The sequence below is a fragment of the Balaenoptera musculus genome, chromosome 1 (genome assembly GCF_009873245.2).
Source record: "Balaenoptera musculus isolate JJ_BM4_2016_0621 chromosome 1, mBalMus1.pri.v3, whole genome shotgun sequence".
Taxonomy (NCBI): Eukaryota; Metazoa; Chordata; class Mammalia; order Artiodactyla; family Balaenopteridae; genus Balaenoptera; species Balaenoptera musculus.
In genome coordinates, this window is record NC_045785.1 from 47,504,663 (window position 1) to 47,631,641 (window position 126,979).

At 44.2% G+C, this 126,979-nt stretch overlaps 1 long non-coding RNA gene across 2 annotated transcripts; it reads right to left on the minus strand.

Annotated features, from left to right (window-relative positions):
- Positions 1–5,855: 5,855 nt before the first annotated feature.
- Positions 5,856–115,691, minus strand: LOC118883809. Of its 2 annotated transcripts, none has more exons than XR_005017096.1 (4): positions 115,485–115,691; positions 108,724–108,846; positions 83,751–83,812; positions 5,856–6,984 (listed from the first exon to the last, which is right to left on the minus strand). It is a non-coding gene; the product is annotated as an uncharacterized LOC118883809 (long non-coding RNA). The 2 variants fall into 2 exon arrangements; XR_005017095.1 differs by lacking the exon at positions 5,856–6,984 and adding an exon at positions 70,098–70,217.
- Between the last annotated feature and the right edge of the window lie 11,288 nt (positions 115,692–126,979).

Genomic DNA, 126,979 nt, shown 5'->3' on the forward strand with positions numbered 1-126,979 from the left:
TATTTTTCACTGGTTTATTTTTGAAGTCAATTATTTCTCTCCATGCATTTTACCTGGAGCCCTGTTAAATTACCAGGCTAAATCTTCAGAACAATTGTCTTTGGTCCTAACTGTCATGAGGAGGTCTAGTTCAGGTGGAATCTGTGAGGGTCCTTCCTAGGATCTGCTCCAGGTCTGGTCCACTCCAAGACCCATCAAGATGCACCTTTTCCTGGATTCTCAGAGCCAGAACAGACCTTGAGGTTCTTCTTTTACAAATTGCTGGGGCTTTCCTAATTAGCAGGTGGTAGAGGGGGAAAGAGAGTTTTACAGTTGGTGCAGGGAGCTGGGCCAAGGACCCCTCTGGTTATGATGCTCTGGGATTCTGTGAACTGAAGGTTCTCTTCTGGTTTAGAGTCCATATCCACACTTCTGCTCTCCCAGCCTGGCTTCCAGGTCCATGGATTATATTGTCAGTTTTAGTGCTTTCAGGTTAATGATATGGAATCAAGGTTTGGAAAGGACCTTCTGGCTGTCAAGTCCAATCTTCCATTCAGTACTTGAATCTCACCTCCAACACCCTGCTTACTCTTCTCCAGCAATGATGAGCTCATTACTTCACTCTTTCTTTGGAAAATGTGGCCATTTGAAAGCTCTTCCTTCCCTTTATGTTGTTTCAGGCAGAGGGAACAAGATGAGCCAAAGCACGGAAGAGAGGAACAACCTTGTGCCTTCAAAGAGTATTTGGAATCATAAGACTAGAGTTCAAGTCAAGCCTCCTACTCCTTAGCTGATGACCTTGGACAGATCACTTAACCTTTGGGACTTGAATCTTTCTTTCCTTGGCTATAAAATAGGGGAGTAATACCTGCCCTATCTACCCCAAGTAGTTGCTATGAGGGTCAAATGAATCATGAATAGTTATTTCACAGAGAAAAATACTGTGTGCTTTAAAATACAATACTTATTATCATTGATATTTTCTTAGCCAACCTTTTCTACTTTGAACAAGAAAGGAACCAAAGCAGTTGTTTTTGTTTTGCTGTTGTTGTGTTACTATTTGTAAGAGAGAGATTTAAAACCTATTATAAAACCCAGAGGTAGCCCTTGCTCAAGTTTTTTCATTTAGTGCACCCAAAATATTCCCAGACAATATCATGAAATTGCTTTTCCCTCATCCCCAAATCTCCTTCCTGATCCAGGCGTAATCTCTGTGCTTCTCCAGGGAGAAGGATAACACTTGTGCTGATTTGCACCCAAGCTGCCTAGGGCTTGCATTGACAGAGACAGATGTCAACAGGGTGAAACTAACAAATTAATTTTACCTGATGACCTGAGCCAGATGTGACAGAAGGATGAAAGAGGGGAAAAAAGATATGTCCTCTCCTTGCTAAGCCACAATCCATGCTGTATTTCAAGATTATTTATCAGCCTCAAAACTGTTTTATATCCTATGAAACTTTTCTGAAATAGTGTTCCCAGGTTATCCAGACTTGAATCCCTCTGGATAACTGTGGTTATCACCCTTTGGGAAAACCCTACTTGATAAATTCAAATGCAACAAAGAGTCCTTGATCTAGATGACATCTCACTTAATTCTCAGAATAATCCTATGTGGTAAGTTTTATTATCATTCTCATTATTTAGATGCAGAAAGTTAAGCCAAGAGAAGAAAAAGTGAATATCCAAGTTCACAAGGTTAACAAAACTTGAACTAAACTAGAACTAAAGTCTTTGATTTTAAGATAAAAGGAAGTATTAAAGGCAACCTCTCTTAAATGCACATTTCAAACAGGGTGTCAACCATTGATTAAATCCCTTCTTTGTTCAAGGTTCTGCACTAAGCATTGGAGGAGAGGGTTTAGAGGAATATCTCATTCTATTGAAGAAGAGTTTCTTTTCATACACTATGAATTGTGTGATTCTCAGGTCTGCCCATTCAACAAATATTTAGCGATACCCACTAGATACCAACCAATGCTCTGGGTGTGGAAAAAAAAGAGAGAGAGAGAGAGAGAGAGGTGAACAATCCATGCCCTCAAGATGAAAGATTAGAAGGAATTCGCTCCATATGATCAAATATCGATTTGATCAAGGTCTATGTAGGCTATATGGGAACTCAGACAAACCTTATATAGCACAGCCATGGGGTGAAGGAGTACAAGGAAAGTCAGAAAGTCTTCTAGGAAGAGTTCTCAGGTAACTTAAGTCTTGAAAGTCAACTATGGCTTAGCCTAGTTAATACATGAAGAAAGGATATTCCAGGGAGTAGGAACAGTGGAAGCTAGGCATAGGTTGACAAGAGTTCCAGGCATGGAAGACCACAAGTTTAAAGCCTGGTGAGAGAAGTGGTGAGGGATGAGACTGGACAGAATGTCAAGGGTTGGATCTTGAAGGATCTAAGAAGCCAGATCATTAGTGTGTAGAAATGCAACTGGTTTCTGTAAGTTGATTTTGTATCCTGCAACTTTACTGAAATCGTTGATTAGTTCCAACAGTTTTTTGGTTGAGTCTTTGGGATTTTCTATAAACAAAATCATACCATCTTCAAATAGCAACATTTTTATGTCTTTCTTTTCAATTTGGATGCCTTTTTATTTCTTTGTCTTGCCTGATTGCTGTGGCTAGATTTCCAGTACCACATGGAATGAGAATGGTGAAAGTGGGCATCCTCATCTTAGAGGAAAAGCTTTCAATTTTTCTCCATTGAGTATAATGTTAGCTGTGGGTTTGTCGTATATGGCCTTTATTATGTTGAAGTATATTCCTCCTATACCCATTCTGTCAAGGGTTTTTATCCTCAAAGGATGTTGTATTTTGTCAAATGCCTTTTCTGCATCTACTGAGGTGATCCTGTGATCTTTATCTTAATTTTATTAATAAGCACACAATGTTTTGATCTGAGATAGTTTTCTTCTCCAGTCATAATGTGTTTCTGAAAACAATTGTTTTTGCAGGTAGTTAAATTACTTGTGGATTCGTCTGACTCCTTGGAGACCTGTTTTTAAGTTTTTCTAAGGCAGTTCCAGAATAGGCTTTACTAGAGGAATTGTTCAGCTCATGATAAGGAATGATGCCTCCGGAGTTTTCACTGAATGCCCCCCAGGTGATCACCAAGGCTTTTGAATTTGACTTTCTGGAGCTTGAATGTTTCCCTGACTTTTATGAGTTCTGGGAATTGTTCTGATTACAACTCCTGGTCATTCTTTGCCTGGTCTTTCTTCACTCCAAACGTGTGTGACCTTTTACTCAGCAAAGATTCCAGGGGACCCTATGCAGATTTTTGGAGATATTTTTCTGCATGGCTCCCTTCTCTCTGTAACTCTGCCCTAAAAGTTCCTAATACCACAACTTCCTTGTCTTTGCTCTTGTCTTCAAGTTAGTGAGGTCTCCAAGCTCATTCAGGTTCTTCCTTCCTAAGCCTACAGTTCAGAGATTTAGACTCATCTTATTTGTTTACCTTTTTTCATGGATCACAGCTTTGCACTACCTGTTGTGCAATATTGGAGAACAGGTCTTTCAGATATTTTGTCTTCTTGTTTATTGTTTATGAGGAGGTGAAGTTCATTCATGGTTACTTCATCCTGGTTGAAAGTAGAAATCTCCTACCCTGGTCTTTTCCTTGCTGGCCCTCTTGCTCACATATTCTCATCCTCTCTTTCCTGATTCAAATCAGGACCCTGATTCTGCAACCCACTTATAACTCTCCTACTTACCCAAAGTGCCAGTTATCGCCAAACTAAGGCAACTTTTGCCTAAGGCTGTTTTTCTCCTTTAAGGAATATTCTATACTCTGTGTTTTTACTTTCTCACTTCCCATTCATGCTTTGATCTAATGCAATTTGAATTTCACTAGCACCATTCCACTGCCATAGCTGATACTGTGGATAGATACCAATAATCTCCTTATTCTCAAATTCAATGGAAGCACTTCTGCTCCATTTTCCTTGATTTTTCTGCAGCATCTGATACTGCTGACTCTTTCCTCCTTGTCAAATCTGCATTCCCTTGGAGGAGAGAAAACAAAACATTGTAGTTAAGAGGACAGACTTTTAGTCAAAGAGACCTTGTTCTAATCCAAGTTCTGCCACTTATATAGATACAAGAACTTGGACTAATTACTTGATTTCCTTGAGTCTCATTTTCTTCATCTGTTAAAAGAACATGGTAATATCAACCTCACAGTACTGTTGAAAGAGTAAATGAAATAAATTCATAAGGTGCTTAACCAAGTATCTGGCACTTAAAGGCACTTCATAAATAAAAGCCTTGATTATTACCTTTCTTCTAATTTCTATGACGTTATTTTCACCTGGCTGTCTCTGGCCATTAGGTGAGTCTCCCTTAAAGGTTCCTTTTTTTCTAACTATCATTTGAGATGTATTGTGCCCCATGACTCAAGCCTCCTTTATTTTGTTTTTCGTTTTTACATTTTAGATTACTACTTTAAAAAACAAAGTATTAAAAAGTATTGAGTAGAAACAAAAAATATTTGTGAAATAGAGGTAAGTTAAAAAGGAAATAAGGACAACTTACACCCCTGTCCCTACCACCTTTCTGAAGAAATAGAATATTACAATCATCTTTGAAACCCCCTGTGTGCACTTTTGGGGTTCTATCCCCTACCCTTTCCCCCCAGAGAAAACCATTTCCTGATTTTTGTGTTTATCATTTCCTCACTTATTTTTAAAGTTTCTCCATGATCGTTTAGTTTTGCAAGCATCTGTACTTTATATAAAAAGAAACACACTGGATGTTCTCTTCTGTAACTTTCTTTTTTCTACTTAACATTATGTTCTTGAGGTTCATCCATGTTTCTGAGGTTCTGTTTCATTATTTTTTATTGCTTCATCATTCCATTGTATGAATACTCCAGGATTTATTCAGCCTTTCTCCTGTTGATGGATATTTGGGCTGTTTCCTATTTTTTTTGCTAGTACAACAATGCTGCTATGAACTATTTTTCTATATCATCTCTGAAGTTGTCTAGGCTATAGAATCAGGACTGGTATTGCTGGATGAGAAGGCTTGCACATTTTTCCTAGGTAAAAATGGTTTTTTAGAATGGTTGTATCAGCTTACACTTCCATCATCATTGCATAAATATTCCGGTTGTTCGACATCCTCACCGACACCTGATATTGTCGTACTTTCTGAAGCTATTTTTTACTCTATCGATTCTCCCTTAGTTTCATCACCACTTCTGAGCTGATGACCACCAGACATTGATCTCCAGCTGATATGTTTCTCCTAAGCTCCAGATCCACATACTCAACTCCCTATTTACCATCTCCTGGTTGTCTTCAGCCAGAGCAAATGCAACATGTCCCAAACTACCATATCTTTTTCAGTAAATTGCACCATCTTTACACAGTTATCTAAACCAGAAATGAAAGTATTACCCTAAACTTCTTCCTTTCCCTTTTATCCTTTATCTGAATCCTGTTAATTCTACTCCCCAATTACCTCTTGAATCTACTTGCTCTGTTCCCTTATGATTCACTGGTATTTCTGGCACTCCTCTTTCAGGGCTCACCTCCCCATTTCATGACGTAGGTAAGGCCTTATGACTTACTTGGCCAACAAAATGCGTGCAGATGTAACATATGTCACCACCAGGCAGAAGTTGTAAGACTCAGTGCATGATTCACCATGACCTACAGCCCTGCCACAAGGACTGACAACAGTACATCTGGTAGAGGGTCCATCGGCCTTGATTCTGGAATGAGAACAACAGAAACCTGCTTCCACATAATTAACATGTAGCAATAGCATTAATTTAAAAAACCTGCTTTTTTGCTGTTTTAAGTCACTGAAATGTTGAGGTTATTTGTAACTACAGCATAAACAAGACTATCCTGACAAATGCACCCTTCTTCCCATCTTCCTGACTGTTGAACATGTATAAGCAGCAGAGTTAGAGAATTTTCCAGTTCCCTTGGAGTTCACTGTTATGAGATTTGAAATTTTTTTGCAACTTCCTGAATAAACTCTTATGTTGGCATGGAAATAATAGCCTTTGAATGCCCAACTTCAGAGCTTGCTGAATTCTTTCCAAGTGGCGTTAGTTGAGGTTTTGGCACTTTCTTCCAAAGCACAGCCATCCTCTATCTGCATAAAAGTCAGCTGTTATCTTCTTTCCAAAGCCATCAAATCTCAAAATAGTATAAGTTGGGAGTAGGCTAATATCTTCCTGGCAAAGTCCAGTGTCAGGTTTCAAGGGCACCATATGACATCTAGCTGACGAGGGACATAATTAGAGTGTCTATAATGCTCAAAGACCTACAGAATTTTGCTTTTAAGGAACTAACCAAATCTAAGCCATGTTATGACACTAACCAAGTGAGAGGAAATTAACATTGGTTGAGCCAGGCATTTTATGTATACTGTCTTGTTTGGTCTTCAGAACCACTTTGTGTGTTGGATATTATTACTCTAGCTGACAAATCATTCCCAGAAAACAGATTCAAACTGAGTAAGTGACTGGTCAAGGTCATCATAAAGACTCTAGGTCCAGAATCCAGAGCTTAGGGCTTCTTGTAAGGTGTTCTTTCGACTCCACCCTAGACTCGTAATTGTGTCACTTTACTTTGCTTAAGATTAAAAAATAACCCAAATGGAGACAGATGAGTTTTCTGAGTCTTGACCCACTCATCTAACAAACATTGCCTCCAACTTAGTGCAAATACCATTGCTAGAGAAAGAAAAATGAACTAAGAGAATATAGAATAGATGAGAGGAAGAAATCCCTGCCTTCAAGGGGCTCATGACATACAGTATAGGCAGATTAACTACAATGGGATGTGATGAATGCATCCATTCATTCATTTATCAAACACTTACTAAAGGTTGAAGATTTGGAGGCAGAACCACAGTCCCTGTCTTCACGGAACTCACAGTCCAGTGTCACAGGTAGAACAACAGAAATATGCTGAGTGGGAGCATCAGGAGGGTACGGCCAGTTCTCTCAGGTGAGTCCTAGGAGTCTTCAGACCTGGGGTGATTCTGGAGATCGATTTTTTTTAAATTAAGATGTAATTGTCATATAACAGTGTGTAAGTTTAAGGCGTACAATGTGTTGATTTGATACATTTACACAGTGCAATATGATTACCACCGTAGCATTAGCTAACACCTCTGTCGTGTCACATAATTATCAGGGAGATAGATTTTGAAAGATAAATTAATAACCAGAAGAAGAGCATGCCAGGCCACTACAGCAGCATCTGCAAAGGCCCACAGGGCAGGGCTGTGAATACTCCCCTGGAGAGAGAGGGAAATCTTCCCAGAGGAAGCAACCAGTCAACTGAGACTTGAAGTATGACTAGGACAGACCTCACGGACAAAGGTGCAGAAAGGCACCACCAGAGCAGATGCCAAAGCATGGAGCCTTCTTTGGAAGCAACTGCAAGCATTTGAGCATGCCTGTGGTTCAAGGTTCAGATGGGGGAGTAGTAGAAAATGAAACTAGAAAACCAAGGTCAGGGGCAGATCGTGGAGAGCCTTGAATGGTTTGCCAGGGAAACTGAGATTTCTCTTATAAGCAATAGAGAGCTGTGGATGTAATGTCAGCACAAATTGAGAGAAAAAAAAAAATGACTCAGAACAGAGCTTCACACACAATAAGTCCTTAGCAAATGTTAGCTATCATTATTTTTAATTATTGTCTTAGTCCAGGCTGTTACAATAAATACCATAGACTGGGTGAAATAAACAACAGAAATTTACATGTCACAATCTGAGAGGCTGGAGGTCTCAGATCAGGGTGCCAGCACGGTCAGGCTCTGGTGAGAGCTGTCTCCCTGGCTTACAGATGACCACCTCCTTGCCGTATGCTCACATGACAGAGAGAGACAGAGACAGAGACAGTGAGACAGCTCTCTAGTCTCTTCTTATAAAGGCACTAATCCCATCATGGGGGATCCACCCTCAAGACCTCATCTAAACTTAATTACCTCCCAAAGGTCCCGTCTCCAAATACCATCACACTGGGGATTAGGACTTCAAGATGTGAATTTGGGAGGGCCAAAAAGATTCAGTCCGTGGAAATTATCACTATAAAAAGGTGTTATTAGAAGGAAATAATATGGTCACATTAGCAGTTTAGAAAGCTCACCCTGGCAGGCATGTGGGAATCATAAGTCAAGGGTTCCCTCCACCACTGGTAGTACCTACTCATGTTGGCAGGTGTATCTGGGCTCCTCCTCTCTGCTTCCACATCTCCTCTGCTTCCCTCTCTCACAACACTTAGTACACGTCTCCTTATATGCTGGTCCTTCATGTTAGGTCATCAATTTCATGAGGACCGAGATCATATTGATATCTGTGTCCTTAGCACTGTCAACTAAAAAATACTTAAATGCACGTGACTCCACACTCCCTCATGGCACTGGGCTGGTGTGTCCTCCACTTGGTTTCCCTTCCTCCCTCCATATTCCACATTAAAACGCCTGATCATTGCAGCCTGCTCTGGTTTTAGGCTTAGGGTGTCATGTTTCAAAAGTTCCTACTCAGATCATGGGTGGTAAGTATGGTGTCTGCCCCCCCACAACACTTTCCAGAACCATCCACATCCATGTTCCCAGTTTCTTTGCACTGGCCTTGAAATTGATGACAAATGAATTTTGCAAGCCCATCTAGGAAATTACCTCAGCACCCAAGTCATTTCCTGGGGCCGTTTACATTCTTAAATGTAGGGAGAAGGTTGAGGTGCTTTTTCTTTCTAAATTCCCTGAACCACTGGTAAACCCCTTTCACCTTTATAAATGGATGGGAGATGATGTCACAGCACAGTAAAAGCTCTCATTGCTTTAGCCCTCCCTTCGTGGTTCAGGACTGACTCAGATTTCTCTGACCTCGGCTCCCTCTGAGGCTGACATGTCAGATCACTAGGACTTGTCTCAGACCTTCCACCACTTGAGGCAATGGATGGTCAGAGAGCTCTTGGAAGAAGACACTGATTTTTTTCAACATCATACTGTTAGCCTGCACCTCCCACTGACACATCCCGCATGGATCACTTTGCCATTCATTAATTCAAGCAACATTGATAGAGCTCTTACAATGGTCAAGGTTGTGCTGGATTCTGAGGTCACAGAAGTGAATAAGGTATATACCCTTCCCTGGAGAAGACAGAGCATTATGCCAAGATGAAACGACCATGACTAAGACTCGCTCACTCATATCAATGAGTTCGCAGAGTTCGTAGATGAGGAATATGTATAACCACATGGCCATGATATAATTAATACAATGTTGAGGGTAGCAAGGACTTTAAGGAATATATATGTATATACATCATATATTTTAAATAAATATATATATATCTACTATATATGCATATACTATATATACATTTGTATACCTATATGGGTACACATGTATACCTATCCTATATATACCCTACATACTTCCTATATGTATGAGTATATATTTTATATGTATATATTTACTATAATATTTACTATGAGCCAGGTCCTTTTAAAAATGGTCTCATAAATTAACTCATTTAATTCTCACACTATCTCCATGAAACCTGTACTATTATCATCATCCACATTTTACAGATTAGGAAACTGACTCTTAGACATTTTAAGTAACATGCTCATGATCTACTAAGATCTACTAAGAGCAAGGGCTTGAATCAGGCAGGATACTTCCAGAGGCTGTCTTATTAAACCATATGCTATAAACTGTGAAGGAGGTAAATAATGGAATTGTTCCCAGCTGACAAGGCTGTATTTGCATGCAGACTTTAAGGCAGGAAAGGAATATTTGAACAAATCCTTTGAGGTGGAACTTTGTAGACCACCCTCAAAGAATGGCAAATGATTTAATTTGGTTGGACCATAAGAAGATGATGCCTGTCTTTGGCTCTGTGAAAAGGTCATGTGGAAGAGTGGCGTCATTCTGGAGGGCAGAATGAAAGCCAGTGGGTAGAGGGTGCAGGGACTCAGATGGTGCCTGGCTTTCTACCAGCAAGGATGTACAGGAGTGGAGCATCACCTCTTTTGGGTCCAGCTTGGCCTGTCTGAATAGTCTAGCCTGCTGGTCCATCTTGGGGGCAAAGGATTTGAGCTCTGGATTCCACAATGTTGACTTTTTAGTACAATGGCCCTAGAACCTGAGTAACATCCTCTCTTGCCTGAAGAGACCACCAGTGTCCACAGCAGACAATAAAGGCACTAAGGATCTGTCCACTTGTCTGCTGCTGTGAAATAAACCACCCCAAACTTGAGAGTGTAAAGCAGCAATCATTTTATTGTGATCCCAGATTCTGTGAGTCAGGAATTGGGAAAGGGCATGGTAGGTACATCTGCTCTCTGTACTACAATGTCTAGGGACCCAGCTGGAAGATTCTAGGCTGGAGTGACTTGACAGGTGGGAGTGGGGATCATCTGAAGACTCCTTTACTCACACGTCTGGGGTTGATGCTGACTGTTGGTGAGAACTGCCTCTGAGGCTGTCAATTAGAACACCTGTAGGAAGCCTCTCCACGTGGCTGCCTGTGCTTCCTCACAGCATGGCAGCTGGGTCCAAGAGTTACCACCCTAACAGAACCAAATGGAAGCTATGTACCTTTTATGACCTGGTCTCTGAGGTCAAATAGAGTCACTACTAGTATAGTCACAAGCCCATCCTGATTCAAGGGGAAGAAACTAGACTCCCACAATTAAAATCATGAATATCAAGGTTATATTGTAAGAAGAGCACGTGGGATGGGAGATATTGCTGTGGCCATCTTTGGAAAATGCAATCCGCCCCAAAACTTCATATTCAGAATCCAGAGAACTCCCAGCAGTTGAACCCAATCATCTCACTATGGAGTTGGCTAAAAAAAAAAAATGCCAGTTCAGCAAAAATGCATCATCATTAGCACCACCCAATTTCCAAAGCCATTTGACCACCGAACTCTTTTCCTATGAGATTCTTCAGAGACAGGTAACCCTCCAGCCTACTTTTAAATATAGTAATCCAGAGATTATTCATATAAGATGTGACCTCAAAATGAAATCTTTCCCAAGTCCCTCTTCAGGACTTTTGTACCAGCTCTTTTCTCTGCTTTCAACACTGTTCCCTCAGATCTTTACAAGGATGACTTTCTCTCCATTTGGGGCTCAGTTCAATCAACACATTTTGGGAGAAAATTTCCCAGATTACCCAAGCTAAAGTGCCCACTCTTTCCACACATTATCTGGTATTTCCTAATATCTGAAATTATTTTGTTGACGTGTTTATTTTCTGTCTTCTCCCTGCCTCATGGCTTCTGCATGGTAAGTGTCATTAGAGCTTAGACTTTGCTCTTTCTGTTCTCTGAAACCTAGCCCAGTGCCTGGCACACAGTACACATCCATCAAACAGTCATCGAATGAAGAAGTGGAAAATGGTGCCATACCCAGAAATCTTTTTGTTTCTTGTTTGTGGGATTTGGGGTAAGGAGAATAAAGAATGTTTACATATATCTCAATGAAATGTAAGCTTCCTTCTTTTCATCTCTCCACTTCCTGAACCCACTCCCAAATTTTCTCCTTTTTTAAAAAAACAATATTGAATATGATGCACAAAAGAGGGCTGTGCACAATTGTGCAAAAATCTAGAAAAGCAAAATATAATAACTACTTCTTGAATTACCTCCCCATAGAATTTCAGGTGGTTCCATATATTCCATTATAAATTCCCTCATATAGAATTCTTTTCTTTTTAAGTGTAGCTAAGAATATATAATAAAATATAATATATAATTTATTTATATACAAAATATTTATATTTATATTTATGTAAATATATTGAATATATTTATCATATTTATATTTTATAAAACATTTTATAACATTTATATAGTATAAAATTTCTACTATATAAATATTATAATATTTATGTAAAATGTAAAATACAAATATATGTTATAAAATATAATGAGTAGCTTAAAAAACCACTTTGAGCTTTCTTTTAAGTATCTGATCTTTCTTAAAGATTTCATTTCTAAACAGTGGAAAAAACTAATTTATATCACTGTGACACAGAAGTGTATATCCAAGAAAATGCTATAAATATCAAAAGCATTAGAAATAGCTCACTTGAATTAAACAAAGCCATGACTTGAAAAACCTCAAACATAAATGAAATGGAAAGTCAAAGAGATACAGTAGAATTTTATCTTCATGTACAGTCACATATTCTTTATTCTCCGATGACAGGATTAACAAATATGGCAAGCCTCCCTAAGGTAGATTTCAACATACAAGGACTTCTTCATCCAAGATTCTTGGAAACCATGACCTCCAAGAAAAGAGATCTCTTTGCTCTTCTATGGAATATCCTTCAGAGTCCTAGCTTCCACCCCGCCTCCTCTCCCCGCCCCCCGCCCCCACACCCCCCACACACCCCCCACCCCCACCAGCACTGCCCACTATGACTCAGCAGCGCTCATTAACCACATGCAGGTGCACAGGCTTAGGCACATCAGATGTGGCCCAGAATTTTTCACAGGAGTCAAATTATACTCACCCACACACTGAAAAGGAGGTCTGCTAGAAATCTTTTAAAAACCGGGTGCTTAATTTATATGAGACGGTGTCTAGACATTTATTTTCTGGAAATATTTAACTTGGATAAGACATGTGGCCCCCAAGATGAATGCAGGATTGAAATATTTCACTTGAAAATTTGTGCAAGGAAACGTCTGGTTGAGTGCAATGAGGTTAAACGTGGACATGTTTTCCTAGGATGGAAAGGTCATCCTGTTTGCCATGTGCTAGCAGGAACTTGCCTCTGAATACTCCTGGTATTTTGTTAGAAATATAGAGTTTAGGCGATAATTGCTTTTGCTGTGCCTACTTTTCTATAGTTATATATGCATTTACATGAATCTATATGTGAATACTACAACTTAGATAGTCAGTGGGGGAGAAATACTAGAGAGAGAAATTCTGGAGATTATATACAATGGAAGCTTTATTTGAATTAGAAGTTTTTGCTTCAACATCTTAGACCATTGGGGCCAGCAGATTTTTCTATGAAGGGCCAAATAGTAAATATTTTAGGCTTTGCAGGCCATTCAGTGTGTCACAACTTCTCAACTTTGCCACTGTAGTGTGACAGCAGCCAAAGACAATGCATATGCTAGTGGCTAGGCTGTGTTCCAATAAACTTTGTTCCCCAAAACAGGCATTTGCTGACCCCCTGTCCCAAACCAGTAGCTTTTGAATTGTTTTAACTGTGACTCATAATAAGAAATGAAATTTACACCATCACCCAGAACAAACATATGTGTGTGTGTGTGTGTGTGTACATTCACAAAATAATACCTATCTTCATAATGAGCATACATCAATATTTTCTATTCTATCCAATTTGATTCTAAAAATCACTTTCTTTTTTATTGAAATATAGTTGATCTACAGTGTTTCAGGTGTACAGCAAAGTGATTCAGATATATATATATATATATATATATATATATATATATATGTTCTTTTTCAGATTCTTTTCCATTATAGGTTATTACAAGATATTGAATATAGTTCCCTGGACTATACAGTAGGTCCTTGTTGTTTATCTTAAAAATCACTTTCTACATGCTGACGGCCACCATCTAAGTTGATTTCAAGGCCCACTAAAGGTCATGACCCTCAGTTTGCAGAACACTGTACCAGACTAACTCTGTGCTTGTGTTTAAAGTGAATAGCGTGCGAATAGTCAGAAGCGGACAAAGAATCACTGTCCCTCTGTTAATGAATGAGATTTCTTGCATTTAGTCCGAAGCCACTGCTGCCTGCTTGGGTTTTCCCATCTCTGGAATCTGATAAAGTTGTGACCCAATAACCAGGGAGAACATGCATTGCTGAGAACAAATACAAAAGTCTGGGTAAGAGCCACAGGACAGGAAGCTGAATGTCTTATCTTTTCAAAGTGGAACGGAAAAACGGAATCTTTTTACTTCGGAATGAGTCTAATAGAGCTGGCAGAAATCTTTCTCTAAATGGAGTCCCAGTGGGCAAGAAAACAAGGAGGAATAACTTTTTTGATACAATAGACCAAGCCCCAGAGTAAGAAGCTGACACCTCAGTCCTAACCCTGACACGACCACTATTTAGCTGATGATCTGGGGAGGTCACTCCTCTCTTGGAGCCTCAGTTCCCTTCGCTGCTAGCTGGGTGACTTTAAGCAAGTTTCTGTGCCTCTCTGAGCCTCAGATACCTCAACTGTAAAAGAAAATGTTAGCTATCTTAGAGGATTGTGATGAGGATTAAATAAATTAATGATGTATGTAAAGCACTTAACACAAGCCCAGCACAAAGTAGTACCTGATTTATAATACTTGCTACTAGCGTGTGGTAGTTGATATGTAATACTCTTGCTAGTAGATATAGATATATAATACCAATACTTGATATGTAATACCTGCTACCATTTCACCCAACTTTTAATTTTGAAATGTTTCAGAGAAATTTCAACAGAAAAGTTAATAGTCCAATTAATTCTTTTTTTTTTCTATGCAAGTTTACCAACTGTTAATATTTTGCCACATTTGCTCTTTCCTTCTCTGTCTGTCTGTCCCTCTCTCTCTCTCTCTCACACACACACACACACACACACACACAGTCTCTCTCTTTGTCTCTCCCTATCAGTCAATCTCTCTCTCTATATATATATATATATATATTTAGATAGATAGATATAGATATAGATATAGATATTTACATATATAAATACATATATAGTTTGTGAACCATCTGAACATAACTTGCCAACATCAAAACACTACATCTCTAAATAATTCAACATGTATCTCCTATCCTCTTACAATTGTATTCTCTCATATGATATCATTATCATGCCTCCCAAATTTAATATTTATAAAATATTATCAAACATACATTCCATATTCAAAATTTCCCAATAAGGTGCTTGAAAGCTGTTCTTTCTTTTTTCCAATCTGGAATCCAAACATGTATCACACACTGCACTTGGATGTCATGTCTCTTTAGTTTATCTAATATACAATATTCCTTCTATCCTTTTTCTTTCTTTCTTTCTTTCATGGCATTGACATTTTTGAAGAGCCCATGGTAGTTGACTTGTTATGTGTTTTGGGGTTAGAACAAATGAGTAAATATTTTTTGTGGAAACCAGGATTCTCACTGTAAAAGATGGGAGATACAAATATGAATGAGTTAGCTGAGCAAGAACCCAATGGTATTGGATTTGAACTAGGAATATCAGACTTTGTATTAGGTTTCTCCAGAGAAACAGAACCAATAGTGTGTGTAGTTGGCGGGGGGAGTGTTATTGATTTAAGGAATTGGCTCACACAGTTATGGAGGCTGGCAAATCCAAAACCTGCAGGGTGGGCCAGCATGCTGGAGATGCAAAGGAGAGCGAATATGGGTTTCAAATCAAAGGGCTGTCTGATGCAGAATTCCCTCTTGCTCGAAGGAAATCATTCTTTTTCCTAGTCAGGCCTTCCACTGATTCAATGAGGCCCACCCACATTACCAAGTGCAATCTGCTTTATTCAAAGTCCACTTATTTAAATGTTATTCTCATTCAAAAACATCCCCATAGGAACACCTAGAATAATGTGTGTCCAGCCAAGCTGACGTTTAAATTAACCATCACAGACTTCAACAGGGGTAGAGATAGAAACAGATACACGCACATATCCATTTATTTATTTTACCTCTGTACTGAAAGGGCCCCAAAGCAATAATACCCCAGTAATACAGAGCACATATAATGTCCAAATCTTGGCTTCCAAATACCATTCTCCACTAAAAAGAACCAGTACCCCTTGGAGAAATAGCTGATTCTGGCCCTGGAGCAAGGAAAGTACAAGGTAAGTCTGGAACATCTTATGCCCGAGAATGAGGAAGTACTCAAAGATCACTGGAGACATATCAAAAGGACGGACACTGGTTTAAAGGAATTTCCACTGGACAAATCAACTGAGAAATCAAAACAAATAATGCTGGGAATGATTTATAGCACACTCAACAACAATTAAAAAGAAAAACCTGTAAGACCATGATAATAACAAAATAAAAAGTTGTATGGGGGCAGGGAGGGAGCTGTTTTTAGGAATAGTTGCTACTAGGAGGAAGAGAATATTTGACAGACTTCACTGCTGACAGACCAATCCTTGGACACAGACAAACTGGATATTTGCCCTCAAGGAAACTGCCCTGATATTGGTTGGGGGGAGGGGGGAAGGTGTGGGGAGAGAGTAATAGTTATTGAAGTTATTAAAGAATGGTTGAAACAAATTGGAATGATGATGCAGATGGTGATACTGTTTATGGAGTGAATACTAAGAGTTAGACACAGTACTAGCCCACTAGCCCTTTTATACACATTATGAGTTCCTCCCAAGGTCAGTCTAAGAAAGGTAATAGTGACTTAAGCTCAGAGAGTCAGGTGGCGTGCCCAAGGCCTCACTGCTACTAAAGAGCAGAGCTGGGATTTGACCTAGACCTGTGGACGCCAGTGTCCCAGCTCCTGCCCCCAGCACACACTTGCCTGTGGTCTGAATGTGGGGATAGGTAACCGGGGCAGATTCCAGCTCTGCCTCTAAATGACCTTGGATAAATTATTTCCCATCCCTAAACCTCAGTTTCTCCAGGCTTTTCTCAAAACCTCAGCACCCCTTACTCTCCTTGTCCTCTCCCTGTTTTTTCTGACCCCCATCCCTGCCGCCCCCAGGGCTGCAGGCCCTTCCTAAAGAAAATCAGTTAGTCTCTTCTCCACCTGCCCAGCAGTTTACTTTACCCCCATCCACGCAAAAAAAAAAAAAAAAAAAAAGGCAGGTGCTAGGAGAGGGAGGACTGAACTCTGCAGAATGGGTATCTTCTCTTCCATCACTGTCTCCAGAGCTTAATGTGGGGCACATTGGATGAGGTTAGGGAAGAAGGTGTGGAAGCTTGTGGAAGCAAGTCGTTTGCTTGCTTTATAAAATATCCCGTACACACAGAACAGTTCAAAAACTGGCAGAACAAACAGCTGAACCCACCACCTGATCGAACAATGTTAACATTTTGCCATATTTGCTTCAGATGTTTTTTTTTTTTAATTAAAACATTTAGTTGAAGGTTCAGTAGAAGTCCTCTTTACAAGCTTCCCTGACCTCGGTCCCTATCTTCCTCCCCGGAAGTTAATTACTATTGTGAGTGGCGTGTATTCTTCCCGACCAGCTCTTTATGGTACATAAAGAGAGTTCATTTTAAACATACAGGGTTGCTTTACATGTTTTTTAAATGTGCATAGAGGATATCATCTTGTCTGCCTTTCTGCAACTTGCTCTTTTTTATTTAGCAATATGTATCTGCGATTTATCCTTGTCACTAAGTGGAGCTCTAATTTATTCCTTCAGCTGCTGTTTCATATTTCATCCACAAATGACCAGTTTATCCATTCCCCTGTCAATGTACTTTTAGATTGTTGCCAATATTTCACTATTATATAAAATGCTGAAACGGAACATTTTTGTGTGTCTCCTTCTGCACTTAGGCAAGGGTTTCTCTAGGGTATTTTTTTGCTTCCTAGAGGCAGCCCTGGTTCCAAGGGCATGTTCATAGTCACCTCTATTAAGCATTTCCAGTTGCTTCCCAAACTGATTTTACCAATTTCTAGCACAGCTAGCATGTTATGATAGTTCCCATGCATCCTTATCCTCATCAATCCTTGGTATTCTCTGTTCTTTTTGCCAATCCAATGGATGGGAAATGGTATATCATTGTTCTCATTTGAATTTCCCCATGACCAATAATGCCAAACATCTTTTCACATGATTATTGGCCATTTGAAAGGCCTGTTCACAATCGGTCAATTTTTCCATTGAGTTGTTTGTCTTTTTCTTATTGACTTGTTTGAATTATTTATATATCCTAAAACTTGAATGTGTTGTAAATATTGGAACAAGCTTTGTAAACTTCAAAGCAGCATGAAAAAACATTGGTTTTTATTCGTGTTCGTTTTACTCTTACATATGTCTTATCACCTAAACCAGAGCCCCCAGAGGACAGAGAATGTGGCTTCCTTATGTTTATTTATCCAGAGCGAGTGTTAATAGGAAGCAGCCTGGAATTATGGGGGGAAATTATGGCTTTAAAAATAGAAATGGAGTTAATAGCGCCTCTGCCACTCAGTAGCTGTGTAAGCTTGGTCAAGCCGCTTAATCTCTCTGAGTCTCTGTTTCTTTTGTTCTAAATGGAAGGGATCCCACGGTTGTTGTCACGAATCACATAAGATAATGCATGTAAAAGTGCTTAGTGTGGGGCGTGGCATGTGCTAGATCTCAGTAGATGTTAGCTGAATAGAAATACTGATAAATATTTCTTGGTAGTTAACTTAATTCTTCAATGACTGAATAATAATAGCTTTGATTTATTGAACATTTCTTATGTATTAGACACTACATAAACAGCTACCCTCTATTGTATTTTTTTCCCTTTTACAGATGAAGTATCCCAGACTAAGATTATGTAATTTGTACAGTTTTACAGCTTATTAATGGTGGCATTAAGCTGCAAACACTGATATATCTTATTCTTGCCCTGAAATGTACTCGTTCTTCCAACAATATTTATTGAATGTCTACTATGTGCCAAGTACTCCACTGGGCACTGAGCTACATTGGTCAAGAGGTCTTTCTTCCAAGGAGTGATATGTTTTACTAAGGGACCAAAACAGAAAGCAAACAGGCAAATAAATTCGGATATGTTATGAAACAAATACACAGCTAAGATAGAATATGGCAAAGAGCTTGGAGGTTCTCTTTCAGGGAGGCAATCAAAGAAGGCTTCTCCAAGGAGATGACATGGAAGCCAAAATAAAATAGATGAAAAATAGCAAGCTGGCCATTTGAAGAGTAATCGCATTTCGAGCAGAGGCAATGACAGTCCAATCCAGTTTCAATTTATATTGTCTACTAAATTGAAACTTTTTTATTCCATATCCCTCATTTGTGGCTCCTTCTCGCTCCATTTAGCCTAACCCCTGGCAAAGAAGAAAAGAGTGTGAGCCCCAAGCAGCTGGGAAAGCCATTGCTCTGTCCTGGGCCCAGATGAGCCCCAGCCAGGCAGCAGTCATCTGGACATCTTCCAGATGTAGGCCTCCCTCCTCCTACCAACTTCCCTTCCACGTCACTGTTCCACCTCCCAGGCCCCAAGCCTGTGAACTCAGCCAGTTAGGTTTGGCTTTGTTTCCCAGGTAAAAACTTTTCACCCCACACCATCAACAGAGTGGACATTTGTAGATTGGCCTGTACGTACATGAGCTGACAACCCCGGAGGACTGATTCAAGCCTGGAAGGGTGCCAGGTTTTCATTAAACCCCTTGTAAACCCACACTTTGGTTCTACAGAGCTACATCTGCCGAGGAAGCCATCTGTGATTTGTATCATCGTGCTCCAAAAAAACACCAGCAGTGTGAAAGACTCTCCCCTCTGCTCCACAGTGAAATGGAAAAGTAACATTAGTAATCACTTCTGCAGGCTCCATAATGACATAATGGGCATCGGCTTAAGTCTTAAACCATGGCTGATGGTCCCTGCCAACAATCTGGGTGGATCTGAGTTGTCCTAAAAATTACAGGTCATTACTCATGCTCACCTCTCTACCTAAGAGAATATAGATGAAGAATTTGCCCTTGTGATACAGGGAGGAAAAAGGAACTAACATTTAATGAGTGTCTGCTAAATACCAAGCACTTTACCCCCTGACAACCTTCTAAAGCAGGCATTATTATACTCATTTTACAGATGAAGAAACTGAGGTCAGAGGCGCTAGATGGCTTACCCAAAGCCATGCAGATGAGTGACATGGCTGCAAGTAGAACCCACATCTCATGAACTCCAAAATCTGTGAGCTTTCCACTGCCCTAGAAAGAACCCTGAGGATGGTGTGCAAACCACGTGTTTGGTAGCTTGTTTTGATTTTTTTCCAGATTTTTTTTCATTAAAAATTAAATAAGGAGGGACAGGTAGGACATCTTCCACCTACAGTGGCTTGGATCTAAGTAAAACCACTCAATAATGGGATCTGCAAGTATGTGATTTAAATCTGTGATACTCGCTTTGAACTGGATGAACTACAGGGAGCTCCCCTTCCCTGCTTCTTTCTTCCTCCTCTCTGAAGCCCAACCCACCCTGCCAAAAAAAAAAGATACAGCCAGTTCCTGATGCCTGAGTTCACAGCCAAAAATAGAGACATCCAACTGGTGTCCATTTCACAAAGAGCATCTTCCAAAAGTTGGGATCATCTGTGTTGGCTGGTGCTGACTTTTGGTGGTCTCCTGCAGTCTCAGAGCTAAAGTACTTTTTCTTCTGAAACTGCAGGTATGCAGTTTTCTCCAGATCTGCCTGGGGCAGTCCAGAGCAAAGGGACAGGCTCCTAAAAGAAGGAGTTCAGAGGAAGCAGCAGTTTCCATCAGTAGACTTGCAGACTCAGAAGCAGGGAGTAGCAGAAAAAAGAGCCTGTGCTTTAGGTTAAGTTCTGAATCTTGGCTTTAGCGCCTCATGCTTGTGTGATCTCAGACAAATGTTTACCTTTCTGAGCATCCTTAGGTGGCAAATGATCTAACGACACATGGTAAATTTTAATACAAGTGAACTGGCTTTCCTGACCTTCCACATTTACCTCATATTCAGCTGAAGCTTCAAAGAAAGACTACTCAGAATGTCAAAAGGGTTGATAGTTTTCTTTTGGAAGGGTAGTTTCTGATATTTCAGATGTTGTTGGATTGTCCAGAAGTTTAAGTCTCAGCAGCTTTTCCTCTTCCCTCATATAAACACCTAGAAATAATTTCCTGATCTCCATCCCATGGAAACCAAAAAGCACCTAGACAAAGAGAATCTAATCACGTCGAAATCACTGAGCAGAGCTCACCCTTCTTCCACAGACAGCCAGGTTAGCCAAAGGTTTTGCTTTTTTTACCAAAGGGAAATGGAGGGAGGAAAAGGGCTGACGATAAAGGAAGACTGCCGCTGTGGGAGAGTTTTAGGCTTGACTAAGATTCACGAAATATAATCATCCTGTACGTTTCCATAATGTAATCTTTACAAAGAGAACCTAGTTGAATTTCCAGCACTCCCCCTTGAGCAAATTGTTCCTTACCTCCTAACTTCAGTTTCCTCTGCTCTGAAGTGGAGACTGGAGATAATCACCACCTTGCAGGATGGTTAAGGGGATTACAGATTAAATCCATCCAGCTACTAGGCTCAGTGCCTAGCAGAGAGCAGGTGCTTCAAAAATGGCTGTTTTATTGCTAACAAAACACTGGATAGCCACAGCCACCCCGGACGGTAAGAATCACTGATCCCATTTTTCAAGATGAGAAAATGGAGACTCAGAAAAAAAAAATAAAGCATGCTCAAGATCCCACAACCCCGGCTTTGCACTGAGGGGATCGGCGCGCAGGTTTATTTGGCTGTAAAGCCTGTTTTCCCTCCAACACACACACGCGCGCGCGCACACACACACACACACACACACACACACGCTGCTGCCACGTCTGTTCCCGTGGAGGCAGAGAGGGGAGGGAAATTTTAAGTGCGTTTCTTCGTCTACATCTGAGTTGCTTCCTCCCCTCTGGCTCATTCGTTCCATCCCCGAAGTCCCGGCTGAGGCCTCCACTGTGCTGCCAACGTCCCCTCCCCACCTCTGCCGCCAGCTGAGGCTCCCACGCAGCCACAGAGGCATTGGAGAAACCACATCACCCCTCTCCTCCCCACCGCATGCCTTTGAAGTGAGCCTGTCATCTGACCGGTACCTACTCAGGCTACAAATCCCAGACTCCTTTCCTACCTGGAGCCCCTGGTTCCCCCGTGGTTCAGGGCAGACACTAGATACGTCTGCCTTATTTTTCACGGGGTTTAATTTCGATCCAGCCTGAACTGACTAAGCACCTACTCTGTGCCAGACGCTAGGCTTGGCTCTGGAAAGAGAGAAATGAGTAAAACACAGGCCCTGCCTTCAAAGAACCCACGGAATAGGACAGAATCCAACTTGGTTCCATTTAATAAATAATCGCTGAGTGCCTACATATGCCAGACCCTGTGCTGGGCCCTAGGGAATACAAAGATATGTAAGGTGTCAGTCCCTGGAGGAGCTCCGGTCACTGCAGCCTCCTAATTAGCACAAGTACCTGCCAGCTATGCATTCCCTGCTACGACCCCCAGATTGTGCTTTATGCACATCCTCTCCAGGCCTCAAAATAAAAATAATGTTTTGAGATAGATGTTCAAAAGGGCAGAAAAGTCCCTCTGTCCAAGACCAATCATGATGATGAGGATTCTAGAATCCAGGTCTACTTTCTGTATCAAAAGTTACTGGTTTTCAAATATAAAACAGATAGCTAGTGGGAAGCAGCCACATAGCACAGGGAGATCAGCTCGGTGCTTTGTGTCCACCTAGAGGGGTGGGATAGGGAGGGTGGGAGGGAGGCGCAAGAGGGAAGAGATATGGGGATATATGTATATGTATAACTGATTCACTTTGTTATGCAGCAGAAACTAACACACCATTGTAAAGCAATTATACTCCAATAAAGATGTTAAAAAAAGAAAAAAGTTGCTGGTTTTTTTGGCAGGGTTACAGCAGATCTGTTGTTCCTATAATTACCTCACATTTGAAGGGTGTGCTTGAATTTTCCAAAGCATATTCCCTCTATTATCTCATCTGAGCTCAGCATCCCTGTCTCAAGTAGTTACAGGGTTTTTTTTTGTGAGGCCCAGAGATGGTGACAAGTCAGGGGAAAGAGGGCCGGCCAGTGCCAACCCCTGCAAGGCCATTTACTCCTCAGAGGGCCCTGGAAAGGAGCTGACCTCGTTCCTTCTCTTGTTTTCTATTTGAGGAAACTGAGGCTTAGAGCATCTCTCCCAAGAACACAGGACTAGGCAAGAGAAGTCCTGGGCTTGTACCCAAGTGCAGCAGGAGCCAGTGCCTCTGACAGCCAAACCTGCCGTCCTCAAAACAAAACAGTGTCTCATCCTGGAGCTGGGACAGCCCGGCCTGCCTGGTGGAGAGGTGGGATGGCTTTGTGGGGTCTCGGCACAAGCTTGTTCTCTCAGCCTGAGGACTTTGGGAGACTCACCAAACCTCTGGGCCTCCATTTGTCACAAGGCGATGCTAAGCCCTGCTGGCTGCATCCCAGGGTTCTGCGAGGGTCTGCTGAGATGTGAAATGGGTGGGGGAGAAGGCTTTGAAGAAGACATAAGTGCGCAGGATTGCCCTTCACAGAGGGTCCGCTGACACGTTACTGGGGAATCAGGAGGCCTGGAGACAAAAAGCAGACAGGTCACAATCCCCTCCAGGAGCCCTGCTCTGGAACCAGGACTGGCCCCTCCAAGGGGTCCAGGCGAGGGTCATCGTCCACAGAGCCAGGTCCCCACCCTGGTGATTTATCCGTCTTTGCCTCTCCAGCCGGGCTCAACCTGCAGGCGCAGGGGTGGGGGAGGGGCTATCACAGAAACAGACAGGTCTGGTCACAGGGTGACAGCGTCCATGCCAAGAGCCCACTTTGTTTTAACGAATGACACCAAACACTTAGGCCATAATCTCTTCAGATTGCTGTGTCTGGCAGTAATTACATGCCTCCCATTAATAAATCCTATTTCTGAATGGTTTACTGCACTGCACCCCTTTCTGCAAACACTGCAGGCTGAAACCTGTCAGATGAGGCCAGAGGCAGGCTTGTGAAGAGAAGGCAGATAAAACGGCAACTTTCTGGGCATGAAAAGGCAACAGCCACAGGCAGGGAAAGAGCCACAGGCTCTGATGTGCCTCCAAGTTCCAGGTATGGAGGGAGGTTTGTAATTCTCACCCCTACATTCAGTCACTCACTGACGCCCCAAAACTCTGACCTCCAAATTTATCTTGAAGGCATCTCCACTGCCTTGGTGCATAATTCATCAGTCTCACCTGGAATATAGTGACAGTGTGTCGTCGTGTCACCCTCCAGCTCATCTGCCACGTGCTGCTGGAGTCATTTTCCCCACAGAAAAGTCTGATCGCATCACTCTCTTGCCTAAAAACTCTGCAGAGGTCTGCAACACTCCAGGATAAATTCCACTCCTCCCCATCAAGGCCCTTTGGGATTTGAATCCTGCTACTTGTCCAAGCTCACTTCCCAGAAATTACCCTTCCCACTATACTCCACCCTAGTGGTTCTCAGAGTGTGATCCTTGAACCAGCCGCACCAGCATCACCCAGGATCTTTTGAGAAATGAAAATTCTCAGGCCCCACCCAGAGCTACTAATTCAGAAACTCTAAGGTGAGACCCAGTGATCCGGTTTTTCAATAAACCTTCCAGATGATTTTGATGCATGCGATGGCTTGAAAAAATACCTCTTTACCTACTTTTTCTTAAACTTCAATGTGGGCAGGAACCACCTGGGAATCTTGGTAAAATGTAGATTCTGATTTAGTTGGTCCAGGGTGGAGCTCCAAATTCTGCTATTCTAACAAGTTCCCAGGTGATGTCAGCACTGCCGGTCCACACACCAAACTGGGCAGCAGTGAACTTCTCATGATTTCAAAGCACACCTACTACCTCTTGCTTGCCTTCTTGAGTGCCGTTCCCTCTCCCTTCCCTAGTTTTCTTTTCCTCCCTTTCTCATGTCCCTGTCCCATCAAACAATTCTACTCATCTATCAAAAGTCCACATAAAGAGCCTCTGTACTCGGAAGACTTCCTTAACACCTCCCATCCCCACCCCAGGTGGATGAAAGCCCTTTTTTCCCCTGCTCCCACATGACTCTGCAAACACACACTACATCAGAGCACTGATCACACTATACTGTCTGTCTGTCTGTCTGTCTGCCTGTGCTACCCCCTCCAAAAAAAAAAATACTATAGGAACAGGACCTCTTGCATAGCTGTGAACACAGCACCAAAACAGTGCCTGACACATAGCAGAACAACAGATAGTGAGTGAATGAACCCTTAACAACCAGTCCTATTGGACTAGGTCAGGTAGTAAACAAAATATTTGGGAGGATTGGCCTCTTATTATTCTACCTACCATGAGAACCGTATTAACCGCCAGGTTCCTTTTAAAGCAGGCAAGAGCAAACTCTGTGTTCTAAACCAAACCAGCTGCCTAATCCTAGAAGACAAAAAACAGAGAGATGTTCTCCGTGCACCAGGAACCCCAGAGAAAATTTCTGAGAGGGAACATCCAAACAGGAGGTAGGTACATAGGGACTTCTCAGAGAGGAAGACTCCACACAGGGAAATTTCACCAAGGAAGTTCCTTTATTTATTAATGTATGCATCCCCTCCACAAGCATTTATTGTACCCTTTCTATGTGACAAATATTTTTAAGAAGTGGAAATGTAAGCTGAATTAGATCTCTTCCTTGCTCCCAAGAGGTCCGTCTAGTGGGGAAAATAGATACACAGATGTGTGAGGACAATACAGAGTGACAAAAGCTGTGATTCAGATGTGCACAAACCATGGAGCAGATGCTTTCCATTTTGCCAGGAGGGATGGGGATAGGCATCAAAGAGGAGATGATATTTGAGCTGAGTCTTGAAGGCTGAGTTCATTTATCAGGAGGAAAATAGGGGAGAAGGGTATTTCAGGCAGAAGGCACAGGGCAGGCACAGGAACAGAGGATAGAAGAATACTGCCCTTAGGGGATGGTACTCTGATACAGTAGGAGAAGTGGGTTGGGGGCGAGGATCTCGCGAGGAAGATTAGCGGAACCGGATGGGTCATTTGGCCAACATTGATGGACGCACCAGCTCGGCACTGAGGCAGGCCCTGGAGATGCAGAAAACCATAAACAACACGGAAATGGTTTCTGCTCCCCTGGAGTTTACAGTTCACAGTTTAGTAGGAGTGGTGGGGAAAACACAAACAAACAAATGAAAAAAATATCTGCACACGGTAACGGGCAATTAGCTGAGCCAGAAAAAGAGTGAGGGCTTAAACTTCAGGTAAAATGAATAGGGAAAGGCTCCCCAAGGAGGTGAACTTAATCCGAGAAGGAAGAAAAGAAGGGGAGAGAGGAGAGGAGCCCCAAGCTGAGAGGGAAGACTAGGCAAAACCCCCGAGGAGGGAGGTAACGTGGCAAATTCAAGAAACCCAAGGTGGATGGAATTAATGAGTGAAAGGACAGTGACATAATTTGACAAGAAGAGATTGGAAGTCTAGACAGGCCACACTGCCTGGGTCCTACAGGCCACAGTGGGTGTTTGTCTTGATGCTAAGTGCAGGGAAGCCTTTTGGAGGCTCCTGAGCAGGAGGATGGCGTGACCTAGTTTGGTTGGAGTATTTTCTTTTCCCTTTTATTTTTTTCCAAATAGATGACTCCACTTCCTTAATTAAAAAATGGATTGGAAGGAGATTGGAGACAGATCCTCCCTGGAGGCTCAGAAGTTGTTCTGTTGAGAAAAAAAGCCAGGCCAGAACTAATGTGATGGCAATAAGGATGGAGGGAGCAGCCTCAAGAGAAGGTCCCTTAGGAAAACACCACACTAGGAGCCCCCGAAGAAAAGCTTCCTCTACTTAAGTTGAATATACAGCAAGTTCTCTTTCAGGACCTATTTATTGAAAAGAGTACCTTTCCAAACCCTCCTACACTGTTGGTGGGAATGCAAATTGGTGCAGCCACTATGGAAAACAGTATGGAGATCCCTTAAAAAAACAGAAATAGAGCTACCATATGATCCTGCAATCTTACTCCTGGGCACATATCCAGAGAAAACCATAATTTGAAAATATACATGTACCCTAATGTTCATAGCAACACTATTTACAATAGCCAGGACATGGAAGCAACCTAAATGTCCATTGACAGAGGAATGGATAAAGGAGATGTGAGATATATATATATATATATATATAGAGAGAGAGAGAGAGAGAGAGAGAGAGAGAGAGACATACATACATATATATATGTATATATATATATATACACACACACACAGTAGAATATTACTCAGCCATAAAAAAGAACAAAATAATGCCATTTGCAGCAACATGGATGGACCTAGAGATTACCATACTAAGTGAAGTCAGACAGACAAAGACAAATATTATATGATATGGCTTATATGTGGAATCTAAAAAAATAAAAAATGATACAACACAGAAATAGACCCACAGACATAGAAAACAAACTTATGGTTACCAAAGGGGAGGTGGGGAGGGATAAAATAGGAGTTTGGCATTAACATATACACACTACTCTATATAAAATACTGGTTGGCCAATAGGTCCGTTCAGTTTTTTCTGTAAGACAGCTCTAGTAGCACTTAGTTGTCTTTAACTTCACTCAAGACAATTTAGTTAGATTGTATGTGACAGCTGTCATATCAGTGTGCATTTAAAAAAAGTTATCAAAATTGGTGAATTTTTGTGTAGCCATTTGAATACTGAAGATGGAAGAAAAAAGCAGCATTTTCAGCATATTATGTTTTACTATTTCAAGAAACGTAAAAATGCAACTGAAACGCAAAAAAAGATTTGTGCAGTGTATGGAGAAGGTGCTGTGACTGAACAAATGTGTCAAAAATGGTTTGCGAAGTTTCATGCTGGAGATTTCTCACTGGACGATGCTCCATGGTCGGGTAGACCACTTGAAGTTGATAGTGATAAAATCGAGACATTAACTGAGTACAATCAACGTTATACCATGCGGGAGATAGCTGACATACTCAAAATAGCCAAATCAAGCATTGAAAATCATTTGCACCAGCTTGGTTATGTGAATCGCTTTGATGTTTGGGTTCCACATAAGTTAAGCGAAAAAAACCTTCTTGACTGTATTTCCGCATGGGATTCTCTACTTAAATGTAATGAAAACTTTCCTTTTTTAAAACAAATTGTGATGGGCGATGAAAAGTGGATACTGTGCAATAATGTGGAATGGAAGAGATGGTGGGTCAAGAGAAATGAACCAACACCAACCACACCAAAGGTCAGTCTTCATCCAAAGAACGTGATGTTGTGTATATGGTGGGATTGGAAGGGAGCCCTCTATTATGAGCTCCTTCTGGAAAACCAAACGATTAATTCCAACAGGTACTGCTCCCAATTAGACCAACTGAAAGCAGCACTCAACGAAAAGTGTCCAGAATTAGTCAACAGAAAACGCATAATCTCCCATCAGGATAACGCAAGACTGCATATTTATTTGATGACCGGGCAAAAACTGTTACAGCTTGGCTGGGAAGTTCTGATTCACCCTCAGTATTCACCAGACATTGCACCTTCGGATTTCCATTTATTTCGGTCTTTACAAAATTCTCTTAATGGAAAAAATTTCAGTTCCCTGGAAGACTGTAAAAGGCACCTGGAACAGTTCTTTGCTCAAAAAGATAAAAAGTTTTGGGAAGATGGAATTATGAAGTTGCCTGAAAAAATGGCAGAAGGTAGTGGAACAAAAGGGTGAATACGTTGTTCAATAAAGTTCTTGAAAAAAAATAAATAAATAAAGTTCTTGGTGAAAATGAAAAATGTGTCTTTTATTTTTACCTAAAAACTGAAGGCACTTTTAGTCCAACCCAATAGGTAACCAACAAGGATCTATTATATAGCACAGGGAAGTATACCCGATATTTTGTAATAACCTATAAGGGAAAAGAATCTGGAAAAGAATAGATATGTGTATGTATAACTGAATCACTTTGCTGTATATGTGAAAATAACACGACATTGTAAATCAATTATACTTCAATTTTAAAAAAGAAAAGAGTGACTTTCTGCTTGGCAACATGTCTTCCATCTGCCTGAATTCTGGGTTGGGGAGCCATTTGGCTCAAGACATGAGGAAACTCTATGGTAGCCATATCCCTGGTCAACACATGCACTGATGCTGGCAGGCACTAAAAAAAGACAGAGGTAACTCACATATTTTCCACCTTGCCACTGTTGGGCTACCCAGCCAAGTCTCCCACTGGGCTGAACTCCTAAGAAATTGGGATCTGAGGAATACTGGGGAAGGGGGTGGCTCCACGAAGACAAAGGCCAATTGCACACAGGAGGCATGCAGCTGCTTCCTTTTCTTAAACCCTCTAGAATGCCTGTCCTATGAAAGACAGATCGTGGCATCTAACAGCATTTTAGGAAGGGAATTTTTTTTACTGGGGATTTTCAGACGTTTCAACAAATCCTAGTCTTCAAATCTAAAAGATCTCCAAGGGAACCTTTGCACACTGTTTGTGGGAATGTAAATTGGTGCAGCCACTGCAGAAAACAGTATGGAAGTTTCTCAGAAAAACTAAAAATAGAACCACCATATGACCCAGCAATCCCACTCCTGGGTATTTATCCAAAAGAAACAAAAACACTCATTTGAAAAGATACATGCACCCCAATGTTCATAACAGCGTTATTTACAATTGCCAAGATATGGAAGCAAATTAAGTGTCCATCAACAGATGAATGGATAAAGAAGATGTGGTACATATATACAGTGGAATATTACTCAGCCATAAAAAAGAAGGAAATTTTACCATTTACAACAACATGGATGTGCTTGGAGGGCATTATGCTAAGTGAAATAAGTCAGACAGAGAAAGACAAATACTGTATGAGATCACTTATATGTGGAATCTAAAAACTACAGCAAATTAGTGAATATAACAAAAAAGGAAACAGACTCACAGGTATAGAGAACAAATTAGTGGTTACCAGTGGGGAGAGGGAAGGGGAAGGGGCAATATAGGGGTAGGGGAGTAAGAGGTACAAACTATTAGGTGTAAAATAAGCTACAAGGATATATTGTACAACACAAGGAATATAGCCAATATTCTATAATAACTATAAATGGAGTATAGCCTTTAAAAATTGTGAATCACTATATTGCACACTTATAATTTATATAATATTGCATATCAACTGTACTTCAATTTAAAATCAATCAATCAATCAATAAAAGATCTCCAAGGATAACTTCATCCAACCCCCTTTTTGACAGATGGGCAAGCTAAGATGCAGAGAAGAGTGACTTATCGGAAGTCATGAAGCTATTATTTGAGCACAGCTGTAACTGCAAGGTTGGTCCGCATTCTCAATCCTGGGCCCTTTCTCTAAGACTCCACACACCTTTCTGTGAATAACTTATTGAGCATTTACTACATGCTGGGCTCTAATTCACCACACCACTAGAGAAGTGAATTTTTAAAATATAATACATACAGTGTTATAGAATGGAATACTAGGCTTGTTGAGAATCTTGAATGCAGTCATGGCCTCCATGATACTCTGAACTCCTGAGAGCAAGGGAACTGAGTCTTATTCATCTACATATCCAGTCAAGGAACCAGGCAGATAGTACTGTTGATCAGTGAATGCGGGAATGCATCCTATGGTTGTTGGGGATTGTTCACAACAATAAAATGGGGCCAAGTGGTATCTGGTGCAGACAGTTCCAAGCAGCTCTGCTTTCACAGTGGGTCTCTGAATGCAGACGCTGCGGTAGTGGGTGGGTGGCAATGATTTTTTTTCCCTTGCTGGTCAATTGCCTTTTCAGGTGGTCTTTATGAAGCCATCAATCTCTTAACCCTGACAGTCACTGTGACCCACTGCAGCTCAGGAAAGGAATCTTTCTTAATTACCAGACCTTTCTTGCTCCCTTGAGATCCTTGAGTACTACACCAGGTGTAGCTGATGGATGTGTCATCTGGTTCTACCAGCAAAAGTGAAGGGTCTTATTTGCTCAAACCTGAGGGCCCAGCTTGCCATCCCAGCATAGTTAGAGGGGAAGCCACCCATGATTCATGTCTCCAGGAAAAGACTTTTTTGCTCCAGCCTTTGGAATATTGCTAAGGGGTTAATAACACAAACTTCAGAGTCAGACCCATGAGCTTGGATTTCCATCTCTGCCTCTCACCGTGAAGCAGGTTGCTTGACTTGACTCCTCAAGCTTTGATTTCCTCGTGTGCAATGGGTTCTGCTCACCTGTGCCACTTTGAGATGATGGACGGCTCAGTCCTCTGGCAGCTTCTCTTGTTCAGCTATACTCATTTCTGTGATGATTTACCCCTGCCTTTAAATACTGTGTATATGCCAAAGTCTCTTAAATGTTTTTCTATCCCAGACCTCTCATCAAAACCCCAGGCCCAGATAATGATCTACATACCTAACATCTCAGCTGGACCATGTCATGGGCATCTCAAACTTAATATGCCCCAGACCAGCCTCTTGATTCCTGCTGCACCCTGTCTTCCCTATTTTTAGTAAGTGGCAACTCCATTCTGGCAGGTTCTTGGGTGTAAGATGTTCGAGTCATATTGGACTTTCACACCCCACTTCTGGTCCATCAGCAAAGCCTGCCTGGTCTGCATTCTGCAATCCCACTCCTTCTCACTACCCACCCTGTCACCACTGAGATCCAAGTGGTAATTAGCCCTTGCTTGGATTATTACAGTAGAAGGTGACCTCCTTGGAAGATTTCCCAGCTTCCACTCTTGCCCCTTATAGACTTTCTCCCTCAGCAGCCATAGTGATACTTTATAAAATCAGATCATGTGTCACCTCTTTACTTAAATCAACAACCTCCCATTTCACTCAGAAGTTAACATCCTTACAATGTCCTACAAGTCTCTATATTTCCTCCTCGAAAAGGGAACCCTCCTACACTGTTGGTGGGAATGTAAGTTGGTGCAGCCACTGTGGAAAGCAGTATGGAGGTTCCTCAGAAAACTAAAAATAGAACTATCATATGGTCCAACAATCCCACTCCTGGGCATATATTCAGACAAAACTATAATTCAAAAATATACATGGACCCCTACGTTCATAGCAGCGCTATTCACAATAGCCAAGACATGGAAACAAACTAAATGTCCACCAACAGATGAATGGTTAAAGAAGATGTGGTACATATATTCAATGGAATATTACTCCGCCATAGAAAAGAATGAAATAATGCCATTTGCAGCACCATGGATGGAACTAGAGATTATCATACTAAGTGAAGTAAGTCAGAAAGAGAGAGACAAATACCATATGATATCACTTATATGTGGAATCTAAAATATGACACAAATGAACCTATCCATGAAACAGAAACAATCACGGACATAGAGAAAACCCTGTTGGTTGCCAAGGGGGAGGGGGCTGGGGGAGGGATGGAGTGGGAGGTTGGGGTTAGCAGATGTGAGCTTTTAGATAGAGAATGGATAAACAACAAGGTCCTAGTGTATAGCACAGGGAACTATATTCAATATCCTATGATAAACCATAATGGAAAAGAATATTAAAAAAGAATGTATATATATATATATGTATGTATATATAATATATACATGTATAATTGAATTACTTTGCTGTACAACAGTAATTAACACATTATAAATCAACTATACTTCAATTAAAATATATATATATATTTCCTTCTCTTCCACAGCCCATACTTCTCTCACGTCCTCCCACCACACTCCCTGTCATTCAAGCCACCCTAATCCATCCCACGCCGCCCCCCTTGCTGTCCTCCAGCAAGCACGTTCCTGCCTCAGGGGACGTGAGGGCTCTTGCAGATGCTGTTCCCTCTGCCTGGAACGTGCTTTCCCTGGTTATCCACGTGACTTGCTCTCTCCCTTTTTTCTGCTCCATGTCACACTATCAGAGAGGCCTTCCCTTATCCTCCTGTATGACAGCAACTTCATCCTTTCCTGAGCCACCATCCTCCATATTCTGCTTTATTCTCCCTCATCATATTACTGCCACCTAAAATATTCATTCAATTGTTTGTTTCCTGAGAGCAAGGACTTTACTCTGTTCACCACTGTGTCCCCAGCATCTAGAATAGTGCTTGGCCCATAGAAGGTGTTTATAAATATTTGTTGAATGAATAAATGAATACAATGGAGGTTTATTACTAGGATGATGGAGGGATTGAATGGGATGGTGTGTGTAAATCATCCTGCATATTGTCTGTAGGTGACCCTTCTCCCAGTGGAGCTTCCAACATGACTGCAGGTCATGGTAAGTGATGGAGCAAAATCACCATTCCAGGGCTTCCCTGGTGGTGCAGTGGTTGAGAGTCTGCCTGCCAATGCAGGGGACACGGGTTCGAGCCCTGGTCTGGGAAGATCCCACATGCCGTGGAGCAACTAGGCCCGTGAGCCACAATTACTGAGCCTGCGCGTCTGGAGCCTGTGCTCCGCAACAAGAGAGGCTGCAATAGTGAGAGGCCCGCACACCACGATGAAGAGTGGCCCCCGCTTGCCACAACTAGAGAAAGCCCTCGCACAGAAACGAAGACCCAACACAGCCATAAATAAATTAAAATAAATAAATTAAAAAAAAAAAAAAAACACCATTCCAGCCCCTTTATACAATAAGGGCGACCTTTCACTTCTTCCCGTTTGTGTACTAAGCTTTTACCTTTTTTATATCATTTAAGCAAACCTACAAAGTAGATATTTTTATTATTTCTAGTTTCACAGCTGCAGTAGCTGAGGTCTGGAGAGGTTAGAAAATTTAGATTACCGGTGTATAAAAGAGCTTGTCATATATTAGGTATGTAACACAAGTGTGATGACTCCACCATCCAAAGTTCTGCCTTTGACTGGGAATTTAGGACCTGCTGGCCTCTGAGCCTCCTTAGAACCCAGCTACCCCTATAGACCAGATTTCAAAAGGCTAAGAAGACAAGAAAGAACTGTAAGCACAGGGTGGTGTCCTCTTCCATAAACTGGGCCTATGAAGAAGTCCACCCTTAAAACTTTAATTCTTTCATCATAGAGGTAAATTAGGTCAGCCAGACATGAACCTTTTCAACACTTCTTTGGAGAAAATCTACCAGAGCTGCACCAAAGTGCTTATGTACATGAGCACACACGTAAGATTTATCCCATGTTTCTACTTCCAAATCTTGTCCTCTGTCAGTTGAAGGAACATGGCAACAAATAGAATCAGGTCACACATGCACAAAAAAAAAGACAGAAATAACCACAGCCAACTGTGTCATTAGGTTCAGACTCACAGATACGAGGTTCCCCAAGGACCTTGAAGATGTGACCCCAGGTCTCAGGCCTCTTAAGCAATTCTGAACCAGGAAGAACAAACAACTGTAAAATCAAAGGCATTGAAATGATGAGAGCAAAAGAAGAAGAGATGGTAGGAAGAGCTAGAAGTACATTGTTGGGAGGGAAAAAGCTCAAGATAGATACTATTATACAGAGATGGGAGAGTGTGTGTAGTATACACATCATATAATGTTTTGTATATAAAAAGAGGGAGATTCTGTAAGCATATATAATAAAACGTCAAAGGACTTATCTCTGAGGAGTGGGAATATATGTGTGATTTTTATCTCTTTTGTCCTTTATTTTTTTCTGCAATGGACAGATTCCACTTGGGTAATAAGAGGGAAAAAGAAGATATTAGCCAGAAGATAGACAGCAAGCCTCACCTCTTCCCAGACAGCACGGACCCCGGTTCCAAGCAGCCCACCAGTGAGTCCGGCCTCTCCTGTGTTGGCGGAGGTCAAGACATGGACTTTCTCCCAGTTTACTAGGCTCAAAAGCTCCTGGGTCCTCAACTTTACCCTCCTCCTTACCCTAGTGTATGCTTCACTCATTCTAACACGCAAGTTTTTGCTTTGAAAAATTGGCCTTCACAAAAATAATAATAATTAAAGAGAAACTGCAAATATCAGTCCCATGGGAGAGGATATGGTCAACCCAAATACTAGGTAAAGAGATGCAAATTAAAATTAAAGTGATTAACCATATTTCTCCTAATAACTTTACCAGTAATAATAATAATGCCAATGCTGGCAAGGGTGCTGTGAAATTGATAGCCTCCTACATTGTTGAGGACGTTGTGAATATGTTCAACCCTGTGAGAAAAGCAAATTGGCAACATGAAGCAAGAGCTATGAAATTGGTTGCTCCATTTCATCCAGTAATTCAACATCAGGAAATGTATCTTTAAAACATAATAAGAGGTACTGTCAAAGATTTATGTCCCAAAATGCTCATATTAGCAGAAAAAATAGCTCTGGTATATCCACTCAATAAAATATGAAACTGCCACTAAAGATGACCATCATGAAGACAGGGGCAATATGCTCGTGATATCTATAAAGGCACACCACTATTACAGTTTCAAGTAAGTTGTGGAGAAAATAGGCTAAAACATTCTCAAAGGAAACATACCAACATACTCACATTGGATGCAAAAGAGGGGTAGAAAATGAAAATCTTTTGAATTTTCTAGAATGTGGGCATGCTTCTTTAAGAATTTTTTTTTTTAACCCATTCTAAATGAATTGGGTTGGAAGTGCCTTCTTTGCACATTAACTTCTCAGTTTCCTTACCTCTAAATAGTGTTAAGAAGAGTTTCATCTCAAGTATATTGTGACTTTTGGACAAGTGAATACATTTGACACATTAAGCTAAGTCTTTAACGTGCTTAGAACAATACCTGGTACACAGCAAGTACTCAATGCATGCTATTTTTGTTGTTGTTCTTTGATAATTTGTCCCTACCTTGACTCTCCATTCTTCTCTTACCACATTATTCTAGGGAATTTCTCTTCTCACTTAGATGCTTTAAACAACTCCCTACTCGATCTGCCTCCAGACTCCTCTGTTCCTATCCTTAGCACAATTTTTAAAAAGCAAACAAACAGAAAAAAGCAAACAAAAAGATGATTTGTCTACATCATTTCTCACAAACCTCCAACGTCTCCCGGCTCAAGGACACTATTCAGACTCTTCAGTCTGTTATTCTATGCTTCATGATCAGCCCTAAGCTTCCTTCTAGACCTTGCACCACCAACCAGAAAACAGCCCTTTCCTCTGTTGAAAGACAGTACTAATTGATCCTGCACACCTAAAACAAACTGGCCCTGGGCCATGTGCTGTTGACATGCCTGATTACACTTAATACTTACAATCACCTTGCTGTAGTCAGCGTTACGATCATTTCACAGAAGAGGAAACCAGCTGAGATAAGGGACTTGCCCAAACTCACAGAGCTAGTAAGTTATAGAATGGAGATCTGAACTCCATCCCCCCCACACACACACACACACACACACCAACCCCAGGGCCTGTCTCCTTCTGCTTTCCTCCTCACGTGCCTGCCTCACGAATACACCTTCCAGGGCAGGGCTTCAAAATTACCTTTCTGCAAACATACCATGTTTCATACAGGACCCACTTAGGTTACTGGGTCCAGAATGGCCTATACAACCACACGCACCCATTCCCCACACACGTGAGCACGTGCACACACACACACACACACACACATATGCCCTATCTAATGCTTCACCTCTCTCCTGAATACTAATCCTTCTTCTAAGACAATTTAAATACTTCCTCTCACGATAAAAAAATGCCTTCTTCATTGACTTCCATCTACAGTGTATTTTAATAGACGGTTTACCAGCAGTCAACTGAGTACTGAGATACAGGCTATGGGGCAGCCAAGAGGCAGTCGGGGTAGTTCCACCTACAGGGTGCTAACTATCTAGCAGCTGAATCTCTGAGGTGCCAACTACAAAGAGGGTCAAAGTCCTAGCAGAGATCAAGGAGGGCCAAAGGAGGAGAGAGGGGTCAGAGCTGCTTGGCATGAGAAAGTATTTTATGTCAGTGAGAGTGGGACAAGGTCCTGACTGAATCTGTTATCCTAGATAAGTTACTTCTTTCTGGGCCTCAATTTCTTTCTATATAAAATGGTATTAATGAGTTGAATGTCCTCTAAGTACCCACATTCTTACCCCAAACTCAGCATAGTGTCTGGCACATAGTAGGTATTCAATAAATATTTGTCGAATGAATAAACTCTGCTACTCTAAGAGGCACTTTAAGATAAAGTCCAGATATGTGGAAGGGAGAAGAAGATTCTCACCAGCTTTAGGCTCTCAAGAAATGATTCCTGAAAGGGGTGAAGGATCCCCCCTCTCTCACAAGATCCAGGCCAGGTTTTCTCTGAGACTCTGACCCGTCTTAGGCAGGGAGGGTTTAATTATTTCTGAGTCTGTACCCCAGCTGGATAGAGTTAATAAACCAGCCAGGTCTTTATCTTAACAAGGAGTCTTAGGATCAAATTCTCCCCTCATTAAAGGCCCAGAAATCTCCCTGACAGCAGTGGGAGTTCTGCAGTCAGCCTGAACGTGGAATTTAGTTTCTTAGTTAATTCCTCCATGGGCAGGAGCCTTTAGAGGTGGGACAATCTGGAAGAGAAGGAGAGATGGAGGAGAAAAGGAAAGGAGGGAGGGAGGAAGGAAGGAGGGAGAGAATGAGGAAGGGAGGGAGGGAGGGAGGGAGGAGAAGGGGAAAAACAAGCCTCTGTTAGAACTCAGGGCACAGAGACAGGCAGGAAGGAGCTTCCCTAGATGGGTGTGCTGTGGAGGCGGGAATAGTGTAGAGCCAGAGCTGGACCCTCACACACACCACCTCTCTGGACCCTCTGGACAATCCTGGGGAGTAGGTATTCTCATCTGAAAGCGGACTGACCAACCTGAGCTCCCCAGCTGGTAAATGTTGAAGCCCATTCTCCTTACTCCCCAGCCTGAGCTCTTTCCATTAACTACACAGGTTTCCCCAAATAAATTTCAGAACGTGGCAGTCTCCAAGGACAATGTTATATTCCTATTTCTAAGTCTCACAACAACCACATAAGACAGATGAGGAGCCAAACAGTTCTTTCCTCTTTAAGATAATGCCAGGGCTTCCCTGGTGGCGCAGTGGTTGAGAATCTGCCTGCCAATGCAGGGAATACGGGTTCGAGCCCTGGTCTGGGAAGATCCCACATGCCGCGGAGCAGCTGGGCCCGTGAGCCACAATTACTGAGCCTGCACGTCTGGAGCCTGTGCTCTGCAACAAGAGAGTCTGCGATAGTGAGAGGCCCGCGCACCGCGATGAAGAGTGGCCCCCCGCTTGCCACAACTGGAGAAAGCCCTCGCACAGAAATGAAGACCCAACACAGCCATAAATAAATAAATAAAAATTTAAAAAAAAAAGATAATGCCACATATAGTTATATATTTATAAATACATGAATATATATAGGGAGACATTGAAATGTGTACATAAAAGCATACTTATCGATTCCTCTACACTATTTTCCAGTACATTCTTATGTATATGTGCCTGGGGGGTCCAATGTGACCACAGAGACCTGAGTTTGAATCCTGCCTGGATCACATGCTATCTGGACATTGAACAAATTTCTTAATGTCCTGGAGACTTTACTTCCTCATCCATCTGGTAGAAATAATAATAAAGCATTTCCCACAGGCTGGTTTTAAGAGTTAAATAAGAGAATACATAAGTTGGTCAAAAATACAAATACTGTATGATTCCACTTATGTGAGGTACCCAGAGTAGTCAAACTCATAGAGACAGAAAGTAGAAAGGTGGTTTCCAGAAGTTGGAAGGAGGGGAAAATGGGGAGATGTTTAATGGGTTATCGAGTTTCAGTTTTGCAAGGTGAGAAAGTTCTGGAGATGGGTTACACCACAAGGTGAATATATTTAACACAACTGAACTGTGCACTTAGAAATGGTTAAGATGGTAAACTTTATGTTTTCTATTGGGTTGGCCAAAAAGTTCATTCGGGTTTTTCCGTAAACCCAAAAGAACTTTTTGGCCAACCAAATATTTTTACCACAATTTAAAAAATAAGTGCAAATAGGAGAGTACTCATGAAAGGCCCTACATAGCATCACACACAGGCTGCACTTATTTTTGTCACACACACACACACACACACACACACACACGGATGCACTCAGTGCTCTTTTGTAGTGGCACTTACAAGGCAGCACACTGGATCCCTATTTTAGGAAGCTTGTTTACAAATAAATTAACGATACTGTCATTAATTCGCCTCATTTGAGAAGCACAACTGGTCATGTGCTAGCAGGTAAGGAGAAGGGAGAAGATGGAACAGGGAAAAAGAAGTGGGAGAAACATTAGGTAATTTCTCAAGACTTGAGGCTAATGCTTTACTTTTTTTCTTTTCAAAATATGCCATTGTCTCTGTGGGCATGCCTGCACTCGTACATAGCTGCCATTCATTCAGCAGCTCCTGAAGTCTGTTTCTTCTCTGTTATAACAAACCCCCCTCCTTTCCTTATAATGCTAACCCAACACAGTCCTGGATACCCTATAAGTGCTAGAAAGTAAGTGTGGCTATTGGGTGAATACATTCCCTTGGAGCTAGAAGAAGATACTATACCCTGGAGCATGAATGGAATGGGTCATGGGGCAGACCAGGCAGCCTTTGGGTAATTCCGTATGTTATTTCTAGCTTGTGGCGTCCCCAGGGGCCCCGTGGGACTGCCCACTGGAGGAGAATACCAAGGTTGTTGGGTTCCCAGGCACAAATCAACCCCTAGGGGATTAGAATTCAGAGTTGAGAGGGAGCCCCAATGGTGGTGGAATAAATAAAGCTGATTATCAGGGTCAAACAGCAAGGTGAGCCCAGTAATTAAAGCAGAAGCAATGGACTTGAAAGCATCATGGACCAAATGTAGTATGAAAAAGAGCACAGAACGGGCCCTAACACCACGTCTCAGAAGCTTTCCACGAGGAGGAAGCAAACAGTGAGTTTCCCCTTCAAGCAGCACCTGGGACATGACTGGACTTAGTGACACTGCAGGGGAAACAGCATGTTTCTGAAACGTGCCTTTAATTATTGAGTGTGCCACGTGCACTAGCCTATGAACCAAAGCTCAAAGATAACTGCCTGACTCCACTGGTACTTTTCATCTGAGACAGTTCAGTCCATAGTCGGCCTTACAAGGGAAATAAGGTTTAGGTCTTCCCCTCTACCTTCCCTGGAACCTATTGTCAGAAAAAGAGCGCTGTGGGTTTTTGAAACATTGAACAGAGCCAAGTGAGCTTCACATTGGCCAGAGGACACGCTGTGTCACAAAATGCTGAAAGAATGATGGCGAGCCATCTGAAGACAGTAGGGAGAGGAGGGCACTCGGACAAGGGTCTTGGGTCTCGGGTTGGCTGCTCTCAGCCCCTTCCTCTGACTCTTTGAATTTTAAGATAATAGTGCTGGAGATGGCAGGGAATTCCCGTCTGTGCTCATCACTCAAACACCGCAGACTAATTATAAGATGGCCACAAGAAGGGCGCTCCTGCCAAACCAGAAGCTTCTGGTCTTGTTATTTGCTCTCTTGCCTATCGGGTGACAGGAAAATACTGCAGCCCACAGCTGTCTTGTATTTGGGTATCACACTAGTCCTTGGAGAGATAAGATCAAGAGAATATGACGTAAACTTGGAATAGTGTGTCTCAGTTTGCAAAGTTCTTTCGCCTGACTAGTATCTTAGTGGGAGAGAGGTTACTGCACTTAGCACATGAGAGCATTGAAGCCTTACAACATTGGCCTCTCCTGCCTCTTTGGATACTCTCCATGCCTCACGAGGTAGGTGCATGCTTGGTTCCAGCTACACTAACCTTCTTTCTCTTCCTTGAACTCTCCAAAATCACTCCCACCTCAAGGCCCTGGCACCTCCTGGACACCCACTTTCCCCTCCTTCTGGAATGTGCTTCCCCATCGATTTACATGCCAGCTCCTTCTCCTCACTCAGGTCTCAGCTCAAATGCCACCTTCTCCAAGAGCCCTGCCTGTCCACCCTCAATCAAGTAGCCCCACTTCCCTGAGACAAGAGCGTCAGAATCAAAGCTAGATCATCCTTCTTCTGAGGGGCAATGAGGAAACTACTTTTCAGTCCTTTGTGGTCAAAATACGAGTGAATTTCCCAGTCACTTGTCACAAATCTGGAAACCACTCATCTCTGATGACCATTAACATGGGGTATTACTTTGATGGGTAAAAGTGAATCCTGCTTCTGAACGGAACAGCGGCAGGAGCTGAGTTTTCTGGATGTTCCTACCCAACAGTGAAGGTCACTAATACAGAGGTGTCCAGGCTGGGAGAGGCTAGTGGAGGAAGTTTGTGAGAAATTTTCTGGTTAATCCTCACTAGAACTCTTGGTCTAAAACCAAGAACTTGGTAATGGTTTGGTGGGAGGTCTTTTAGGCTGTTCCCTGAAGAACATGTTATCAATATTCTAATGGTGGTGGCGCTGCTGGTGACCCAGAATTCCCTCCCACACACCCAGCCCGGGCGAGTATTTCTCCCACCTACCTGCCCTCAGTCACAAGACATCCATGCTCCCTGGTGAAATCCCCCCACCTGCCCGCCGCCCCCCCCCCAACCTCGGGGTCTTCTGTGTCCTGCCTTTTACACGTGTGCAGGAGAGGCAGGGCTCCTCACATCCCTGGAAAGAGCTAATAGCTGAGAAGCATAAACACTGGCCTGAGACTCAGAAGACATGGGTTTGGATTCTAAATCCACCCCTTCCCAGCTGAGTGAATCTAGGGAAACCACGTGATCCCTCTGAGCTTCTGTTTCCTCACCTGTCAAACAGAGACTTGATAAGCCAGACAGAGAAAGACAAATATGTGGTATCACTTATATATGGAATCTTAAAAAATGATACAAATGAACTTCTTTACAAAACAGATATAGACTCACAGATGTAGAAAACAAACTATGTGGTTACCAAAGGGGGATTAACATATACACATTACTATATATAAAATAGATAAACAACAAGGTTCTACTGCATAGCACAGGGAACTATACTCAATATCTTATAATAACCTACAATGGAAAAGAATCTGAAAATGAATAGATATATCTATATCTATAACTGAAATACTTTGCTGGACACCTGAAACTAACACAACATTGTAGATCAATTATACTTCAATTAAAAATGTTTATAAATAAATAAATAAAACAGAGACTTGAATCTAACCTTAATCTACAATTCTGGATTGCTATAAGAACACTAAATAAATATGAGACTCAACAAACAATTTGGTTTAATAAAAAAGAGAGAGGACCAAGAGGTCCTGGACCAAAGAGGTGCTGAAGTTACACAGAGAAATTGTTTCTTTCCTCTAACTGTTCCCGGCGAGGCAGTAGCTGTGTACTGTAATCAGCAGCAGTAGTTTTACAAAGACTCCCACTAGGATACCTGTATGCAAGAAACCTCCTTGAGGATTTGAGAATGATTTGATTCACATACGTTTGGGTTACAAACAAATATTCAGGAGCCTACTTATTCCAGATGCATAGAGAGAGAATGCCTTTATTATTATAAGTTTATTCTTTACTTGTCCTCTGATGTGACAGATGACCTTCTGCCTCTCTCCACGTCCTCCTCCCCAAACCTCCTAGGAGCTCTATGTAGAGTCATGACCCTTCGACCAGTAAGTATCATTTATTTACTTTCAGCAAGGTACTGGGCATAGTATTAGCAGTTCTCACCCATTTTTCCTTATTCTTTTTTTTTTTTTAAGACATACATACATATATTTATTTCTATATCTTTCTATATGTGTGTATATTAAAAACCATGAACTCACATTCTGACATCTGTAATTCTAATCCTACACCATGGGGTCTTACATTTTTTAATCTGTCACTTCTTTCAATATTTGTGTACAGTTCCTGTTCTTTTTTTTTTTTTTTAAACATCTTTATTGAAGTATAATTGCTTCACAATGGTGTGTTAGTTTCTGCTTTATAACAAAGTGAATCAGCTACACATATACACACGTTCCCATATCTCCTCCCTCCTGCATCTCCCTCCCTCCCACCCTCCCCATCCCACCCCCCCAGGCGGTCACAAAGCACTGAGCTGATCTCCCTGTGCTATGCGTCTGCTTCCCACTAGCTATCTATTTTACATTTGGTAGTGTATATATGTCCATGACACTCTCTCACCCTGTCACATCTCACCCCTCCCCCTCCCCATATCCTCAAGTCCATTCTTTAGTAGGTCTGTGTCTTTATTCCCATCTTGCCACTAGGTTCTTCATGACCTTTTTTTTTTTTTTCCTTAGATTCCATATATATGTGTTAGCATACTGTATTTGTTTTTCTCTTTCTGACTTACTTCACTCTGTATGACAGACTCTAACTCCATCCACCTCATTACACATTTTTCCTTATTCTTGCAACAATCCTAGGTGATGACTGCTATGCTTATCCCCATCTCACACACAAGGACACCGATGATCAAAGAGGTTAAGTGACTTGCCCAGGGTCCCACGGTGCTGAAGTGACAGAGTAGGCTATTTGGGCTCCTAAGGCCTCACTCTACCCACTGCAAGGGAGAGACAGCAGCACTTCCTACCTGGCCGCTGTCCTCTGCTCGTTCTACCATAGAAGTGGCCTTGCAGGGTGACCCACCCCTCCCTGCCTGCCCCCAGCTCCTCCTTGTCAGCGGTTCCAGGCCCAAACAGCCGTCCCTGCAGCCTCCACACGGCCAGCTCTGACTTCCCGAGTCAGCCACCCAGGGGAAGTCCACTCGTGGCAGACAGCAGGACTTTCCACTCCACAGAGGACCTCAGCCTTGCCAAGTTCTCCAGCAGCCAGGCTCTGGGACGTGGGCCTCATGTGTTCCCATTGCATAAGTGTTATTCCAGCCAGTTTCCAGAATCGGAAATATGGCAGACCATTCACCTGGTGGGGAGCCCTTGCCCGGGAGGGGACACTTGTTTGGTTAGCTGTGTCTTCATGGCCCTTTCCAGGAGAGCAGCTTGTGAAAAGGGTTGTCTAGCAAGGTCCATTTCTTAAGTCAAAGTGGCTTTATTTTCCCTATTCTTCAGTCCCCCAACACATTTCCAACCAGTGATCTCTCAAACCCACCTCAGCAGCCTCTGCCCTGGGTCAGGCCCCTCATGTCCAGGTACAATCGCTCCATGGCCTCTTTGGGTGTCTTCCAGGCCTCCTGCCTCCAGCCTGGCCCAGCTCTAGGCCAGCCTCCACATGATAGCCTGGAGCATCTTTCCAAATGCCAGTGTCACTGAATTAGGACCTTGCATAAAATCCTTCAGTGGCTCTCCAGCATCTAAAAAATATATACTTCTCTACCGTTCAAATTGTAGAATATACAATACGATAAGAATATATTATTATAATAATTTGAAAGAAAATATTTTAAGATATGCTTCCCTCCCTAGACTGCAAGTTTCTTGAAGTAGGAAGAATGTCTTTTTTGTCTCTGTCTCCCCAGGACACAGTTCAGCGCCCTATCCACCGTAGGTAAGAAGTCAAGACATGTTTATTGAAGTTCAGTGGTACTCATCAGAGCTTGAGAAGAGTAATGGGATACCCAGTGTAATTAGACTGGGGTGATAAAATTCCAGCCAAAACAATTTGGCCAGTATGCACAGCATTATCTAAGATAAAATTACAATTTCCATTATAATTTTTGATACCAAAAATGGTTCTTAGACCCTCTTTATCAATGCGTATTAGATTCAAACTCCTGATTGGGATCCATTTGTCCAAATCTGTGTACTGATGAAGATGGTGCTCTTCAAGATGGGCCTTGATTTTGATGAGCTCTCAGGACAGAACCAGGGAAGTGAGGAGAAATTAGCAGGAAGACAATTTCAGCCCCATGCTCTCTCCTCCTCTCTATTTGGAACTCCAGTGATAGCCTTTCCTACAGCTTGTGTCTCAGGGGTCAAATCTGTGTTCTGTCATGTACCAGCCCTGTGACATGTAGCAAACCACTTCACTTCTGGAGACTGCATGTTTGTATCTGTTCATGGATTATTTGTGAAAAATAAATAAAATCATCTATACATATATATATTTGTATATTGGCTGATGAATTTGAGGAACACAGAAAACCACTGAAATTATTAACGTTACTTATCCACAAAGCTCTCTCTCCTGCAAGATTAGGCACTTGAATTGGAGGGGTTGTGTCTCACTCCTCCTGCCTTCCTTCAAGTTCCTAGGAGATGCTCTTGAATTGATTGGATGTTCAGCCGATGATTTGGGGCAGGAATTGACGTAAGGCCTGGATGTGTCAGCCCCACAGGCCTCTAGTAAGAACAAGGCCAAGGTTACAGGCACAGCATGAGCCCCTGACTCAGGCTGGAGAACAGGTACTGTCAGGGAAGGTGGCAGATGGTTCAGTCTTCCAAGAGGCCTTCGACGGAAACGTTTTATTCACATCTTGACTGAATTTGCCCAAGTTTTGAATTTATCCTGCAGTTCCACAGGCTCTGAGACCTGGTTTTGTGGGCCCCCAAGAGCCGATCCTTCTCTCCTGCACACCAAGAGCTAGTCTCCTGGAAGCCAGGTTGCTCACGTGTTACTGTAGAGAGAGAACAAGGAGGTACCATCTCATGGAGGTGGAATCCACACCTCAGCACAACCAGTGCCTTCTCTCCCCATGGGCCACGCTGCTTGGGATGTCACGTCATACTCCGCAGGTTGCTGGATGGGCTGGGTATCAGCACAAGAGAAACTAGATGAATAAACTACCCAATAGCACCCAATTAAGATAGCCTCATGTGATTCCTAGCGCACAGCCTAGACAGAGTGCCAAAACTTCCCTCTGTGACTCTGCTTTCCTTCCTTCTTCAGATATATTTGAGATCTGTGGTCTGATTAAGATCAGCTGACTCTCACAGCCCTGGAAGCCATCCTGTCTCCTCTCTAATCCTCTGTGCCTCTCTTAAGCTTTAACTCTCAGAGGATAATCTTGTTTCTATATTTCTAAGTTCTCCCAGGAAGTTCATTATAATCCTGTGTGCTGGCAACAATGGTTTTCCTTGAGAACAGCCTGGTAGAGTGGAAGGAGCATCAGATCTACAGTCAAGAAAGTGGGATTAAGAAAAAGCTCAGACATTTGGATGAAATAAACCCTACCTCCTCATCTGTTACGTGGAAATGAAATGCTAATAACTCTTCCTCTAGGGTAGTGACAAGGGTCAAGTGAAGTCAAGGATGCTATCAACCCCATGCGACTTGCTAGTCATTATTTCTCTTTTTTTCTATAAAGTCTGGGAATAAGAAAGATACAATTTGACTCTCATTTGGCCAGTTTGTAACCAACACAAATGGAAAGACCATTTGTCAAATATGATGCGGGATTTAACACTGAGACACTGAGTAGCCGTCTTCTCTCCCAGACCATTCACATCTCTTCTGCATCTGAAATACTGGTCCCAGACAGCCCTAAAGGATAAATCTGAGGAAGCATCCAATTGGATTTATTTCCTGGAGAGCTGTCTGGGGAGAGGTTGGAAGTTTTTGCCCCATCTTGCATATAGCTGGAAGTTCCAGTGCTATGAAAGCCAAGAATTGGGTGGAGAGTCATCCAGAAAATAGCCAGACGTTCTGGATACCAGAAGGAGTTCACTTAGGGTTAGATTGATTCAGCTGTCAAGTAGTAGCAGACATTAGGATTCTTTTTTAATGAGAGCTCACCAGCCCACCCCTTGTAGAGTATGAACAGTATGAGCAGCATTTGGCAGATGCATCCACCTACTGTAGGGTCATCCATCCGGGATCAGCTCAAATGTGACCCAAGGAACTGGGAGGTTCTTGCAAAACATCTGTTCCGTTAATTACAGAACAGTGCGCTATTGAAACCAAAGCAGATTCTGACTCCCAGCTTTTTCATTTTAACCGTCATTGACCTTCATGCCTCAGTACTTCCTAATACCCATCTTTTGCTTCAGCATGATATAGCTCCTGACTGTAATCCCCTCGGGCCATGACTATTTCCCACCTCCATGTCCATCTTTGCTCCTACTGTTATCTGTCAACAATCGGCAGGGGAGGGAGGAGACACAAGGACCTTATCTAAAAATCCCAAGCATCTAGCATGGTATCTAGAAGTAGCTCATTGAGTGCTAGGTGGATGAATGAATGAATGAATGAGTCAATGAATGAATAAGTAAATTAATAAATTAATAAACAGAAGCCTGTGTTTTCCTTCCACAAATATAAACTAGTTGATTTCCTTGTTTTATTCTAGGATGGCCCAGACTGCATGATTTTCACAACACAGCAGAGAAACAGGTCAATTAAACCAGGGGAATCAATATGAGTTTCAGGTTTATTGGGTTTAATTCCCAACTGCCCAGCGATAGCCTAGGAGAACCTGGACCCAGTGCTAAGATCTGGGTGCGCAGGTGGGGTGTGACCTCTGAACGGCAACCTGTTGGTTAAGGCGATGGGTTGTTTTTTAAAAGCTCACATTGTGTCTCCACAGTGAATGACCTGAGTCACTGCTACTTCTCTTCTTATGTCAGAACAAAGTCCACAGAGACAAGAACTGATGGTTTTCAAGTGCTCAGAGGTGTGTGTTTTTCTTTCAGTTGCTGTATGATGTAAACATCATGATCCTCCATTTTACCACGAGAAAGCTGCATCTCCAAGAGGTGAGTTGACCTGCCCAGAATCACATCACTAGTTCATGGATCTAGGGTTCAAATCCAGGCCAGTCTGAATCTAAAAGTCCATGCTTTTCCCACCCATTACTACAGATGACTAAGTCAGTGGTTCTCAAACTTGAGAGTGGCTGGAGGCATTGTTAAAACCTAGGTTGCTGGGCTTCACCTCCAGATTTCAGTCAGAATGGGATGGGGCCTGAGAATCTGTATTTCTAACAAGTCTCCCAGTGAAGATACTGATGCTGGTCCGGGGATTACACTTTGAGAAACATTTGGCTGGAGTATCAGAAAGGACTCTTAATTGTAGTTAGTAGAAACCAACTGGAGGTAACCTGAGCCAGAAAGGAGCATATCATCGCACAGGTATAGGGACATGTCCTTTCATCCGAGAGAAGGAACATAACTGGGTCTCAAATAGGTCTAGAACCAGAGACAGGCCTCTATCTCCAGCTTTCATCTTGGCTTCTCTTCGAAATTGGCTTTATCCTTCTCCTATTTATACTAGCTTCTGAATCTGCCCTCCTGTCCAGCGATAGACCACAAAGGCTAGCAGCATCTTCCAAGGTTATGCCATGAAGAGCCAGAAGCCCCAAGAAAGACTGACTCTCTCACTGTGCCAGACCTAAATTCCAAAGACTTGTTTGAGTGAGATACACATTCCTGGTCTAGTCATCTGTGACCAGGACAATGATGTGGAGGGCATTGTACAAAGTGGTTACCAGGGACCCATCACTGCAACCATGTCCTGTAGATTGACAGTACATGGTTACAGTGAGAAGGGTAGTTTGCACAGAAAGGAACTGGGCAGTAAATAACCACTATGTCTGGGGTGCGAGAAATGTGCATGCATTTCTTACCTTACAGGTAGGTTAAGAAGTGAGATAGCCATGGTAAGCCAGCATAGTGACCAGAATGCAAACTATGGTTGGGGAAACTTTCGAAACATGTTGCTGGTGGCCTTCAGAAATAATATTTTCCCCTTGAGCTAGAGGAGACACAGTAAACAGTAAACCCATCTGGTTTGCAAATTCTCTTAAACAAGTCTACATAGACAATTCCTAGGGCTAAATAGAGCCAGTTCTGTTTTCCTAGAAGGAGAACAATGGAATGTGGAATTTCAGACCAGTGCAGCTGGCGAAACTGGGTCAGGGAAAAGGCACAGATTACATTCATTAATGTTTTGCAAACTCACCCCATCCCCACCCTGCTACACCCCTTGCCTATCTTCACCCTACAAGGGAAAAGCCTAAAATTGGAAAAGAAAGGTTGACACAGAATTTGAAGCAGATGGAGTCAGATGCTCAGCGAGGCCTTCCCGGCAGGCACCGATAGGAGCCTGGCACCGTGGGTCCAAGAAAGAAGCATTTCCAGCAGGCTGTGTGCTGCTGGGCTAGGATCCCTGTCCTGGCAGGCCCTCTAACTCCCAGGTTTGTTTGCTGGGGATTCCAGTGATGGAGATCTGAAGAGAAAAAGGTGCTTGTGAGAGGTACAGTGGAAAGAGCGTTGGGTTTATGATCAAGCCTCAATGGATTCAACTCATGACACTAACAAACTGAGAGACGAGCCCAAATCAGCCAGTGACACTCTCCGCCCTTCCTTCTCCTCATCTGATACTGGCGACCATAATCATCAGTGTCCTTCTGATTCTCTAGGTTGCTATAAATTGCAAATGTGATTGGCTGAGATATCATACGTTAGGTCAGGACCAGGCCACCGGTTACATGTATAGTGTTTTTATGTAAATTAGAAAAAGGCATCCCTTCTTCTATGTCAGAGCACGTGGCTTAGCAAGCTGAGCGCGGGCTGCATTTCTCTCCCTCAGCCAGGCATCCTTGCGCAGGGAACACCTTCACTACCTTCACGGTGGCCCTGGGTCACAATGGACCCTTTAAGAACAAGGTAAATCTGTGCCAAGTATAGAGGCCTCAGGGTGGTGTCAATCAGCCTTGGTGATAGCAAGAGGCAAGAAGGGTCACCCCAACTCTCATCCCCATCCAGGTTAAAACAGTTACCCAGAATGATCTCTTGCCGTCCAGAAACCCATGGAGGTAGGCAGAGGAGAGAGTCACAAATATGCTCATACTGACATACTTAAATGGAAACTTCTGCACCCTCCAGAAAAACCACAGTTTTTAGAAGCTTCAGGCTGGCTGGTTTGAAGTTACATATTTTCACCAAATCCCCACCAGCTCTCCTTTCCTGTATTAGGCCTGTAGTTGCAGTTCCTTCCATGACTGTGTCTATATCATCTGAGCAGAGGTTTGGTGTTTAAAATTATGTAAGAGCCATGTATTCTCAGCTGCTAGAGCTCACTACCACAAGTGGGTGTAAACCCTGCTTGTGCCTTTTTTTCCTGCTTTTTTGCTAGACACCTATTTTTCTTTGATTACTTATGCTGCTTTTGTCTTTGTCTAAAACACTATTAGACTTAGATTCCTTTTCAAATTGCTATTTGGCTTCATCGGTCAGTTGAGTCGGAATCGTTAGTACCTAGAACCACTGAAAGGGGGCGCCCAGCACGATCTTGTTCTTGGTGCCTTGAGTCCTGGACTATTTCTCCTCAGCTCTTCCTCCCACCTCACTGCGCCTTGCTCCTGATGGTGCTCTGACATTCCGACTTCATGGCCCATTTTTCATTTACATCTTCACCTTGCCTAGTGAACTTGACCCTCCCCACTCCCCCCCCCCCCGCCACCCCCAGCTACAGATATTGAGATCACCTCCCAGCTAACACCATTCTGGTTGTCTTCTCCCAGCCTGAACCATTTGGGGTTCTCTATGGGTTTGGCTGTGCCCTGAGGGCCTCACACAGGCATTGACCTCACCCCCTTGAGTTACAGGCAGGTGACGCCACCCAAACTCAGGAACAGGAAAAGAGTAAGGAGAGCTGAGGAGAAATCTCAGGGAAATGTGGAAGCAACAGCAAGGTGCCCCTCCTTCACGAGGGGAAAAACCTCCCCCACTCCGATCCCACTTGGGGAGAAAGCACTATGAACCTCGCAGGAATAGAATCTGAACCCCATACTAGTAGACTAACAGGGAGACCCCAGTGATGCCAAAAGGGAGTTTCAGGAGGTTCAAAAGAGCTGAAAATACATTTCATAAGATGTCCAGTGAAAAATCAATATGGGTTCTTGTTAAAGTCGATTGTCAGTTAAGGCTTCCGGGATTATGTTGCCTGTATCTGCATACTTTCTGAAGTTCCTGAACGTTTCTGAAATCTGGGGGTCTCCCTGTTTCCAGACTTGTGCCACTCGATTTCACCCTTGAAAGCAGCCAGAGACATTGCCACCTGCCTGCTGGGAACCCGTCAGCAGTTTCCTATCACCATCACTGAAGTACAGCGTGACCTGGGTCAAGACACACGGCCCTGCAGGACCAGGCCTGATTAGATATCTGTTTGCATCACAAGACTCTCTTGAGGCAGGGCCTATGTCTTCTTCGTTGCTGTATCCCCATCACCAAGAGTCACACCCGACACGTGGTAGCTTGTATCCACTTATTGATTGATTAATATCATGGACAAAGTGCTCCTAATTGGGATCTAATCCTGTTTATGTAACTTCTCATCTTTCTGTAAGGGGAAAAATTAAGTGACTTCACTGTGTTTTCAGGTGCAGAACCTCAGTGGCCCTGGACCTTGCCAAAGCATCCTGAGGGACTGTGCGGCTCGCCTCCCTCCACAGTCACTGTCTACAAGGCTGAGGTTCTTGAATACCAAGCCTGCCCTGGTTGGAGAAGTGGAAAACAGCTAGTAGCCACTGGGAGCTTGCAGCCAAGGAGATGTTTTTCTAGTCTGAACCCACACACCCAGATAGCCCCGAGAGATCCCGAGGGCAGGTGAATGTCCACTTCCACAGGAACTTGAACCGCCATGGAGGCCACCCCAGCACCAAGCCCACCCTGTCTACTCCCCAAAGCCCAGCAGTCTGACGCCCACTTCCTCTTCCACGTTCCAAAACAATGAGGTCTCCTGGAGCCCAGTCTAGCTCTTATTCCCACTTGACTTCATTCCAGAATGCCTCATGGAAAAGTTATCTACTTTCAAGTTTTCTCCCCAGAGGGGACCCTCTGCTGTCCAGCAAAGCCAGGATCCTTCTATGCACTCAGCAGACTTCAAGTCAAGACTTCTCTCAATGGATCTCAGCAGTTTAAAGCACTGGTAGCACAGCTTCCCACCGTAGACCCTCCTTACATTTCCAAGGCTCAAAATAGCCCAGAAATGGAGGCATGAAGCAAAGGTCAGAACCACCCCCAAGGACAAGCAGGCACTTGTTTTGTCAACCCGATGACATTTCTGCTAACTTGGGACCCTTTGTAAAAGGAAACTTCTCTGGCAGGCAGCTGAAATGAGGGTGGTGGGGAGAGGCATGTGTACAATGGAAAGAGCAAGGACTATGAAACCAGAAGGACCAGGTTTAGGTCTTTGCAACTGGCTGTGAGATTTTTGACAAGTCGTTGAAATGTTCTGAGCCTCCTTTGCCAAGAGTCTATGAAATCAGGCAGATGTGAATCTGCCACATGTGTGGCAACTAGAGAACCAGAGAAGTGATGATTTTCTGAGTGCTGGGTTCTTCATCCATAAAAACCAGAGCAAAACTACTCCCCCTTGAATCTTCTCAGCAACCCCCTAAAGCTCAGAGAGGTTCAACAGCTTGCCAACGTCACACAGCTAATGTCCAGAGCACAGATGGAACCCAGTTCTGTCTAATTTGCAAATCACATCTCCCAAGTCTCATGCTTCCAAAGTAAAATAAGACACATATGTGGTCTTTGCTTTAAGCAAACTCAAGTCTTTGAGAGAAGTTATGTTGACATCTAAAAGAAGGTGTCTTCTACCCATAGATAGTCAATAGAGATTTCTTGGAGGAGGTGAGACACAGGGGCTTGGCTTTGAAAAATGGGTTTGATATTCCCCCTTTTTCCTTGACTACTAGAAAACCTGATCCAAGCGTGTGGCTCCCCTGTCACATATATAAAGGACTTGGCAACATCTGTGGAGTGTGCATTTACCTCACCTGCCCACAGCTTCTTCCTTCTTTTCTACCTGGATCTTTTCTTTGCCGCACCATTTGACTTGAAATGTTCTTTATCTTGGTATTTTGAGTGTATGCTTGTAAGTAAGCTGCCTTCATGTGTTCTATGGCAAGGTAGAGGATGAGTAAATGAATAATTCACAGCACGTGCCAGTTCCCTACCTCACCCCTACTTAAGTGCAGACAGGCCAAGTTTAGACACTGCTTGGCTAGTGACTACTTTCAATCCTCATGTTTTGTGACGCCCCTGCATTTCAAGCCCTCTCATTCCTGCATTGGACCAACTGTCCCCTCCCACTCTACCTATAGGCTCAGGAAGGTAGGTGAATTGGCTGCATTGAGGAAGCCTGCTGTGGGCAGTCAGAGTTTGGGGGAACAAGCAGGCCAGCCTGCTGAGCCCACTGGGAGGGTGGCCCCAATTTCGGTGAAGGTGCTCCTGGCAGGTCACAGGTCAGTAGGTGCCCCATCTGTCCCTGGGCCTGCCCTCTGCTGAGATTTCCTGCCCGGTCCCCAAGTTCCTCCAGTACTAGGCTTCTGCTCTTGTCAGACCACATCCTAGAGCCCAGAGTCCCATATCGACTCCAAGGCCTCCAGCTGGGGCAGGAGAGGAGCACAGAGTGGCCCCATCAGTGGGTGAGAACAGAGATATGCAAAGTCACCTGAAGGACCTGGAAGGGCTCCCAGGCAGGAGAGGCTGAAAAGCCCCATGACTTCCAAAGGAAGCTGAGTCACACTGCAGGAGAGCCAGCCAACCATATTAATTGAAATAAAGAGAAGGTCACAAAGTCAAACCAAGGGTCCCTGCCTATGGAGAAGACTGAGCCAAACCACTTGCAGTCTTCACAGACTACAAGTTGGCAAGGACCATCCCTACTATGTGATAAATGATTGAGAAGTCTTATCAAGACGTCATTAAACATTTCATGTATGTATTTCTCCTCGTTCCTATTTCATGCTTATCACACAACCTTGCATAAAGGGTTTTGTTTTCCCAGTTGGTCTGCTCTCAGGGAAAGCATGAGCTTGTTATTGCCAATGGGAGCATTCCATCCCTGTAACCTTGGTTTAGCAAGTTACATAAGAAACAACTTGGCTTCTGAGACCTCCTTCAATCTCATGAGCAGAGTCTACCCCTGAGTCACAAACAGGCTGCCAGAGACCTCAAAATGTAGATGTCTACATCTAAAAGCCCACAGGATTATGGAGAGTTCATCAAAGGAGTGGATGACAGATTGTGAGACCCTTTGGCGGCCAAGCCATTTGGGCTCATTGGGTAGGATGTACAGCTGCCGAGAAGAGCACTCTTTCCTATATTTGAAATTCCACTTCTTCCTGTTCCTCCTGAAACTGCCACCTGCAGGAGTGCTTGTCTGTACTCCCTTCTGTCTGCCCCCATTGGGATGCCTGCCCACCCCTCTCCCCATAGACCTCACCCACCTGGGTGGACTTCTTGGCACCTGCTCTCAGTCTGGACTGTCCACCACAGTCCCCGGGGAGCAAGCACACCTTGGCAGGGCTCATCCTTCCCCCATGCAGTTGGCCCAGACTCTAACCACCAGCCAACACCCTATGGGTGACAATACTTACCAGCACCCAATTCCTCCTCAACCAAACTCAGACCCATACCGCCCCTCCCGCTTGGTTCCCTGGTTACTGCCACCCCACCCAGCTCAGACAGGAAACGCAGATTGCCTTCTTGGGTAACTAACAGATTACAGTACAGAGCATTCCTCGAACTGGATCAAGAAGCAAGAAGGTAGAATTAAAAGAATATGGTATTTTGTGTTTGGTAAAGATCTTTTTATACTCGATTCTAGAGGGAGCAGGGAAACAGGAATATTCACCCACTGCTGGTGGGAATTCAAATTTTTACAGCTTTCCCGGGGGATAATTTGGCAATAGAGTACATTGAAATATCTTTAAAACCCAAATGTACTTTAAATCATCAATTCCGTTCCTAGGAATTTATCCTAAGGAAGTAAAGATATACACAAATATTAAGCTACAAAGATGCTTATTGCAACTTTTTTTAATACTAGTGAAAAACTAGATGTAAGCTAAATATTTAACAACAGAAGATTGGTTAAATAAATGGTACATTCATACAGTGAAATACTACATGGCCTTTTTAAGTGATATAGAAACAGTTATAGACAGGAAGACATTCACAGTATATTGTTCAACGGGAAAGCAGGTTACAAATATATGCATGGGGGGAAGTCTAAAATGACATATAAATGTGATAATAACTCTTATATTTGAATGGTAGGATTTATGGGTGATTTTTATTTTTCACTTATCCATATTTTCTCACTTTCAGACAATAAACGTGCATTACTTAAGTAATAGAAAATATAACAAAATTTGTTTTTTTAAAGGGTATGGACATGGTATCCATACAGACTTGGGTTCAACTTCCAGCTAGCCCACTGATGAGCATTGTGACCATGGAGACATCACTCCCTCCCTGAGCCTCAGTTTCCTCATATCCAAAATGGCAAGACTAACACCTTCCTCACGAGGCAGTTGTGAGAAATAAATTAGGAAGCACAAATAAAGCTCCTGGCATAGGGTACACACTGAACGACATTTTTCCCTTCCTTCCTGGATATCCAAAAATACCTCAGAATAACAATTCACAAAGACAAGATGGTCAAACACGCACCTAATCATGTAAAACATAGGTATGAAAAATTAGGAGAGACTCATATTTAATGTTCCAGGCTTAATTCTTTGAGCTCTGATCTCCCCACGCAGCGGCAGACACAGAGATTCCCCACTGTTAGCAAGTCTGTCCTGCAATCCAGGTGGAATGAGGCAGGCTGTGTTACTCAGCCCCATCAGCAGGTGGGGCCGGTCTCCACCCTGTGTCTCTATACGGATGGCTACATCCACTGGCCAGCACCTGACAGCAGCTGGTGGAAGGCTATCCCACCATCATGGACTGCAAATACTTAGGACCCTCATCTCTCGTCCCTAACCTGCTCCCACCTCAATCCAGGTCCTGTTCATGTCTCACTCTTACCACTTGGGACTTGAGCCTCCTGGTTCATGAATTTGGTTGTCTATCCGGAATCCAGAGGGGATCTACCCTGCCTTCTCCTAGCTTCACATTCATTCACTTTCCAAGCTTTATGACTACCTAGTGGATACTAAGCTTTGTGCTAGGACATAGGGATAATCAGAGGTATATGCCACTCTGGGGGCCTCACCGCCTAAGAGAAAACTGGCAGGAACACAGACCATCACTCACTCTATAATGCTGTGTTATAGTGACTATTATTATTATAATACTTATATAGCACTTGTCCTATTCCAGGAGCTGTTCTACTCATTTTATATGTTATGCCTCATTTAATCCTTACAACCTCCTTTTATGGGGTAGGTTAAAATTATATCAATTTGGGAAGAGACAAGAAAATTAGGCACAGAGAAGTTAAGTAACTTGCCCAGGATAGCACAGTGGGTAAATGTCAGAATCAAGATTTGAACTGTACATTCTTTACACTCTTAAAAATGACTGAGGACACTACAGAGCTTTCATTTATGTGGGTCAGATCTAGTGATATTTACTGTATTCGAAATTTAAGTTGAGAACTTTTCAAAACATTTATTTATTAATTCTTTAAAATAATAATACACCCATTACATATGAATCTAAATAACATTTTTAAATGAAAAAAAACAACATAAATATTGGTGAGAAGAATGACATTGTTTCACATTTGCAAGTCTCTTCAATGTCTGATTTATTAGCATAAAGTGTATTCGCATATCTTTTGCACTGTCTATTGTGATGTGTTATTTGGTTGTATTAAAAGATAAACTGAGGCATATTGAAAATTTTAAGAGCTTATTTGAGCAAAAATCAATTCTAATCTGGCAGCACCAAAATAGCAGTGGTTAGGAGCACTCCACGGACAGGAGCCAGGGACCAGACTTTTATAGGGAAGATGCAGAAGCAAAGTAAGGAAATTATCTGATTGGCAACAGCTTAAGTGGTTGCCTCATTTGGGAAAGGCTAGTTGGCTGTTTGTGATTGGTTGTCCTTGAGTTTTGATTTCTTAAATTTGACATTTACAGCTTAGGTTTTTGTTTGCTTGCATAGGCTGCTAAGGCATTAGAATCATCTCAGTCTGATGGCTTCCTTGTTGAATACCTTAACAGTTGATACATATGAAGAAATTTGGCCTCACACAGACGTGGAAAAGGGAAGACCATCTTAGTAGCCTATTCAGGTCATCATGGAGATTCTTCTTCGATGCTACACCACAACTTGACAGGGGTGATTTCTTAAAGGGTAGCTGCAATGTGGGATCTGACAGCTCACGGTAAAGCATACAAATTTTTCAAAATTCTCATTTTTCATCTGAACTCTCAAATTTTATCTTTGGCAACAAATACCATCATTTGTTTTCTGTGAAGTGACAGCACTGACTTCATCATTAAAAAAAAAAAAACTACCCAACTACTGACTACCCAAGTCTTAATAACCACAGTATGTTTATCAGTCATTCTTTCAAGGGAAAATGGTGTTTCGTGAGAAAAATGGCTGGTCCAGCTCCCAACCCAAACAAGTGCCAGAGCTTTTCCTCAAGGGTTCCACTGTGCTTTGGCGGGCAGCAGAAATGCTTGATGCGTAGCTCCCATCTCACCACCCAAAACATTCAAAAGACAGGTACTCAAGGGTAGAAATTTAATAAACTGATTATTTATACTGCTTTATCAAGGACATTCTTTCTTAAGTGAAACTGGCTTTTTTTTTTTTTTTTCTTTTTTTACCTGCACGTGTGGTGGTGAATAATCAATGGTTAGGACTAAAGTTTGGTACCATCACCTTGATTCGCACTGAAGCACCAGCAGTATCACCCACCGTTGCTTTTGCCCCATCACTTCAAACACTAACTCAATGAAAAGGGGAAATAAAATCTCAGTAGCTATCTAAAAATAATTTGGATCTCATGGACCCCTGACGGTGTCTCAGGTTCCTGCGGGGTACTCGGACCACACTTTGAGAACTGCTGCTCTAGCTGATACTCTGGGACTACTTGAGCTTCCTTGCGGATCAGTTTGGATTAAAGCCCTGCCCTGAGCCTGGTGATTCTGACAACCTGCTTGACCTTGGCCAGCACCTTCCCCACCTCTAAGAGTCAGATCCAGTCCCTTGAAACCCCAGGTTCTGGCTTAGATGGACCGCTGACCACCACCTGTCCTCAAACCGGACCCACCTAGCCTGGACCACACTTCTGTCCACCTCACCCTTATAGAAACTGAGTGGAACTCACATGTCCTGAGCCTTGACTGTGTGTCAAGCGTGACAGTATCTAATTTAATTCGCACAACACTCCCGTGAGATAGATATTATCATCCCCGTTCTGCCAGAGAAGAAACTGAGGCTCAGGGAAGCAGGATGCCCACACAGATATGTCTGGAGAGGAAGCCAAGTCCTTGCACTGCCTTCTGGTCAGTTCCCACAGTCCCATTCCCGCCCCCTGTCTGGACTTCCCTTCGGTCGGCCTGCTGGTGAGGTTCCAGCATGCCTCACCACCAAAATTTCCTGAAATGAGAAAATTCCCAGCACTGGTGGTTTTAATCATCCAGTGTCTGAATTCCTAATATTCACAAATCACTCAGATGTTGGAAACTATGAGACACACCAGTCTCCGGAATAGAAAATTGATAAAGTCTGAGCTGGGTTCTCTCTCACCGCTGTCCTTAGTGTGCAGGACGTGGACCTCCCTCTGGGGAGTGCTTCTACCCGAGCAGGGAGTTTGTCATCTCTGTCTCTGTCTCTGTCCTGCCCTCAGGAGTTGACAGCCTCCAGCCTCTTCCTCAGCGCCAGGGGTTCCCTGAAAGAGCCAGAGCCCATTCAAACCAGTCACAAAACAACTCCCCAGGATGTGACCAGGATAAGAATCACATCCTAAGACTCAGATTCAGGAAAGTTCCTCCCAAAATAAACCCAGAGCTGAAGTAAATAAAACATCAGGAATATTTTGGGAGAGCAATTTCACAGAACTACAAAAAGAAAAAAAAATACTATTGTCCACAGACTTGGTTCAGACATTGGGCATTTCTGCTACATCTTGTTAAGTGGTGCTTTCGGTATATGACATTGCTGCAAGGGGGGAATGACCCATGTTTATGAAAATTATACCATTTCTTCTGAGGGTAAGAGCATCCTCTAAGCACTGGTTTGAGATGGGGCAGAGAGTTTGATAAGGAGTCGGGGTTGTGATGATTAAAGCCAGGCTGGGAGAAACATGTCATTTGCCCAAAAGACCAAGCGAACAACAGCTAAGGAAGAATTGCACTGAATACATACAAAGGGGACACTGCAGCACAGTCTTGACTCCACAGGGGGAAGAGGGGACACAAACAGAAAGTATGGTTTCATAGAACAAGAGAAGAAACCACACTTGGCATAAAGAAGGGCAAATCATTTGGCGTAACGGACACCAACTGAGCCGTCACTCACACATTCTATCAAGACAGATTCTATCATTGCGACCATAATCTTCTTGCAATCATTCATTCATCCAGTCTTGAACGAGTCTACCCTCCTTAGCTGGGCACTGGGAGTAACGCAGTGATGAGAACACTGTGCCCTCAAGGAGCTTCCAGGCCAAGTGGGCAAAACAGACTTGCAAACAGGCAAGGATGAGAAGGTAACGAGTGCTATTAATTCTGCTGGGGAAGGAGGTCCACCCTGGAAGGTTTCTGAGTGAAGGTGGCAACTGACCTAGTTAAACTCCCAGCGAAGACGGTGGGTGGGGTTTTTGACAGATGAAGGTAGATGGTGATGGTCCACATGATACTCCCAAAGACATGGGTCATCAACTTTCTTCAGTCTGCATTTATATCACTCTGATTAAATCCTTCAGAATTGGTATAATTTATACGGTCGTTAATTTAAACACGATAAGCAATACATCATTATATTTGACTTAGGAAGCAGCCTGATCTAGCGGTAGAAAATGAGGGATTCAGGGGAGGCAGACCCGGGTTTGAATTCTACTTCTGCAGTCACTATTGTGGATAAGTTGCTTAACCTCTTGGAACCATACTTCCTTCCCAGGGACGTTATAAGAAATAGAATGAAGCAGTTAGAGTGTCTGGCACATAATATCCCATTCATTCTCTGAGATCAAGTAACCACATCCCAAATATCCCTTAATTCCATGTATTACTCTTTCTCTCCAACCCACAATCTTAATCCAGGCTCCATCATCTCTCACCTTGGCTGCATGACACCCTTAGCACTCTTGTCCCTGCTTCCTGCCTTTTTCCCCTTCAGTCCATTCTTCACTCAGCAGCCAAAAACGCTTTAAAATGCATGCGTGCCCACACCTTTCCCCTGTTTCAAACCCACCAATAGCTCCCCCTTGTCCTTAGATGGAGTTGAAACAAAAATAACTCTCAGGGCCTTCCTTATTTGACCCCTGCTCACCTCTCCACTGCCCTTCTCCATCTCCAAGCTAATACCTCTTCCTTCCCGATGCTTTATTTTCCTATGCTTCTTTTGCAAGACCAGATTTGGTGCCCCCTCTCTGCATTCTCATAACCTCCTGCTTCCATTTTTTTCCCATCCATATTCCATTATAATCTGTATCCATTGTTAGACAGTCATTTCTTAGGGTGAGTTTTGTAGGTTTTTTCCCCAGTACCTGGACTGTTTTAAATGAATGAACCATCTCACCACTAATGAATGGCAGAGATGAGATTAAAACTCAGGTCAGTCTAATTCCCAAACTCATGGGTTCCCACTACCCCAGTTGAAACTGAGCTGAAAACAGATAGTGTGGCCCCCTTCCAACCCAATAGATCCCATCCCACCGGCCCCCTCTAATCCACCCCCAACATACGTGTGCTACAGCCCCTCTATTATGTGTGGACTCACTTTCTGCCAGGAATTCATATCTCCCTTGCAGACTGAGGCTCTGTTTTACTCTGCAAAATGATTGTTCTCAGGGAAAACACTCAACCCATAGATTCTGGTGAAAACATTCTGGAGTGACAGTGATAAGCAGGGGGCTTTCCTGGGCTCAGGACACGGGCTTTGGGGAGCGGCAAAAACCACACTGCAGCTCAGTTCAGAAGAAAAATTCCTGGAAGTTTGAGCAAGATGGTTTTCTTACTCATGAAAGTGTATTGAGCCAACCCTCATTCTTTTGCCAGTATTTATGGGCTAAAAACATGACAAACCATCCTCTGTACTGGTCAAGATGTGGATACTAACTGATAGGGCTACAGACAAAATCCCCTGGGAACAAAACTGAAGTTTCATGACTGGTTATAGGATAACTTTTTCCCATTATGGAAGGTTCCACCATGTGATGGGAAGAGCACCTGTGTCAGTGGAATCCAGAAGACACCCCACCCGGAGGTATCTGAGTCCAGAACATGAAGGGCCTTGTATGTTACCCTAAGGAGTTTGGGCATTAATACCAATACTGCCACTTATTGAGGACCTTCATTGTGGCAGACTGGTTTAATGTACCTCTCTAATCCTGAAAGCTAAAAGTATATACAACCATATGATGAATTTGGAAAATGATGGCAGGAAGTTAAGGCACATGCCATTGCCACTAAACTGCTAAGTGACAGAGACAGGAGTTCAACCTGTTCTTTTTGCTCTGTCTCCCCTGCCTCCCACCCTGGGCCCGGCCACCATCATCTCTCTTTGCAGGAGCACCAGAATGGATCTCCCTGCTTCCTTTTTTTTTCCCTCCTGCAATGCAGAGTGATCTTTCAAAATGTAAATCAGGTTATACCAAACTTCTGCTTGAAATCTTTCCATGGTGATAGGTGTTGTTGCTATTTCCCAGCCTCCATCCTGCCCACCCATCTTCCTGTGGTTTGGTCAACCCTGGGAGTCCCATTGACCCTGACACAGGAGTTGGTTATCTGGGCATTGCATTCTCTTGGCCTCAGAGATGGGGCTGCGGAGATTAGGCAGGCTACAAGGAGAGGTCATCAGCTCAGAATTGAATATTGTTTGCGGTAGTGAGGAGTAATACTCTGCTATCATTCCTGCTCTCACTCTCTTTCCAGAACGCGAATGAAAAAGCACAGCCTCTGAGCCTGCTGGCAGCCATCTCGTGACCTGGAGGGAAAGCAGCGTGACAAAGGTGCTGGCCTGTGGGAGGAGAATGGAGCCAGGGGAATCACAGGGACCCAGAGCTGGAGCCCTGGCAGGACCACATCTGAACCTCTGCACCTTTCAACCTTTCAGTTACGGTGAACCAAAAAAACCTCTTTACTGTCCACGCCAGCGTGGGTTAGGCTCTCTAGAACTTGCCACAGAAAGTCTCCCGGGTGATTCAGGTACCTCCCGTCCTACTTTGAATGGCATCCAGATACCCTACCTTGGTATTAAAGGCCTGCTAACCTCTAAGATCAATGAGCGGCGAGGGCAAGGGCTAGACTTTCATTTCCCTTGGTATTACCAGTCCCTCCATCAATCTAACACACAGCAGGCACCCTAATTTTTTTTTTTTTTTTTTGAACAAGTAAACCCACATCTCTCTCTAGTACATTATATGCTTCCCAGAGGCAGGGAGTCTTGCTGGGGTCCCACTGAATCACATGCTGGCCCCACCTCTCTGCCAGTGGGCTGCATTTTGCTAGACATCACTTTTGTTAGACATTCAGCTCCTCCATCAGTGTCGTCAAGGACATCACCTCCAGAGAGGGCGTGGCAGCTCTGGGTGAGCAAATGCCCAAGCTGCAGAGTACGCAAGCACTCCCCCAGGAGGAGAACCTCTGGAACAGGCTGGAATTCTCACAAGTAAACAGGGAGGGGACTCAGAGCCATTGTGATCTGGGCAGTGATGAATGTGACCAGTGGGGCGTGGGGAATGCCCAGGTGTGGGTCAGAGGAACAGTCCATTCCTTTTGTTTATCTAACCAGCAGGCCCCCTCTGGCCTCAGGCCCTCTGCCCTGCTGCTTCCTCTGCCTCATCACCCAGTTACTGTCTCTGTGACCAAGCTTTGACTTAATTCTCTGCAGAGCGTTTACCAATAACTGATTTTATTTTTCTCTGTTCCCCTCTCTAAAACATAAGCCCCATGAGACCAGAGACCTTGACGGTCAGCTCACCACTACATCTGTGGTATCAAGAATCCCCCAGTAGATACACAATAAATGAATGAATAGTTGCCCTGCCCCACCCACTCAGAGGCCCACTCCCTTAAAGGGTCAGCTCAGTCTCCTCACGAGGCATCTCTCAAATGTGAACCCCCTCGTGGAGAGTAACCCCTCCCCCCAAACCACCACTTTCTTTTTTTTTTTCCTCTGTAATTTTTCTTTTCCTTTTTTTTTTTTGTTTTTTTAATTCAGGTATGGCTGTTTTACAACGTCGTGTTAGTTTCTACTGTACAGCGAAGTGGAGCTCCCTGTGCTATACAGCAGGTTCTCGTTAGTTATCTATTTTATACATATTAGTGTATATACGTCAATCCCAGTCTCCCAGTTCATCCCACCCCCGCTTTCCCCGCTTGGTGTCCATACGTTTGGTCTCTATGTCTGTGTCTCTAATTCTGCCTTGCAAACCCAGACCACTTTCTGTCAAGGCATATGCTCATTTCTTTCGTGGCCCTGATCATAATGCAAAATTATCTCATGTATTTGTGTTTACTGATCTGTTATCTGCTTCCTCAAATGAATGTAAACTCTATGTCATTCCCTGTTGAGTCCCCAAAGGCGAGACCACTTCCAGACATTAAGTGCTCAGTAAACTTTTGTGAAAGGAATGAAGGAATGGGGGACAGAATCTCCAAGGCTCTGGAACTGGTAGACATGAGGAGATAAAGGAAAGAGGAATCCAGGTTGATTTCAGAGTAACTTCGTGAGGTAAACAGGGTGGGTTTTGCCGCATGAGGAAAGCGTAGGTCAGCCATATTATGACCGTCTCAAAATAGCGTGTCTGGTGAAGTTCAAATCTGAACCCAGCTCTCTCTGATTCATGTGCCAGTTTCCTCTCTACTGAATCATGCAGCTTTCCTGTTGAAAAGTTATCTACGTGTATGCTTAAAGGATTGACAATCTCCCCTATCCCCATTAGTCCAGATTCACAAGAGGTGAAGACTGGCTGCTTGCGAAACCATAACCGAATCTCTGGGCTTGTTTGTCTTCACAATGCTTCAATTAAACCGCTTTAATGAGGCACAAGCAGCCAATACCAGCCTGATATTTTAAAAGTCTCTCCACGCCTTTGTGCTGCAGCCAGACCTCTGGCTTCTCTCTCTCAATTATTACCTTAACCATGCCCTGGAGACTTAAGGAGCCAGTTTATTTTGACTGGGAGATTGTTAAACAGCAGGAGGCAAATCTGAGACACTGCCAGGCTGTGATTTCCATTGCTCCACCCGGCCACGGGGTGCTGAGAATAGCCAAGGCCGCTTCCTGCTGGAGGAGGAAATGGCAGTTTCCTCAGCTCCCGGAAACATTGCTTCCTCTCTGGTGCCTAGCTCTGTGTTAAACAGTTAGATAGCCTCTTCCCACCCTGAACCCCAGAGACCTTGCCCAAGCCTGTAGAAGACATCCTGTTTCCCCTGAGGAAGTGGCCCAGCTTGAAGGAGCCTCTAGGGCATTGGAGTGAGGGGTGAGCAGGGAGTAGGGCAGGAAGGGGACGACCAGTGGTAATAATAATAGTGTTATCCAGTTCAGCTAAGTACTATGCCCCCACCACACCCCTTTGTCCTGATGCTCAGAGATCTAAGTAAACTTGACCTAAACTCTCACTGGCCTTTGACGGTCCAAAGTCATCCAAGATAGAAAATTCAGTGCTTTTCTTGTTTCTACAGAAAATACACTCACACCGCACATTCCAGGAATTTCGAAACATTACAGTGGATTTGACTGGTCACAGGGTCATATTTCCTGGCAAGTAACCTCATGGAGATGGCTCTGGAGTCAAGCTTTCTGGGTTCAAATTCTGCTTCATACACTTTATCCCCTATTAGCCATACGTTATTGGGCAGGGCAGGTTCTCTGGGCATCAGTTTTTCCTCTTTTTCCCTCTGTCCAGGGGAATAGTGGTACCCACCTCATCAAGAGTCAATGAGATAAAGCACATAGCACGTAGTTCAGTACCAAATAAATGTTCATTATTGTTTTTTTCTGCTTCCTCCTCCCTTTTGGAAGGAAAAAAAACAAAAACCTTTCCTTGTCTCATGAAGAATAATGGTACCCCTTCTCTGAAATCTTGGCATCAGCCAGTATCCATGCCCTTGGAATTTCAGTTTCTATACGAAGAGCCCTTATGGGGGCATTCCTCTGAGTGCTTTCCTTGTAGGCCGTTGAGTAGATAAAAATTTCTGTCTTATTATCATTTATTACCATTTAATAGCAACCACTGACCAAATGATTTTTTATGGCATTATCCCATATTTTTTAAATAAACTTCATATTTTTGATTAGTTTTAGCTCTACACGAAAATTGCAAAGACGGTACGGAGCTCCCAAGTATCTCACACTCAGATTCCCCCATTATCAACATGGTACATAGATGTGGTCTGTTTGTTATAATTAACATGCCAGTATTATAGCTGAAGTCCATATTTATTCAGATATCTTTAATTTTTACCTAATGTCCTTTTTTTCTGTTCCAGGATCCCGTCCAGGATAGCATATTATATTTAGTTATCTTTTCGCCTGAGTTCCTCTTGGCTGTGACAGTTTCTCAGACTTTCCTTGTTTTGGATGACCTTGACAGTTTTGAGGAATACTGGTCAGGTATTTTGTAGATTGTCCCTCAGTTAGGCTTTGTCTGATGTTTTTCATAGGATTAGATAGACTGAGGTTTGGGAAGGAAGACCACAGTGGTAAAGTACAATTTTGGTCTTAGCATATCAAAAATGACTTAACATTGTTGATGCTGACCTTGATCACCTGGCCGAGGTAGTATTTGTCAGATTTCTCCACTGCGGAGTTACTCTTTTTCTCTCCCTTTTCATACTGCACTCTTTGGGAGGAAACTACTATGTGAAGTCTACACCTGGGTGCGGACATATGCTTCACCTCCATGATGGCAGAGTATCTACATAAATTATTTGGAGTTCTGCTGTATGGGAAACTTATATATTCTCCCTTGTTGATTTATTTGTTCAATCATTTGTTTATATCAGCATGGATTCATGGATATTTATTTTGTATTTTGTGTTATAATTGAATATTAGCTTACTAATTTTGTTGCTCAGATGGTTCCAGCTTTGGCCTTTGGGAGTTCTTTCAGCTGGTTCCTGAATCGCTTTGACATACCCATCATTGTTTTACCTTGTTTTGTTTTATTTTTGAGCACTCCCTTATTTTCTGGTATATGAGGTGTTCTAGGCTCATCTTATAAATTTCCTGCCCCAGTCTTAGATTCGGCCATTTCTCTAAGGAGAAATGGTTCCTTTTATTGGAGAATGGTATTAAACCAAGATCTGGACACTAGGTGCGTTCCCCGTGACTGCAGTGTCATTGATTCTAGGCTCTCTCAGCTGACAGAGCAAGGAAATATATGTATGTATAGTAACCAATGATCCATGTATATATATATATATATCTGGATGTAACCATCTGTATCTATATTAAGCTAAACATAGTTCTTACTGATGTCTCCCACTCTGATCCGTTACCTCCTGGATCATTCTAGCTTCCTCCTCTTGCTCAAGTATGTACTCTCGCTCCAATAGTAAGAAAGCTGGCTCCCACCATCCATTTATTTAATTGTTCAACTCCAGTATATTTGTATAACAGTATCAGAATTGTTAACTCATATTCCATGGGAAGCAACCTTTAACTAGAGTACAGTACTCATATACAGTTTCTTTTGTCTTCAGTTTTACAAATACCACTCATTTCCAAAGTTACTTAGGTTAGCAACCTTTTCCTCCACTCCCTTCACTTAAAGTTGCCTCATACATTTGTAATACAGTTAGATTATTTGGTCACATTCTGTATTCCATCCTGGGATCCTTTGACCTCCTACATGATTTGTTTAATTTGCATACATTAAGGTTCACTCTGCTCTAAAGTTCTATGTGTTTTGATAAATGCATGATGTCACATATCCACAGTTACAGTGTCATACAGAATAGTTTCACCACCCTAAAAAAATCCCCTATGCTTCACCTATTCAACCTTCCCCCCAGTCCTCTGGCAACTACTGGTCTTTTTACCTCCACTATAGTTTTACCTTTTCTAAAATGGAATATAATTAGAATCATAGAGTACGCAGCCTTTTCAGACTACTTTCCTTCACTTAGCAATACGCATTTAAGATTCATCTATATCTTTCTATGGCTTAATAGCTCTTCATTTTTTATTGTGGAATAATACTCCATTGCATATATGTACCACAGTTTATCCATCTATCAAAGGACATCTTGGGTATTTGCGGGGGTGGGGGCTTTCTGGGTTTTGGCAATTATGAATAAAGCTTCTCTAAACACTAGTGTGTAGGGGTTTGTTTGGACATGAGTTTTCAAATCAGTTGGAGAAATGTCTAGCAGTACAATTGCTGAATCATATGGCGAGACTATAGTTAGCTTTGTACGAAACTGCCCGACTGTCTCCTTAAGTGGCCGTGCCATTTTACATTCCCCGCAGCAATAAATGAGAGTTCCTGTTGCTCCACATCCTCACCAGCATTTGGTGGTGTCGGTGTTTCAAATCTGGGCCATTCTTGTGCGTGTGTACTGATACCTTATTGTTGTTTTAACTTGCACTTTCCTAATGACAAATGATGTGCATCATCTTTTCATGTGATTATGTACCTTCTGTAGATCTTCTTTGGTGAGAAGTCTGTTTAGATCTTTTGCCCATTTTCTTATTGTTGAGTTTTAAGTGTTCTTGTATATTTTGAATATAAATCTCTTGTCACACATGTGTTTAGAAAATATTTTCTCCCATTCTGTGGCTGATCTTTGGACTATCTTAATAGTGTCTTTCACAGAACAGAAGTTTTTAATTTTAATAAAGTCCAACTTACCAGCTTTTTTTTTCATGGGCCATGCCTTTGGTGTTGTATCTAGAAACTCAGCACCAAGGCTTGAATGGTTTTAAACAGTTCTCTTAAGTAATCATGACACCACTGCTCTCAGGCAAGGAATATAACATCTATTTTACAGGAGAAATGGCTGTCTGTCACACTTTTCTCTGAGGTATCTTTAAACAGGCCAAAAAAGAGAATGGGTAAGAACTAAGAGAGAATGGGTAGACAAAAGCTGGCCAAGACAAATAATAAATACCTTCAAAGTTCCTTGGTCAGCCTTAAAATTCATGAGCATGTGAATATCTCCTCCACTACTTAGCAGTATTTGTTTTTATATAAATATTATATTATTGTTGCTGCAGTACACACACACACACACACACACACACACACACACACACACACACACACACGCTGCCATTTTGATAAACACCGGTGCCTCATGAAGAAATTCTGTGCTGGGTGACTTTGCTCCCCACCCCAGTACAGTGACATGCTCCTTCCAGGAATATTTGAACCTCAGTGTGGGAAGCAAACTGAATTGTAGGGGCAAGGTTAAGCAACTTGTCTGATGTCATACAGATAGCAAGTGACAGATCCAGGCTTTGAGTCCTGAATGAGCAGACTCCCAAGCCAGTGCTCCCAGGGGGCCACAGGGTGGTCTGTGTTCCAGGGTCCTTGGCCACAGACAGCGTGGCTCAGGGAGCCTGAGGTCATCTCCATTTCCAGGAGGCACCCTTCCCCCCTTCCCCATTGACCCGGCCATCCCTTGGCCTTCACAGCCTCTAGAATCATACCATATAATTTAGGCTTCCCTCTCCCTCCAAAGCATAAACGAAAGAAAGGGAAAAAGCAACCCCAGACTGGGTCTATCGTGGAACCGTGTGAACGTAGGGGAGAACCAGCCTGAGGGGATGATAAAGAACTTGCAAAAGATTACCTTTCCTTTTCAATGATAAAAAACTTTGTGTCCAAACAATTTTTGCTGAAACAACAATGCACATCATAAAACATATTGAGGAAACTTATAATTATGTCAAATTAAACCGTGTAGAAGCATCTCTCTGGCCGTGAGAACCATTGATTTCTTGGTGCAGCTGCATTCAGTGTCTGGGGCTGGGGTAGCCGCAGTTCTGAAAGGAGCAGCTTCGGGAGAGAAAGAGGTCATTCTCTCAGAGGAATGGCCTTTGCCCTCCCGAGCTAGGATCTCACTAGCTCCTCTGGAAAGAGCGGAGCTGCAGGCATCTGTCTGTGAGAGCCTGCTTTCAGGGCCTGGGGCCAGGAACACCAGCCTCTTTGCTCCCCAGCCGTCTCATCTGGATTTTATGCATTCAGCAAACATGACCATGGATAGGCGTGGACCCACACCTCCAGCCTCCTCCTCGGTGTTCAGTGGTGCTGAACTTCCCTAGAAGTGTCCCCCTTTTCCCACGTGCTCTCCTGGAGTCCAAGACCTAAATTTAAGTCTCTGCTGCACCAGTGACTAACTCTGTGACCCTGCTTGACTTCTCTGGGTCACTTTGCTCTCATCTGCAAAACAGGAGTAATAGGACTCTAGGTGGGGCAGGGCGGGATGCTTTTACCTATGTCATCTGAAAGCGATTGCTACCCAAGCAGGAAAACTGACAAGGTGGGGACTACATCACCTACACTGGCCTTCAAAGTTTGCTGCAAGGACATTCGGTGCTTTTGAGTAGTGACTTCTTCCTCTCAGATGTATGCAAAACAGTTAGCTCAGTGTGCTAACTCAGCCTTTTCTTCCCTTTTCTTTCAACGGCTTCAAAGAGCCCCCATTCACTTTTGCCTGCCTCACTGCCTGGGACAAGGCAGCTCTGCCCCGCTCCCCACTTATGCCCTGAACTTCCACACATCTGCAGGGAGCGCTTCAGAGTGACTGCTGCCATTGGCATTTCAAAGACTCCAAGATGGCGCTCTGAGCCCCATCCCGATCAGTGTAACGGAAGGATGGAGCTGGAACAGGGAGTTTGGGAGGATTAACCAGCTCTGCTACTGTGAGGCCGGGCAACCTGTGTCACTAAATCTTCCTACTGGATTAAGCCCAAGCCCACAGATCAGCCGCAGCCTTGAACAGATGTGACACAATGGAACACTTTGTGGGCCTTCGTCCAATGAAGAATCTAAAAGTAGATGGCACATGGGCACATGGCACTTGTCACTCTCTCCCTTGTGTTATTGGTAGAGGCAGCAGTGAGTCTTGAAAAAAATCACGAGCCAAAAAGTCTAGGTGTGCCCCCAGCTCTGCCACTTGCCAACTGTGTGATCTTGGGTGGGTTACTTCACTTCTCTGAACCTCAGTTTCTTCAACAGAAAAACAGAGCTTGTGGGAGGGATTTCACAGAGTCTTGAAGGATTCTGAGATAACACACACATTCATTTCCTCAAAGAGCACGTGCAGGAAACGTGAATGTGACTGTCCCTGGCTGGGGCGAAGGCCTGGCTCCTATGTCACCTCACATTTGTGGCTCCCCTCACTCTCCCCCCTTTCTCTGTCCTTCGCGGCGTCTTGCACCTGCTTACATCTTAACACTCAGTCTTTTAAGTTTCTCTCCCTTTAACGGTGGCTTCTCAGAAACTCGGGTTCTGTGGTTATTTATCTTCGCTTTCCCACACCTGGCCACACGTGGGTTCCTGGGAATGTTCATCAAACTAAAAACACTCTGTAACAGATGCCCCGCCTGGGATCATTCACTAGTGTGTCCCATCTCCCCTCCTGGACTAGATACTCTGAGGGCAGCAACTAGGTGTGTGATTCATCCATGTAGCTACTATGGCACCAAGCCAGACACACAGTGGATTTTCAGGGGATACATGGGAAAAGCAAGAAGAAAAATGAGAAGGGGAGAGAAAGAAACAGGTCCCCCTCCCCAACAGCAGTAACTCACCCAGCAAGTCTTCCTACTCACTCAGTGCCAGGCAGGCTCATATTCTTGCTTCTCCCTCTGAGAACAAGGTCCAGATATTTTCTTAGTCCTCCTTGACAAAAAATCTACAAAATTTACAAAGCCCAGTTATGGTTATTTTCCTTTCCAGCAGGACTTTCCTGGATGATGTTATGACTCAACCAATCACCCAAAGATTACAATTCCTATGGAATTGTCAGGATCATGGGATAATCTATCCCTGACTCCAATATGAAGGAAGATTCCCCTGTATAAGCTCTCCCTAAAGATGGGTGGGGACAACCCACCTCCCATTTCGTTTTCCCCACTTAGACACAACCTGCTGTTTTCAACCTCCGTATATTTGCTGTGCTGTTCCCTTTTGTCTGAAATGACTTTGCCCATCCTCCAAACCATACCCTCATACTCTGTGATTCCTACAACCACCGGCCTTGCCACAGCCAATTTGCACGGCTGACTCATACATACCCTTCAAAATCTGACTCAAGTGTAACCTCACGAGAAGGAGGTAGTCTACACAGCAGGCATGGGGAAGAGTGGTGAGCCCAGACGTTAGAGTTGAACCTCGGCACTCACACAAGTGAGGTGTGTGACTTCAGGAAAGTCACCTCCCATATCTGAACCTCAGTTTGCTCATCTGTAAAATGGGAGTGTGGACACCTTCTTCAGGGAGTTGTTCTGAGAAGTAAACCGGTTGATGAATGTAAAGAGCCTGGCACAGAACTTGGCACGTGGGAAGCTCTCAATTATGGCAGCTGTAGTCATGTCTTCCGTGGACCCCAGACTGGATTAGCTGCCCCTCCTCTATAGTCCCAGAGCACCATGTAAGGACACGGTACCTTACACGTAGCCACCTGTAGCTGCCATTTACCTCACTGTTTTGATATCTGCTCATTACTTGTGGCCCTACCGATGGTAAGCAGCTCATGGGCAGAAACTCTTAGCATCCCCCAGATCCAAGACCAGGTCTGCTTGTTGCGTGAGTGAATGAATGGATGGAATGAATGAACGCATGAGTTAATAAACTGAATTAGTAGACTTCTAGGCTACCTTGACAGCCATGCCTATTCTAAGCCCCACAAGGGCTAGAGTTGGGGCTGCCCAGAGCGGCTCAGGTCTGAGCCATGCCTAGGATATCACACAGGCCCATGAGGACATAGAACAGTGGGGACAATGAAAACTAAAAGGTGGACTCCAAAATGTGTTTTGTTACTGCTGAGTTTGCCCTCTCACCTCTTTCCAAGGCCCAGCAGGCCATCAATACCTATTTGCTTGGAATTATTCATAGATTCATTTGTTAATTCAGCAAATATTTATTGAGTCAGATACTGTTCCAGGCACTAGGGTACAGCAGTGGATAAGACAAGCATATTCCCAGGAATATGATTCCGTGGAGAGGTGACATAAGCCATTATCACCTTATCAGTAAGGCCGTGGAAGTAGGAAGGGCAGGAGGAGCAATGGACAGGGAGTCAGGAAGCCCAGATTCGGATCTTTGCTTTGAGCACAGTCATCTCAGTCAAGTCACTCGGCTTCTCTCTGCCCTGTGACATGTTACTTTCATAGGGTGGCCATATCTGCCCTACTCATCACAAGGTCAGATATTTGTATTGGGAATGATAATAGAAAAGGCTATGGAGTCGTGGAAAGATGACAGCCTATCAGCAAAATGACCTGGCTCTGTGACCTTAAGCACATCATCTACCTCTCCAAGTCTCTGCTTCCTCATCTGTAAAATGGGGAGGGACACTCACTTGGCCTACCTTGCAAAGTCCCTGTGGGTCTTAACCTAGACCCCAGGAGGAAGCAGAGCACTGCAAACAGTAAAGAGCACTGGGGGCTTCCCTGGTGGCGCAGTGGTTGAGAATCTGCCTGCCAATGCAGGGGACACGGGTTCGAGCCCTGGTCTGGGAGGATCCTACATGCCGCGGAGCAACTGGGCCCGTGAGCCACAATTACTGAGCCTGCGCGTCTGGAGCCTGTGCTCCGCAACAAGAGAGGCCGCGATAGTGAGAGGCTCGCGCACCGCGATGAAGAGTGGTCCCCGCTTGCCACAACTAGAGAAAGCCCTCACACAGAAACGAAGACCCAACACAGCCAAAAAACAAATTAATTAATTAATCAAAAAAAAAAAAAAAAGAGCACTGACATTGTAACTCTTGGCTGTAGGCCTGCACTTCATCCACTCACATCTGTTTCAAGGTCTAGTTTACTCAAGTGGATCAGGTAGCCTTCTCTGACTCTTGGAGTCCTCATCTGTAAAATGGGAATAATAATCCCTGTCTGGCCCATCCCCCAGTGTTGTGAGAATCTGATGAAATTATGGATGTGAAAAACTTTGGCAAGTGTTGCCACGCTATATAAATGATAAAGTGCTCTGTAAATTTGAAGACCAGTTATTCTTTTTGTTGTCATGAGGGATTATGCTCATTGTAGTAGAACTGGACTTGTCCTATGTCTGTTCCTCCACCTCTAGAAAGAAAGAAAAGAACCATGGAGATGGTCTCCATGTATTCCCAACACGTGTGGAATCTCACTTTATTCTTGAGGTAATTCCATGTGTTGTGCAGGAAAAAAAATGTTTTCCATCATTAGAGAGGAAGATAGGATTCTAGGGGGCCACTCTTGTAGTTGCTTTCCCTCTCTGAGCCTCATTCTCCCCATTTGTCAAATAAAGAGGTCAGATTCTATTTAAATTAGGATACGTATGGCTGCAAGGAAAAAAGGGATAATCAGTAACGTTATCTGTTATCTCACATAGCAAGAAGTCCAGATGTGGGCATCCCAAGTTGGGTGTTACAGTGCCTCTAAGGTGTCAGGGCCACAAACCAGTGTCCCTGTGATTTTTTAATGGTGTCAAGATGATTCCTGTGGCTCCAGACTTCACACCCTTATTTAATAATGCCCAAAGGCAAGAGAAGATCAGTGTTTGTCTTGGACTTCTTCTTAAGAAAAGGATATGGAAGACTTTCCCAGACCTGCCACTTGTATTTCATAAGGGGGGCAGGGGCAGGAGGGTGATCCCATGTCCCTTATCTCAACAAGTCAGGAAAAAGGAAAAGGAATTACCATATCGAGCAACAAAATCCGTGTTCTGACAACAAAACCGTCATGAAAATGGCTGCCAGGCAGATGTCCCTCAGGTCTGACACAGACTCTGGATCTCTGAAGTCCATTCAAGCCCCCAAGTGCAACGCTGAGCTCTGACACAGACTCTGAATCCCCAAAGTCCATTCAAGCCCCCAAGTGCAATGCTGAGATCAGCCCAAGGTCGCTGAGAGCCCCCTTCCCAGCTTCCAAGTCCTACCCTGTCCCTACTGGGTGGAGCTGGGCGGGAGGTGGTGCTGCAAGAGAACCAGGACCCCACAGCTGGGAACTGCCCTCTGCCCACCCATTCAGCCTGGTGGCACCTCTGGCAGCTTTCTGGACTCTGTTTCTGAAAACAGCCTAGCCCACCAGGCCCAGAATGGATGACCCCTTACTTTCCTTCCTGCATCTTCCCATAAATAAACAGAAAATGATAAGAGTGACTGAAACAAAATAGAAGTCTATTTTTTTCTCATGTAAGAGGTCTAGAAGCAAGCAACTCGGGGCTCCATGGCCTATAGGAACCCTAGTGCCTTCCGTCTTTCTGCTCCTCCATCCTCAGTATATGTCCACCTTCAAAGTTATTTCATAGTCCAAGATTGCTTCTGCAACTCTATTATTATCATCATGTCATTCTAAAAGGAAAAGGGAAAATTAAAAAAAAAAAAAAAAAAGACCTCTATCTGTCATACCCATATCTCCTTCCCTTTTTAAGGAGCTTTCCCCACATCCCACCCCAAAACTTCTTCTTCTATCTCATTGGCCAGAACTTGGTCACAGGGCCAAACTTTGCAGCTAAAGAAGCTGGGAAATGTCCTTTTTAACTAGGCATATTGAAACCCCCAATTCACTTAAATTAGTAAGCAAGATAAAGAGAACGAGTATTGGACAGGCAGCTAGCAGTCTCGGCTACAATTCCAGGGCTAATCATCAGAGAGTAACACGAGTTCTGGGTAAAAGGTCTGGGCAGTTGATCATTGCAAAGCGTTGGAGGACAGGGGACCTTGGGTGGCTGTCACTTTGTTTAGTTTTTATAGGCTTCCATCTGGCTACCTATGGGACTTCGGACATGTCACTTCATCTCTCTGAAACTCCTCTGGTCTAAGATGGAGGTGGGACTACTAGATCGACTGTGGTGAAATGAATCTGAGGGCAAGATTCATTCTTTCAGCTGTTCATTCATTTATTCAACAAGAATCTCCTGACACACCTTCTGTGTGCCAAGTGCTGTGCTAGGCATTGAGGATTCGGAGAGTCATAAATTGTGGGAGTTTATAGTCAATGGAAAAAAGCCCAGGAAAACATCCATCATGATAGATTGTGCTAAATGCCATGTTAAGGATAAATGCAAAGAAAGGGGAGGTTCGAAGAGGGGCACCTATTGCAGGTAGGGGACCTCAGAGGCATCATGAGGATGCTTAAGGGATGAACAGGAGCTTGTGGGCAGAGAAGGTTGGAAAGTACAGGAAGGAGGCCAGCCTGTGCATAGATATGGACTTGCAAAAGAGCACATGGCGTTCTGGAAGCATTTTCCTGCTGTACACTGACCCTCAGGTAGGGCTCTGGTTTCGGAGCTTTTTTAATGAGCTAGTGCTGTTTATTTAGTCCATTTGAATTCAAACAGATTGGAGGTTGGATTTCAGCTCCACCATCTAATAACATGCTCTCAGGCCAGGGGCTTCATCTTGAACCTGAGCTTCACCCTCAGCATGAGCTTCAGCATCTTTGTCTATACACGCCCTTCGCCCTCAGTGCTATGCACTGAGATCTCGTGTATAGACGTGCCCAGCATGGCCCTGACACACGGTGAGTTTTCAGTCCAGATTTTTTCCTCCTCTCCTCTTCCGCAGGGCTATGGGGTGAACCTCATAGGTTTCAGGGAACCAGGAAGAGGAGACAGCCACTGGCCAATGGCTTAAGGAGGGGAAGAGTGGTTTCTGTGTTGATACTTTTAGGTGCAAACTGGAACAGGAAAAAATCAGGTGAGAGAAACCAGTATGCTGCCAAGGAGTAGACTGCATTGTTCACCCCTGGTAAAGCAGCTGCAAAGAGCTGTTAAAGCAGGGGAAAGGTCAACCCCTCGCAAGAGAATAAACTGCCAAACCTTGTGGCCCTGCGCCCTCCCTCCTGCAATTCCCATGCCCCCCTGCGCTGGTTTTCTCCCTGGAGATGAGAAGGTGACCTCTGCCCCGCCAGGCTGTTTGGGCTGTGTGTTCGGGCTGTGTGCAGGGGGTTTGTAGAGTGTAAACTGCAGGCAACCCTGAAGAGGAAGGTTGTTTTCATCTTGATATCTCTGCAGGCTGGCCTCCTCATCCCCATGCTGTTGGCTCAGTGCTGCCTCTGTGCCTGCCTTCACCCTAAGCTCTCCCTTCTTCCTTTTACCTTCCAAATCCTCCCCATCCATCACAACCACACGTCCAGGAAGCCCGTCCTGATGGCCCTAGTCTACACTAACCCCGTGCCCTCAAAATGTCTTCAGACAACCACACCACAAGATAGTCACTCTCTTTCTTCTGTTTTTTGTTTTTTTTTTCCTATTCGGCTTCATCCTCACCCCACTTGAACAAGGACCACCTGGGCTCCCAATTCTCTGAACCAGCACAATCACATCAACTGGGAACTTGTTAAAAATGCAAATTCACCCATGGGGGTGGGCCCAGCAATCTGTGCTTTAACAGGACTCCAGGTGATTCTAACACACACTCAAGTTCAAAAACCAGTGCTTCCAACAATCCTGGCTACTGAGAAGGGAAAGGACGAAATAGTGATATTCTTCCTTTAGCTTCAGAGTTCTCTAGAAACACATCCAAATGAAGGTCCCCATCACAGAGCGCTTATTCTTTCCTTCAGCAACATCCCAGCACACTGACTGCATGGAGATGGAAAGCAGGATGGTTCTTCCCCTATTCACTCTGTAATTTACCCCTGTAATTTACCCCACAGATGTTACTGAGCACGTGTCGTGTATGTTTCCAGCTTGAACTCAGACACACCTGAGTGTGGTGAGTCTGGGCTCACCACTCATTGCCAGGAATGGAAACATGGTGAGGCAAGGACGCAGATGGGGAAGCGAGACAGGAGAGCTGACAGAGCTTAGTTCCCACTCTGCCTGCAGGAGGGGGCAGTTCCAGCTCTGGGGGGAACCCCTCTAGGTGTGCAGGGTTCTGTCCCCCACCCCATCCCCTGCACCAGCTGCTGCACGAGGGGCTCCCACTGTGCAGGGAAGGGCCTAGGGTGGGGCACTCCAGCAAACTCCAATGACACATGTTTCGTATTACACGCAACATTCTTTGTGGGAACCCCAGTGAAAAATACACATGGCCAATCATCCCTTTCTCAGGAGGAGGGGCCCCAGGAAAGGGGATTTTCGCTGCGGGCTTTATCAAGAGTTAGAAACACAGTGAAGGCTCTGAGCTTGTTAGAAAAACAAACTGTTTGTGCTTGGGCTTTTCATTTGAAGGATTAGGAGATGGTTTGGATATCAGCAGATACCTGAGGAGCTCACCTGGGTCTCAAGACAATGGTGGAAAGTGCATGGGATCTGGCATCTCCTGGCTCGGCTCCCGGACTGCATTTCTGAGTGGCATTTAGGGGAGCCACCTGCCTGGCTGAGCTTCTATTTCCTCATCTCAAATAAGAGAATAATAACACTTCATCTTAAAGGGCAGGCACTATAAAAACCCTGTGAAATGGTATTTGCAAGAGTACTCTTTGTAAAACATGTTACATAAAAGGGATTCTTACTATCATTATTAGATGTAGAAAATCCAGAAGGAAACCTTGTCCGAAAAAAAATTGTCTGGCAGCATGATATAGTGGAGGAAATATGAATTTAAAGACACACAGAAATGGATATAAACCTCACCCTCACCACTTACTGGCTGTGTGGCTTCAGGCAAGTTACTTCACCTCTCTGAGCCTCAGCTGTCAGGGGTAAAAATACTCCCCATCAGATGGGGTTGCTGCAAGGACTACCTCATTTTCTCTGTAAATGTCCCTGCCCTATAGAAGGTGCTCCATACAGGTGAGCACTGCAGCCCAAGGATGCCCAAAGTGGCACCGCCACCCCTGCCCCGCCCACTGGGGTTTGAGGCCACTCGAAGAGTCAGCCCTGCTCTGCACATCCCCTCACTTGAGGGGAGGAGTTTACCTCCTCCCCCTGACACTCCTCTGAAAAGCTATTCTTCATCCCCACAGCTCTGGAAGCCTCCCCTCGCCACCTCGATCAAGTTACAGACCCATTTGTTTTCCCCTCACAAAGCACTGCAGTCTGCCAGCTCCTCCCCCTTCTCCTCCAGCCGGGCGAGCTGGGCCAAGAGTTCAGCTTCCAGTAGAAGAGCCCCAGCACTTCTCACTAAGGCACACAGAAAATGTCACAGCTGGCCCTGTGTTTGTAACCTTGTATATGTCTTCATCAATTTCCAGGCCCCGGGAAGCAGTTCCCAGAGTCCACTTCTTTTCAGCTGAGTACGTTCCCTAGAGGGGAGGGGGAGTTTCTTAAACCCGCTCAAACCCAGCAGGTCTTGGTGAGGGATCTGATCCCAGGCAGAGGGGGCAGGAACTAATGTTTTCGACCACATCCCACATCCCAGGCTCCTTTTATACGTATCAAATCTCTGCATTAGCATCACTTTTCTGGGGGCTCCTCTCTTGACCCCCAAGACTCAGTGAAGTGCCGGTACACACTCGCTTAGCAATCTGCATTTCTTCTTGTAGAAGTCACACGTATGTCAGTTGAATGTCTTTCTTCTCTGGTAAGCTTCAGGAGGGGTTTGATCAAGTCTACCTCATTAGCACGGACCACAGTGCCTGATGAAGAGTAGGTGCTTAACAGATTCCATGTAGGTGCTTATTCATTCGATGAATGAATAAAACCTCATGGCAATACTGTAGGATAAATATTTTCATTTTCCTGATTGTGCAGAGAAGACAACTGAGACCCCAAGAGATGAAGTGTCTTACCCAGGCTGACACAGCCAGTAAATAGTTGAGCTAAGATTCAAACCCAGGTTTTCACCAAATGCCTCACTGCATTTGATTTATATTAAGATCATGCTGGAAATGCTAACAAAGACAATTTTTCAAAATAAAGAAGCTGAAACTGCTTTCCCTCTCCACCCCCAACACAGCATGACTTGTGCCAGCGAGAGGGTTCTGGGAGCCGAGTGCAACCCACATGAGGCAGAGGCCAGGAGACAGGGGTGGCCCTTGTCCCTCAGCCGCGGGGACTAGATCCTCGCATGGAGCCCCTCCCGGCTTGTCCCCACGAGGGCAGGACTTGGATACAAAGTCTCAGGAGAACAAAGATCACATTTTCCCCTACGAAGCAGAGAGGCCAGCGCTGGGGAAACAATGGCCTTGCTGGGATCAAAGAGAGCTGGGCCTGGACTGGGGACAAAAGCTGAGCCCCAGCTTGATAAGAATGACAACCAGCTCTCCTCCTCCGGTTACAAAGGTCTGGGGGTGGGTGGAGCAGTGAGTGCGCATGCGTGTAGATCCTTAGGGGCCCACCCCATCTTCCAGCCGCACCCCCCAGCTCCCCGCCCCTCCCCACCCTGCACAGCTCCTGGAACGCAGCCTAACTGCCCTCCCCCAAGCCAGCCATGTTCTTGTCCATTCTAGGTCTTCCCTCAAGTTTTTCCTCTCACGTGCTCATCTCCTCCTTTCCCCTTAAGTGCCCTGGCTCAGGCTTCAGCGTTTCAGCTCACAAGCTGCCTCCTCTCTGCCCTCCGTGACCCTTTGAGGCCTGGGTCCATCACACCCTGCTGTGGGCTTGCACCAACCCAATTCCCACCTCTATTTCTGGCACTGCTTACGTTGAATTATTACGACCACTGTCAATACGACCTCCCCCCCGCAGGCTGTGACCACATGGAGGCCTAGACAATTTCTTACCGATTTTGTAAATGCATTGCCTAGCCCAAGAGGAGACGGATGGGTAAACGTTGGTTGAATGAATAAAGCAATGAATGGTGTAGAGTGAGCTCTCCTAAGGCCTGGAAGTTGACTTTGGGACCATGTCTTTTGAATGAATCAAAACCTCTCTGACCTCTGGATCTCCTTCACTGAATTTTATGTGCAACTAATATTCTTAAAGTGCCTCCTCCATTCAGGGCATGGCTGGGTACTGAGACTGGAACGGTCAGTGAAACAAAACCCCTGCCCTCATGGAGTTTCAGTCTGTGGCCAGGGCCAGGGAGACAGACATTAATCAAGTACATAATTGAAAATTATGATAAGTGCTAATAAGGGAAAGCACAGGGCAGGGCAATAAAAGAGCATATTAACTTGTGCATCAATGTCTGTCTGTATGCCCGGCAGAGGTCTTGGCTCTGGGAGGGATACATCAGGGAACTATGTGTCCACTATGGAGATAACCTAGCTAATAACAGGGGAAACTAGTCCAGGCTGGGAAGGCTTCCCTGAGGAAGGGACAGCTGAGCCAAGATCTAAGGGATGAGCCAGCATTAGGAAGCAAGAGGCAGGAGGTAGAAAGACTAAAAATTTGCTATGATTAGCAATGGATTGGGTTGCCTCTGGGAAAATATCAACGCCTCCACCCTAAACTGCCCACAAAGAACCTGGTAGCAGAAGTCGGCAGAGCAATCAGAACATGTGGAGGTCAGAGAGGCTGTGTACTTTTCCCAAGGTCACCCCCAGGACTCTAGCAGATGGAGAGAGATGGAGCCCCAGGGCCCCAGCTCCAAGTCTGCTACCTCACAATGCCCTGCACCTGTGAGACAGATCGGGGAGACCCTTCTCCAGCCCAAAGGTGGGGCCCTGGGATTGAAGAGCAAAGCATCCCCAGGAAGTGCCCCCCCGGAGGACCAGGCTTGGTCTGAAATTTCCTATAAAGGGACTGTCCCTCACCATAGCAAAAGTAATAGTGATGCCTCTTAATTTTATTTATTTAGCTATTATTTTTGGCTGTGTTGGGTCTTCGTTTCTGTGCGTGAGGGCTTTCTCTAGTTGCGGCAAGCGGGGGCCACTCTTCATCGCAGTGCGCGGGCCTCTCACTATCATGGCCTCTCGTTGCGGAGCACAGGCTCCAGATGCGCAGGCTCAGTAGTTGTGGCTCACGGGCCTAGTTGCTCCGCGGCATGTGGAATCTTCCCAGACCAGGGCTCGAACCCGTGTCCCCTGCATTAGCAGGCAGATTCTCAACCACTGTGCCACCAGGGAAGCCCCAATAGTGATGCCTCTTGATGCAGTGTTCATTCAACAACCATGTACAGTTAGCAAAGCACCGTCGCAAAAATGGCCCCATTTCTTCTAAGAGCAATGGTCAAGCCCTATTTAATCAAGTCTTATTAACTGTGACCTTAGACAAGTTCTTTTTCTACTCCGAGCTTGAATTTCCTCATTTGTCACTTGGAACCAAGGCTCCCTATTGGCAGGGCTATGGTTAGGATGGTGTCTTTATTATTAGTTATCTCAGGTTGCCATTACAAAGTACCAGAGACTGACCGGCTTTAACAACAGAAACATTTTCTTGAAGTTCTAGAAGCTAGATGTCTGAGATTAAGGTATCAACAGAATTGGTTTCTTCTGAGGCCTCTCTCCTTGGCTTGTAGATGGGCCTCTTCTCCCTGTGTCTTCACATGGTCTTCCGTCTGTGCTAATTTCCTCTTATAAGGACACCAGTCATACGGGATTAGGGCCCTCCCTAATGACCTCACTTTAACTTAATTATCTCTTTAAAGGCCCTATCTCCAATTACAGTTACATTCTGAGGTACCGGGGGGGTAGAACATCAAAATATAAATTTGGGGGGAATACAATTCAGCCCATGACAGATAGAATAATGTTTCTAAATGTCTGCATGATGCCTGGCACATAGTAGACACTGACTAGATGGCAGGAATCATGGGCATCGGTATCACGGGGAAGAATTGTGGGGTAAAAGACCACCAGTTCTCTCTCATGTGCTTTAATGGACAAAGCGGGCCATGAGGCACCCTAGGTTCTAATCCTGCCTTGCTGCCTGGACGACCTTGGCAAGACCTTGGTACTAACATAGAGGCTGCACCCCCTAATGTCTACATCCCTTTCCTTCTCACATATTTCTATTGTATAAATAGAGAAAAATGAAGTCTCCAGCTCTGGCCACTCCAACAGTAGGGCAGGAAAGAGGCTAAGCTTCTGCCATTTTCAGAACGAGCCACACCAATGCTCACAGAGGACTTAGCCTCCTGCTGCTGCTCTGAACACGTAGTTGAAACACCTCCAGAAAACATTCTCTGCCTTACCTCTCCCCTACTGCCCTCCCCAGCAAGCGAGAGACAGCATTTTTCCTAGAGGCCATCAGTTATAATATTATCAGGCCCTGAAGACATAACTTAGGGAGCTGTCCTGATAGGACTCAATGGTGCCCAGGTCACCCGATGGTATCTCAGGCCAGATTCATTCATCTGGCACCCTCCCCTGCCCTGTCTGGCCCTGGCATGTCCAGGACAGCTGACCCTCCAGGAGCAGCTGTCAAGGCCGGAATATCATCTTTCAAGTAGCTTTCCCACCGTGTGGTTGTTCAATGAGACACTAAAGAAGTTGTTGGTTTGGGTTGTTTTGTAAAGACTATCTCAGCATATCCTATTTGCAACGTGAGCCCGGGCAGTTCCTACAGGCTGGGTTTAGTCTATTGTATTTGCTTCCTCTTTGAGTCCAGTCGTATCAAGATAGTGATGCCAAAAGAGATGAGTGAGCAGAGGAGAGACGCTGAAGTGGCACTTTGGCACAGCAGGAAAAAAAAAAAAAAACACAAATGGGTTTTGAAAAGGTACTAATTGATCTTTAGGCCGGTGAGGCCCTATTTGGGGGTAGCTTTTTGTGCTCCGTTCTGAGCCCCGTATTTTGTACTGATTTTCAAAGTGACCCATGCTCATTGCAGAAAATGTGGAAAACAGAAAAAGGTAAAGAAGCACGCACACACATACACACACACACACACACAACCCATAAGCCCATCATCTTAAGATAATTGTTGAGATAATTGTTCTTAGTGTTGGGATGTATTTTACTCCAATCTTACTTCTTGTGGAATTGAGATCATACTAGAGATAAAGTTTTTTTGTTTTTTTTGTTTTTTTAATTTTTTTTTCTTTTAATTAATTAATTAATTATTTTATTTTTGGCTGCATTGGGTCTTCGTTTCTGTGCGAGGGCTTTTTCGACTTGCGGAGTGCGGGGGCCACTCTTCATCGCGGTGCGCAGGCCTCTCAGTGTCGCGGCCTCTCTTGTTGCGGAGTACAAGCTCCAGACGCGCAGGCTCAGCAGCTGTGGCCCACAGGACTAGTTGCTCCGCGGCATGTGGGATCTTCCCAGACCAGGGCTTGAACCCGTGTCCCCTGCATTGGCAGGCAGACTCTCAACCACTGCGCCACCAGGGAAGCCCAGAGATAAAGTTTTATATCTTGTTTGCTTTTTTTCAGCTTTATTGGTGTACAATTGACATATCTTGCTTGTTTTAATTAGCATTTTATCATAGGCATTTTTCTCAAGAAAAATTTAATGTCTGCATAACATTCCACTAAATTGATGTATCACTGTTACTTATCCATTCTCCTGTGGTGAGTGTTTAAGTAGGTATACTGTTGTCTGTTTTATTATGAATGGCTTTTCTTTTATAGGTTGGGCTGTTATAAATAATGCTGCCTTGGACATCCAAGTACTTTATCTACCTTTTACTGACATATCACATCCTTAGTTCATATTCTGTGTTCTTAAAAGAACCCTGAGAATTAGGTAGTATTTGCATGTAATAAATGAGGCCAGAGATGAAGCACAGCTAGTAAATCCAGACTGAAACAGAGCCCACCTCTTTAGACCTCAAGCCCGATGTTCTTTCTACTACCCTGTGATTCATATCACAAGGTGAACAACAGACACATGAACCATCTGACAGCCAGGTCCCATCAGGAGGAGTCAGAGGACCCAGGAATTCTACACCTGGAGGAGCTAAGACCTAGAAAGCAAAGATGTCATCCAGCATCAGTCAGGATGGCCGATTGGTGAAAAAGCAAGCAAGCTTGTCCTGAGCAGCCACAGAAGGCAGAACTAAAACATCTATATGGGAATTCAAGATGATTTCCATTCAATATAAGAAGAAAGTGTGATGCCATGAGTTAGACATAAGATGGACTTCACTTTGAATCCTTGCTCTGTTACTTACTGGTTGTATGAACTTGGGCAAGTCACTTGTGTTCTGTGAAACTCAGATCCCACAAATTTAAACCGTGTGAGGTTGATCTGAGGATTAGAGGTAATGTGCATTTAGTATATAGTTTGGTGCACAGCAGGGGCTCAAAAACGGTCACTATTTTGTTAACACTAAATTTCGGCTGTCCAGCACAGAACGGGCCATGCTGGATGTTCAGGCAGAGGTGGGATATCCATCTGTCCAATGGTTAGTGGAGGCAGCAAGGTTAAACCAGGCGATCTCTAAGTTACACGGTAAGAAAAATGTGAGCCAGAGTTAGGAGGCCTGGACCCAAGACCTTGCTCCATTACTTAGGAGCTGAGGCATAAGGACTTACCTTTTCCAGGCCTCAGTCACCTCGTTCGTAAAAATGGGAGTAACAATGCAATCCTCAGTGGGCTGTTAGAAGAGAGAAAAGAGATTGTTGATATGCAAGCACTCGATAGAACTCCAAAAATTTCCACTAAAGTCCATTCATTTTATGATTATCATTCCAACTCCACAATGCAGTGGTTCTCCTGGGGTTGCATGAAGAAAATAAACTGTGCTCCTGATAAAGCTGCTGGGGGAATTCTCTGGCGATCCAGGGGTTAGGACTCCACGCTCCCACAGCTGGGGGCCCGGGTTCAATCCCTGGTCAGGGAACTAGGATCCCGCAAGCCGCTCAGCACGGCCCAAAAACACCTGCTGGCTCCCAGCCTCCACACCCTTCACAGCCGTACCTTTATCTTCCAATGCTGTTTAAAGAGGGAGTCAGCCAGGATGACCAGTGCACGTCTGGAGTTTGGAGGGGCTTACGATGCTGCCTGTGGACATGTCTTTCATCCCCCCAGGAATGTCTGTGGTATTTACAGAGCAGACAGTACCTCGTCTCCAGGACTAGGTCAGAGGCCGTCAGGACCCTTCCCCAGCCCCCTCACCTCTGGGTGTGGGACACTCGCAGGCTTTGGACAGCTGCCGCTTTGGGCTGGAATGCTGTGAGCTAGGCCTGACATATGTTCCACCAATTTCCTTGGGAAAGAAAGATCCCAGAGACGCAGCCTGCATTCATCCATCTAATATCAGCCACCCCAGGTGTCTTTGGGGTTTTACATCTTCATTGGTTGTAGCAAGTGACTGGCACCCTTCACTCAAATGCCCATTATTTGAGGCCAGACATTCCTGGTCCTTGGTGCTCAGACTTCCATCCATCACTTAGGAATAGACAGGACTTGCATTCAGAGGAAGAGGTGGCTTGTAGCAGCTTCACCCCAGAAAGTCTGATTAGGTGTCTTCTTAGCCAACATTACCTTTCCTCCATTGAAGTCTTGGGATTTATATCAACCCCCATCAGTCTCCTTACAGCAGAACTGGGCAGTTGAAAGCTCTGAAGGCAGGTAGACGCGATCACAAATACCAGTTCTGGCATTTGTTTGTGACATAAGGCAAGCTGTTACGTAGATTAAATGAGATAGTGTATAATAGACCCTTAGTCCACTGCCTGGGCCATAGTGAACATTCTGTAATTAGCTGTCCCTTAACTGTTGTAGTAGCTGCACGATCTTGGGCAACTCACATAGCTCTTTTGAGCCTCAGTTTCCTCATCTGGAAAAATGGATCATCTATAAAAAGTGATGAAAAAGAAAGGAATAGGTTTCACACTCAGAGCAGGCTAGGTTCATTATCTACGTCTTGCACGTAGTAAACTGTGTTTCCTTGGCATGTTGTTTAAGGGAACCTCAGAGCTTCAGCTTCCTTTTCTATAAAGTACAAATAATAACACCCATTTTTCAGAGTAGCTGGGAAAATGAGAGATACTATCTGGAAAGTTCCTAGCATGAAGAGCAGCTATGACATTATTCCTGTTGGGCGACTGGCAGCATGATTCCTACTTTAATTTGGAATGGTAGTGATTTAAATTTGGCATCTGAAGCCACTGCCTCTTCAAAGGGTGGAACGGTGTAATCGCCAGCCAACTCTGCGGCAAGCAGACACGGAGGTAGTTGCTGTGGAGGCAGCACATGGGCCACATAGGTTAAATCGGAGCCAGGCTCAAATTACACAGGCAGCCGCCAAATGCTTTGGTGGGGGAGATGACCACTCTCCCATCTGTCCTTCCCAGCCTCTCCCTGCCCCGTTCAGGAGTGGAGCATTCCTCTAGAACTGAATTCACGGAGGAGCCAAAATAAAATAGACTCTTGACCTCTAGTTCTCATCCCATCCTCAAGCACCATATTTACCCTGGTCTTTCATCACCTAAAAGCAGCTTTGTCATATGACTCCCAGCTCAAAGAACTTGAGTGGATTCCTAATATCTCCCAAATGAAGTTCAAATTCAGAGTCTTGAATGAAGTTCATAAAGTTAAGGTCTTCTAGAATTTTCCACCACTGATCCCAAGGAAAGCTCATGGTATGGGGGATGGGGGGGGGCGGCTCCAGCCTCTAGGAGTCACACACACCTAGCTGAAGCCCGGCCCATGCCATGTACTGCCTAAGTGGTGTGGACCAAATTTCCTGGAAGAAACAAGTCAATATTCCTCAGGCACTACAAGACGAGGCTTGGTGCTGGGCACCTCCGTATGTTATTCCTGTTAATTCTCACGACACCTGTGAGGTAGAGATTCTTACTGTCTCCATCTTGCAGTTGTGGGGACAGAGCCCAAGATCAAGCAACACAGGCAGAGTCTCTGAGCTCCGTTCCTTGTGGGTGAAATGGGGACCAAGGAATGCTTCCCCAAGGAAGTAGGAGGACTCCGCCCAAACACTGTGAGGTGTTTGTTGTTGCCAACATCGCCTCGGCTTGAGCGTCCGTACTCTCCCCGGCTTCACCATCCTTCCTTCTAGATCAATAGCTATAGCCATAGAGACCAGCATGGTGTCTCGACCTAGTATGGATTTCATAGAAATTTGCACATGTTTTTTGGAGCCTGGACTCATCACCAGGTTCCCATCAGAAAGTAAAGAGCAGGCAAGTCCCACCAGCCTCGACTAGAGCTGGCCTCGTTGTTATATGTTCTCAAAGTGCCACTGCATTTTCCTTATAGTTCTTATAATTATACGCAGTGGGAACACCGAGGCTGAGGAGTTCACGTGGGCAGGACGTATGTCTAATGTGCTCATCGCTGCATCCTCAGTGTGGCTGATTTCTAGGTACTGGATGAACAGATGAATTAACAGGACTGCTTTCCCAGGCAGCAGTGTGTGTGCGGTATCAGTTGAACCAGGAAAGAGCACTTAGGACAAGTCATGTAGGTTCACGTTGATGCAACTCAGAATCTGCTGGCCTGGGTTGAAGTCACAACAGCAATAAGGAGACAAAAGTAAAAGGTGAGTTACGAATTCCCAGGAGAGCAAATGTTTGGCCCTCGAGGACTCAAATTCAAGTTCCACCACTGCCCAGACTCACATCGCGTGACCTTGAGAGGTGCCGTCTCCCTCGCGTGACATGGGAGGAGGCTGGATCAGGGGACATCACAGCACGCTTCCAAGTCTGATGTCCACATGTCTCCACTGGCTAACTCCTCTTGCTCCAACTTTTAAGGACATTTTGAAAATAGCTGAAACTGTGTCCAGAATTTTAGAATATTAGAGGCAGCTACTGAGGGTAAAACTCATGTTGACTAACCACCCACCTCAGAATGGTGCAAAGGTGTAGGATATCGGTAATTCAAAAGGGGAGACAGGCCCTCCCAGTGTTAGGGTTAGGGTTTTAATATAATCAGAAGGGTCTCAACCCCTCTCCCACTCTCTTTTACACACACACACACACACCCCCCAAGGTAATCCTGTTACCTACCTGGACAAAAAGAAAAAGACGACAAGGGCTTGGGAGAGGGAATTGCCATTTTCTAGCCTGTCCTTTCCCTCCTCTCCTGGTTTTTTTTTTGTTCAAAGCTTAGTTCAGCTGAGTGCTAAGCATCACGGCATCCAAATCACCTGGCGTGAGGGGTTGCAAGTCTGTTCAAATGCAGAGTCCTAGGCCCCGCACAGATCTTCAGAATCAGACCTTTTGCACACATTCCTCATGCCCCCTCCCCACCTCCTACGCTCACGAAGTTTTGAGACTCACTGTGTAAATGTTGAACCCAATTTGGGCGCTATTCAAATGTGCCACGTACTTTACACGGTAGCATGAAGCGTCTGAAACTGTCAGTATTCAACCCTTTATGACCTTCAGAAGTGGCAGTTTCATATGGTTCAACCTAATCCATCGGTGTCGTTGATAGAAACCTCAGCACAACCTTCCAGGTAGGCATAATTATTCCTGGTTTACATTTAAGAACACGAGGCTCTCAGGGGTCACGCGTCTTGATGAAGGACACACGGGCGTGGAAGGAAGGTGTGGGATTCAAACAGAGGCCTAACGTCCTCACAGCCCACGTCCGCCCCTCTGTTCCTGAACCTTCGCCTCTGCTCCTCGGGACAGCGGGAACACTAGACAGATGTGCACTGCGTGTGCCCCAGTGTCCTAGGTTGGCGCCACCATTGGCTCAAAACAGGGCCACGAGTTTGTCCCTCGAGGCCTGGGCTGCATGCGCAAGTTTTCAGAAAGCTTTGTTTCTTGTCAAAAACTCAACTGATGTTTTTCCTGGAATGGCTTTTGGAAGGGAACGTGATTGCTGATTAAATATGAAGTGGTTTGAAGCCTAAGTGTCTCTCTTAATAACGTAATGTTTACTCCTGATCAGGAAGGGGTGCCAAGGGGCTGTTTCCTCGGGGTTATTTACATGTCCCAGTCTCCAACACCCCCTTTGCAAGCTGCTGCTGTGACCCTCTTTGGGTTTGATGCCCCCTCCCGCAAGGGATCCATGTCCTGAAGTGGCCCGAGGGCTGGGAGGGAGGGAGCATTGCTGTCTCCAGAGACATCAGCTCTGCTGGCTGAACCCCGAGCCCGAAGCTGCCCTGCTCTTGCCCGGAGGAGGGGGACGCAGGAACTTACCCACTCTCTCCTGCCCCTGTAGCTTGGGGCCAGGGGACCCAAATCTGTGACGCTGTGGAGGGAGTCCTGGAGGAAGGTGGAAGGAGAAGAGCAGCTTTGTCTAGAAGGGGCTCCTATGTTACATCTATCATCCCTTTGAATTCCTCAAAGACCCCTCAGTATGGTCACTCCTGTTGCCATCTTATAAACAAGAAAAATCAAGACCCCCAAAGTTAATACTTTCCCCAAGTCCACACATAATTTGAGCCCAAGACTGTCTGATTCCAAAGCCTTTGTTCATTTCCAGAAGGAAGGGGGAGGCAGGAGGGAAAGGGGACTTATTTTATGCCAACCACTGTGCTAGGTGACTTCCTTTACAGGATCTTCTCTGTTCCTTCTATCGTTCCTGTGAGGAAGGTATAATGATGCCCATTTCAGAGGTAAGAAAACAGAGGTTCGAGGTATCAGAGTGTTTGCCAAGGCCATAAGGCAGTAAGTAGCAGAACCGGGCCACAGCCCAGGCTTGCTTCCCACTCCCCTACACCCCTCGGTGACAATGAGCCCCAAAGTCTGGGTCTCTTCCTGACCCTGCCACTAACTGGTGTGTGACTGGGGGCAAACCACTTGCCTCTCTCAACCTCAGTTTCCCCTTCTGTATCATGAAAAGGCCTCCCAGGTTTATAAATGTGAGACAACGGAGGCCCCTCAGAATAGTTTCTCTGTGTTGGAGAGATGACCTGGGTCCTGGTTGGATTATAAATAAATATTGTTTAAGTAGCTTGTCCTTGAGCTGTCTTTGTAGAGGGAAAATATCTCAGAAGACACCAAAAGAGTTTATGTCGGTTACTAGGGAGAGGCTGGGAGTGGGATGGGGGTGTGGGAGTGTTTGGGAGAAGCAAGAAGCTTCAAGAAAACCTTGGAAAGCCCCTGCAAGGGCTCTCATAGTCACATCACGCAAGCAGGGCAGGAAAAGTGCAGGTGAGCTGGGGCTTATGTGAAGTGATTCTGCGCTTGCTTAGAAGGAGGGGGCTATATCCACCTGCCTACAGCAAATGTACTCCGAGGTCATCACCCTCAATCTCTTCACCCTTGTCCATGCCGCCCAACATGTGCCAGAGTCGGGCTTCATGAACCCCCTGCAAACTTTCAGTCCTGGGGCCACAGTTAGAATAGAGGCTACCAGAGACTAACCCCCAGAAAGGAAAGAAACTAATTTGTTGCAGTTCAGCTGTATACCAGGCATATATTCAATGATAAAAGTAACTAACTCTGCAGTAATTTTTTTTTACGTAATAGTAAGAAATAATAGCAATTAAAAAGGACGATAAGAAGAAATACAGTAATCAACACTTACGGAGTTCTTTGTGCCAATATGCAGTTCCCTTTGCACGCATTGTGTTAATCCTTACAACAACTCAATAAAATATTTACTACTACTGTGTCCATTTCACCAACACAGCCCCTGAGGCTCAGAGAGGCTTAGTCAGTTATACAAAATCACACAGCAGGTAGCTGGCAGATTGGGACTATGAACCCTGGTCTGGTGCCTGCTCTCCATTACACCTCCTGGGGGAAATGCCTCAACTCTCCAGTCTTTCCCTCTATTAATGGTGTCACCTTGGTCAGAGCATTTAACCCCTCTGAATCTCAGTTTCCTTATCTGTAAAACAGAGTTATGTGGGGACCAAGAAAACTAGACCCATTCTCGTATTTAGCCCATCAATCCACCGCCACGTCTGGGGCTCCTTTGGTGTGTCTGAGCTGGGGTCCAGGGTTCAGGAGCTGAATGAGGATGTCCAGTGACAAGGACAAAAGACACAGAGGCAGCCAACCAAAAGGCAGCACGCTGAGCGTTCTTAGAGAACCGTTTGCCACTGGATAAGAACTGGATAAATGTTCTTATGAACCTTAGGTGAATTATTATTGTCACTCTTCATTGGCACATTAAAGGCTCATTTCCCCTCTGGTCTCACTGCCTGGGGCTCTCCCTTTCCATCCTGTATTCCTCAGATGGATGTCTGGGCCAACAGAACTTGTACTTGCAAGTTGGTTTCAGAACTTGCGACACGTTGGGCTTTTTTTTCAACCCTTCAGGAGCTTATAGCCTGGAAAACCCCAAAGGTGACTCAGAGACTTTCAGGGAAAGTGACCAAAGCTGAGGCCTCTAAAGCCCCTGGATTCCACTCGCTCTGCAGCTCCCCCCTCCGAGAACAGACCCAGCCAGAGCTGAAGCACACAGACCTCACTCCCTGGGGCAGCCGAGGGCGACGGTGCCCAGACAGGGGCCTCCACATCCGGGCTCCACTGCCCCTCGGCTCTGTGTCAGTTGTGGATCCCTGAGCAAGTCCGCCCAAGTTCAGTGTCCTCATTGTAAAGTAGGGATAGAATTTCTAGACTCTCCCGTATGCTAACACATATATAGGGAATCTAAAAAAAAAAAAAAAAAAAAAATGGTTCTGAAGAACCTAGGGGCAGGACAGAAATAAAGACACAGACGTAGAGAATGGACTTAAGGACACGGGGAGGGGGAAGGGTAAGCTGGGACAGAGTGAGAGAGTGTCATGGGCATATATACACTACCAAATGTAAAATAGATAGCTAGTGGGAAGCAGCCGCATAGCACAGGGAGATCAGCTCGGTGCTTTGTGACCACCTAGAGGGGTGGGATAGGGAGGGTGGGAGGGAGATGCAAGAGGGAAGAGATATGGGAACATATGTATATGTATAACTGATTCACTTTGTTATAAAGCAGAAACTAACACACTATTGTAAAGCAATTATATTCCAACAAAGATGTTAAAAAAAAAAAAAAAAGAATTTCTAGACTCTCTTCCTCCCAAGCCTGCCGTAAAAACTAAATGGGAAAGTACAGTATTGTGCAATGACACACCTGTCACATAGAATCCATTTATCGTCAGTGAGCATACACTTTGTGTCACCAACTGACCATAATACCTAATGTTGGGACGTCCCTGGCGGTCCAGTGGTTAACACTCCACATTTCCACTGCAGGGGATGTGGGTTCGATCCCTGGTCGGGGACCTGAGATCCCACATGCTGCACGGCATGGCCAAAAAATTTTTTTAAAAAACCTAATGTTTTCTGGGTACCAGTTATTAACCAAATTAATTAATAACTCCATACATTAGGTTCCTTATATTAACTAAGTTAACTTATGTAAAACTAAGTATGACATATATGAGTTAATATTAACAGTTATATATATACAGACTTAGTTAATATACGGAATTACAAAAATACTCAGTTTTACATATATTAACTAATGTAATCCTCACAACAACCCTAAAGGTAAATATTTTCTATATCCCCATTTTACAGATGCGGTAACTGTTCAGAGGTTAAGTGACTTGCTTAAGGCTCCACAGACACAGCTGAGAAGTGGAGAGCTGGAAGTGAACCCAGGAGGGACAGCTCCAGAGTCTGTGCCCTTAACCTCTACTTACTCTCCACCAGCAAGATATGGGGTCCACATATCTACCTACCACATCTGGTAGGAAAGAAAGACAGGTAAGCAGGCAACTGCAGTATCATGATTCATGCTGTGGTGATGTGGGGAGTACAAACGGACCCGTGGAGCTAGAGGAGGGGCTCCGACTGAGCCTGGGGGTATCAAGGAGGGCTTCTTGGAGGAAGCAGGTACAGAGTAACAAAGTGATCCTGGCGGAAACTCCAACTGTGGGAAAGCTCTGGGGTGAGAAAGAGGCTGGTCAGTGTGACTAATAGGGAGAAGTGGGCACATCGGGTGCAGGGGTGAGACCAGCTGGGGCAGAGCATATAGGGCCTTGTAAGCAGTATGTATCAGGCAGGGTCACAGCAGGAAAGAGACAGCACATTCACTTGAGTGACTTAAGAAAAGTGTAAGAAACTTTACACAAAGTGTGGCCAGGGAGCAGGAAAATTGATAATGGATGCTGCAGTGCTCATGGGCTAGTAGCCGGTGCCACCCTGAAGCCTGAGGGGGCCAGAGCAGGCAGGGTACAGGGAAGACAGTGACAGGAGCTGTGGCCTTTGGCAGAGGGAAACAATCCTCCCCCGGGAACCTGCAGGAGGGAAGCAGGAGGTCGGTGCTCTGACCGCTCTCCTCCTTCCCTCCCATCTCCCGGGGCTTCATTGGCTGAACCCAGCTAGGAACATGAACATGGTGGGCCCATTGGGTGTCAGGGTCCTAGGAGGAGAAGGGAGGATGGTGGCCTTGCAGGGGACAATCAGAAGACATCCTGGCCCAGGGCTTTGTTACTTATCCTGAGGACAGCGAGGAACCAAGGAGTGACACTAGATCTCCATTTTGGAATGATGACTCTGATCACAAGGTGAAGGAGAATATGCAGCGTGTGAGACCAGAGGCAGAGAGGCCAGTTAAGAGGCTGCAGCCAGTGTTCGGTGGGAGGCGTGTGGCCAGGAACCACGGCAGGGGTGTTTAGGATGAAGAGACCTGGACAGGTCATAAGGTAAGAGGCAGACCTTTCCTCTCCCTCCCCCCACCTCCACTGTGCCACACCTGCACAGGCACATGCACACATGCACACACCACCACCTCCTCTCCGAGCACCCTGGTGCAGTCACAGGCTGCGTCCTCCATGCCTCTGATTCACATTCGACTGATACCTGTTGAGCATCCCTGGTGTAGCTGCCACCAGGCAAGATGTTCTCACCCTGCTGTTTCTTTCACACGCTGCACAGATCTGCGGCCTGGGCACCGTGCTCTCATCTTACAGAAGTGCAACGTGAAGTTCAGATGAATCCAGAGACTCGTTCAAGGCTCCCACAGCAAGGACACTGCACAGCCAGGACTTGAACCCAAGTCGGCCTGGTCCTATCTTTCCACCTCCTCTCTCTCTCCTTTCTCTTGCCCTCCCCTCTTCCTGGCAGGAGACCTGCAAGTCTTACATGTTGACCTCCCAGGGGTTTCCTTGCTGAGGGGCGTCCTCCCCCATAGAGTCCCCAGTAGACAGAGTTGAGTATAAAGGCATCTTCCCACTGCCACAGGAAGCCTCATGCATTGCCAGAGCTTTGCAGGCCTGAGGTCCCAACCCCAGAAGGTCTGCTCCCCCAAGTCCCCAAACAGAGGGTGCTGCCTGCTATGGAGTGGGTGATGATCACTGTGAGGGTTTATACGTGGAGGGTGCTTACTTTATCCAGGCACTACCTGAAGGGCTTTACCTTGAATCATCACAAAACTCCATGGGGTGTGAACGCTGAGTATTCCCATTTTACAGATGAGAAAACTGAGGCACAGCAAGTTTAAATAAATGACCTAAGGACACAAAGACAGTGAGTAGCAAGGCTGCCACAGAACTCAGGCAAGGTGGCGCCATAATCTGTTCACTTCATTTCCTCGTGTGGTTTTTGTCTGAGCTGGAAAGTCCCAAAGCACACCCATAACCACCTCTCATCTTGAAAATGAAGAAAATGAGCCCCAAGGAGAGGGAGTGACTTGCCCAGTTCAGTGGCAGAGCCTGGACTAGAGCCCCTGACCCCCAGTCCAGTGCTCCTCCCGCCTCCTGGCACTGCCCCTCCTCCAGAACCTCTGTGTGCCCCTGGCTGGAAATAGGCTGAGCTTCTGCGTAACAGCTTGATTATGCTGTGGTGAGCTCTCCCCTCCAGGAAGCCAGTTTACGGGACATTAAAGCCTCTTGCTAATGACCTATATTCCTCACATTCAAACTGGAGCTTGGTCAGGTACTCCAAGTGACTCCTTGCAGGGGTCATGAAGCTTTTGGCTGGGGAATAACCAAAGCCAAATATTCCCAGAAGCAGGAAAACCCCTAGGGTCCCATTCCTCAGCTCCTCCTCAGCCCACAAGAAGGTTGCCCTACAGCCAATGGAAGATATTTTCTTTTCTTCCTGAGACGCTCACGGATAACACTTGGTTAGCCCGGGGTTACCAGCAGCTCCTAATCACCCTTACCCCACAGCTATTCTACAGATGAAAAGCTGTAGGATGGGCATGTCTTTATCCAAAGCCCGTGTTGAACCCGTGGGGAAACCGAGGTCATCAAGGAGACGGGACCAGCTCCACGTTACATAGTGGGGCCAGCAACAGCCAGAAGCAGGCTGGAAACCCCACCCGTCTAGCCTGAATCCTGCTTCTTTCCATCATACCTTGTAGGGTCCGCTCAGCATGCCCAGAGTAAATCTTTACTCTAAGTGTTTTATATGATTCTCAAAATTCTAAACAATTGTAGATATCCCCTGAAAACTTACTTGTAGAAATAAAGAAAAAAATAGCTCAGGAAATAACTTGTCTCTCTCAGCCCTTACTTGATCTGTTTACTCAGAATTACCAGGCCAATTACCAAACTGTCTCCTTTCCTCCCCCAGGGGGTTTGAAGGAGGTAAATTTAGGACATCACAATGAGTTCAATGCACTAATGTTTGTGAAGTGCTTCAGTTTACATCAGCCTTGTGAGGTGAATGCATGCCTATTGCAAGAGAGACAGCATGTCATGGCCGTGTTTCCACTGGACGCTGGAATGAGAGAACCCTGGGGTTAGACCCCAGTCCCAACACACAAGCTGTGTGAGCTCAGGGCAGCCATTCATCTTCTCTAAGCCACTATTTTCTCCATTTTACAAAACGGACATCATACCCACCTTGCAGATGAATGAGATAAGGGCCCAGCACATTATAGCACTCAGTAAATGTTAGCGTTGCTTATCCTTGTATCCTCTGCCAGGGACCACATTACCAAAAAGGTAGTTAACCCTGGGGTTTGCTATCCCATCTCAGGCAGAAAAATATAAATGAACATCAGAAGGGTTTGAGAGGTTCCAGATGACAAATCCATAATGGGAGATAGATATATTCAGGATGGGCACAGCACTCTGGTTAATCTAATTGGAATGAATCCAGGTCTTACGTGGGAGCTACTGGGAAGATGCACTATTTTTTCCTGCAGGTTCAGGATGTGAACCTGAAGAATGCAGGCCTGGCGGTGCTGGCCGCCATCTTGCCAGCGTGGAGGAAAGGAGGCCTGAGAGAGGAAGAGAGATGGGGTCCTGATGACATCCTTTGACCCCTCCCTCCAACAAGTTCTACCCCAGACATTTAAATTGTATGCACCAATGCATTCTTTTTGAGTGGGGGAGAGTGTCCATGGTTTGCAAGTAAAAGAATCCTACAGATTCACCCATTGGCCTCAAGGGATGTTGAAAGATCAGGAGAGACACTAGCCCACTGGGTAAGAAGAGTTGGATGGTCCCATTGGAATGAGATACACAGGACACTTCAGGCCGTTGTGGAAATGTTCTACTTCTTAAACAGAATAGTATGTATGTAGATTTTTGTATGTTCCTCTTTGTGCCTTGCATGTATGAAAAATCTCATGACACAATTTTTTTTTTAATTCTACCTGCAGAAGTATAGCTTGAAACAACCTTTCTAGAGACAATTTGGCAATACATATCAATTACAATGCACAATTTATCAATGTTATTAAATTACCAATTTAAAATGCACATCTCTTTTAGCCCTAAAATTCCTCTTCCTATCCTAAGAAAATACTAAAATGCACAAATCTTTGTGCACAAAGATTTATGTTCCACACAGTTTATCATTTTCAAAAATTAAGAACTTAGGAGTTTTATCAATGAGGAATTGAGAAAATTAACAATAAATCCTTACAATGGAATATTTATGTAGTCATGAAAAAGAACATAGTAGATTTGTTTTTGCATTGACAGGGGAAAATATATGTAATATAAAGTTAAGCGGAAGGGGTGGGGAAGAACTGTGTATCATTTAGATACTTAGTGTCCAGGCACCAGTAACAGAAGACCTCATCACAGTGGCTTAAAATCACAGGGAGTTATTCTCCAATGTTAAGAAGACCTGGAGAAGGACCATGGGAATGGTATGGCTATTCCTTTAAGTTATCAATGCCTCAGCTACTCTCTTCTGGTCCCCAATGTGTGGCTTCCATCCTCAGAGTCCCCTCACGGCCTAAGATGACTGCTGAAACTTTACCTTCACATCTGTTTTGTAGGTCAGAAGCAGGCAGGAAAAAAGGCTGAAAAGACACACCTCCCATCTCCATCAGCCTCTCTTAAGCAACCTTCTTGGTGCTGCACAACCTGTCTGCTTATATGCTATTGGCTAGAACTTAGCCCCCTGCACACACATTGCTGGAACAGAGGCTGAGCAATGTAGTCTTTATTCTGGGTGGCAATGTGCTCAGCTAGAGATCAAGATTCTGCACTAAGGTTTGTGTGTGTGCGTGTGTGTGTCTGTGTCTGTGTCTGTGTGTGTACATACAATGCAACATATAGGTTTATATGCATACAGAATAAAGTCTGGAAGCACATACACATAACAAAAAATGGTTATGTCTGGGAAGTCAAATTAGAGAGAATTCTTTTACTTGCTACTCCACATCATCCTGAATTAACAGAATTATTTTCAACCAACTTTTACATTATTTTTGAAATCAGGAAAAAGAAACATAAATATACCTCAGTTTTGAAGAAAAAAAAGAGCTAATGGCATTAAAGTCCTATAATGTAAACTTCAGTGTGCATTATGTAATTAGCAACAATACTTTATGCCAGGGTTTGAGTATATGCATTTATACTCATGCAGTTATTAAGCGTTCTTAGAGCCTTCAGAGCGTAGTAGGCATTGAATAAGGGAAAGGGCAAAAACAGAACACAGAAGACATGGAAACCTCCTCTGATCTAAAGAAATTAGAATCTACTGATGATACTCTTATCGTGCTTCAGTGAAGACTTCCTTCTACAAACATTTCACCTCCCCATGAGATTCACCCAATGAACATTAATTGAGTGCCCACCATGGACCAGGCAGTTTATTAGGCCCTTTCCATCTTTCTCATTTAATCTTTAACAAAAACTGTGTCAGGCAGATACTACCGTCCCATTTCATAGACGAGGAAGCCAAGCCACAGAGAGACGAAATAAGTTTTTTGTTTTTGTTTTTTTTGATACGTGGAAGACCCGTGTTTCCTGGACCAAGAATCAGTGTGTTGGGTGTCAGTGTTTTCTGCAAGGGTTGTGACCTGAAACTTTTTAAAGAACCATCCACCTTTTGGGGAAGCATTTCTGAACTGTCCATTATCAACCACTTCTTCTTGGATACCAACATGAAACACCTGTTTGCCAGTTGGAGCAGTCCTTTAGTTTGATGCACCTCTGGATCCAGATGAAACATTACATCATCTTCCTTCTCCATCAGGTGTACAGTTTTTAAACTATCACTGGCATTTCAAGTCTTCTGAAGACAGTATGACAGTATACGCGTGGTCCATAGCACAGTACAAGCAGCATCTAATAACAGTTTTCATTGTAGAATGTTTTCAGATACTTGAATAAATCAGATCTTTAATTGAGACCCTGTTGACGACAACTGGTAATGCCTTTCCCACCTCACCTCTAGTGTTGACCAAATGTAGCTCAACACTAGATCTCCCTGACTTCAAAGCTCATCCTTTTTCTACCCCACTGGAGGATACCTCCAAGTTGAATCAGCCCCAGCTCCTCCTCCAGAGGCCAATGGATGATGAATGGCAAATAATCCTCACCCGAATTCCCAGTCTCAAACCTTAGGAGCCTCAGAGTCTAAGGCTTTCTAAAATTAGGTTGATCGCTTCCTTCCTTACCTCCAGTCAGTTTTAAATATAAGCTCTCCTATCCATCTTCCTTACTTGCTGACGTTTCCTCTGCACTTTCATGGACCATCAAGACCCAGCAGTATTTTTCCTATTGCCCTCTTAACTTCCTTTGGGAGTCTGACTTCTTACTCATTTTGGACCCAGTGTCTCGTGAACCTGTAAATGGTCTTCCTTACTAACTCAGCTCTGACGCAAGTCAGGAAGGGCCTCCCATGTTTTAGTCACCCCTTAGGGATAGGGCTCTGGATGTCATGCAGCCCCTCCAATGTATCTCCAATCAATTTCCCGGAGGCAGCTGGTGTGGTAGAAAGAGCTTGGGCTTTGAACCCAGATGGACTTGGTTTGAATCTTAGCTGCATAATAATTCTGAGTCATGATTTCCTTATTTCTAAAACGCAGGTGATAATACATCTTCTCCAGCCTGCGCGTGAGGGTTAATTGAGATAAGTATTTTTTTGCCTGGCACATGGGAATCGTTTAATAACTTTTGTTATTTATCTTACCTCCAGTTTTCTTGATTGAAAATGCCCCAAATTCTCATCATATAGCTAAAGAATATTAACGTCAATTATAATTAGGCCAACAGTTAACACGGCATAATCATTAAAAGCAGGGGCTCTAGGAAAAACTGCGTGAGTGTGAATCTCAGCTGCACCACTTAGTAGCTATGTGACCTTGGGCATTTACTTAAACCCTCTGAACCTCAGTTTTCCCAACAGCAAAGTGAGTTTTACGATCGTACCCACCTCATGGGGTTAGATCACTTAGAATAATGCCTTGCCCATCATAAGTGCTAAATTTGTGTGCGATATTATTGTTGCTACCATGCATTGAGCTCTTGTTAAACGCCACAGTCTCTGTTAAACTCTCATGCATTCTCTCGCGTTTTCACAATGACGCAGGTCATACGATCCCCACTTTTGAGCTGGGGAAACTGAGGTTCACCGTGGGAGGATGACTTACCCCAGATCCCAGAGCTCGTAGGTGGCAGAGGTTGGATTCATGACAGGCAATCAACACCAGAGCCCTTTTCACTCCGCTCTGAGGTGACAGCCATCTGACTCCAGCTTATTATCCAAGAAGCCCTCTTGGCTTTTTCCCAACTTCCTATCCTGATATCTCAGGGACATTTGCACATTAATCTTGGTTTCCTTTGCTATTTATGTTCTGTTACCCTGCCCATGCTGTATCACAAGGGTTGATTAATCAGAAATTGTGTCTCAGTGGTTATGACCCTAAAGGAAATGTACCAGAACCCCTGTAACCATTACTGATCTCAGGTCATGAATGATAGGCTGTTTATCAGAGGGCAGAATGCAGCCCATTGTTGGGATGTAAAGAAAAGATGACCAGGTTAGAGGGCCTCATATAAGACATGGGCCTCTGGGACCTGCTGAGTAAGCTGGTGCGCATATGGTTCTTGGTAAACAGGATGGTGTTGGCCCAGATTGCTAACACTCAGCTCTGCCATGCTGTGAACTGCGATACATCAGAAGCAAGGATGCATTGCCACGGAGATAGCAATGCATCCACCTAAAAACCAGTAGAAATTAAAATCGTAGCATCTACCTCTGATTGGGTGCTTCCCATGTGCTAAAGAAGAGGTACACATACCTCCTGGGTGTCAGCTCTTACCAGGCCCTGCCTTGCCCTTGAAGCTCCAAGAATCCCAAGCAACCCAGAGTTCCCCAGAGGCACCATGCTAATCCCTGCCTCTGTGCCTTTATCCATGCATTCCTTCATTCAACAAATATATCCCGACTATCTACTATGTGTGTTTTTTGGGTGGAATTGTGTCCCCCCAAAATTCATATCTTAAAGTCCTAACCTCCAGTACTTCCGAATGTGAACTGAATTGGAAATAGGGTCATTGAAGATGTAATTAGTTAATATGAGGTCACACTGGAATACAGGGAATTGTGTCCTTATAAAAAGAGAAAATTTGGACACAGGCACACACACACACACACGGGGGTAATGCCACATGAAGATGAAAGCAGAGAGCAAGGTGATGTGTCTACAAAACAAGGAACACCAAAGATTGATGCAAACCACCAGCAGCTAGGAGAAAGACACAGAACAAATTCTTCCTCAGAAGAACCTCAGAAGGAACCAACCCTGCTGACCCCTTGATCTCAGATTTCTAGCCTCCAGAAACATGAGAAAATAAATTTCTGTTGCTTTAGCCACCCAGCCTATAGTACCTTGTTACTAATACAGCATCAGACCTGAAGGGATGGGGATCTGGCACTGAACAAGACAGGTGAGGTCCCTGCCCACATTGAGCTTACCTTCCAACAGAGAAGACAGACTCTAAGTACACAAAAATAAATATACTATGACTTCAGGTCATGATAAGTGATGTAAATGAAACTAAAGCAGGACAAAGGGATAGAGAGTGACCAAAGTGCTCAGAGAAAATGCCTGTGAGGAGGGGACATTTTGAGCAGAGGCCTGAAAGAAGTGAGGAATAAGCCATGCAAAGTTATGAAAAAAGAATACTCCACGTTGGTCCCTTTGTCTGGACGGTGGCCTACCTCGCCTGTGCCCTCTCCCAACCCTCCCAGTACCTGGCTGATTCATCCTTCTAGTCTCAGCTCAGATGCCATCTCTTCCAAGGAGACTTTGTTGACCCACAGACTAAGCTAAATGCTGGGCTCCCAAACACCTGGAGTACATGTGTGTCCCTGAACTCCTTGTTTTATAAGTTTTTTGGTTAGTTTTATGTCTCTGTACCTAGATTGTGCTTTCACAGAGGACAGGATTATGTCCTATTCATTTCTGGGTACCCAGAGGTCAGCACAGAAACTGGTGAACAACAGGTGTGCAATAAAGTTTAGTGGATGGATGGTTGGATGGATGGATGGATGGTTGGATGGATGGATGGATGGATGGATGGATGGATGGATGGACTGATGGACAGATGGGTGGATAGAAGAAGAGGTGAATGGAATTACATTATTTATTCCTCACTACAACCTTGTGGGATAGTTATTATTGTACTCATGGTACTGATGAGGAAATTTGGGTCTCACTGAGGAGGGATACTGGCTATTCACACTATTCCCACTGACCACGTTCTAGGCCACAATTCAACTGGCCCAATTCAAATTGTCAAAGGAGCTGGCTGAGCAAAGTCACCAGTTGGGCCCAAGTTCCTTGACGTGCACAGTCCTTTACATATTTTACCCTCTGACATTTCCATTTGTTCCTCACAACAGCCTGAAAGTACCCAAATAGGATAATTATCTTTATTTGACAGATAGGAAAATCCTAATTCAGGGAGGTGAGCTGAATTGCCCGGGGTCTCAACAGCCGGCAAATAGAGCGAGGACTCCCAGCTCCCTGCTTTTTCTATTCATGGTGCTGCCACCCCACCTCACTGACCCTCGGAACCATATCTTAGATTCTTGGACCTAAGAGGACTCGGACTTCATCTAGGCCAACCTCTTACAGACAAGGAAGGAGTGGCTCAGGGCTGGCAACCCCTATGCTCACCAACCTTCCCTCAGGCTGACCCCATTTCACTCGCTCTAAGAAAATACCAGAGAGATGCTACTCTGTCCAAAGACAACAGGAAACACCTGTCCTTTAAAACAAAATGAACAAAACGCAGAACAAAGAAAGAGAAGAGGAAACCATTATCTAGACAGAACCCTAAAACCCGCTTTTCCCTGAGAACCGCACGCTCTTCGTCAAAGCCCCTTTCCCTTTAAGACCGTAAGATTTTCTGGAGGATTAAGTTGGAGGAGGACAGAGTAATGATAAATCCACGAACCACAGCAGCCCCTCCGTCAGCCCTTTAATGAGAAACACGTGGAGGTGGAGGGGCACGGAGGCAGGGACGGACAGGGTTCAAGAAGTTCCCCCTTGCTGGTGTGGTTGGAGGGTGGTTGTATCTCTCCAATGGCTCCACATTCCTAGCGGGAAATGGCAGGGAGCAGGAGTCCCACTGCAGCCAGCAGCCTGTGGGTCATCAAAGGTGACTGGTGACTTCACTCCCACCATCCACATTTCCCAGCAGCTCTCTGCTCTGTTCTGGGCCTCTGTGCCCAGATCAAAGTTATGGATTCAACCCAGAGAGGTCAAGGTCAGATCCAGGAGCTGCAGGCAGCCCCAGTCCGCCATGTGAAGAGAATCAAGCTTACAAAGCATTTTGGGGTATAACATCTCAAAAGTGGTCTAAAACTGAAGGCTCTTCTTACCCCAGGAAGCCTGCTTCCACCCCTGTGTTCCCAAATACACCAACAATATCCACCTCTCATTCAGGCGGAAAAAACTCAGTCCCTTCATTCCATCCTTGGATCATTCCCATAGTCAAATGATGAACAAAGGCAGCTGACCTTACTTGAGACACGTCTCCCCAGGAGCACTCCCTCCCCATTCCTGGAGCACCTGCCCCAGGTCTGGCCTCATCACCTCTTGCATTGGTATTCTTATTGGAGCAGGCCCTCCCTCCCCTGACAACCTACCCCATCTGTTGGCGTGATCTTCCTGCACAATTAACCTGATCAGGTCAGACCCCTGCTCCAAATGCCGGGTTCCTGTTTCCCTTGAGATACATCCGGACTCTTCATCAGGGGACACGAGGCCCCGCGTAACTATAACCAACCTCACCTCCTCCTCTCCTACCACCTCCCATTTTTCTCTCCGGCAGCTCTCAACTGCTTGTAGTTACAGGCACACTGTGCCATTTACATCTCCATTCATTTCCTCATGTTATTCCCTTTTCCTGGAATGACTCTCTTCCCTCACCATCTCCCACCCGCTATTGCCCGGCCTTACTGCTACTCATTCTTTGAGGGCCGGCACAGGTAATCATCTCCTGGAGGAAGTTTTGCCAGTTCTCCCTCACACCAGGCCAGCCACCCAGCTGGGGCAGGTGCCTTCTCCATACTCCCACAGCCCCCTCTTGCTACACTGTTCTCCCAGAGTGACAGCCACCTGTTCATGTCCCTTTCTTCTGACTCCTCCTCAGGGGCCAGGGTTCTGTTTTACTTATCTCCACATCACCAGCTGCTGGTTAAAGCTCTGACAAAAAGTCAGAACTCCATAAATGTCTAGGGGCTGAATGAATGAATGGTTGATGGACTTGATGTGACTTATGAAGGAAAGTAAGGAGTCCAGGAGAGTTCCAGGTCAGAGGCTACAACAAGGGGCTGGATATTGATGCTTTTCATAAGATTGGAAATGAAGAATGAAGGTTTAGAGAACAAAGGGCTACCCCCACTGGGTAGAGACGTCCACTAGGCAGTTAGATCTATGTACACATCTGGAGTTCAGGAAAGAACTTATCTGCATTTGGGGAATCACTGCAGTGGGAAAATTGCTCAGAGAAGGGTCTAGAGTGAGAAAAAAACAGGGGAGGAACACTGGCATTAAAACATGGGCAGAGTCGTGCTTTGTGACCACCTAGAGGGGTGGGATAGGGAGGGTGGGAGGGAGACGCAAGAGGGAGGAGATACGGGGATATATGTATATGTATAGCTGACTCACTTTGTTCTACAGCAGAAACTAACACACCATTGTAAAGCAACTATACTTCAATAAAGATGTTAAAAAAAAAAAACGTGGGCAGAGAAAGATAGTTCCATGTAAATAACAGAGGGGGCATGGCCAAAGAGGTAGGAGCTACTCCATCAGAATGTGATGTCACCCAGACCAAGGGAGGAGAGCATTCCGAGAAGGGGATGACCAGTGTTTCCAAACGCAGCAGTCACTTCTTAAACGATGGGCAAAGCCCTTTATAATCTAGCCCTTGCCTAGATTTCCCACCTCATCCCCTCACACCATAGATTCCAGCCTGTCCGCATGGCTTAGCATTCCCTGAATATCCTATGGCATCTCACCTTCCGGTACCTTTGTTCATTCATTTCCTCTTCCTGTAAGGTCCATATCCACCTATCCTGAAACTGTCATCACCAATCAAATGCCATCTTAAGCTTTTCCTCCTATAAAGCTTGCCTAACCTGTTGACCACTCCTTCCTCTAGGCCTCTACTCTTCTGTGAACTTGGCTCTTACACATCACCTATAAGACTATATTTTTATTGCCATGCCTCTCTTCCCCCCAAGATTGAGTTGTCTGGGGGCACAGGCTGTCTATTTATTTCTACAATGCAGAGAGCAGACACAGGGTCTGGCATAAAGTCAGGAGCTCATATATTTTATTGAATGAGAAAGGCTGAACAAAATACTTTGCAAGTCAACATCACTCATAGAACAAATCAGTAGAAGCGCAAAAATCAAGATCCAATTAACTGAGGGTTTTCCTTTGCTGGGTTTTGGTTAACTGAAGTTCCCCTGGGTTAATGCCTAGATTGATGTTTTACAGAATGCATTGAATTTTGCCCTGGCCTATATGAGCTCCTGAATATAGTTGCAAATGAACTAATCTGGGTAGGAGGGATCACCTTCGTGGGGTTACATAGAAACATCCATTTGTGTTGAGGCTGCCAAATGGGCTTTCCCTTAGCCCTGCACGGAGGATGTCTCATAAATGTTAAATAATCATATTAACCATGCTCAAGGGGTTGTCAGTGGTCATAAAAGCTGGATTTTATGGATGCTTCTCTGCATCTCCTGGTGGGTGGCTACAACTTATACAGGCCTGGTGGCCAGAAGTCTCCATACAGCCTGCATCTAAGAGACCTATACGCTTGGGTGGCTTGGATCCAATCACAAGCTGGGACGCCCAACCATTGATTGATTGAGGAAGGCCACCCACACTGAGCCTTCTGGAATCCATTGGTGAGTCACGGGCCAAAGGATTATGTCTTCAATATGGGCCATCGGGCCTGATACCAAGGCATTTCCTGCTTATAGCTTAGCAGAGCTGTCCTTAATGAGGGTGATGACCTGTAGGTCCAAGAAATCACCAGATGAGAGGAAAACCCTAGCCTCATTTACACCTCATGGGACATGGCTTCCTAAGCCTTTTCTGTTTGATTCTATATTCTCCAGCAGACCTCAGTTTATACTCATGCTATCATTTATCCATTGTATTCATTCATTCCATGGACATTAGTTGAACACCTGGGCTAGATAGATGTTAGAAGCACAGAGATGAATAAAACATGGTTCCCAACCTTTTGGGCTAGCAGTAGAGAGATAAGTAAGAAACCATTCCCATGCAGTGTGTTATGTATATATGGCCATAAAGGTACGTACAAAGGGAAGAAAGGGGACCATGGAGGTGACATTTGTACTGAGTATTAAAGGATGAATAGAATTTCAGCTGGCAAGTGAAAGGGAAGAAGTGAGGGTGCCAGGTATCCAGGGGGGTGGAGGAGGCATTTTAAACAATTAGATACATAGAATGAGAGGGGTGCTGAAGTGGGGGTCAAAAGCAGGATCTCTGCCTCCATAATTCCAGGGATACCACTCACATCAGAGTCTACAGAGTAAGCTGGTGGTTATACGCACCTCATGGCCCTCATCAGGAGACTTGGGTTCAATGCCTGACTCTGCTATTAGCCAGCTGTATGACCTTGGGTGATGCTCTTCCTGTTCCTCACTCCCTTCAAAAGTGGAATCAAGAAACTGAACTGGATGGTATCTAAATAATCTCTTCTCTCTAGACTCCTCTATGAGTCTGTGAATCCAGGGTGAGATGAAATGACATAGGAGTTAAAGCTTGTCATTTCAGGACTGAATTAGGCATTGTCCTTGGAAATAAAACTCTAATCTTCCCCAAACTCTTGATTTGTGTACATTTTTTACATAATGTTGGTTAAACATTGATACATAAAATATGTGCGCTAAAAGGGAATTTAAAGATCATTTAACCCAAGTGGTTCATTTTTGAAAAGGTGAGACTGAGGCCCAGAGACAGTAAATGATTCACCCAAAGGCACATGGTAGGTTAAGTCAGGACTAGGACTCGACCAGACTCTTTGCCCCAAGCCAAGCAGTTACCAAATTTGACCCCAACTCCTTCCAAGACATTGTAACTTTCTTGGTCCAAGTTTCAGGTTTATTAAAAAAAAGAAAAAGAAAAAAACAAACAAAACAGAAAAAGAACCAGTATTCTATTAAGAAGCATGATGTTGCTAATGAAGCCTACCTGCAGATCTTCCCCCGTGCCTCTTCGACACCCTATTCCCACTCTGCTGGCTCCCAAACATCAGAGCATCCAGTTGACCAAACCTGCAGATCTAGGACCATAGCACACTTCCACCTAATATTTCTTTGAAATACAAGAATTCCAAACCCTTTTCCTCATAAGTAAGTTAAATCTATGTATATATTCAAGTCACTTTACATGTGGCCAAAATATTCCAAGCACCGTCCACCCAGATACTCAAATGAGAAACCCGAGTATGATTCTAGCTCTTCTTCTCTCTCCCATTCTCTCCTCCTAGTTCCAAAACATTCCCTCTCTCCAACCTCACTGACCTACTTCATAGCCTCATCCTTTCGTACCTGGACTATTACATTAGTCGCCTAACTAGTCTCCCTTCCTCTCATCCATCTTCTTCCTCCTGCCACCGTGATGGTTTTGATTCTGCCCTGCTCAAGGGCAAACAAGGGGCACTCCCACACCTATCCAGTCTTAAGCATGGCATCTCACATGGTTGTCACCTTCTCCCACCCACCTTCACTGTTTATCTCTGCCTTTGTACTCCACCAGAGTATGTACAGTTATTATTTATGGTTCTACAGGTATGCTGTGCTATCTCAGGCCTCCACACCTTTACTCAGGCTGTTTCCTACGCCCGGAATGCTTCCCCCATCCTCAAATCCATCTGCCTTGTACCTGCCTCCTGTTCAAGTCTGCTCAGGATACCACAACAAAATACCACAGACTGGGTGGCATAAATGAGAAAAATTTATTTCTTCACAGTTCTAGAGGCTAGAAGTCCATGATCAAGGTGCCAGCAATCTCAGTTTCTGGTGAGAGTGCTCTTCCTGGCTTACAGACAGCTGCCTTCTCTCTGTGTGCTCACGTGGGCTTTGCTCCATGTGTGTAGGAAGAGAGAGCTCTCTGCTGTCTCTTCTTCTTACAAAGCCACCAATGCTATGGGATGAGGGTCCCACCCTTATGATTTCATTTAACCTAATTGCCTCCCTAAAGACCCTCTGCCTATATATAATCACATCGAGGGTTAGAGCTTCAACATATGAATCTGGCAGACACAATTTAGTCCATAACACCTCCATTATAGCACTCATCTCTATGTATTATGATGTTTTATTTTCATGTCTTTCTCCTCCATTGGATTCTAAGTTCTTGAGGAAAATTAGAATCGTCTCTGAATCCTTATGTTGGTGAAGCCTGGTCCAGGTTTTGTGAAGCCTGAGGCTTATAAAATGTGATGGGCCCTCACTAAGGAAGGGATTAAAAGTTAGGTCCGAAGTGACTTGAAAAAGGGCTCATGCAAGTGAGGAGCCCTGGAGCTTCAGCTTCATAGCTTCACAGTTTACTGCCTCTGGGCTAACAATAAAAAGCTTCGTTGGGTCCTACAAAGACCACAGGCTGGGGCACATTCAAATTTCTCATTTGACTTTGGGCAGGTAACTTCATTATCCACACTTCAGTGTTTCTGTGTGTGTAAAATGGGCTTATAATACCTGCCATGAGGTTGTTTTGAAGATGTAATTAAATAACCTGAAAATACATTAAATATTTGTTTACTTGCTCATTGTCTGTGTTTCCAACTACGATGTAAGCTCCGTTCGGAAAAGAGACTCTGCCTTGGTTGTGGCTGAATCTCTTGCGAGATGGTGCCTGGAAATGGGTGGATGGTCCATAAATATGTGTTGGGTGAAAGAAGGCAGTGCCTTGTGGGACCTGAAAGAATGGTGCTCGGTAAGTTCTCCCAATTGCAACTATTGCTACTATTAATGAGTCTTAGTTAAATGAATAAGGAAGAGACAGAAAATACCAATGATCAGAAGACGTAAAAAATCACTGATAGCTAGACTCTGGAGAGCATTACCATTCAAAATCTCTTATTGTCTTAAATGTTTTTAAACGGAGAATAAGAATACATCTGGAAGGAAAGAAGGAAGAAAGGAAGTTGAGGGAGGGAGGGAAGGAGGAGAGGGAGGGAGAGAGGAAAAGAAAAAGAGAGAGAGAGAGACAGACAAATATATAAATAAATAAATAAATAAAACAAAAGAACACTGAAAACCAACCAGGCAATGGGGAGAGTAAAAATAGGAAAGCCCCAGAAATTTGACATCGTTTCTTCCAGGACCAAGATAGCTTACATCAGCTCCCTTTGTGCTCTCCAGGGAGTAGGGAGTGTTGCTGGGTGCAGAATGTTCTCCAATCAGCCGTCTAAGAGGGGGCAGGCAACCTCAAATCATGTCAGGCCCCAGTCTCTTCCAGCTTGGAGCTGAAAAGCCAGTCCTCCAACTTAACTCTGAACTCCTCACCCCAATCAATTAAGAGAAATCCCCTCAAAAACCCCAAGTAAGTTTGCTTGGCCTGACCTAGCTAAAGAGGCATTGCTCCTGCTGGAAGAATCTATCATTTTTAAATGGCTCACACTGATGGTTGAGGAATTCAGGGAGAGAGGCTGAATCTCAGCACCTCAAGAGCCTAGAGGGACCCCCACACTCACAGAGGGCCCCCTTCATTAGAGATGGGGAAACTGAGGCTCCAAGACAACCGGCTACTTTGTCAGGGTCACAGAGCTTCATTATTACTATTGTTAAAAGGAATCCCTGAGACAGACCTAGCCTCCTACACAGTGCATTTAATTCTCACACTTGACTGTGTCAGTAACTCTGACTCGTGGTTCAAGAATAAGAGCCTCACCTCAGTTTCACAGATCTTGTTTCCGTTTCTCATTCTGCTTTGCATGCGCTGTGGGAGCTTGGACAAGTGACTGCACCTTCCTGGGCTTCAATCTCATCCTCTGCAATTTGTCTCACACGTGCACTGTCAAGATTAAGTGAGATAACATTTTCTTAAAAGCTGGTACTTTTCGTGCTTAAATGTTGATCTCCCACCTTCTCCCTTCCTCCCCCTTGCCCTACTTTCTTTCTCCTTCCCTCCACTCCTCTTTCCTTCCTTTGCTCTTCATAGGTGCTAGGAGGAAGGCAAAGAAGTAGAACACAGGGTCCTTGCTCAGAGGAAGTTCATCTCCAATCAGGCTTCAGTTTTCACTTCTCTAACACATAAAGGCGGGGATACACAGATGGCCATTCCCTGTCCTCAAGGAGCTTATAGAAAACCAGAGCTAAATACAAGGGGGAGAAAACCCCACAGGAAGCATGACATTTTATAAACATTTTCAAGCGTTCAGAAATCACGTAGAAGAAGGGAGGGAATAGTCACATCAGGGTCCAGCGGTAAGGTGTCAGAGGGGGAAACCCAAGAGGTACTATCGTTCTCCTTGCCTGATTCAAAAAACAAGCCAAAAAAAAAAAAAGAAATGTTAAAGGGAAGTAGAAGTTCACCAGTCAGGGCAACTATTTCTGGGCACCACATTTTCTGAAGAGAATCTGGTGCGTACCAACTACCACATTTTTTTTTAGTCCTCTGGGTCCTATGATTATTGAACCTCACAGGAAAAAATCTAAACTTACATGAAACTGAAACAAGAGAAAGAATATGAAAGGAGAAGAGGAAAGAAGAAGGAAGAAAGGAAGGAAACTACCTTAGGTTTTCACTTCTAAGTACTAAGTCCCAGACCAGTTCCCTTTATTTATTCATTCTATGAGTGAAAAAAAGGAGGAAAAGGGGCGGGGGGGCGGGGGGGGAAGGTGGAAGGAAGAAGGAAGGGTGGGAAGAAAACTTGGAGATGGATATTATCTTCTGTTTAAACAAGAGGAAACTAAGGTCAAGAGAAAATGCCTTGCCCAAGGCAGCAGAGTCATAAGAAGAAGAACTAGGACTGAAAGCCAGCTCTGTGTGACTGCAAAGCTCAGACTCGCTCAGGACATCCGATCCCTGGGTCAGAGTTCACTTCATCCCCCAAATGATAGCATCCGTGGCAAGGTATGGTCTGAAGAGCCAGGACATCATGGGAGCAGCAATAAAAAGCACAGAGAAAAGAGCCCTCTCAGGTGCCCAGTGAATCCCACCACTCCTGTGATTATCTCCACAAGATTAACTTCTCCCTGTGCTACTGACCAAGTTAACCCTGGGTGGGTCACTTAACCTCTCTGGCCCAAAGTTGCCTTATCTGTAAAATGGGTCCATAACATCTTCATCATTTGATGAAAGAGACTGGATTAGCTGCAATCTTGAGCTCCTATCCAGGTTGAAGTTTTTAGATGTTACTCACATCACAGAATTTCACACCTAGAAAAAAAAGTGTAGAAATTCATGTGTCTCAAGCTTGAGAAATGACTAGACTCTTGGCAGAGATTTCCATTTGGCCCATTTGTCTGTTCTCTTCTTTTGCATAATGATAGAATTTTTAGTTGGTCACAAGACTGCCCAACTAAAGAGATTTCTTGGCCTCCCGTAGGGGTGGCCATATGATCAAACTATAGGTAGTGGATGTGAAAAAAAAAGTGATGTGTGTAACTTCTGCCCTTAAAAAGAAATGGTAGGCTCTCCCCTTTCCTCCTTTCCTCCTTGCCTCCTTCCTTTTGGATGAAATGCACATTTGATGGCAGGAACTGGGGCTGCCATCTTGGATCACAGGATGGAAGGCACATGATGAGGACTATAGAGCAACACGACGGGAAGAGCTCGGGTCCTGATGCTCAAGAAACCATCATTCTATCCCTGGACCGCCTACCTGGACTTCACATATGAGAGAGAAATAAATTCCTATCTTGTTTATGCTACTGTCTTCTAACAAATACATCCTTTTTAAGGAAAAAAAAAAAATCACAGATTGTCCAATTTGGGAAACACACTGCCCGGAAAGTGAAATGGAAAACATTTTAGACTTATTCATGGTGCTGCCATAGTCATAAATAGAAAGTCCAATGGGGCCACTGAAATCTCACATCTATACATAGAAATGGAGATGGGGGGAGGGTCAAGTAGATAATCCAAATTATGTTTATATGGAATGGGGAGAGGGCTGGATAACCATTTCAATGGATACACAAAATTATCACAAAACGTTTTAATTGCCCTCACCCCTACCCTGAACCCAGGGGCCAGAGGAGCCCAGTTAGAGGAAAAATGATCTAATCCATTCATTTTCAAACCAAATTCCACTCTGACTCCAGGACAATATCTGGTAGCGGGAGAAGTCCGGGGAGGATGAGGCAGGACAAGATGAGATCAGCAGATCTCCAGGCCCCAACACTTGCCTTAACCGCAGCATCACTGCTTTTATCTGTTTTATATACTGAGGTCCCACAGAAGAAGTCAAATGACTCTGTTGTTCAAGTTTGAATAAGTTCAACCTCCTGGTTAATAGAGGAAGCAACTAGTGCCCAGAAAGGGGAATTGACTTGTCTACAGCCACAGAGTGAGGAAGAGGACAAGTTCCCAGGCCTAGGAATCAGCCTCTTTCACCGAATCAGACCTATTTATTGATCAGGCCAGACACAGCTTCTAGCCCGGGGATAACCCTCTCTTACCCCAGAGTCAGAGCTTCCCTTTTGTTCGTGATTTTTAAGTGACTCTCTCATCCACACCGGTGCTTCAGCCAGAAGGGAAACAGCCTTGGACCACAGCAGATGCTCATAGCCTGAGAACGAGCCAGTGAATTCCTATACAGGCCCCAGGAAGTCACAGGCCGTCCAGCCTGCTCAGCTGACCCAGAGAGGGTTGGATCTTTCCTGGTCAGGATGGGCCTTGAGAGTAGAGCAAGGGAAGGGGTCACATTTCCTGTTCCATCAGGACCATGACCAAAGGTGTCTTCTTCTCAGAAGGTAGGATCAGGTGGGTGCCAGGAACAGGCCCCTAAATTCCTGGGCACAAGTGTTGGTCACTCAGATTAAGATTAAAAGTGATTGAGAATTCCCTGGTGGTCCAGTGGTTAGGACTTGGTGCTTTCACTGCCAGGCCCAGGTTCAATCCCTGGTCGGGGAACTAAGATCCTGCAAGCCACGCAGTCCGGCCAAAAAAAAAAAAAAAAAACAAGATTAAAAGTGATTATTCATTGGAATGATCCAGAAGTTCCCAGTTCTCAAAGGCCTTTTACACACATTATCTCGGTTGGGGGCTCATACAGTGCTAGAGGGGAGGTGGGTCAGAAATCAATATGGCCTCATGATGCCATCATAGACACTGGAGGCCCATTACGATCTCACTAGAATGTGAATTCCTCCAGGGAAGGGGATTGGGTTGATTTTGTTCACTATTTCCCTAGTATTGATGGCACTACACTTGGACTGATGCCCACTAGCTGTTTGCTTCATAAGTGAAGAAACAGCCTCTGCTAATCTTCCCAACCTCACCTCTCCTCGATCCCCCCATTAATACACCACCCACACGTCCTTCCAGTCACTGAACCACAGGCAAGTCCCCAAGCGGAGGCAGCATTCTCTCTAGCCTGTGGGGTTTATACACACTCCTTTCTGAGCCTGAAATGGTCTCTGCCACCTTTTCCTTCTACTAGACCTTTCTATCTCAATCTTGACATTCAGGGCTGCTGTGTTCAGATAAGCCAGTTGTTCACCAGGCAAGAGTGATCAGCCTAGGAGGCAACTGGGGACACAAAGATCTGCTTGGGCTCTGCTTGCCAAGCTGTACATCCAGGTATGAGGCTACATTTGTCCAGAAAAGGAGGAGCCTTTTTCAAATGTTCACAGAGCTTCCATAAGGGCTAGGGTCCTGTTGACATCAGTTCTTCCAGCGGGCATTTACCCATATCCCAGAGCAGCTTAGAATCCACTCCCAGTCTCTGGCCTTGATCATTTCCCCCCAGAAGCTATGAGGTCTCCCACTGCAGAGGCTGTCCTGTTAGAAGTTGTCTCAACCATTAAGACAGTGACAGGCCCACAGTAGCGCTTCCAGAAATGTGTATGGAATGACAGAATGAGTGAATGAATAACGATGGGCTTAGAGAGATGAACTGCCTTTTCCAGGGTCACACAGTCAGTCATTGGCAGAGCTGGCTCGAGCCCCCCAGACCTCCTGGGATCTGGTCCAGAGCTTCCTTCCACAGTGGAAACCCATCTTCCAAACATCCCTTCTGGAAGCCAAGCCCTCAGAGACACCTTATTTAGCAGTGAAGACAAGCCAGGTAAACCTAATTAATTTTGAGCACTCTCATGCAGCTTATTCACTCGGTCAGTGAGGGTTACTAGTGCACAGAAATATTTGGGGAGACTCATTTTTCCACCCCCAATTCATAATTCTGTCTACTCGTCACTCTTCACCCAGATTTAAGAGGTGCTAACGAAGTTCAAGCAGGCCCCATGCCTCCAGCGCCGCTGTCCTGACCGGGCTTTGCCCCTTGATGCTTATCCTGCAAACTTAAACCAAAGGGGCTTGACCAAGTGGCTTCTCCAAAGGACCCTGGAGCTAAAAGCATCTCACACTTTGGTCTTTGGGGGATAATGTGATCCAGATCCCCTGATGACACAGCTGTGCAGGAGAAAGTGAGGAGGAATGCAGAAAATCACCACACTGGCAGTGCGGAGACCCAGGTCCCTGTCTTGTTAGGATAGGTAATTCCTCAATGGAGGAGTAAGATTTGACTAGAGCCACTTGGTCAGCAGAGGGCAATCCCAAGGCAGAGCTGTCTGGAAGATGTGAAACGTGATCAAGAGACAAGGGGCTTTGATTGCTTCTCTCTCCAAGGTGGGGGCTGTGATAGGAGTAGAGAGAACCCAGGAGTAGTCGTCACTGCCCCCTCCACCACTTTATTGCTCTGTGACCTTAGGCAAGTCACTGACAGTCTCTGAAGCTCAGTTTCTCGTCTGAATAAGGGAGATAAAAATACATACGTTGAAAAGGGTTTTTTTTTTTTTTGGTCACACCCTTCTTTCCTTATCTGCTTATCGCTACTAGAGCAGAGAGGAAAGAGCCTGGGCTCCAGGCTCAGACTTGCAGTGTGATCCTGAGTAAGTTACTTCCTTCAGTCTCAATTTTCTCCTTTGTAAAATACCGTCTACCTCATAGAGTTGTTCCAAGGACTAAAAGAAAGGAATATATATAAAGTACTTGTTTAGGAAGTGCTGAACAAGTGTGAACAACTCTTACATTGTGTCTTACTACTAAATTACTAATAAAGACAGACCACAGATTAAAGGGCAGAGTACTGGGGTTCCAGCCCCAATTTGGGCACTTGCGTTTCGCGATCTTAAATAATTAAGTACCCTCTCTGGGCCTCCATTTATTCCCTCAGTAAAATGAAGGGCTGGGGTCTCCCTAAGGGCCTTCCCTCATTACATTCTGTGGATGCCAGAATCTCTTCCCCTTTGGACCTTCTGATCCCAGGGCCTGAAATGTCCATTGTTGGCCTGTGGAATTCCCTGCTCATCCTGTAGGGCCAGGTTAAATGAACTTCCTCTGGGCATATTTCCCTAAAGGGCACAGAAACAAGCAAGCAAACAAAGTAAGTCATGGTGCTTTCCCTTGCTTTCAGTGGTCACCTGGATTCTGCACTTCCGGCTTTACTTAGTTCTCTTGTCCTCTCCCCACCCAGCAAACCCAGTATCCCTGGAGGGCATGGCTCTGGTAGAATAATAGATTGTACCTGGGCTTTGAAGGCAGATCAGGGCCAAGCCGAATTCTGTCCCACCTACCTAGATGATATCGGGAAGTCACTTCATCTCTCTAAGACTAAACTGCCTCATCTGAAAAATGGGAGACTAATGTCGACATCACAGGTTGTGAGAATTCAGTGCAGGAACCACCAAGAGCTGGGACGTGAGAATGAGAGGCAGTCACTCCCAAGGGCTGGAAGTTGCCTTTCTCTTCGGAAACGTCCCCGGGGTGCGGCACGAATGAAGCACGAAATACAGTGTTTGGTGGAGAGCATTCTGTGCGTGGAGCTGCTTGGAAATCCAAATCCTCCGGCCGCCAGGCCTCCCTGACAGATAAACTGCCGCCACAAAGGTTAATGTTCAATCACCCTTCCGACCCCGTGCCTTTCAAAAGGAGCACTGGCTGGAAGCCCTGGACTGCTCCCGCTGGGTGCGTGCCTGCCCACCCGAGGAAGCCTGCGGAGGGCGGGGAGTGGGCGGGGAGTGGGCGGGGAGGCAGGCCAAACAAAATCTGTTCCTGTGATGTCACCGCAAACGCTCTCCCAGACAAATGCCCAGCTACAAAGCATCTGCATTGCATGCCAAAACGTCCGGCTGGCCAGAAAACAAGAAACCAGGTCCCCCGTGGCCCGCACAGTCCCGCCCCGGGCGCCCGCCTCCCAAGCCCGGGACGGAGGGACGGCAGGAGCCCAGCGGCCCAGGAAGGACCGCGGCTGGCTCAGCTCCCGGCCGCCCTCCCCGCCCCCCACCCCCCCGGCCGCAGGCCCCGCACCGGCTCGCAGGACAACCAATCAGCGCTTCCTTCTCCCCCAGAACCTGAAGGGACCGCCCGGATCCGCCGCGGCGGGAGGAAAGCCGGGGACCAAAACAGAAACGCGAATGCAGAGGAAACGCACAAAGCGGGCCACGCAGGCAGCAGAGGTAACGCTGAAAGAAATCGCGACTGACCTCCTTGAAGATGTTAGAAGATATTCCACCTGTGAAAACGACGACAGAAATATTGAGGACGGAAGAGGAGGAGAATCGGAGAGTCAGTGCCCTTGGGGGGGAAAAAAAAAATACGACGGCTGAAATTTTAAAGAGAAAGTCAATACTCCAAACGCAGCAGTTGGCCCCCCTCAGGGAGTTAATTATTCATGGATTGCATCACCCATCCCTGTGCCGTCCTTTCCCTCCTTCCGCAGCTTCAAGTCCAGGCTCCATCATTTTAATGACTCGGCCTCCACTCCCTTGCCCCGCGCCCATCAGTGTGCGCACCTGCACACTGCAAGCTGGGTAAATACAACTCTCCCGCCCGCCCTCACCTGCGCCCACCCGGCTGCACGTGGCGGAAGAAGCACACCGCCTGGCTGACTCCTCTCAACAAACTCCTGAAATCAAGCCCAAGTCCTACTGCACTTCCCGAGTGAATTCGGTTCCACTCCTCTAAAGGACCATTCGACATCTTCTCTCTTGTCGTCCCCAGCACCTCCTCCCCCGCCCTTCCTCAGGGCTGCTAATCTTGCTTTGATTTTACTGAGGAAATAGACTCAGTCAGAGAGAACTTCCTCCAGCCACCATCCGCTCCTCCACCCCACATGGGTATCCGCGCTTGCCCTTTGCCCATCCTCTCTGCCCTCCCTCCCAGAGTCGGCCACATCGCTCTGCCTTGTCCTTTCACGGGCCTCACCTCTGCTGGTACTCTGTGCCCACGTCCTTCACTGCCCCAAGCCACCCTGCCTCCTCTCCCGCACCATCGCTTTCACCTTCCTGGCTAAATCATTCTCCTAAGCACATAAACATTCTGTAATTTCTCCCATCTTTAGAAACAGGAGCAAACCCAAACCAAAGAGCTCTTTTGGTTCCATATTTTTCTCCCGCTACCTACCCATTTCTCAGCATCCTTTACAGTACAACTTATCAAGGACAGTCTGCGCCAGCGGTTTTCAAACTGGTTTGGTTTACACACCCACAAAAGAATTTTGAAAAATTATGTACTCTAACACACATTTTACACTGACATCTAAAATTGTTCATTGTAAGTTTACATAGTTACAAAGAAATTTATGGCAATTTGTAAATATTGAAAATTTGAAATAAAGGTACTAAGTCACTCTTTTAAATGATCTAGTTGAAAGTGAAATCATAGTGTTCTGATGCCTACATTTACTTTTAAAAACGTATAAAAGAGAGTGGGTTCTAGACTAGAACTCGGGTTCTAATCACAGGACCAGCCCTGCTGACAGTGTGACCTGGGACAAATTACAAAACCTCTCTGAACCTCAGTTTCCCCTTGCCCCTTTCATGCAGGTCCATAGATTCTGAAAACAGGAGGAACTCTCACTAGGAACACAGACTTTTTGAGTTCTTTAACTTAGGAGAACAAAATAACACAGATTCAGATGAAACTGAATCACTAGTCACACTCTGAATTTTATTATCTTTTTTTTTTTAACTTTTAAATGTAGTAAAATACACATTACATAAAAGTTACCATCTTAACCATTTCCAAGTGTACAGTTCAGTAGTGTTAAGTATATTCACATTGTTGTGCAACCAACTGCCAGAACTTTTTCTTCTTGCAAAATGGAAACTCTACACCCATTAAACAACAGCTATCCATTCTTCCCTGCCTGCAGTCCCTGGCAACCACTATTCTACTTCCTATTTCTATTTCTTTGACTATTCTAGATACCTCATATAAGTGAAATTATGCAGTTTTTGTCTTTTTGTGACTGGCTTATTTCATTTAGCAAACTGTCCTCAATATTCATCCATGTCAGAGCGTGTGTCAGAATTTTCTTCCTTGCTAAGGCTGAATGATATTCCATTTCAGGAATATACCAACTGTGAATTTTATTTCATGCTGAGATGAAACTTGTTTATTCAAAAAATATTTATTGAGCACCTACTATGTGTATATACATCTGGATATGATGTGCTTGTGAGCCAAACAGATATAAATTTCATAGTCTAGTGTAAATGTAAAGTGGATTCATTCTCCTGTCCTATCTTTTCATCCATCAACCAAGCCTCTGGGTCAGAATATCAAGTTGGCATCACAATCCCAGTATTCCAATTTGTAGCCCTGAGACCACCTAGTTCCGTCCTCCACACATACAGCACATCTCCAGACCCTTCCTCACAACAACCCAAACCTCTGCCCCACTTTGATTCACTCCCTTATAATAGCTGCATAGGTGTCTGTATCTCTCATGAGATTGTAAACGTGTTTGCAAAGAAGAAGCAAATAAGATTTCTGTATCCCCAGCAGTTTAACAAGGTACTTGGCACATAGAAATGTTCAAGAGTTGTTTTTTAATATTTACTCATAAAGCTGGAAAATCCTTTATTTGTTCAAAATTATTCAAATTCAAAATAATTCAAAAATTACTGTTGCTTCCTATGTGCTAAGCTTTCTTCTAGGAGATTGGACTATCACAAAAAACAAGGCAAGTTTGACCCATACTTTCATGACACGTTCTGGTTAGGGAGTGCAAGAATCAACAATGAGTTAAAAAACAGTAAAAGAAATAGCAGACAGCGATTAGAATAGGGTGCTTGAGTATCAAGGGCCTGGGTCTGCACAGCTTTATCCTGGAGGGTCAGGGAAGTCCTCTCTGCAGGAGTGTTAGTGGGGCAGAGATCTGATGAGAAGAAGGAGCCCAGCAGGGGAAGGTCACAGGGAAGAGTATTCTAGGCAGAAGGAACAGAGACTGCAGAGGTCCTGAAGCAGGAAAGTTATACTGATGCAGGTTAAAGCCATATTATTCCTAGTTTAGAGATAAGACCATCAAATCTAAGATTCAGTGACTTGTCCACCTCTCACAGAAGTGGTAGCTAGACTGGGAGTTGAGTCCAGTCAGAAAGTAATCATATTTAAAGGGTGTGCAGACATTTTTCAAAGCAGTTCAATCCTCTAAGCCATAGAAAAGAAATAGTTTGACTGAACTTGATCCAAAATAAGCCCACGCATCTCATCCTACACAACCCCGCTGGGCCATCCATCTCATCCACTTCTCATGTCTTTCTCCACCTCTACCATGTCCAAGCTGTTGATTCCTAAAGGTCTGTCTTCAGCCCAGATGTCTGTTATGTCTCTTCTGAGCTAGAGATCCTAGTCCCCAACTGGAATGCAAGCTCTATTTTGTTTTGTATACTGCTGTCCAAAACCAAAGCATTGTCTGGCACAGAGTAGGTACTCAATTAACATTTGTTGAATGAATGAATGAGTAACTAAATGAACTGCAGGCCTGTTTATCCAACTATGTACTGGACACATCTATCTCAACATCTCACAAACAGGTGAAGTTCAGCATATCCCAAACAGAGTTCCTCATCTCTACTACTCCCTCCTCCAAACTGCCCTTTCCCCGTTCTCTCTCTCTGAGATCAGTACATACCCCACCTGATTGCCCAAGTCAGAAACCTGGGCACCATGTTTGATTTCTTCTCTCTGTTTTCACCCATATCTAATAGGCAATGAAGTCTTCTCAATTCTAACTCCTTATATTTCTAGAACCCGCCCTCCTGCTTGTGCATCCCTTCTGGCTTTGCCTTGGCTAAAAATCTTATCACTTCTCTCCTTGGTTATTGTAATAGTCGACTAATTGTCTCATTTCTTTCTGTCTCTCCTACATAAACCTCTATTCTATACAATGCCCATAAGAGTGATCACTTTTTAAAATATTTTTAAATTGTGAAAGCTACATATTCATTCTAAAGATGTGGAAAGTACAGAAAAACTTGAAAAAGAGAACAGAAATCACCAATATTTCCACTATACAAAGATAACTATAGTTATTTTCTGGTTTTGGTACAGCCCCTCCCAATAGTTTTGCATATTTATTTATTCATTTGTTTATTTATTTTAAATCAAAACCAGAATCACTGTATTTAAGCTTTGAATTCTTCTTTTTGGGTTGGCATTTTATTTTGAATGCCTCCCTATGCCTTGAAATATTGCCAAATGTACTTGAATGCTTTAAAATATTGCATCAACTGGATGTATTGTGATTTATTTAATCATTTGCCAATTAGTCAACATTTAGATTGTTTCCAATTTCATTATGTGCCTTCAGCACACATTCTTGTACATAAACTTTTATCTTTATTTCTGATCATCTCCTTATGATAAATTCCTAGAAGTAACATTAGTAGAGCAAATTATATGGCCATGCTTAAGGCTCTTAGCACTTTTGCCAAGTTGCCTCAGAGAAACTTTTTAGAAATGCAAATCTAATCATGTTATTCCCTTTTGAAAACCTCCAAAGATACTAGCTCAGACTTCTTAGGTAGGTATACAAGACTGCATGATTTGGCCTCAACTTACCTCTCTGACTTCATCTGCCATCGTTTTCACATGCGATCCCTTTATTTCAACCACATCAAGCTATATATCAGCTCATGAAATGTGTCAGCCCTTTGGACATGGTTGTGTTCTCTGCCAAGAGCACCATGCTCCCTTTTCTTTATCTAGCCATCTCCTACTTGTTGTTTCAAAATTTAACATTAAGCAACTTCTATATAAGATAGAAAATATCTTCAACTTAAATGCTTGTGGTGAGTTGGGCTCTATACTAAAATATCATTTCATTTAATCATTATAACCATTTTGCATAAGTATTATGTTATCTCCAACATCCAACTGAAGAAACAGAGGTTCAAGAAGTGAGGGGCTTATGTAGTTAAGTGGCAGACTGGAGATTTAAACCCAAGTCTATCTGACTCTGAACCCACGTTCTTTACAATTTGCTTCCTCTCTGATCTTCCTGTCATTTAGATTCCTCTTTTTTGGGTTTCCAGAGTAGCCTGGGCTTACTTTTGTCTTTCTGTTTGTCCATCCATCAGTCTCCCTTGTTAGACTGTAAATTCCTTGAGGGCAAGAACTATGTCTTATTCAAAGTGTAGGGGCTCAGTGAACATTCACTGAATGAATGAGGAATGAATAAACAAACACTGGTTGTACTCTTATAACTCTGACCTGCGTTTTCCTTAATTTCCTTTGCTGTCACTGATGATGACTTTATGAGCTTGTCTCCTTGGGGGATCACCACTCATTTCCTCTGATGTCTTGATTCATGCTGGGGTCCTCCAACTGAACAGAGGTGACATCATGGTCATGGAACTCCCCTGCCAATCAAGGTGGAACCCCAGACAGCCTCCCGTGAATCAGGCAGAAAGAGAAAGATGTCGAGTGAGAGTGCCGGTAGAAAGTTTCTGTTTGCCCACACATGCCAGAGTAATGAGAGGGAAGGAAACACAGAAATAGAAGGCAGAGGCTTAATGGGATGGAAAGAGGCCCCAGTGTGAGGCAGGAACTGGCCTTAAAGGATTAAAAAGAAAATGAAAAGTGAAAACTTGGCACATAGCTTCTACTGGAGTTAAAGAGATCAGGTCCACAGGAGTCATTGTCCCCAGAGGCTGTACCACTGATGTCAAAACTCCTTCCAACCCCTCGTCCCAACACCCTGAATTCAAGGGCAGTGCGGTGCTTACTTAGGTACAATGGATTCCACCCCCCCAAGCGCCATAAAAGGCATCTTCCATGGGGCGAGTTTCTGAGAGCTGCTTGGACCACATATTACACAGTCTGGTCACCAAAGTGGCAATTATCCTTTATTTCCCCTCTCCGCTGTCACCGCAAACATCATAGCATCCCCACAAATGCCACCTAAGAGTTTGTGTCACCCACTCAGAAGAAGCAGAGCGAACATTCACGTACGTGCATATATTTGGACACACACACACACACACACACACACTTGCATGCATGCCCAGAGATACACAATCATGTATTGGCAAATACATGTACATCCTTGCATATATAATTCACACACACACACCCACTTCTAAACATATACTAAAGAAGGGACTCTTTAGTCACCTATTCAATCAAAAATATTTAATCGAGTACTTACTCTGTGCTAGCCGCTGTGCTCCATCCTAAGGAAATGAAGGATAACACGTTGTCATTGCCTGCAAGGAGTTCACAGTCAATAGGTGAGATAGTTGGACATCTAGTCAATTGCAGAGCAAGAGGACAGTGGAAGGCCAGCAAAGCCATCCAACACAACCTCTGGGCTCACAGTTTTCCCAGGTAGGTAGAGGCAGATCTGTTTCTTTCTTTTTTTTTTTTTTTTTAATTTATTTATTTATTTTTGGCTGTGTTGGGTCTTCATTTCTGTGCAAGGGCTTTCTCTAGTTGCGGTGAGCGGGGGCCACTCTTCATCGTGGTGCACGGGCCTCTCACTATCACAGCCTCTCTTGTTGCGGAGCACAGGCTCCAGACGCGCAGGCTCAGCAACCGTGGCTCACGGGCCTAGTTGCTCCGCGGCATGTGGGATCTTCCCAGACCAGGGCTCAAACCCGTGTCCCCTGCATTGGCAGGCAGATTCTCAACCACTGCGCCACCAGGGAAGCCCCAGATCTGATTCTTGATGATAACTAGGAAGAGGTAGCTACATATGCAAAAGCGAAGTGATATGAGTTTGGGAGAATTGCAAGCAATTCAGCATAGCTGGATTTTAGGGGACAAGGGGAAAGGTAGGTGTATCACAAGAAATAGGGGTTGAGGGATAGGGAAATCCCAGATCATGAAAGGAATCCCATGCTGAAATTCCAAATCTAGCGACATGGCAGACTTCATTAACGTAGAACTACCTCTCCCAGAAAAAACACATAGAAATACTGAATAAAATATAACAGTTCTCTCCACTGAATATAGTTCCCTTCCTCTATTAATACATGGACCAGATCAAAAGACATTCCATGTATCAGAAATAAAAGGAGAGTATAAAACCAAGGTAATAGCTTCTGGCTGAAGTTGAAGTTGGAGAGGCACATAAAAGCCAAATCACACAGTCTTATATATCCATCTAATAGGACTGAACTATTTTCTGAAATCCTTCTTTAGAAAGTTTAAAAAGAGAATAACATAATTTGATTGCATAGCCCAGGGTCTATGAACCCCCTGGGATTCCTTCCTGGCGGCAGCAAACACAAAACTGCTTTTTAGAGACCAAGATGCATGGGACTCCCGTAGACAAGAGAAACCCTGCTATATAGATAAGCTCACAATAAAAAATTATAAACCACACAAACTCAACCTATTCAGTGTGCAAGATGAAAATTAAAATTCAGAGGGATTTTACTTATTCACACTTATCAGATTGTTAAAATTTTAAAGTCCAACAGTACCAGTTGTTGAAGATGGAAATCAAATAGAAATTACATATGCTGCTAGTAATAGTATAAATTTGATACAACTACTTCTGAGAGCATTTTGGCAGTAATATCTATTAAAGTGGAGATGCATATACTCTACCATCTAGCGATTCCATTTCTTTGTGTATTGGGACTAAAAGTAGAAATACATAAAGGAGTCTATTTCTGCACTGTCTGCAGTAGCAAAAAACTGGAAACAATCTTAGCAAAAAACTGGAAACAATCTAAATGTCCATCAACTTTATAATGGATTAATAAGGTATGGTTTACCCATACAGTGATGCTACAGTGTTAAATGAACATTACAGATCTGTGTGCCATCATGTGTAAATCGCAAAATCACGATGTTGAGTGATTAGAGCAGATTATAAAAAACATACTACTTTGATACTATTTGTATATATGCTTATTTAAAACTCACAAAACAATTCTATATAGGGCTTATGCATGCATGCATATGTTGGGTCAAGTAAGAAAACCTGATTTGAAAGGACATGCACCAAATTCAGGATAATACTTACCTGGCGGAGAGACTGTGTGGAATGAAGAGACTGAGCTAAAATTGTATCTTAACCGCTTCTTTCTTAACAACAACAATATTTGATCTGGAACAAATAGGGCAATATGCTAATCTCTTATAGTTGAGTGGTAGGCACACGGTTCTCGTGTTATTCTCTGTATTATATTACATTATTTGAAATAAATTCAAATTTAAAAAGAAGAATAAATACCATGTGAAGGATTTTATTCCCTGAGCAGGTGAGTGGTGACATGGTCAGATTTGTGTTTAGAAGGTTCCCATTGGCCCCTGTATGGAGGAATTCTTACAAGAATGTAGACTGAGGCAGTGATACCTGGTAAAGAGGCTATTGCAGTTGGTTAAAAAAAGAGTTAATGAGGCCTCAAATAAGTAAAGGGAATAAAGGGAAGGGATGAGTTTGAAAGCTATTTAGGAAATAAAAATTGCCAATATCTTGTCAATCTTTTTATTTTCCTTTGGTATTGAACAAATTTCCTTCTGTTCCCTTTTTCAGTTGAAGTGTGATATAGCAATAGACAAATACATGAATCGAAATATACTGCCTAATAAATTTTCACAAAGTGACTACCACCCACATTAAGTCCTCTCCCAGTAGATATGCCCCCTAAAGGTAATCACAAATCTGACTTCTATTGCTATAGATGAGCTTTTTCTGATTTTTTTTCTAATGTTGAATTTATTGAAATAACAGAGGCATTTAGTTATCACACATAATGAGATGTCTAGATGCAGGTGGTTCCAGAGCTGATCCACCTAGGGCACTGGTCAACTGCTCTGTGAGGTTCTGGCTTTTTCCTTATGGCTGGCAAGGTAGCTGCCAGAGCCCCAAACATCATACCCTCACAGCACCATGTCGAAGGAAGGAAGCAGCAATAACCAGGCTAATGAGACATCTCAAGTGCTTTCCTGTTTTCTCAAATACATAGAACATGATCAGCTGAATGGGGGCTGGGAAAGCCAGTGACCCCCTTTTTTAGAATCTGTGATAGGAGATGAGTAGAGAAAAATAAGGTTGAGTATCATTATGACAGTCAAATAATTTCCTTGGTTTCCTACCAGGCCCAATTCAATGCTAGGAATCAAGTGGTACAAATATTTATTTTGGTTCAAGTGTGTTTTTCTGATCAAGGTATAATCATTGCCCTGGAATTTTCTGTTCTTACTGAACTCCTTGAAATGTATTATTCTTGCTTGTTTGTTTTGGGTTTTTTCCTTTTTTTTCCAGTTTTATTGAGATATAATTGACATACAGCACTGTATAAGTTTCAGGTGCACAGTATAATGTTTGACTTCCATATATTGTGAAATGATTACCACAATAAGTTTAGTTAGTATTCATCATCTCTTATAATACAAAAAAAATATATTAAGAAAAATATTTGCTCCTTGTGATGAGAACTCAGGATTTATTCTCTTAACCACTTTCCTATGTGCCATACAGCAGTGCTAACTACATCATCATGTTGTACATTACACCCCTAGTTCTTATCTTGTAACTGGAAGTCTGTACCTTTTGACCACCTTCATCCAGTTCCACCTCTCCACAACCCCTGCCTCTGGTAACCACAAATCTGATGACTTTTTCTATGAGTTTGGTTTTTCTTTTTCTTTTTGTTATTTTTACGTTTCACATATAAGTGAGATCATACAGTATTTGTCTTTTTCTGTCTGACTTATTTCATTTAGCATGATGCCCTTCAGTTCCATCCATGTTGTTGCAAATGTCAGAATTTCTTCTTTTTTATAGAGGAATAATATTCCATTGTATCTGTATTCCACAACTTCTTTATCCATTCATCTGCTGATGGACACTTAGGTTATTTCCATGTCTTGGCTATTGTAAATAATGCTACTATAAACATAGGGTGCAGATATCTCAACACAGTATTTTCATTCCCTTCAGATATATACCCAGAGGTGGAACAGCTGGATCATATAATAGTTCTACTTTTATTTTTTTGAGGAACCTCCATACTGTTTTTCCACAGTGGCTGTCCCAGTTTACCATCCCGCCAACCGCGCACAAGGGTTCCCTTTACTTCACAGCTGCACCAGCAATTGTTATATCTTGTCTTTTTGATATTAGTCATTCTAACAGGCATGAGGTGATATCTCATTGTGGTCTTGATTTGCATTTCCCTAATGATTAGTGATGTAGAGCATCTTTTCATGTACCTGTTGGCCATTCATATACTTCTTTGGAAAAATGTCTGTTCAGGTCCATTGTCCATTTTTACATTGGGTTATTTGATTTTTGCTATTGAGTTGTATGAGTTCTTTACATTTGGGGATATTAACTCCTTATCAGATATAAGGTTTGCAGATATTTTTTTCCCATTCAGTAGGTTGTCTTTTCATTTTGTTAATTGTTTCTTTTGCTGTGAGTTTGCCTGTTTTGAACTTCATAAAAATGAACACACAGTATGTATTCTGTTGTGCCTGGTTCCATTCACTCAATATTCTTTCTGTGAAATTCACTCATATTGTTGTGCATTGCAGGGGTTTGTTCATTTTCATTGCTAAATGGTATTCCTCGTGTGAATATTTAATTTCACTTTTTAATGATCTTTTTAATATTTAATTTTCACTTTTTAACTCAATTGTTGATGGAGATTTGAGTTGTTTCCAGTTTTGGTGAGAATACATACATCTCTCTGTTGGGTGTATATTTAGGAGTGGAATTTCTGGGGGATGGGGTATGCATATTATTGGCTTTAGTAGGTACTGCCAAAGTTTCCAAAATGGCTGTACCAATTTATATCCTCACTTGCAGTGAATGAAAGTTCAGTTGTTTCACCTCTTCACCAACATCTGTACTATCAGTTTTTTTGTTAAGTTAGACAAGGATGTCACAGTATGTATTCATATCTCACTGTGATTTTAATTTGCATTTCCCCATGACTAATAAAGCTGAGCACACTTCTATCTTTATCTACCATTTGTACATCCTCTCTTAGAAAGTTTTAAAAATAGGTTGTCTCTCTTTTTCTTATTCATTATTATTTACAAACTGTTTTGGTATCAAAAGAAAACTACCAAAGCCTCCCTGAGCCTACATTCATCTCTGACATCTGGGGCCATTCATGCCTCGTCTTTTCTCCTAAGGAGGTGAGGAGAATCCAAATGTGATGTGTGCACTCAAGTTTTCAGAAAACTGCAAAGGGCTGTTGAAGGCAAAATTATCGTCATTGGAAGGGTTGGTTCATGCAGAAGCTGGAATGTTTTTTCAGGGTTGGATGTCCTAGAAGGGATGCTTACCAGAGATAGGGAGAGGGTCCACATGGAGGACATCAAAGTCTAACTTATTCTACTTATGCTCCTGCAACACTTCCCGTGTGTTCCTCCTCCCCTATCACGCTACCGTAATTACTTACTTGTCTCTTCTCCTAGACCTACAACTGGCAGAGCTCTTTTCATTCATGTCATTGGTGTGGATAAGTGGTGTAAACAGGCTTTGGCCCTTGGTAGATCTCAGGAAAACCACCATCAGATAGGACAGGTCCTCCAAATGACATCTCTCATAGCTTCCTGTATTCTTTCTTCATAACACTCTTCTTACTTCTTAATTACCTAGTTGTGTGATTATTTGATTTTTTGCGTTCTTCTCTAGCCCATAATTCCCCTGAAGCCGAGATCCCGCTCCTTTTATCCACTGTCCTACCTCATGTGTTTACCAGTGCCTGGTACGGAGTACTTA